The sequence below is a fragment of the Amblyomma americanum genome, chromosome 11 (assembly GCF_052857255.1).
Source record: "Amblyomma americanum isolate KBUSLIRL-KWMA chromosome 11, ASM5285725v1, whole genome shotgun sequence".
In the NCBI taxonomy this organism is placed as follows: domain Eukaryota; kingdom Metazoa; phylum Arthropoda; class Arachnida; order Ixodida; family Ixodidae; genus Amblyomma; species Amblyomma americanum.
This window is the reverse complement of record NC_135507.1, coordinates 2265094-2390283: the sequence shown is the minus strand read 5'-3', so window position 1 is coordinate 2390283 and position 125190 is coordinate 2265094. Positions and strand designations below refer to the sequence as shown.

The window sequence follows — 125190 nt, the reverse complement described above, 5'->3', positions numbered from 1 at the left end:
TGCTCTCCTCCTGTCGCCTCCACAACTCTTCTAAAATGAGCTGTGCCATTTCGTTTTGTGAATTATGATATGTGGGAAAGCCCATTCGCAAAATTTTGCATGAGACTCCTGGAGAGATGAGTATGGATGTCACCGTCTCACCGCAGAGCAAACGATTGTTTAAAAATCCTGCCTACTGCATGGTGTATCCTAACCTGCACACCTCCTGGGGCATTCACATGAGGGAGAATTCCACCCCTATCGATGGTGGAATGTGCACACATCACAAAAAACATCGTGCCTTTTGGGCGCTGGGGTGCCAACATCCCGATTCCTTGAACTCACAATTAAATAGGTTTTACTAGCCATTGTTGTGTTCAGTAGCCAGTCATGTCGTTTATGGATTCACTCATTTTGCATGGCCGTATTACGGGCTGCAAACTGTTATGCTACCTAAGTAGTATAAATTTTTCTGTGCGTCTTTTTGTTTTTATGTGCTGCTGAGTCAGTCTAGTTTTGTTTACATCAGTTGCAAAGTACACATACTTAATGTTGAAAGGGGGGGGGGGGGGGGGGGGACTTGTGCCTCTTTATCTTTTTCTTAAATGTTTTTTTGATACTGAACAAACAGGTACCGTATTTACTCGTGTAATGGACCCACTTTTTTTTCCAGAAGAATTTACATCAGTTTTGGGGGGATTCAATATGCGGGAAACCACAAAGCACCCAGGCGTTGCGGGCGTCATCGCAACCTACCCACAGGATTGTGAGCAAACTGCCTACTTGTAGCAGGTGGCAGCTCAATTATTGATTGGTGGTGAGAAATTGCTCGGTACCTGTATAGTAAAGCATGACCAATTCTCCATATATGGGCATTAAGGTATGAGGCCACTTTTCAAGCAAAACTTTTTAATCGCAGATGAAAACAAAACATGTTGTACGTTGTTTTATCCTAATCATAATGTGAGAGCTGATGAAAAAGTAATGAATTTTATTTTTATTTTTAAAAGTACTAAATATACATCCAACACCAGCAGTCATGACTTTAATTTAGTTCATTGCAAGTCATACTGCTTTGGCTGTTAGACATGTTATACACATAACGACAGGAGCTGCGCAATGAGGCAAAATAATTGTGATACCATCAGTTGTCATTGTGTAATAGCCTATTAGGGGAACTATGAAGAACAATGGCAGAACAATGGTTTTGCTTCATTGCACAGTTAGATATAGTCCGCCTCCAACTACTGCCGCAGATTCCCAGCTTGCCAGCATCGAATGTCGACTTGATGCTCTTGCCAGGCGGCTCGATGTCCTCACGCCTTTACCGCGCCGTTCTCCGCCAAGGTTCAGGCCGCGCCGCCGCTCCCCGGAATCCCAGCCATCCGACGCGCGGCCAGCCACCTCGCCCTCGGCTGTCTGCTGGTACCACCGTATTTTTGGCAGCTCTGCCCGCAAGTCTGCAACACGGTTAGCGAGTTCAGCGAGCTTGTCCACGGAGCAAGACTATTTAGGAGGTGAAACTCCCGTCAGCGCAAGTGAGTGCAGGCGATCAGACAAGGTCACAATTGTATGTGCCGACGGGGCCGTATGCAGTGGCGGCGCCATGCGGCACTTCGTAGAAGCCGCAGTGAAAAAAAAAAAATGCAGCGCCTGGGCAGGCGGCTTCAGCGCGCTCTCAGGCGGTGCGCGCTCAAAGCAGACGACAAGCAGACGACACGGGTGTTTGCTTCAGCGGGCACGCCGCGACGTTGTATTTCTGCGCCCTTAAGTCAAATAGCAACAGTTCTTATCGGTGCGTGTTCGAGGGCCGTAATACTCACAGCGCTGCTACACGCAGCGCGGCCTTCTTCGGAATTTGCTAGACTAAGATGGGACGCAGGTGTTTTGTTCGAAATTTTAAAAGCAGTTACAAGTGTTGCAGAGAGAAGGTGAGCAAGGTGAGAAGTTGTTGCCGCTTGTTGCCATCTCGGCTGACGTGTAGCCATAAACGCTGCGCCGTATAACGCCCGCGTTCTCCTCCAGCAGATGAAACAGCGTTGTCACATACTCAACGAACTTGAAGGCATGTTTGCCTTCGACAAATGCCAGCAGCACTTATATCCTATCCATCCAATCAAAGTCATCACGCGGGTGTCAAACAAAAGCCCTGCGTACAACCAGAAGCTACAGATCATTTTACAGCGGTCATGGAAAAGAACGCGTTTTATTTTTTACTGTGCTCAATTGGTTGAAGCGTAGCACCGGTTGCTCTTCGGGCAACCAGCAGTAAAGAAGCACGCGCGAGTGCCCTCAATAGAAGTCAGGCGCGCGTGGCCGAACGGGAGCAACACGCTCCACCGGTTACCTTGGCAACCGAAACGGCGGTAATTTCTTTTCAGGCCGCCAGCATGATAGTGGCCCTGCGGGCTTGTGACCTTTTCTGGTCGCCGCGGACAGCAGAGTTTCCACTCCTAAATAGTCTTCCTCCGTGAGCTTGTCTAATGAAACATCACCCGCAGCTGCGAATTGGGGACCATGTGTTGGGGAAGACGCTGAAGGAACAGCTCACGCAGAAGTGGGTCGTGCTGAGCAGCCGAGTCTCCCAGAAGCTGGCGCATGCGATGGAGGAGCTGCGAAGGGCGGCTGTCACCAAGCTCTGTAGCGCTGAGGAGATGCTGGAGTTTGCTGCGCTTGGACGCTGACTTGCGGTCGATGATAGCCGCCTTCAATGTTCAAACGGTCGAGCCGAGTCCTGCGAGCTGATGACGTCCACTAAATCCTTAGCGACGTCACGAGGCAAGGACGACACGAGGTGGAGGAACTTGGTCACCTGGCTGGTGATACGTTGCAGCTGGAAATGAACCTCAACCTGCAAGAGCCAGGTGCGGGGGCTATTGGGCCAAAATGGCGGCAGGCTGACTAGCTGGAATGCGGCCACCGAAGCACCGAGAGGCTGACTGTTCTGGGACAGGTAGCCGCAGGTAGGAAGGGCGGAAGAGCCAGGGGAATCCATGTAGGATGATGGGGTTGCGTGTTCGAAGCCGGGTCGCCAAATCTGTCGGAGCTAAGGCGAGCAAAAACCAGCTCCGACAGCGTTGAGGTTTGAACTGTTTATTTGTGCTGCTCGCGCTGTGGCGGCCTAGCCCAACTTCCTCTTTCTTGTCCGGCGCCGCATGCCATGGCCTGCGAGCCATGCGCGGCGCGAGGGGCATTACAATATATATGTGAAATAATTGAACAAAGCTTCAATAAAAGATCGCGTACTGGGATAACGTTAGATAATGTGGGATAGGAAGGAATTGCAAAAAGTGAGTTTCGAGAAAAACGAGAATGAGGATTAAGAATCACTACATCGGTTTACAAATGCTGCAAACCAATGTCCAAAACTGTTAAACTTCACTATATTTGTAGCTCAGTTCCTCCTTCGTCTCCCATTTGATCCCAGTGTGCTTCAAAATGTCTAGCGTACACCTGTGCCTATTGTTCAAATGACATATGCCACGATACAAGCCAGATTTGAGTGTTGGTGTCCTGCCATAACCATACAATATGTTCCAAACATCTTGCTTAGTTTTCTGATCGTCTTAGTTATTGAATACAAACAAAAATATACATAGATGGTAAGAAATGGTTATTAAAAGTCTAAACTGAACAATTAACAAGAAAAAATAACTAATATCGAAAAAAGTGAGTTTTTTGTTTGGCCGGAAAACTTTGTATTGGTTCCATGAGATGCGTAGTGAGTTACAACTTTGGCTTCATCTTTGTAACGGTGTTGGCTATAAACATAATTTTTGTTGCAGTTCATCTGGGAATGAGTCAGCATTTCAATAAAAAAAATTGAAATTTTTGAATTTTTTACGATATAGCTTCTTAAAAGTGGCGTTATACTCTTATGGCAGAACTTAGCTCGATTTCACCGATATTTGTCTGAAGCCTACTTGACCTTGATAACAGAGTGTCGAACTGAAACCAAAGTGCTATAGTGTGCATTTAATTCGTATCTGGCCTAAGTGCTCTAAATTGTCCACTTTGATTTTTTAAATTTGATGAAGGAGCCGCACAACTGCCTCTTGGACTGCTATTACTCTCAATGCAAAGTTTCCCAAGGTTCCTTGCATTAAAGATGCACCAAGTAATGTACTAGGTTTTCTGTTAACTTTAAGAATCTTGGATGGTACTTCCACCACGGTCCATTTTCCTCAGTTATATAATATAAGACTAAATCTGCCTAGACAAAATTCTCATTCACTTGGTATACTCCTACGCATGAACACCTCAGCATAACGCAAGGGGGTGGTGAGTGACTGGAGCAGAACCTGACATTGTGCTCATACTAACGTGATGGCGTTAAGGCTCCTGTTCTGCAGAAAGTCCGGTCCGGCATTTTGAGCGAAAAATCAGGTGGCCCATCTGCCCATCGTGGCAGATGGACGTTAAATTAATGCCTGGGACTCCCAGCGATCTGTGAATGTAATGTAGAGAATGACTAGTTGCGCATATATGGGCATCAACCCATTAACGCTATTGTGTCATACCGTGAAGGCAGAGTTTAATTGTCCTCACCAGTTTCGTTTTCCCTACTAGCAGGTGTGTTTGATTAAACGATTATTACTGCAAGGTACAGTCACAGTCACGATTAAGAGAGGCTAGCACAAGCGACCAATGACCGGCTGGGCAGAAAAAAGGCAACTAAATATTATTGCCGATTTGGGTAGTTAGTCCAAATGTGAATTAGGTGCACTAGCAGTTCGGTTTTCCCTTCAGTTCCGGTGTTCAGATGTTCCGATCTAGTGTTCATGGATGGCAAAAATGGGCTAGTGTCCATATCTGCGGATTCAGTCATTCTCTCCATTCATAGACCCATGGGAGTCCTCATACCACTCCTGACACAGTGGTGCAGCGGTCAAGAGATGCGCCACTGCCCTTCTATGGAAGATGTTGCCATCGATGGAACTTGGGTTGCGATCCAGGTTGCTCTTCCCGAGCAGCCTCTGGTGATTAAATGAGCTACCACCTGACATGGACAGGTTGCTAGGTGCACACGCAACACATGCACACAAGCGCCTGGGCTTGCCCACGACCTGGTGGGTACGTGAGCAGCCTGCCACGAGGCAGGCTTCAGACACACACACAATGGCGAAATGCAGGGAATGGCCACTATAAGTGCTAGTGCACTAAAATGGAATTTTTTGCAGGTGATGACTTTCTCCTGTACCCCCTGCAAGACTGAGACTTGGAGAAGTTCTTGGGTTTGTCATGAATGGGAGTGCCGCGAGTGGAGGTTATTTTGCACCACTCACTGATCACTTGTGGTAATCTTTTTCACTCTCGACTGTTCATCTCATCTGCAGCAAATGGAGCAGCTAAAAGCACAGTTCGCTTGTTTCTGAACAACTGCCTATATCTTTTTAAGATGATGTCGCTTATATTTATGCACAAAGCCATTTCAGGCTGGCCAATAAATTGGCACTGGTTTTTAGCGTACAGATGTCCTCCAGGCACATTTCAGACAGCCTGAAACGAGTTGTGCAATGGGGGTGCTGTCCACAGTTATGAAGCCCGTTATACTTAGTGGTACGGGCAGGGACACATTATTTTTAGTTGTTTTTATCGTCCCACAATCATTTTTGTATATAGTTATGTAAAATGAGCACTACCAGACGATAAAATGAAATTCCAATGAGCTGGTGCACGAATCACCTGCTGTAGCGTTCTTTACTACCTCGGGCAGCAGTACAATCCATAGGTAGCCTGGATCTGAGCCTAGTGGTCTGAGCATCCGCATCGCATTTGGGATGTGCGGGGTTCGATCCCCAGTGCTGCCGGGTACCCACCAGTGATATAATGGGTACAAGCTTTCCCCTCTTCGAGCAAACATAAGTCGGGCTTCTAACACACGAGGCGGAATTAGGGTTGCTTGACGGCAGAACTTATCTCTGATCTGTCAAGGCAACTGTGGTCAAGACCCTTTTCCCAAGCATCTCACCCCAGAAGAGCCGAGCACCAAGCCGGGGGAAACCTTGTACCCATTAGAAAACCAGTGGGTCCCCGGTGGTACTGGGGATCGAACCCAGCACCTCCCGAATGCGAGGCAGATGCTCTGCCACTAGGCCACGCTTCGGTCTTGCCACACTGCACATATGAAAACGTACCGAGGCTCAGACTATTTTTATAAATAGGAGCATCCATCATTGTGGCAGATTGAAGCCTCACTTACCACAGCAATCTATAAAACAATGAAAAAAAAAATTATGGCAAGAAGTCGGGACAGCCTCTATCCGACCTTTCTGACATCCTTAACTGCTCAGTTTTACGAGTTCTAATGTGGGTACCCAGCCAGCCCCACAATGCGTTCAAGTGCACCTTATTGAGTGCAGGAACTGCATGCACTCCTCAGTGATGACATACATGAAATGGCCACACCATGTAATTCATCAGTATTTACTGCTGAGACATGGCTACAAAAATACTGTCGGACCAGAGGGTGCTCACTGTCCCTCATACACCCACAGCACTAGCAACTTTTACTTACTCTCATCTATTATGCATGAACACGGCACTCATGGAGCCCCCAGCTGCAAGTAACTTTAAAAATTACAACGGTTAAACAAATGTGAAAGTAACGTACTCTACCATGCCAAGTAAGCTGACTCAACTTGCTCAAGCCAAGTCTAGAGTACTTTGCTGCTTGCCAGCATGTGTGTTCTATTCACTGCCCATTTAGACCAGGTGACAAAACTTGCAGGTTTACAATCTGTTCACCTCTGACATCTGGCAAGGAATTTCCGCAATGCGATTGCTAGTTAACCCTTCAACCACCAAACCCAAGCTGCACTCATCATGGGAGATAATACCAATATCCCCAATGACGTGTCGCACTCATTCGGACTGATGTTGTGTTGGTTGCAATTTTCAACACTACATGGCAGTAGTTGTCGATAAAATGCGTTTTGAGTCTGACAACAGCCATTTTTGCCAAAAAAAAACGCAAAAATTCAGCCGATTTTGGTACATTCCTCGCGAATTCATTTGACAGTGAAAGGTTTTAACAGCAGAGGTAATAAAATGCTGGCAATTTGTCTCCTACTGTCGCAGCATGTACTGAAGATGCAGCCAAGAAATGCGAGTGAACTGCTACCAACTTGCTGGCAGCCAGTGTCATTCATTGACGCTTCCTGCATGCCCTTTTCGGAACCTCGGGGCGATAAGGAACATAATCGCTATGTCATCCCAGCCCTGTTGATCAAATTTTCCTTAATGAGAACTTCATATTTCATCCAACAGTAGGTAGTGTGGCTGCATTGCAATTTACAATCAGCAGGATGCCATGAGGATATACTCTGAACCCATAAACTTCAGAGGAAGACCTAGGTTTGGCATCTCTATCCAAATACAAAAGAACATGGACACCACTGCCTCATCATCGAGGGAACTGCACTTAAGGGAAAAAGATGGAACACAAATGTAGCATGCAAGAGTGGCGGAACGGGCTAGTTGGTAATTCATTATGCGATACAGCGCTATGGTGTCTTGTCTTTCCTCGTCCTTGTCTCTGTTCGCGCTGTATCGCATAACAAATGTAGCGACTAACACAGCAGATATTGAGTTAGAACAGCTACTGCGTGCTGCTCCATAGCAATGGAGGACAGCAGATACTCTATTTGAATTTTAAATGCAGTCATAATAAATGTAAAAACATAATAACCCATTCTGCTTGAAGCAAACAAAATCTGAAGCTTAAATTTCGGGCTACATTAGTTCATCAAAAATTTTTTTGCCAAAATCACACACTCTGCAAACTAAGATGCCAATATTGTACACTTTCACTGCTTGCACAAGCCAATTGTAATTTACAACACACTAACATCTGTTTGCACCATGAACCAAGTTGTAAAAATGAAATTTAAAAGTAATCATTTTCAAACCTTGCTGTTTTTTGTTTACGTGCCTTTCTAAAAAGAATAAAACCAAGCCATAAATTGAAATTCTACTTTTTGTCACGTACACTGCTTTGAGTTTCTTTTTTATTTTTGTTCAAGTCAGTCTGACATCTCTGCCTTCTTATCTGGACCAAAGAAGTGCAGTTCAGCTCAAGCTAAAGCTCTCCTCAACAGACTCTTTAAATGCTATTTTGCAATGAACTCGTTTTTCAGGGCACTATACAAATTCAGTACTGGGAACAGTAGCACTGGCTTGAACGCATGGACCTTAGCCAGTAACAACTTCAATGACCTTGCCTGCAACTGCGGAAGCTGGTTCTGTCAACTGTGAGCCGCAGCTTTGCATAGCATCTCGGTGCGAAAACATCCTCGCACAAGAGCAGGCTCCAATGCTGCCCCAACTACGCACTGATGTAATGTGTCAAGCAACTATTGGATTGTGTAATTCTGCATAGCGAAAGATTGAGCAGAGAACTGAAAGCTGCGATAACCAGCCATGCAATGACCACCTATCTGTCTCCTCAAACTACCTTACATCACTTTATTTCTTGTCCAGTTAAGAAGTCCAAACAACCTCTAATTGGTCGTCTCTTACTTTGGCATCAAACAAACAAAACTTAAAGTAGTGACATATAACAAACCGGTCATGCAGCTGTGAATGAAATATTCCTCCGTGACCAAACGAAGTGCACAAAACAAGCAAGATGTCCATTACAAATTCAGCTGCCAGCTTTGTGCTCGTGTGAGACTCCTTGGAACTACATCCACACTGCAGTGTTAACCGCCACAGTTGCCAACAGACGCAATTCGACAGCCTGTCTGCCAGCAGGCCAAAAGGTTCGATGGCTCAACAAACAGCCTACTCGCAGATCACATCATGGAATGAGTGTAAACAACAAATTTCACATCAGCACCTGACTTGTCCTGCAGCACCACACAGCACGTCCACCTAGTGTCGTTCAAGGGCCTTCAGTTTGCACCAAGGTTACAGCCTGCCCAGCTTTGTTTGGAAGAGTGCACTCGAAGGATCTCGATCCAGTCTTTCGGGCAGTACACTGTCCCACATGGTGTCCACCGATGTGACGCCCATAAAATGCACGCCCGCAGTACGTCTCTTGAGCACATGCCTAGGAAAGTACCCAGCTTGGGGCCAAATGGAGTGGCAACAGCAGCAACAGCAGCACCGATGTTGGCCAGTGGGCAGCTGTGGCTGCGCTGTCGTCTGCGCCGCAGTCGTCGGTGTGCGTCAGGTTGAAGGAGACCCATGGCCAAGGCAGGTTCCGCACACACGCGGGGGGGCTCTCTGCAAACTGTACACGCTGTGCTGACACAGCGATGCAGTAGTGGCGACGACTCGCCAATGCACTGGCCACCAGCAGTCGTGTGCCATTCTCCTCCCAGCTGCCATGGCACTCAAACCCTGCATGTAAGTGCCACATATCTGTCCAATTTCTTTCCTGTCCACACCTACCAGGCTTAGCATGAGATCAAATGATATCATACTGGCTATCTTGACTGCACACAAAGCAGTATTCAATGCCCCAACAGCTGCACTCTTCAAAATATCTACCAAGTGCCAGCTTGCCAGGTTGAAATAACTAAACGTGTGGGACATAAAAACACACGGATGCCGACCACAGCCTTTGGGTAGGTAGTAGTCTCCTGTAGTTAATATGGACATACAATATATGGAATACCAGTGAACATCTCAGTGGGTGCTGTTTTTATGCCTTATGTTCTAGACAGGCACTCCTGTGCAGAACAGACATAACAATGTAGCACAGTGGAGTACTACCAATGGCCTTGCCAAAATGAGCCAAGGCAAAGGAATTGTGGGATTTAACATCCCGAAGCAATGCACGGGGGACACCATAGAGGAGGACTCTTGGATTAATTTAGACCACGTGGGGCTCTTTAATGCGCGTTAACTTCGAATAGCACACGGGTACCTTTTGCAATTTGCCTTCAACAAAATGCAGCCACCAAGGCTGGCATTGAACCAAATTCTCCAGCTCAGTTGTTGAGCGCCCTAACCACTGAGCCAACATGGTGGGGCGGAAATTGAAGGGACAAAGAACCAAGCAAGCCAGCAATGATCTGCACTCGGACCAAGAGGAACACGAAAAAAGAATACAAGCAGCACTGCATTCTGAGCTCAAATTACTGACAACAAATGCAAACGGACAGTGGAGCAATCGGTGCACTGACACCCAGAAGGAAGCAAAACTGTCTCGATATTTGGACTACACTTAAAAAGCAGCAGCTGGCCAGCAATTACCATATTTACTTGCATAATGAACCCACTTTACTTCCATAAAAATTGAAGTCAATTTGGGGAGAGGGTGCACTACGCTGAGTAAAGAAAATCGACAGATTTTCCTGTAAGTCACAATTTTGCATTATACGTCTATCTGCCCATATCTACGTCTGTCTGTCTGTCTGTCCGTACATCCATCCATCCTCAATAAAAGTGTGTGGTTGATAGGTTGTGTCGCCAGTGTTTAGTACTGTTTGCTTCAAAAGGTGTTCACTGTATCATGGTGTGATCTGACGATTTTGTCATAGCCGATCGTGCAAGGCCGAGTAAATACGGTAAGTGGTCAAATTATCAACCTACCTCGCACATAAGACTATTTCGTGACAGGCTTGTGCCTGTTCCTTTGACAATTGTAACCCATGCACATAGGAGCCCAGTCACTGTCCAATAATGGACTGTTCCGACGCGAGCTGTTTTGAGTATTCAGCCCCCGACTGGCTGAGGCCAGCTGTAGCCTCCACTTCAGCGCATACAAAACGTGAGACTGAGCACAGCAGCACTCACGGTGGATGTCGGAGCCACAGCCCAGCAGCAGCTGCAGCTGGTCCTGGTGGTAGCCGCAGCCTGAGCTCAGCACTGGGCGGCCACTGCAGCCCTGAGCTGGCAGCAGCAGTGCCCCTGCTCCAGCTGGCGGAGTAGGGGGCAACAGGAACAGGCGGCCCAGCAAGGGCCCACAGCTGCCACCACCGCCGCCACCCCCCGGTGCCTGCTGCTGCTCCTGGTGCTGCACCAGCGTCAGTGGCTTGGCAGGCTGATCGCAGTCACCCAGCCGCAACTCCACTACATGCGCCGCCTTCTGCAGCAGCCCGAGGCAACGCTGCTTGATGGTACTGCAAGCAACGCGCATGGCCTTGGTAATTGTAGTTGGTAATTTATAGAAACATTTGAATGGGGGGAAAAGCACAACAAAAACAGCACCCGTCTTGACCCCTTTATGTGCTGCGCTAAAAAGTACTCTACCTAGAAAGCGTGAACCAACTAGCCCCCAAGCAAACTCTACTGAACCAAGACAGACACACAGAAAAGCGGCCAAAGTCACTTAACAAGACACGAGGCCAGACATAAAAGATGCGAATGATGAAATGAACAAGCATAACGTGTAAACCAAGATATAGAGAAAAGCAAAAAAAAAAGTGATGGTAGATTTGGGTAGTTAGACCAAATGCGAATAAGGTGCGCTAGCAGTTCTGTTTTCCTTTTGGTTCCGGTGTTCACAGACAGCAGTTGCTCGTATAGTGATAATGGGTTAATGTGCTCATGGGCCTCGCTGAATGCTTTCCAGTATTGCAATTTCATCGGCCAAGATGCAAAATTCCACGAGTTCTGGCTCTCTCCCACTCCCACATGACTGGCTTTGTGTGTGGCACCATCTTTCCTGTGAATATGTTACAAGCACATTTCTGTGGCACTACCATCAAGATTTCTCTTACCCTCATGTTTGCGCTTCACCAGCAGTTGCTACCCCTGCTGGCACTGCTGTATGCATCCATACCCCTTGATAAAGGCTATCAAGCCGCATTAAAGATGTCGATATTAAGGAGCCACTTGATAACAATCTGATTTTCAGTCACCCATACGACGCCTCCTTGTAAGAAACAGGCACAATCACCACAAGGTGAGGCGGCAGAACCTGCTGTTAAAAAGAGCTAAGAACATCAAGGCAGCGTGTGCAGCTGAGTGTAAGTTTTCCAATGTGTCCTCGGGAAAGAAACCAAGCAGAGGGCACTTGGGGCAAAAGATGGAGTGGAATGGAAAGCGGCAAAAGGATGCACTGTAGAGAGCGCCTGACAAGCTGGAGCAAAGAGAGGCGTACAGCACGCTCTAAGCAGAGACTACGCAAATTGGTGCGGCAGCCACCAACTGGAAAAAGCAAGCTTGCATTGCCTTATAGCCTTTGATAGAAGGCCAATGGCTGCAACATTTCCTGCAGTAGGAGACATCAGTGCTCTGCGAGTCTCGCTGGTTTTTACTGTTAATTGTTAGGGCAACTGCTCATATTTCATGCCATGGATGTGCTTATGAGCCTGCCGGCACAAATACCCGGGACTCTGCTTGCTCAATGCACTGCACCTACCATTCGTATGTAGCCTGGACATGGAAGCGCGACTCAGGCGGATCACCGAGCTCGGGCAATGGCTTCAAGCAGCGCAGCCTTGTGGTGCCCAGCAGCAACACGTCGGGTGCCAGCACCCGCAGTGGTGCACTGCCTGCCTGTAGCGGTTGCCAAGTAGCCAACGAGAACCAGGTAGGCCAGCTGCAGGCATGTCCCGCCCCGGTAGCAGCCGGGGGCCACAGGCGCAGAGTCCGGGAGCCTTCAGTGGCACCACTGAGCGCATCACAGGTGGCGTCGCCCGACTGGGCCACCAACCAGCCACCATCAGCAGCGATGTGCTCATATGCGAAGCAGCGCAGCCTGTCTGCATCTGTCTTGGCCGCAGCGTGCACCAGTCGACCAACAAGGTACCGCACCGAGCCCTCCTTCCATGAGGCCAGGCATGTCAGCTGCTCCTCTGCACAATGTTCCCCACCACCAGAAAACTCGCACCAGCACTAATATGCACGGCACAATGCTTGTGTTTCAATTATGGTGCCAATTTTGTTTAGTCAGAAAAACTAGGTGTCATGGCCAGCAATAGCCCTGGCACACCCATATAGCGATCATGCAGCCAGTGCAGCTAGTAGGAGCGGAGGAAGAAATGGCTCCCACCCTCTTTTGTTCTCTCAGGCAGGTTTAGCGAAGGGAGCTCTAGCCTACAGCTGGCCCAACTTAAGCAGCACAATTACCTCTGCTCTCAGAGCCCAGCACACTGGTACAGGCCTGGAAGCGCAGCAGCAGCTGGCTGGGTTCGGTGCACGACTCGAGGTGTGACTCTGGATTGGCACAGTCGCCGCTGCCCTGGTTGTACTTGAACCGCAACGGTCCCTGTAGCGGACACTCCTCCGCGCTGCCGTTGAGTCGGAAGAGCGAGTAGAGGCTGGCATCTCCGGCAAACTCGGCGCACACAGCCGCGTGTGAAGTGAAGTGGGAGCAGGGCGTTTCCTTGTACTGCAGCACATTGGCATGTTTGGCACTGATGCCCAGGCAGCGCACGCAGCTAGCTTCAGCCAGCAGAAACTTGCTGTCGTGACCCTCAATGCAGCGGCCCCGTCCAGACAAGTGGGTGCGGTTGATGCGCACGGGCCCCCGTGCCCCTTGAAGGAACCACTCTCCCCACCAGCTCGCTGGAAAGTCGCAGCCATCTGCACTGCAGACTGCAAAAAGTGGAAGGCATTTCTTTAAACAGGACACAGGCAACAAAGTCAAAGGACTTGTGATCAGCAATGGAAATTTTCTCCCTCGCTGCATCCACCATCAGCAAACAGCGTTTTTGTAGACTGTGCAGAAGCCAGATGACAGTTTTTGCACAAAACTATTGTAAGGCCGTTCTGTGTGTAATCATTTGTACAGTTTCTCAAGGGCAACCACACACTACCCAAAAAGAATGAGGTACTTCAGCTTGGAATTCTGTGTTGGCTGGCCTGCCCAGCATGAAAAATTTTACCCACTGGGAAGACCCAAAGGCCAGGATGCTATCCGAACTCACTTATTTGATGGCAGTAAACAGCAGAAAGTGGAAGCTTCACAATTCAGAGTGATGAGATGCCTACGCACATTCAAGACTAGATGATGGTATGCACGTTTACCAGCAATCATATAACATTCCATCCAAGGCACAATTTGTTCAATGGCGAGGTGAACTCCATTCAGTCACTTACATTTCACCTACCAAGCCAGACTGGCCGCATATACTTCGTATACACCTGGCTGAAATGCATGTGTGCCCATATCGCTGTCAAGAACGCTGCATAAGATTCAGGAACAATACACCGAGAAACGCTTACATTTTTATATTTCCTGCTTATTGCATATTCGTGTGTTCTCTGTCTGTCTTCGTCTTTTCTGTACATCAGAAATCATTCAGAAGTTGAAGGCATGTATGTTGCAAAGGAAAAATACTGAATTTTTAATAACTACATTCAATATGATTTGCTCAGTCAGCTCTGGAAAAAAAGCTTAACTACCTTCGAAAGATTCGGCTCTCATAGCCGAACGTATTGCCTCAAGCAACATTTACAGATTAATGGCACACAATACTTGTCAACTTCAGCTCATGAACTTGCAAAGTGAAGGCAGTAAACATTTTATAAAATACTGCCTTAATACCTCGTTCTTTTTTCACACAAGCAGTTAGATGGCACAACTCCGTGACCTTGGTAGCAACAGATCCTCAGGTGCATTCCCCCCTCTCCGACTTTTGACTTCTGACTTGCCATCACATTGATTTTTTTTTAGCAATTAGTCATTCCTAGTGAACTGTCAAGTCGATGCCCCCCCCCCATCGTTAAGCACAGGTCAAATTATTTTTCTATTGTAGGTAGGATACAACTTAAAAAGACAGCAGTTGTTAGCACTGGGCCACAATCCGCGGTGTACTGTATTACTCCGCTAGCCAGTCCCAGAAGTAAACAAAATCAGCTTTTAATGTCTTACTTTATTAAACAAGCCAGGTATAAACATTCTTGATCTTATAACTTTTTTTCTTGTGATTAGCTTCTTGTTTAGGTGACAATATAAGTTTTAACAACACACTACGTTTTTGTCGACGAGGAATTCTGTGCGTTGGTCTTAAATGTGGGCGGAGCTTCACTGAAGACTTAAGTTGTATCCGACTATACAATTATGAGCCTTTTGCTTACTATACAAAAGTTTAACCTTAACCTTCAGCTTCAAATATGCTGCTTACTCAGACTCTGTAAAAAAATACAGATGCCTCTGACTGAAGTAAAGGGAAGCGTCTGCTTGCTACATTCCAAAGAAAATAAATAACTTTCCATCTTTCAAATTGAAATCACTCACATCTGACAAATATGTGAAATCACATGACCTTACTTGTATGCACTGTAATCATTTTTTTCTTCGTTTCTTATGTTATAAATTGTGCATGAAAATCTGCATTTTTCATATATACATTCAGAAGTAGACGGGGCACATTTTGTTTCATGGATAATGCAAACTTAGATGCACTGAACATATTGCCATTCTACATATTTCCTCTCAGAACATGATTAGTGTGCTGCTAATTCAGTTGTTTGTATTTTGTTACATTTACATGCCGTTTAACTTTTCCTGCAATATATGTGAACCATACTTACATTGCTTTATTCAAGTTATGTGCTACTACTGAGGAAACAATCCAGTCACTGTCTAATCATTATAGGTATAGCATTGTTCAAATTACAGATAGAAGCACAGCACTCTCAGCAGGAAGAAGAGCTACAGGAGCTTTAGGAAACTTCTACTGGTTGTGAAGCTTATCCATAGCATGCTTCCGCTGCCCCAGCTAGCAACGCCGGGCCTAGCAAAAATCTTTCCCTTCCTTTTAATTACTGTTTTAATAAAACTACTTACTACTACCACAAGTTTACAGAACTTAATTTTGGCTGAAACATTTTTTTTTTCCTGTCTGCACTTGTGCAACATGCAAAACAGTATCTTTGCTACACAACTGTGACTGTACTACTTGGTAAGCTTTATTGAATCAACTCTTCGCTTTTACTCCTGACACAGTTCTCTCTCTCTATGCAATTCTACCATAGTACAACTGGTACAGCAGCAGCTTGCTGTCTTTTAACCGACACTGACACCTTTCATAGTGGCCGGTTCTGTCTAACATGGAAGAAAGCTGCCTGACCAGATAAAGGTTTATCGACCACCCTACCTATTCTAGCTGAAGTGAACAATGTGCTCGTCCTCTATGCCCAACCATGGCCGGAGGCTATGGCCCAACTATTAGGGTGGGAGAAAAAAAAGGGGCAGGTGGAGGTCGCGGAGAGAAGCTTGCCAAGGTGCTTTCACGCGAGTATCCAATTCGCCGTTTACACACCGAAAATCAAGCATGCATTATTCAGGTTAAAGACTTGCACTAAATCTCATGCGGCCGTGCTCGTCTACGCCTTTACACTTGTATGTATGTATGCATGCATGAAAAACGAGTGCTGGCGTCTTGCGCCCACCGATGTTCCTCGTGCTCTAGCTCCAACGTAGAACAGCTGGGTCATTGGAGCTCGCACTCTGGGCTGGCACCGTGGATACGCTCGACGGTTATAATCGAGCAGTGTTTACATGCCAGACACTTACGAAGTGCGGGAACTGCTTCAGATCGCCGACATCGGCATGCCAGCGCTTCTCCACTACCGTTCTACTTTCCCGTCACCCTGCCCGAATCGCAGACGTTCGAGGGCGTTTTTCACGCCACCCACTTGCGCGCCAAGCAGGCTCGCAGCGCTAGGGCATTCGAGCCCAAGGGGGACGGTCGGCAGCAAAACCGCCGCAACCCACCGGCGCAGTAGTACTGCACGAGCAGCAGCGGCAGGGCACGCACGAGGACACGCCCGGCCATGCCGCGGCGGGTCGATGCTGCCGCAGGGTCCTCCGCCGCACAGGATCGTCACCGCGGCGGCGCCATGGCTCACCGCCGCCCAGCGGCCCTCGCTGCTGCCGTGACGGACGGCCGGGGTGAACGCGCTTCCAGCGTGCGCTCTTCGCGTAGTGCAAGGTGCAGCGCCACGACCGTCGGGGACTCTCTGCAGTGCCACACGGGGCGCGCGGCTGCATCAATCACCAGCTACGAGGCCTGCCTGCCGCCATGGCCGCCGAGGCCGCACCGAGGAGTCGGCTCCGTCAAAATAACGGCGGTCGCCCTGTTCTGATGGCTTCCCGTGCCACCGATATGCGTTTATCTTTTATTCATTTTGTGTCGCTGGTCATGTGACATATGACCCGCGCATTACATGCTTGGAAAACTCTTTTGTATGTTTTCTTCATCTGTCCAAAAGACTGGTTTCGGTTATTGTTAGGCGCCGAATAAATTATATTTGACTTAGCCATGGAGCGCTGTCTACTTAGCTTGCCCTTTTCTCTTTCTCCATCTCTAATTTCTAATCATATCGGGCTTCTTAGCTGCGGGTCAACGAACTGCAGCAAATTCAACTGTGTCCACTTGACTAAGGTCCATTTTGAGCTCTATAATCCCGGAAAAATTGCAGATGATTCGCGGCTCACAATTAGGGCGTGGTGGTGGCGGGATTCTTTCGTCTTAATTATGATGACAGCCTACTGATGGGTCGGCTCGATATCGTGTAGGGTGGTCGGGAGCTTGTGGATCTCAACAACTCTTAGATCCCAGCCCACCAGCTGCTTTTGTGCAGCCGGCTCTTAGCTGGACACCGCGATCTCCCACCGCGCTCTATGTCGATGAGTTGCCATTTAGAGGGTGGCTGGAGCTCGGAGCAAATGTAGAGGATACAGTGAACGTCTGCTCTGGGTGCCCCGCATAGGGTGCATTCGCGGGAGAAAAGTCCAGGCGGTGCATAACTAGAGCAAGGTGAGCTGTGGATATAAAGGTACAGGATTGGAGCTGGCGCTAACCTGCTCGAGTTTAGAGAGGGATCTGTGGGGGGTTGATTGAGTTGTTGCTCCCTATAATGGAGACAAATTTCGTTACAGGTAACCATGCAGGCGTTCGCGTGCACTGCCTGGGTCTGTAGCTGGTCCTGCTCGGTTGACGTGCACCCGAGCTGTTAATTTGTGGGCTGTTTCCCGGGGTTGCCTGTATGAGCAGGTACCCATGGGAGTTTGATTTGGTCGGGGCCCGGTTCAATAGAATTGAGAATGTTGAAAGCAGGCGTGTGAATCCTGCCTCGTGCAAAATTCCCGATTGATGTTCTTGAATGACTAAAAATTAGTGGGGCAGTGGTTGAAGAGATCGCCAAGGCAATTGAAATTTCCTCCGCCTCCAGTGAGGATGTAGCTTTGGTCGAACCAGAAACTAAAGGCTGGAGTGTGTTGGAGACTACGCTCAAGGCAGAGGCTTGATGATTGGCATATTCTTCGGCATCCATATAGACTACACTGGTATTTACGTGATAGTGTTTGTGCAACGCCGGGCTCTGACTTCTCGGCGAGCTGGGGGGTGGACCGGATGGACGTTTGGGGGTAGCGGAAGGATTGTTAGATGGGATTGAATTGTTCCCGGGGTGGAGTGCATGTGCCTGCGGGAGCTTGTACGGTTGAGGTCTAGGGCAGAGAACTGCCGCTCTGTAGTGGTGGATGATACGCGTTCGAATTGCGCTGTATGGTGGGCTTCGATAAGCTCATCTAGGGTATTGTGAACCCCCATAAGGAGGAGACGGGCATTCGACGTGTGCCTAGGGACAGTGAGGGCAGTTTTATAGGCTTATGACGTATGAAGTGATGAAGCGCATAGTCCGACAAATGAGCAACCAAAGTTCACTGCGTGAAGAGTGCATGAGGGTAACATGCACTGCGAAGTTAGAGCTTGTCACGATGTCCAAAGTAATTTAAATATGCAAATAAAGTTCGTTGCATGTCTATGTCGCCAAGGGCAGGCTAAGGGACCTAAAACACTGTTGTTAGAGGCACTGAAGACAGCTTCTCCATGCAATGTTCATAGCACGCTCGCTCGTCAGCATGCGCGCCGGGCACTCAAGCAGGATATCTTCCACAGTTTCGATCGAGCCGCAGTTGTCACAAATGCGGACTGTTCATTTGTGCGAAACCGTATCGCAAGCCGTTTGTAAATGCAGCGTTCAGGCGAAGTCAATGATAAACTGTTTCCATATGGCGAGGAACTCTGGGTAGGAGTCTTGATCTGAGATGTGAGTCGACTGAGTAAATAATTTGGTAGTGATGTGTCGGCAAACTCTAGAGCCGATAGATTTCTTCGGAAGCAAATCTCTTAGCCATTTGGGACGCATCACGTTTCATGAATGAAGCACGAGCGTACCTCCGATATTGGTGACCTACACGGGCCGCTTCATCTGCTTTTTCAATAGCCAGAATGCCGCAGTGTGCTGATATCGATCTAAATGTTATGCAATGTCCTGCGACAACAGCCACATGACGTAGATACCCGACGTCAAGAGAAATGGGCTCGTTGATTGGTGTTATTCAACAGGTTGGACAGGATCTGCAGATATGCTTTGGAGTCGGTAAAGATAACCCATCGGCCGGGGGTTCGGCACAGGATATAGGAAACAGCTTCTTTAATGCCGTGAAGCTCAGCTGTTTTAGAGGATGTCTTCCGTTGCAGCCGATAAGAAAGGATATGCCTGGTTGAGGGCAAATAAATGGCGCAGGAAGAAGTGTCTTGACTTGTTGAAACGTCGGTGTGATGACCCCATAATGCGCAGGTCCACACGGGACGGAGAGGCAAAGAGACACCGTATGGCTCAGTTTAAACAAACAGGTATATTCAATAATTACACAGGAGTAAGATTATACATCAGAGGCTGGGGCGTCCGAGCTTACGTGCCGACGACTTCATGGGGGGGCGATGGAGTGGCTCCGGAGTTGGGCTCGAGCGGTTGCTGGCAGAAGCTGCACGCCGACGGGCTTCGGCGCTGAAGGCCCTCTTGGCGAACGATGTCGTCCTGAGCGTGCTTGCAGTAGAATTTCAATAGTCGTCCGTTTCTTCGAGGATGGTTCACAAACCCTTCCTCCAGTGTCGCCCGGCCCGGAAGATGAACCGGAGGCGAGCTTGTAGATGATGACAGCAGAGCACAATTTTACAACATACATATACAGAGAGCCAAACTGGAAAAAGCAGAACTGAATCTACAAAAGAACAAACTTTGCACCACTTCACTCATCGACCGGGCAGGCCAGTGCCTAAGCAGCATCACATCACATGCCAAGCATGGAGCCCCAGCTCAGACTGCACTGCATCCGTTTACATGCGCTTTTAAGCACTTGATTAACAAAGGACTAAGGGCGGTCATTTCCAGTGGCCCGCCCAAAGCATCAATTCTCCAATCCAAAATAACATGCGAGATGGGGACCACCCCTTGGGCTGGGCTTAGCCTCGACCCCAGAGTCTGTCAACAATACAAACTAAATAAACAACAAAAACGCCACCACTCTCTCTCAAGTGAGAGTACACACAGGCTCTCTCCTCGGAGCCAATTCACCAGCGCCTGTCCCTCCACATTCTTGGCGAGTACTGCCTGTCCGCCATGACAGGTGTCCGTCGCGGCCCTTCTGGGAAGCTGTGGGTGCCTTCCCGGCGATAGCCCACGACAAAGGGGGGGGAGGGAAAGAATGTCGTCTTCGCTGTATCGCATAGCGTCGGCTGTGGTACGGCGCGCTCTGGCCCGCTGACAGCTCCATTGACCTGGAATGTAACCGGAAATTGGGGAGGATAAAGCCTGTTTCCCCGGGGCGGCGGCGGGACCGGTTTTTCTGGTCGTCACTCCAAGAGCATGGCTGGGTAATTGATGATGCCGCTGTCACGGGTCTCCGTCTACGCCGCGCCGTCGAACGTGGATCCTCGTAGCATACACGGAATGTCACACTCGCTCACCCTCCAGAAGAATGTTCTCCGAACATTTGAGTCCACGCAGCTCCCCTTGTCTTTCTGAATCGCCTCGCACAGTGCGTCCGACAAAACACTTTTCGCTGCACTCAACACCACTGCACAACACCATATGCCTCCGCTGTCAATACTGGCGTCTCCAGGGGCAGCACTGATCTTCTTTTACAGATAAACATGAAACTCAGCACCCAAGCCTCTCCTTTCTAGTCCAAACTGGACGAAATAAATTTACCACAGTTACAAAGGAGCTCCCACTTCTAGCACGATCACGGCACAGACAAAAATATAGATAACGAAAGGAAGTAGGGCAGGTTCTGCATGCGCTCCGCATGCTCTCCTGTGCAGGTGTTACTTAATGACAGAAAGGTTTAACTACCAACTCCGATAACTTAACACATAAGCACATAGCAATGTTATGAGCTGCGGCATTACACAATTCTAACCAGTTCACAACTCCGCTCTGTTTACGCCATCAGTCCGACTTAGCTTTCCGATTTCGCAGCGGATATCGGCCTTCATGAGTCATACTAAGTAAGTCTGTGCCCCTTTGTCTGCTTTGGGACTCGCGAGGGCTCGTGGCAGGAGCCTCTCCTGGCGTTATCTGCGCGGCAACCTCGCGCGCTTCTTCTTCTAGCAATGCATGAAGTAAATCCGGTGGCATTCCGGCCGTCACCTCGGGCGCCTGCCGAACAAATGCAGGAGAGGGCGTTTCTTGCGAACTATCTGCGCGCTCCGCTTCACTTCTGTCCCCATCAAAATCCGCGCTTTCCCTTTCCTCATTTCGTGAATACTGAACCGGTGCCGACTTGAGGCGATTTGCGTGTATCCTTATCAAACGCCGGTTCACGTCTCGGACTCTGAAGTTTACCGGAGAAAGCTTCTCGACAACCTCGCACGGTCCTCTCCACTTCGTCTGGAACTTACGAGCTAGCCCAATCTGCCTTTGGCAGTTTTCAATGTACACGCTGTCCCCCACATCAAACGGCGCGTCTCTAGCACTGCGATCGTGCACCTCCTTCCTGCGCTTTGCCGCTTTCTTTAAGGACTCCTTTGCGATGTCCCTCGCCACTTGCAAGCGCGATTCTAGCTCAACCTTATAGTCGTCCAGTGAAGCGTATGGGACACGACGGGGGCCCTCTGGCACTTCACTAGGCTGGTCCGGGTCTCGGCCGTAGAGAAGAAAGAATGGCGATTCGCCCGTGCTCTCGTGTGCTGCGGAATTGTAGGCAAACATTGCATACGGGAGCCACAAGTCCCAGTCCCGCTGGTCGCGCGAAACAAAATGCGACAGGAACCCGGCCACGGTTTGGTTCAGTCGCTCCACCGCGCCGTTGCAAGCCGGATGGTACGGTGTTGTCTGCTTCTTAGCGATCTTAAGCAGCTCGCAAACTCTCCTCATTAGCTGCGACACGAAGTTCGTTCCCCGATCTGTCAAGAGTTGCCTCGGGGGTCCATGTCGGAGCACGATCTGTTCGACAAATGCTCTTGCAACCGTGTCTGCCTTCTGATCTGGGAGTGCTACCGCTTCCGCGTATTTTGAAAGGTGATCGACAAATACTAAAATGTACTTGTTTCCGGAAGTGGTCGTGGGCAAGGGGCCCATTATGTCCATACCTGTCCGCTCGAAGGGAGCCGAAACCTCAGGGAACGGCTGAATTGGAGCTGGTCTTCGTCCCTTGGGTGTTTTTCTTTCGAGACAGGAATGACACTTCGCACAGTAGTCTCTAACATCCTGTCGCATGCCACTCCAAAAGTACAAACGCTCCACACGCCTGCGTGTCTTCGCTACGCCAAAATGACCGGCGCATGGCGCATCGTGAAACGCGCGAAGAACCCTTTCTGTCCACGACCGAGGTATGACGACTCTCTCCCAAGCGGTTTTCTCTAATCTCCCTTTCCTGGTTGGCCTCGTGCGCCGACACAGGGTGCCGTCTTTGTCAATGAAATAACCTAGCTGTTCGGGGTGAGACGGTGCGCCCTCTAAGCTTTCGATTATTCGCTTCAGGTCAGGATCTTTGCACTGCTCTGTGCGTAATTCGGCGGGGTCGACTACGGGGACAAACTCATCTATAGCTGCCACGGCAGCTGTGCGGCTGAGTGCATCAGCATTCAGATGTGTCTTTCCTGACTTGTGCTCAACTTCAAAGCAGTATTCCTGCAGGTGTAGATTCCATCTAGCGAGTCGCGAGCTAGGGTCCCTGACACTCATCACCCATTTCAGAGGATGGCAGTCTGTGACTAGCTTGAATTTGCGGCCGTAAAGGTAGCATCTGAAATGCTTTACTGCCCAGACAACGGCGAGGCACTCCCTTTCCGTAGCTCCGTACTTTTGCTCTGTGGGGCTCAGCTGTCGGCTAGCAAAAGCAACGGGATGTTCTTTGCCCTCGATAACCTGAGATAGCACGGCACCAACTGCGAACTTCGACGCATCTGTGGCCATAACGAAGGGCAAACTAAAATCCGGGTGGCGCAACAGCGGTGCACTCATTAGCTTCCTTTTCAGGGCCCCAAAAGCATTCTCCGCGTTTTCGTCCCAGCGAAAGGCGACATTTTTGGCTGTTAAGGCGGTGAGCGGCTTAGCGAGCTTGGCGAACTCCTCTATGTGCCTTCGGTAGTAACCGATCAGGCCGAGAAACTGCCGGACCTGGCGGACGCTAGTCGGGGATGGAAAATCCGAGACACACCTTAGTTTCTCAAGGTCCGGTCGCACGCCGTCAGCTGAAACAACGTGCCCGAGGTATTTCACCTCGTTTTTGAGGAATTGGCACTTAGAGGGCTTCAGCTTGAGACCCGCTGCTCTTAGTCGCACCAAAACCTGCTCAATATCGCGCAAATGGTTATCAAAACTGTCACTGTATATGATAATGTCATCCATATACACGAAGCACAGCCTTCCCAGAAGACCTGCCAGGATAACATCAGCGGTTCTCTGCCAGACAGCAGGGCTGTTGGCCAGACCCATCGGCATTCTTTTCCATTCATAGTGCCCTGAGGGCGTGTTGAATGCCGTTTTCTCGGCATCTGCCGGATCCATTGCTATCTGCCAGAATCCCGCCGCCATGTCCACTACCGTGAAGTACCTGGCAGAGCCCAGCTGAGAAAGCGTCTCCTGTATATTGGGGATGGGGTATGGATCGATGCGAGTTACGGCATTTAGTTTGCGGTAGTCCACTACCAATCGATACGAGCCATCTGGCTTTTCCACCAATAGTGCTGGTGCTCCCCAGGGTGACTTTGAGTGTTCGACAATGCCGCGATCAATCAGGTCCTGCACCTGCCGCTCCATCTCCTCACGTTGGGAGTAAGGAATCCTGTACGCACGCTGGTAAACGGGCGATGAAGTGCCGGTTTCTATCCTGTGCTTTATAACGCCACAGCAGCCCAAATCCAGGTTGGACGCGGCGAATACCTCCGAGTAGTCGTTCAGCAAACCAGCCAGAGCCTCCCTCTCCCTGGAATTTACGTGAGAAAGATCGAACGACACCTTTGGAGCAGCCGAAGGACTAGCATGCTCTACAGTTGCGAGTACCGTATCGGTGGGCTCACGTTGCTCTATCGCAGAGGTGAAGAAAGCCAATGTTTTGTTCTTGGGAAGGCTCAGTGGCTGCTGGCTACAGTTAACCACGCGTAGGGGCACTCTGTGGGCGTCATTAACTGTCACGAGGCACGCGGCTGCCTTCAGGCCATTGCTGAGAGAGTCGACCGGCTCAAGCACTCCCACGGCGCCGCTCTCTACATCTGAAGGCACAAACGCGTACAAAATGTGCTCCGACCAAGGAAGGACGACCGCCTCCTCGACCAGCCGGACGGCAACCCGCGAATATACCTTCTCCAATGATCCCACTGTTTGACGGGTGTCAATATCGGTAATGCGAATCTCAGCCCCTCTCCTGTTCAAAAACGGAACTTTTGAGCCGCCCGCATTAACCTCTTCCTCGGAGAATGAGACTACTACCTTTCCTTTTCTCAAAAAATCCTGCCCTAATATACCTGACACTCCGTTTGGCAGAGACACCGTGTCCGGGCATACGTAGCAGGGGTGCTCCAATGCAATTCCGCCGAGAGAGAAGTGTAACCGGTAGAGTCCACTTATGCCAAGAGGATCCCCCGTTATGCCTACAAATTTGGTTGCCATACCACCAGACGCTTCCAACACCTCGCGGTCCCCCTTCCTTCGAAGCGTGTTAAAACTGCTCTCCTTAAGCAATGTCACCTTTGACCCCGTATCTATCAACAATTCCATACAACAACCATTTAACTTGCAACGCACAACAGGGCATGCCTCGTCGGCCACACAAACTACCACCACCTCATCATCCACTGCTCCCTCCCCACGCTCCTCAGGCTGGGGAGGACTAACTAGTTTTTTGACTCGGTATCTGGAGCCCCGCTGTAGGCTTGCTTAGGGCGTGTCTCGCCTGCTTCTCTTTGTGGCTCCCCACGGCGCACGTTTTGGCAGAACCTGGCGATGTGTCCGCGACCCTGGCAAGCGAAGCATACGATTTCTTCAAAATCTCGCATACCGCGCCTGTAGCTTTGTGGCGGTCTCCGGTTTCCAGCGAATGAGCGCTGTTGAGCGCGCGCTTCAACCTGGTGTTCTACCTGCTGAGATAGCAGCTGTTCTAAGCGATCTAATCGCTCTGTCAAGAGAGCAACCTCAGGGTTGAGCACCTCTCTCTCTATGACGCGTACTCTCGCTGCGGCTGTCGTTAACGCCTCATTTCGTTCCTCATCCAATGCGGCCTCCACGGCTTGGTCGAAATTGCTCGGCTTGCGCGAGAGCACGAACCGGCGCACGGGGTCTTGCAGACCAGCCACGAACAAAGCGGTCATTTCCTCTTTAAGTAGTTCCTCCGCGTATTTCTTCCTTAGCTGGTCTCCTTCCTCCTCCCTGCTTAACGTATCGCGTGCTAGGCGCTGAAGCCGCGACGCAAATGTTCGCACGTCCTCCCCTACCATCTGTTCGGCGTCACGGAACCTCTGTACCCGCACGTGACGTGGTTCAGTGTCGAAATGCTCAAACGCGAGCTTCTTAAATTCCGCAAATGATTTTGTGGATTTTACTTTTTCGTCTCGCCATGCAAAATCATGAGCAGCTCCTGCCATCTTACACCTCGCCATTCCCAGCATTTGAGCATCGGACCATCCCCCCATTTTCCCAATCTCTTCTAGCATGGAAAAGAAATCGCAGATTGGAACCCCTGTCTTATCTCCTGTAAACGTCGGAATGACGCTTCCTAATGCCAGCATGCTTGCTCCGAGCGACGGCTGTGGAGTGGGAGCTCCCTCAAATACAGACATTTTTTTTTTCAAGCCCTCCGGTGCCTCAAGCCTCTCAAATGGGGGTAAAAGTCCCACAATCAGTCCCGTGATTCCCTTTTGATTACAATTTTGAAGTCATGAATGTCACCGCATTCAGAGGACATTTGCTTTTGAGACCCCACTTCTGACACCAGTGTGATGACCCCATAATGCGCAGGTCCACACGGGACGGAGAGGCAAAGAGACACCGTATGGCTCAGTTTAAACAAACAGGTATATTCAATAATTACACAGGAGTAAGATTATACATCAGAGGCTGGGGCGTCCGAGCTTACGTGCCGACGACTTCATGGGGGGGGCGATGGAGTGGCTCCGGAGTTGGGCTCGAGCGGTTGCTGGCAGAAGCTGCACGCCGACGGGCTTCGGCGCTGAAGGCCCTCTTGGCGAACGATGTCGTCCTGAGCGTGCTTGCAGTAGAATTTCAATAGTCGTCCGTTTCTTCGAGGATGGTTCACAAACCCTTCCTCCAGTGTCGCCCGGCCCGGAAGATGAACCGGAGGCGAGCTTGTAGATGATGACAGCAGAGCACAATTTTACAACATACATATACAGAGAGCCAAACTGGAAAAAGCAGAACTGAATCTACAAAAGAACAAACTTTGCACCACTTCACTCATCGACCGGGCAGGCCAGTGCCTAAGCAGCATCACATCACATGCCAAGCATGGAGCCCCAGCTCAGACTGCACTGCATCCGTTTACATGCGCTTTTAAGCACTTGATTAACAAAGGACTAAGGGCGGTCATTTCCAGTGGCCCGCCCAAAGCATCAATTCTCCAATCCAAAATAACATGCGAGATGGGGACCACCCCTTGGGCTGGGCTTAGCCTCGACCCCAGAGTCTGTCAACAATACAAACTAAATAAACAACAAAAACGCCACCACTCTCTCTCAAGTGAGAGTACACACAGGCTCTCTCCTCGGAGCCAATTCACCAGCGCCTGTCCCTCCACATTCTTGGCGAGTACTGCCTGTCCTCCATGACAGGTGTCCGTCGCGGCCCTTCTGGGAAGCTGTGGGTGCCTTCCCGGCGATAGCCCACGACAAAGGGGGGGGAGGGAAAGAATGTCGTCTTCGCTGTATCGCATAGCGTCGGCTGTGGTACGGCGCGCTCTGGCCCGCTGACAGCTCCATTGTCCTGGAATGTAACCGGAAATTGGGGAGGATAAAGCCTGTTTCCCCGGGGCGGCGGCGGGACCGGTTTTTCTGGTCGTCACTCCAAGAGCATGGCTGGGTAATTGATGATGCCGCTGTCACGGGTCTCCGTCTACGCCGCGCCGTCGAACGTGGATCCTCGTAGCATACACGGAATGTCACATCGGTGATGATGTGGGTGTGCTGCGTATATTCTTCTGCTAAGTAGGCGAGAGTAGTTTACAGAAGCGCTCCCTGTGGCATGCGGTTCTTTGCATTCACACCTGGAATAAACATCTTCACCTTTAGAGGCAAGAGTGCCCAGGGGGGAAAGGACAGAGGTAGCAGTTTCTGTGGCTTAATAATGGTCGGGACGGGCAGGAGCTGCACAGCTGGCCAAAGCCAGAGTCGCAGTGAGTTAAATGGACACGGTGTGCTTCTTCCTTTGGATGACATGGCGGAGGTGGGTACGAATAGTTCCCTGAGCGGCGATCACATCTAGCGGGAGACAGCCTAGCTTCAGGCACTGTTCCTGATGCAGAGGCATATCCGCAGGCAATTGTTCTGCGTGGCATCGGGAATCTTCTTTGCTTATTGGAGATAATATTTGAAGCACTTGTAGACAGTAGCGCTAGGCTCCTTCACCGTAGGTTTTTTCAAGCAGAACCATTGAACGGCAGCTGCTGTCCCGCCATGATTCTGAAAACTTGCGATGCTGACCGATCCTCTCGCGGAGTTGTTTTTTTTATCTGAGGTGCCCACGAGAGATCACTATCACAACACCCAGAAATTGTTGAGATCGTACATACGGTAGTGATCTAGGAGGAGCGCTTATTGAGTCATCGTTTTTGGTGTGAAGGCCATGGCAACACTGGCGAGAGACGAAGACCTCTGGGGGCAAAGTACATCAACATGTGCAGTGGAGCTGTCTGAAGACGTTGCTGTTTAATATAGCGCGAACGTGACGCGTTCCAGATGCAGATGTTATCTGCATAAATCGTTAAGCTTACTCCTCGCGGAAGGTTACCTGTTATGTGTATAAGGGTAATACTGAACAGGAGAGCCCACGAAACATATAACTTCTATAAAACGTCTCCAAACAACTCCAAACAGCTAGCAACGTCTAACTCTAGATTGAAACGTTTAAAAAACATCTCAGCAATGGAAGTTTATCGACAAACCTTTTTAAAACCTACTGAAAAAAGAGGTTTATTCACAAACGTTTTAAAACGTACTGACAGAATAGGTTTATTCACGAACGTTTTAAAAACTTCTCTAAATATGTTTTCCACGCAACGTTTTAAAAATTTTCTGACGAGAAGTTTACGCGAGAACGTGTTAGCGAAGTTTTTTAACAGCAATCGGAAAAGTAACACAACTGTTCCAATTAGCGGAGCGATCGACGCCTAGCGCCATCTATCAGAGAAATTACGATGCACGTCTACCCATTGTCGAGTTGCACCCCCTTAGGATACGTCTCGAACAGAACTTGCTTCATTTGGCGGGTCAAGGTGGGCCTAGAATTTGGCTTGCGGTGCGACATGGTAACGCTTCAATTTGTAATTGCATGTATACAATGTTTACGTATTATTTAATTGTTTTATTTGTATACCAACATCCATAGGGTTTATTCTCCTACCAAATTAGGTACGCAACTTTTCCCGGATGGGTACCCCTTGTTGGAGTATACATAGCGGAACAAATGTATGCATTACATAGGAGGCGTGAATGTCCGGTATTGGACTGGCGGAGAGTTTGAAGGATGCTTCACTCCCGCCACCGGTTGGCCCGGTATTGCACTACCTCCAGGGTCGACCTTGTCTTTAGCGCGTCTGTACTATCCTGTCTTTGTATCCCATCTTTCAACTTTCCTACTATCTGCGCGTGGTAGCGATTGTGGCTCGGCTTGAGCCAGTGAGCAGGCCTGTGCACTTTCCTTTTATTTCTTCCTGGCAGCAACAGGCCTATACATTACTGATGGCGCTGCAAGTCTCTAATGCAATATGTGCAGCTATTAAGGGCGACAGCGGAGTCTATGAAATTTCGTTACGTGATGAGTAGTTGCTGCCACAGATGGTGGTGTGATCTCGGGGTGGTAGCAGACCCCGCGTACGAAATCTCGAATCGTGATGAGTAAGATCAATAAAGGCCGAGTTTGGGCGAGTTGGTTTTTCATGCTGAACTTAAAAGCGCAAAAAACAAGGACGTAGAATAAGACACACAACGCGAGCGCTCGTGTTGTGTGTGTCTTATTCTACGTCCTTGTTTTTTGCGCTTTTACGTTCAGGATGAGTAAGAGCTAACGCTCTTGAAAGCATGAGCACTAAACCTAATGAGATCCCACGGGTTATTTTTAAAGAATTGCATACTCATCTTGAGTCTATAGGCTTCATATAAGAAGCTTTTTTCCATAAAATAAGTGTCTAAATATGTCCTTAACAAGTTCTTGTGAAGAAGTTATCTAGATATTTTTTGGCGGAGCATTAGCAGGCATATAACACCTCTTTTTGCTTCATTGTCTGCAGAACATAAGGAAATAGATTTCTTCTAGACAGTACCGTATACTTTTGAAGACGTTTGTTACACGTTGCGTAGCCCTTCTTGCGTTTCGTTGGAGGGCTGAGCACAGCTCCCTGAGGTACGCCTTTCTCCTTTGCGTGAAAAAGTGTTGGACCATTTGGAGTGCTCATAAAAATTTCTCGTTTTTTTAAATAGTGTCCGATCAATTTGTACAGCTTTCCTCCGAAGCCAAGACTGGCCAAGGCTACGAGAATTACATGGTGAAAAACAGACAAAAGCGGTCTTCATGCCAAGGAAAACGGCGACCGGGATGTACCCAGCATGAAGGTGCTCTTCGAGTGATGAGATGAGGGCGGTGACATTATCTGTCGAATACTTATTTTGACGGAACCCATTCATTTCTTGGGGATACTCATTTCGGCTTTCGAGGAACCAAGTGATGCGTTTGCCGCTCCATGAGCTTACCTACGCAGCTCAGTAGGGAGATGGGCCGGAAGGATGCGTAGCTCGTTGGCTGCTTACAAGGTTTCTTAACGGGCACAATTTTCGCTGGCTTCCATTCTGTGGGGACCTCACCAGTGATCAAAGAATTGTAATATTCCAGGAGTCGAAGACGGGAGTTGTGGGGTAGCATTGCGATGGTGTCGTAGGTCACTTCATCGTGACTAGGAGACGTGCGTCTGTTTAATTCCGCGATAGCTTTGGATAGCTCTTCAGTTCTGAAAGGCAGGTCCAACGCTGGCACTGCCGCCTGTGGGATGCCTGATTGTCCATGTGCGGAGAGTGAGTGTCGAGGGCCCTGACTCTGCTGACAGCTAGTAGTTTGCAGTATTCTTCTGCTTTCGTACATGCAGAGAGAGTGCAGCGAAGGGGTGAAGCTGTTGGAGTGGTGTACGCGTACCTCGAACGATCCGCCAAATTTTGATTACTGAACAAAATTCACGCCATCTTTGCCGACTGAATTTATCCAGATAGCTTCGAGGCGTCTGTAATCTACGCAGAACATTAGAGTGTCATCCTTCTTTGCGAAGAGAACAACAGGCGACGCCCAGAGGCTCGTCGACGGCTGTCCTGGAGCATTTCTGTAAGTTGGCGGCGGATGGCATCATATTCTTTCGAAGAAACCTGGTAAGGACGCTGACAGTAGTCTTTGGTCGTCGTCTTAATTGCTTGGTGAGCGCGCCGTTTGCCTGACCTTGGAAGTCGACGCAAAACAGTCGCGGAAGGAGTGGATAAGGCTTTCCACAGAGCGTTTCTGACTGGCTAAAAGGTGCGGGTTCACTCCGATTTTAATGGCTGTAGTTTTTGGTTAAGGAACACTGGCCTGCGCACTTGCCAAGTTCTTCAATATAAGGACCGCCGCTTTCTTCATCAAATGTTGCGCTTTCCGGATAATGGTTGTCACTATAAGATTTCGTTTCGCTCATTGGAAAGTTCGGAAAGGTCTCGAGCTACACAAGCTTACCAAGTATAGCAGAGACATGTTCGGTTCAGCAATGCCACGAGTGTGCGTTATGTGGTCGTCACGAACGTGCAACATTACTCTGCGAGACTTGGTGTCTGTATGAACGGCTCGCTTGGCTGAAAACGATACCATGAGCTCCCGAGGGTTGATGGCCTCACTATACTCTTTTAAGATCAGAATCGGCAAAGAAAGAACATTGAACGGCTGGGTAAAAACGCGGAAAGTAAAAATTGGATAAATTATATAGAATAGAAATATAGTGTAGAACTATATCGATATCGGAAAAGGCAGATCAGGAAGGAAGCGTTCTATAATTACTCAAGAGGCAGTGCCCTCCTCTTTGAAGCTAGGTCAAGGCGTGTTAGAACGCGCAGCTACAAAAAGAAATTTAACGAAGATTACGCATGTGCTGTATGTGGTAAATCTCAGAAACAACTGAGCACCTCATATACGAATGTGATGGTATCCATCCGGATGTCGATACATACAGGCACAGTTACTTTTCCCGAGGCCCTCGGGTTTAGAGATAAAAATTGGCATGTGAATAAATCTGCGGTGAAAGTTAGCAAAAAGCGATTGGAAGATTGGCGGCTCAAAAGCAGAGAGGTGACATAAGGTTAAAGGTGTAGGAAAACGTATTTAAAGAAAATTGCGAATCTAGGGCAAGTAGTGACAGCTGACTCGGATCATGAGAGGGAAATAACTAGAAGGATAAGAATGGAGTGGAGCGCATATGACAGGTTCTCTCAGATTATGAATAGCAGGTTACCAATATCCCTCAAGAGAAAAGTGTACAACAGCTTACCATGGAGCCATGGAAAGAAAAAGTGTAACGTTAAGAGACCGGAAGCGCGCAGAGTGGGTGATGGAACAAACGCGTGTTAATGACATCCTTGTCGAAATCGAGAAGAAATAGGCTTGGGCAGAGCATGTAATGCGAAGGCAAGATAACCGCTGGTCCTTAAGGGTAACGGAGTGGATTCCAAAAGAAGGCAAGCGCAGCAGGAGGCGGCAGAAGGTTAGGTGTGCGGATGAGATTAGGAAGTTTGCAGGCATAGAGTAAGCGCAACTGCAAAAGGACAGGGTTAATTGGAGAGACATGGTAGAGGCCTTTGCCTTGTAGTGGGTGTAGTCAGGCTGATAGTGATGATGATGAACTTTAATAACAATTTACAACAAAGTTTAAAAAAAGCCGAGCATGGTGGCGAACGCCACCACTCCGTTTCAAAGGGGACTCCTACCTTCCATCTATCCATCCAGTGTGGCAATATCTATCTATATGTCTCTCTGAGTGCGAACCAAGGAGGTTGGTGCGAACCTCGGACGACATGGCCTCTGGCCCACTTCGATCATCAACGCAGATTTTGTAGACTCGAGAGTGCACACCCTGCTGCCACGCGATCCTTGCGATCAGGGCTCATATAAAACAACCCCCCTAAGCGTGAGCCTTCGATGTCGCTTTACCTAATTAAACAACTTTTGCCTGCACGTTTTTTCACCGATGACTCCATAGCATACCTGAGAATTAGAACAGCCGCAGACCAACTCGTCTTGAATGAATTCTTGAAACCAATAGACAATTTGTGTCCTTTGAGGCACATAAAACTAAATAGCTCTATATGTACCCACATGTCCGTAACGTGTAAAAAGAATCTGCTAGTCTACACTTACAAAATAAACAACGTACCACTCAAAACAGTCACTCAATTTTAATACTTGGGAATATATATCATCTCAACATTAAACTGGAGTAGCCACGTAAAGCATACTGCTCTGCTGCTTTGAAGAAGCTCTGGCTTCTGAAATGACTAAATTATAAGTACTGCACGTCTGAAACACAGTTCACGGCATACGCGTCACTAATGACAGCCTTACTGTAATATGCCGTTGTCGTGTGGGGCCCTCACACTAAATCTGACATCAATACAATCGAAAGCGTTCATAGAAGAGTGATAAGATTTATTACGACACTTATGGCAGGCACATATCGGTTACTAATCTCAGGGAAACAAACGGCATTCCAACACTTGAAACGCGACGGAGGGTACATTTTCTGCAAATGCTCATAACGTAATCAAGAAAATAGCAAAAAAAAATGCATTTTACCAATTACACGCACTTCAACAGAACCAGACAGACCAGGTGGAAACATGACAACAATTTCAGGGGGCACTTTGCCGATCTAAAATGCGCGAGGCGAAGGCCTTTCTGCGCCCACTTTGGCTGCTTCTTGTAATTATTATTCTCAGTCTTAGTATTTTTGTTATTTTAAATTTCGTTAATTACAAATTAATGTGTAATTACTAATTGATGCGTTACTAATCACCAATTACTTAGGAATTGCTAAGAGTATTTGGGTTACAGCAATTATGCCATTGATGACGTCATAGTGTGACATATTTCGCGGACGGACGGACAACGATGAGCCATTAAAGGCTTTCGCCTTAAAACAATTGCATTTTGGGCCGTGTTTTTGGTTGGCTTTCATCGCATGCTTTTAGGTTGTCCCCTCCATTCCGACCACCCTTTCACTTCGTACTGTACTGTACGTCTTCACGCCGTTTTCCGCTATTTTAATGTCTATCGCGTGTTTGCCTTTCGCATTTTATTGTTTTTATCTCTGTTATCGCCAAGCCGCTCAGGACTGCCGGCACGTGTAGATTTCTCTTTTTACCAAGAGTTGTTATTATGTCCTTTTCCCCCTCTCCCCTTCACTGCCGCTGCTTGGTTTTAGTGCACTTAGCGGCGCGCCTGATCCCGGGACGACCAGAATGGGTCAATCCCTCGTGTTTTTTTTTTTTTGCTTCTGAGTAGTGTGGGTTCAAAATGCGCTTGAGCGCTTCCCTGTTTCTTGTGTTCTTTTTCTTTGATTTGCACATGTGCCCTACTAATCTTGTCATCGGTAACTGTATAAGAACATGCGGATCGCCCTCCTTTGATATTAAAGTTGTTATCAGCGCACTGTGCGTCTCGTCCTATCTTCGTCCCTCGCCTGCCAGCGCTACAATGTTTCGAAAACAGTTGCGTTGCCTCAGACTAAAACTAATGCATATCGCTTTTCTTTCTTACCCCGAACCATAAGAGAATGGAACGAACTACCACCAGAGATTGTAAACCTGTCATCGGTCTACTCTTTCTTGACTACTGTCAGTGGTCATGCGGCATAACACTTGCAAACACTGCTCTAATATTCTTGTAAGATTTTCTTGTCGGAATGCTGTGCACTGCAGAGTGTGGTATTTCTTTTGTAGTTTTATTGATGCTCATTTTATACGTGTGTACGTCTGCAGTGTGCTTATTTTGTTGTACCACTCCTGCCTTGGCAGCCAAAGGGCAGCCGGCAGTGTTTATAAATAAATAAATAAATAAAATTTATTTATGCTGCTTTCACTTTCTTTCTAAATGCAGCCGACACCCAGGAAAAGACGTGTGGGTGGAAAGCAAGAGTTGGGACTTGGCTGCAGTGTGGGCTGAGGGCGCTCTCCAGGCAGCGCCCCTAGTCGTCGTCTCATGGCCCAAGGCTAACACGTACGGGACAGGCAGCCGAAAAAGACATCTGAAGAGCCAGTTTTTCTTACCTTCCAGGAAAGACCTGTACATTTGAAAAGAACGCTTGACTGCCACCTATGCATGCTTCCTCTTTCACTCTTCCGCCACTGCATATCTTCACTCGCCGCACTGGTTCAAATGGCTAGAACGCTCGGCTACTGAGGACCCGGGTTCAATCCTGGCTGCGGCGATCCCGTCTCGATGGAGATGAAACGCAAAAGGCGCCCGTGTGCTGTGCGATGTCAGCGCACATTAAAGATCCCCAGGCGGTCGAAATTATTCCAGAGCCGTCGACTACGGTGCCTCTTTCTGCTTGACTCCCTCCTTCAGACCTTCCATCATGGCGCGGTTCAAGTGTCCGCCGATATGTGAGACAGTTACCGCTCCCTTTCCTTAACCAATTGTTCAGCATTCAGCGACAGTGTGGGCGGCCTAATGAAAGACAAGAAGGCATCACACACAGATGATTGATTTGTTCCGCGGTGCGAAGCTCGGCAAGAAAGCGCGCATATTCACTGCCGTCCGGCCTCTGCGGGTACACGAAGGCTTCAAGGCCATCTGAGTGATCGTGTATAATCGCCCATTAGTTGGATGGCCGGAGCGGTCGTTGGCGTAGGGGGCGTGGAGGGAGAGGAAGGAAGACCAACGCGCTATCGGAAGGCACGTTTCGATGCATGGAGCCGGTGAGGGCGGCGGCATGCTCTATTTAAGGGCGGGCCAGACCGCGCACTTTTTCTCCCGCTGGGAGAACCCGCTTGGGGCACCTTGGCTCTTGACCTACACACCGCTGCTCATGATGCAGCCGGTGCATTAAAGCGCCCAAGGACTGAGTGAGAAAAGAGAAAAAAGTTGACACTCGAGGCGCCTTCTATGGTCTCCGTGTACACGGATGGACGCTTACGGTGTCGGCGCCGCCCTCCCTCCATTCCGCCGCCGATAAAATAACCACCCGGAGAGCAACGGGAAAGCCCTCAGCGCCGCCGGCACGTCGCCGCATGACGCCAAGGTGGGGAATCCGTGGGCCCCGAAGACGCGCGGGCCGCCCGCGATTTCACGCATGGAAGACCAGCGCGCCCTGGAAGATGTGCGCTCCGGAAGCAGAGCAGGCATTCGCCGTGACCCGCTTCGCGCTCCACTTCCTCGTCGCGGTCGTCGGCTGGCCCACCGCCATCTGGGTCAAGAGCGGGCCAGCGTCCGCGGCAGCGCTGCGGCCGCCACTAGCATGACGGTCCCGCCGACGGCTGCCGCCGCTCCTCGGCCGTTGCTGCCGCTGCTGCTGCTGCTGCTGGCGCTGTCGCCGGGCGCCGGCGGCGACGCGCAGCGCGGCAGCCCGCTGCTGCTGCCTGACGTCAAGTTCAGCTGCCGAGGCCGTGCGACCGGCTACTACGCGGACGTGGAGCTGCGCTGCAGCGTGTTCCACTACTGCGGCCCGGAGGCCGACCGCTACTCGTTCGTGTGCCCGCCAAAGTCCACCTTCAACCAGCGGCTGCTGATGTGCGACTACGAGCCTGGCGCCGCGGAGCTGTGCCCGCACTCGGAGAGCTACTACAATGTCACCACCGCCACTAGAAGCACGACACCGCGGGTCCGCAAGCCGGTGACAAGACCACCGACGACGACCACGGAGCCGCCGACCACCGTGCCGCCCACGACGGTGGCCGTGTTTGGCAAGCCGCGCGTTACCACCCCCGCGGTGAGCAATGACGAGGACGAGTGGCTGGACGACGACGGCGGCGGCGGGAACGAGACCGCCGCAGTCAACGAGACGCGCTGGTCGCAACCGGTGCAGCAAGACGAGGGCGGCTGGCTGCCTTCGGAGCCCTTCGACCGCCAGGCCCTGTTTGAGAGCCTGCACGAAAGCGGCGTCACCTATGAGGAGCCCCGCTCCTCCGGTGACTCGGGGGCCAACTCTTTCGTGGTGTACGACCCTAGTGAGCTGGGACGTCCCTTCTACTACCAGCCGGAGCCGGCTGGCTACGAGCTGTCCGATGAACCACCGCGATCAAGCTACGAGCAGTCCATGGGACCACCGCGGCCCAGCTACGAGCAGTCCATGGGACCACCGCGGCCCAGCTACGAGCAGCCCATGGAACCACCGCGGCCGCCTTGGCAGCCCATGGCCCAAGTGCTGCTAGGCAGGCCCGACGGTAGCTACCACAAGACTCCTTCGGGATACTTCGAGTTCCGCCACAGGGCGTCGCGTAGGCGGGCCCGTTCGACGCGTGTCAAGCGCCAGCTGCTGCTTTCTCGCTTCTTCAAGCGGCAGCCGCTGCGCCCACCACCGCCCCCTAGGGAAGAAGAGTGGCTGCCCAGCGTCCACTTCCCGCTCAAGAGCTTCTTCCCCGTCGTGCACGAGCCGGCGTGGCCGCCGTTCCGTCTGCCACCCCCCAAGGGTGCCGCCGCCGCACCTCCGCCCTTCCGAGGTCCTCGTCCTTCGAGGCCCATGCACGTCTTCGGAGGAGGGCGCCCGCCCATGCCGCACCCGGAGAATTTCATGCCGCCGTTCAATCCAGAAATGCGGCCCTGGTCTCAGCTAGGCGTGTCCTACCTGCCGGAGTCGATGTTTGTGCCAGCGCACGTGATGCACAACTCCGGTCCGCCGACGTCACCCCCGCTGACCGAGCCACCGCCAATGCGCCCGCCATTGTTGACACACCCGCCAATGCGCCCGCCAATGACGCACCCGCCGATGCCGCACCCGTCGATGACACGCTCGCCAGTTTCGCGCTCACCGCCAAGGAAGAAGCCCAGTCGGCGGCGGCGGCCCACACCGACGCGTGCCCCTCCTACTAGCACACCGTTCACGAAGGAGAACCGCACGTACAGCTGGTACGGCGGATGGACTACCATGCCTCCCAGGGCCACCCCAGCGAGGCCGCAGAGGCCCACGCAGTTAACACCGTTCGTGCCCACGTTGCCACCCAGAGCACCCACGCAACCTAAGCCATTGCCGCCCAGTACGCAACCTAGGCCGCCGCCGCCACCCACCACGTCCGCAAAACCCAAGCCAGCGCAGTCCAGGCCCGCGTCGCCCAAGTCAACGGCGACGCTTAAGCTCAGCGGGACGACGCCCTTCAGCTGGGAACGCCTGCGGACGACCACCGCGAGGCCGTCCACGACGCCTCGCCCCGCGACCGTTGTGCGCGTGTTCAGCAACAAGATCGGCTCTTCAGTCATGGCCACGGCAGGCACACCGAGGACCACGACGGCACGGCCGACCACGGCGGCCGACGTCAAGGACAACGTGATCGGTAACGGCCGGGACCGGGGCTTCCCCTTCGAGTTCTTCACTGACATCAACAAGCTGCTGGAGCGCAGCACCCCGCAGCCGCAGCCCGTGTACAAGCCGCCTACTGCTAGCCGCGAGCCCGTCACCGAGGTGGTGACAGCCATCTCCTTCAGCGAATCTGCACCGGCGGCTGCGTGACAGGACAGTGTCTCGGCTTTCCCAGTGGCATGACCGGTGCGACGCGGCTGCTTGCGCCATCGTTATCGGCAACCCCGAGTGGCGCCATGCGTCGCACCTCACCCAGAAGAAACACGCATGCGCAGTGACCAAGGCCGTCGTCGCCCGCTGTGCTGGTGTGACAACCGCGTGTGTTTGTGTGACTTATTAAGGCTTCCGCAGCTCCGACAGCGCGTTGCAAGCCCCCGTGCACCCGTACGGCAAGCTTTTCGGGTGCGACACCCGATCGGCGCCATGGATCAGCGCGCACAGGCAACGCGGCGTTCCGAACGGGGTCCCTGAAAGCAAGCAGTATCCGTGCACGCGGCATTTTAATGTGTACGTTGTTATATGATTTATCCGGTCACTGAGTCTTCGCGCATAAACCAAAATAAATAAGGCATCCTGAATGCCAAATCACTTTGCTAACGGGAGTGTGAGAATCTCAATGAAGAGCGCTTATCTAAAACTTGTTGTTTTCGCACGGCCGAATGAGATTGTTAAATGTCGGTGCTCGCAATATGCTTAAATATCCGTTCGGTGTTGCATAGCATATGCGAACATAGAATCGTGCATCAGCGATGCTGTTTTGCACCTTCAGTAACCTGTCGACTGTGGCACAGGAAACGCGAGTGTCGACGACTGCTGCGCTTTCCCATTGGGACATATGTGAAATGATGACGGATAGAAAGTTTCCAGCTATGTGTACCTAGTATAGTTTAGTACAGTACAGTGCAGTATAGTATAGGGCATTGCCAAGTTTATGGCAGGAGGCGACTAGTATTTCCGTTATTTTCCCTTTGCGCAACCCCATTGCCCACCCCCTTCCAAATCCCAGTTCTGCGTACTTGCATGCATGCTTCGTATCATAAGACGCGGTGTCACGCCCATTCTGAACTAGAGCAGGTTGTTTTTAACACGTGCATTTACAGAGAAAACTCAACCGATACGCGTTGCCTGGGACACCGCAAGAAAAGTTCCCAGCTTTAGAAATTCGTGCGATGGAAGACAAAAAAGAAAAAAAAACGACTCAGATTCCTTTTTCTCTGCTTTGCGCGAATACGTTTATGTATTTTTCTTTGCCGCACAGAAATGCGTTCTCAGGTTTATGGAGCTCGCGACACGTATCGGAACGTGATATTCAAGACGTGTTTCGGAATGTATACCGTGTGTATTGGACATCCTCTTGACTGCACTGCGGTGAGCCAGATCAGGGCGAGTTTTCATTGCTGGATGGTGTCTCCCCGGTTTTCAGTCGCGGACGCCATGACATCTCCGCTACCACCAACGTTCAGGAAGTGTATCTATACAACGTTGGCTGTCTCTGTTCGGCACTTGTGACTCCTGGCGTGGAAGGAATGTGCCGTACTTCGTGCGGTCTGCAGCAGCTGCCGCTAACCCACTTCGCCGTTTGGCATCGGCCGCTTCTGGTCGTGAAAACAGAGATTTCGCGACGAAGATAAAACCAGCGAAGGGCAGGTCTTAGCAAGCATTTACTAAATTCGCCTAATCCAGAAATTCTCAACTGTGATCACACAATTCAGATTCCTTGTTACAGAGGCTTGTACATCCAGGTGAAAGAAACCAATGGATCCAGTTGGAATGTCCAATTGGTTCCAAACACTCAGTTGGAGTCGATTGAAGCTCGATTTGGGACATTCTGTTTGGAACCAATTGGGCATTCCAATCTGGCTCCAGTTGGAACCGATTTGTTCCATTAGAAACCAGTTAGTTCCAGATACAGAACTGGAACCAGTTGACATTCCGGTTGGAAAACCCATTTGATAGCAATGTTTTTCCCCCTGGGCAGGGACTCTGAGCTTTTTTTTTATTTGGGGGGCAAGACTTCGAGGTTATTTTGTTATTTAATGCTCATTTACATAATAAGTTGCATTTTTATTAGTTTTTTTATTTTTCAATGTTCAATGGTTGATGTAAACTGTCACGTTGGGGGGGGGGGGGGGGTGCTGCCCCGTCTGGGAAAATGTTGGGAGGGCGACCGCCCCCCCCCCCCCCCGGTCCGGGGTCGATTTATGTGAACACACACTGACAAGGGGCACAGCTGGCATCTGTCTGAAACTTTCACCGGTCTTTGACCGCAAATTTTTGTCCGTCCGTCTGTTCACGCTCCTACAAGATTCGCGAAAATAAACTACAGAGATCCCCAGGGGTGCTCGAAATTATTCCAGCGCCCTCCACTACGCCAGCTCTTTCTTCCTTTCCTCTTTCAGTCCCTCCTTTATCCCTTCCCTTACGGCGCGGTTCACGTGTCCGCCGAGATGTGAGACAGATACTGCGCCATTTCCTTCTCCCCCCCCCCTAAAAAAAACAATTTATGAAAAGTATAGGTTTCAGAGTGATTGTAACCCACGTCGATCAGGTGCGCAACAGACTACTCGGCTGTCACCACATGGTTATTTGTGATGTCAGAATTTCTGCTTACCTAAGCGATTGATGGCCCAGGGAATATTCTCTATTCAAATAATCAGCATCCGCCAGTTTAAGCGCTTTACCAAACTGTTATAGATGGCACCGTCGTTTTCTGCTGTTGTTATTTCACCCTCCAAATATAACATGCAAGTGATGGTGGGTTCGTTAGCACACTTTCCCAAGCACATGTAGGATCGGCCCACTCGCTTGTAGCCGAGCGTGGCGTTTAATTGGCTGTGTCTGGGAAAAAGTGGACGCCGTGTGCGTGGAGGCCTCGCAGCTTCCCCCGCCCCGTTTGTGGCGCTGATCCAAAAGGGGGTAATGCGCAATGACTGAACCAGAGAAACAGACGCATGACAAGAACAAGGAGACACACACACAACACCGCTGTGTGCGTGCCACCTTGTTCTTGTCCAGCTGCGTGTGTTTCGCTCGTTCCACCATTGTGCGCTATGAACCAACATGCCCAGCAATTTACTAAAAGGAGTGAAATCGGCAGTCACGTTTCCTTGTCATCCTTCTCTATCTTTCGCTTTGCTATCTTCTCTCTCACAACCTCCCGTCTTTTCTAGCTGCCCTGAGCTACGCCATATTTGGCTACTGGTGCACCGCTGGCACGAGCAGTCATGCCCAGCTTCCAGGGACCTATACTAGACATCACCGAATGGCACCATCAGTCAGCCGCCAATAGCGAACACCGCATAACGCAATGAGGTTGTTTTCCTTAACCGAGCGAAAACTAGACTCTGGCGAAAAAAAAAAAAACATAGGGCGCAATTGGCCATTCCAGTTGGGATCAAATGTACTCAACAGGTCAGCCTACTAAACTCGTGAATCAAATTTGGTAGTCCTATCGGTTTCCTTATTTCCAGTTGGAGCACACAATTCGACATTCCAATTGGAGCTTTCAATAGGCTCCAATTTGAATAGTACCTTGAATAACCTTCCAGCTAGTTTACTCCTATTGCAGCTTCCAATTGGTTCCAATTGAAAGGCAGTCATTTCCATGACTAAGATCTGCATATTGCTTTGTACATGCACAGAACAGCGATATAATGAGGCTCCTGAAAAAAAAATATTAGCAGCATAGTCTGTTGAAGTGTTTTCATCATTCCCACCATCTCTGAAATCATGATTAAATACAATACCTTCACTCAACGCACCAGCGCCACTGGCTTCAGGAGGGCGGCCCAGTGAATGGTATATACAGGGTGTTTCACTTAAGACTACTCAACTTTTAAAAATTGTTTTTTTGAGTGAACAGAACGCTTTTTTCGGCATGTCATTGTCAGCGGTGTAGTACCTCAGAATACAGCTAAAACGTGCTAACTAGCTGGCTATTTAACTAGTATTGGATCGTTCACTTTTTAACTCTTACTGTTAGGCTCCTTAGTTATTGAGAGGTGCGTAGCCCACCGTATAAGTATAATATCCATATCAGTTTTGAAAATGCGGTTACGCTGGGCGCTGTGACCCAACAAATTATGGCTACATCACACCAAAATATACATGCGCTTTCCAGAAACTTGCAGGCAAAGCAACCTCTCCAGTGGAAGTAACGGATTGTGGTGCACAGAGAGTTTTTCAGATGAATTTTTCATGGACGAAAATAAAATGATTTCTGTGAAGCTTTCGAGCTGTGCTTGCAATGTCGTCGTCTTCGTCACGTACCCGCGTGTTAAACTGGCAGCCTCTCACGCTGTAGTTTGAAAGCGTGGTCTTCATCATGTTAGATCCGTGGGCGCGCGGAAGCGCTAGACGAGCATGCAGCAAACCGCACGAAATGGCGGGAGATTATAAGCAATGAAATTCAGAAAACCCAGTGCTATCGCAACGTCATCGAGTAACGGTAATTAAGCGGCCTACAAACTTTCCTTGTTCTGAGTCTGTTCTGTGCTTATCACTTATTGTAATTGTTGTGGTAAACGCTATTTCATCTTGCAGTGCACATGTATGCACGCAGCGCGTGCCGGAAGTAAAGGCAGAGTGATATTGCAGGGCTCAACCAGTGCTGTTTTGGTTTTGTCTCAGATATTAGCTCAAACAACAAGCGCGCGCGCGCACACACACAGTCAAGCGTCTCATCTGATAGTACGTACCTTGACGGCTTGTCTCTTATGTTTATTACTCAGTAATATCGCCAGAAGTGCCGACTAGAAAAATAACTCGAGTTTTAAAACGACTTTTAGTGAGGGTGAGGGAGGGCCAGCAAATTTTTCGAAGTGAGGGTGAGGTTGAGGGAGAGCCTGATAACTTTTTAAAATGAGGGTGGGGGAGGAAAAGTAAAGATGGGGGCATTTTCCCACCTCTGGTCCCTACACGGGTTGGTGGTTCTCTTCGACTACGCTCCCAGGACGAAGTACACAACAGCAAAATGGCTACACCGTCTCCTCTGCCTTTATGGGAAGTAACATTGATCTTACATTTTGAATCTACTGAAGATTTAAAGAGACGCCATTAGGAAATCAAGGACATTAATTCGTAACATTCAGAGCTGCAACAGATGTACAAATGGCATGCAATGTCCCACACCATTATGCAGGCTCTGCGATGCATTGCAGTGGATATTTATGTTTGGTTAATTCTGTTTCTGTGTGTGTAAGCGATCGAGGTTCTCTCACATACACCAGAGCCTCAGTAAGTGGTACTAATACAGATGATCGATGTGCGCAAGACATTAGACGAACCACGTACACGAGAGAAACACAGACTGGCGCAACACTAACAACGACATTATTCTTCTTAAACCAACGCAGTAAGTCACACTATTTTTGTATTGTGCTTAATTGCATAATTAGTCTAGATTGATTAACTAAACTCGCAAGCAACGAAGATAGACGAAAAAAATTAGCTGTGGTTTAGCTCTGGTTAACCCTAGTTGAATTGCGAAAACTTCGTTTCCTCGGAACGTCGTCTACGCAGCGTCTCATTCCGACGCTCTCGAGAACTCAAACCGGTCTCTCGCGCAGTTGAAGAGTCACTCCGGGACGTGGCACGATTTCTAGCCGCATCTTCGTTACTACGCTTCTCGAGTCGTGCTGCGCGTTGTCTCTTCCTCGCTTCGTTCTGTCGTTGTTGCGTGTCTTTCGCGCTCTCCATAACGACTACAATACACTAAGGCGAAGCGCATATCCCCGCGAGAGGACAACTTTTCTTCCACTACCCCAGCGGAGCACATCTCTGGTGGAGCGAGCGGCGACGGTAGCCACTCTAGACGGCGGCGCCATCTGTTGCAGCGCGGCTGCGGTGTCGCTAGACAACGGCGGCTCAAGGTCGTTCGTCGGCCCCGGCATACGGCTGAAGTGCGCGACCAGCCGAAATGGCTCCCTGGCTGGCGTAGTAAAGCTTTTGTTTTAAAAGGTGACAGGGCTGCGACGCAGGCGCTGGCTGTGCGATACAGGCAAGTGGTATGCTTCCCTTGTGGCGCTTGATAGCGACAAGCATGCACACTCCTTGTCGCTTGCACTCGCGAAAATCGTACAGCCAGCGCTTGCGTCGCAGCCCTGTCACCTTTTTAAGCATTTTTAAACACTGGGCATACGACGAGCCGTAAATTCTGTCATCAGTTCTTTTCGTCCTTTCAATAGAACCGCTGTTGAAACAAATTCAAAGTTGCAAGTCGATACGGGGCTTTCCTCTCCCAGGCTTGGACGAGGTTACAGTAGCAGCTTATGCCGATGATATTTCTCTGTTTATTAGAAACATTGACAGCTATAGAGCATTTCTGACGCTCTTTCACACTTACAGCTGCTTGTCAGGTGCACGTCTCAATCCAGCTAAAAGCCAGGCGTTACGCTTTGGATTTTTTAATGATCAATTTCCCGATGGTGTCTAATGGGTAGGTGGCGTAAAAGTCCTTGGTGTCACGTTCCTCGCCTCCGGTGACGTAGCCCGAGCCACCTGGAATGAAATAAAACGCAAGGCTGATCAGCGCATCGAAGTCGCAGAATCCTTCGACCTACCTTTCTCCGAACGAGCTTACCTTATCAGAACAAGCATAATAGCTTCCTTATTCTACGTCACAAAAATAGCGCGCCCTCCTCGCCGCGTCCTGCAGAGGCTGGCCACAGCGTGTGGATCTTTCTTATGGGGTGGGCACGCAGAAGGCGTTGCAAGAGTTTTTGTCCGCCTGCCCACCAAGATGGGTGGCTTCACCATACCGGATCTTGAAGTTATGTGTCGCGTATTGGCCTTAGGGGCCATGTGGGACCTTATCTCAGACACAGCGTACCGAGGAAGAGCACTCACCGCATATTTGATCGGAACATCGCGTCGCTTCTTTGAGTTATCAAATTGGAAAGGCCCTGCTGCTGAAAAGCCGTCAGCTTTCTATGCATATGTCGTGAGATCCTTACATTTTCTTGAAGATACACTTCCTGACAGTGATTTGAAAGAATTGTCCGCGAGTGAAACTTGCGAATATGTTGCGTTTCGCACCCTGAATGTAGACCAGCGCAGGAAAGTTCGCAAAAGGCGGAAGCAAAGAATCTTTGCCTCTCTCCCCGCTGATGTATCCAATTTTACCCGGCTTCGCGAATGCGAAGTGTTACCCACAGCTGACCGCCTTGCGGCGTGGGGCGTGGCGCCCTCCGCCTCACGTCCGCAATGCGGTCGAACTGAAACTCTGAACCATGCCGTTTTTGAATGCCCAGTCGCGCGCACTTTCTGGCGCTTGGTATCGCCCATGTTCCAGGTGCGCATGCGGTGGCAGAGTCGCAGTCGCGATTTATTTGTTGAATTAATAATGTGTGTGGGTGCTTATGTACTCTGGAAAAGGAGGGGACTTGCTGTCTTGCGGGGACGCCCGCAGAAAGCAATGTTCCCTTTACTGTACCGCCTTAGAACTTTAATGCTGAAACACTCGAATGAAAAACTCGTCGTGTTGGCTGAGGAGGCCTTCCTCCTCCGCTAATCAACAAGGTTCATTGTTGTTAGCGATAGAGGTGTGTCCACGCCCATCCTTCCTTATTAGGAAGTTTGGCGAGTGTTGTGTGTTGTACATGTGTTGTGTGTGTTGTACCTATAGAAACAATAGAACATCTCATACTAACATGTGATGGTACTACTCTTACACCGTGGATGGTACCCATCCCGATGGCGGTCATGTAAATAAATCTGCGGTGGAAATTGGCAAAAAGCGATTGGAAGACTGGTGGCTTAAAAGCAGAGAGGTGACAAAATTTAAAATTGTAGGAAGACGTATTTAAAGAAAGTGGCGAATTTTAGAAATTTATAACATAGTTACAGAAAAATAAAGGGAAAAAAAGCTGAGCACGGAGGCAACCGCCATCGCCCATTTCAAAGGCGACGCTCCTACCTTTTATCCATCCATCCAGTCGCATGCGTGTTGTGCCAGTCGCTGGTTGTGCATGTAGACTGGCCCTAGAGCTACAACGCCACAGTGCTAGAGCTGCAGAGGCATCACTTTTACAGTGGAAAGACAAATAAAGCTAGGACAAGTAAGTACGCGGTCATAATGCGTAGCGAAGACGACCGGTACGGTGACAGGCCTCGATCTTCAAGCCACTCGAAGAGATTCCGCATGAACGAAGGCGACTGGCTTTGTGCCGATTCGCAGTAAGTTCACGCCTGCATGGCTTGTTGCAACGGCGGCTGCTTGGCGCGCGCCAGGCAGCTCGTTGAAGCCTTCTGTGGCGAATATTTTCGTGGGGATCGTCCCTGCTCTGCCAAACGCATTCGTAGGTTTTTGACGTGGTACTTGGGGCCCGGCACCTGAGGATCCCGTCGTGTTTGTAAAAAAGATGTGCAATAAATGAGTACCTTTGCAAATTATGGGCATTTCGAATGGTTGCAGGTTGGTGTTTTTTTTTTTTTTTTAACAGTTATATTGCGCACCTGCTGATTTTGCATTCAAAGTCAGCTTCTTCGCTTCGTGCTACATAACTTCTTCGAAGACAGCTTAAAACTTTTGTGAACCTCTAAAGCCCAAAGATAAGCATGGAGGTCACCGCGTTATATTGTTTCTTGCAAAGGAATTACGTTTGCTACATGAAGTTGTGTCTGCTTACCAACGCTACGAAATAAGTTAAACATGCTCACGTTGTTCATAGCTTTGATCAAGTAGGTGCAAGATAGGTTTGTGGAGGGGAATGCGCTGCGTACGGTTTGACATTCTTGGTTATTGGGCAACAAGCGTACTTTTGCAAGATGAATATGAAATGCTAAGAAGCTGCAAAAGTGTGGCATGTAGATTATCACCACGGTTCAACTATGCTGAAGATTGAATAGGCCAGAAAATAAAAGGGTATGTGTTAACGTAGGTTGCATGTGTGTTGATGTGCAGGTCTTCATATATTTGTGCAGTTTCAAACGTTAATTATTTTTAATTGATTGCAGCTGTATCTTTTGTCCTTGTGTTTTGTCTCGCCAGCTCCATGAGGTGTGGAGGCTACAATGAGTGTTGAGGCACTAGAGGAATGTTTTGTGTCCATCACTGCTACTGTTGCATATGCTCAATTCCAAAGCAGTTGGGTTGTGTGGACATGTGATTGCATTGATTGATTAATCAATTAATAATCAATTATTTTTAAAAATAGAGTGCAAGTATAAAGCTTCCAAATAACAAAAACTGCAAGCTATAACTGAAATTCAACTTCATGGCCAGGGGCAGTGTTTTTATGGTGACATGAAGAATGTTTATTTGATAAATCACTCCTAGATGCATTGGCTGCTAAAAAAGGAAATGCAGAGAAAGTCTCCATTTTTGAAATGTCTGACATGACTTGTTACAAGCCTGACAATGCTTTTTGAGCAATTGGGAAACGGGTATTTATGAGCAGGCGTCGCTCGTAATGCCACAAATGCACTTTTTCCTGTAGAGATTTCCTGAACTGTGGTCAGTGCAGTGACGAACAGTTCATCTGCACAGAAACAAAATGCCACATGGCCGCCTAGTATAAAGGTTTCAATAAAACGCCTGATTCGGCTGCAGAATGGGAAAAGTGTCATAGTTGGTTCATATAATAGGCCTCCTAGCACATCGTTCGAGCAGTTTGGCAAATTGGCTGTCTTGAAATGACTAAACAGGATCATATTTTGATAAGGGGTGACTTTAACCTTCCACATATTAACTGGTCATGCAGTGAACCAAGGTATACTTCTGGAGGCTGACTATATGCGACTTTTTTTGATATTCTGGATGAGTACACATTTACACAGTACGTCCATGAGGCATCTCGAAATGACGGTACATGTCATGTTCTTGATTTACTTCTTTGTAATATGCCTAATATTGTGTCCAATGTCCATGTTTTACCCGGTGTTAGCGACCACGGTATAGTTGTGGCTGATGTAAAAGTTAAGACTGTATCTGTTCCCAAAAAAGTTGCCGGAAAGGTGTATTCATATAGTAGAGCAAATTATGACGCAATAAACTCGGCATTTGAAACTTATTTCCCCACTTTTATACACTAGCAGACGAACGGAATACTGAACAGCTATGGAACGCGCTTAAAGAAAAACTCTTTTTCCTGCGTGAAACTTTCGTTCCCATTCGAGTCTTGTCATCTAAACGCACTAGGGATAAACCATGGTTTAACACTCAGCTGCGTACTCTACTGCGACGTATAAGGCGAATGTACAGGAAATGTAAAAAAAATAATTCTTTGGAGAACAAGAATGAGCTAAAAAGATTGAAACTTAATTTTCAAAGTCTAGCTAAAATAGCTAAGAATTCTTACTTCTCGAGCCTTGGTAAGAACTTGGTAGAGGACTCGAAACAGTTTTGGAGATACGTTCGTCTCAATGGTAAGGAAAATACATCTATTCCTCCTGTAAATTATTCTCACACAATCGTTGACGATGATACGTCTAAGGCAACCATCTTTAGTGACTATTTTTCGTCCGTGTTTAGTCAAAGTTGTTCGCTCGTTAAAACGGTTTCTTACACTGAGGCAAAAGTGATGCCTGAGGTCACTTTAGTGTGCCTGGTATTTGAAAATTGCTAGAAAGCGTCAAACCAGCTAAAGTGTGTGGCCCAGGTGATATTCCAGCAGCGATAATAAGGAACTGTTCGGCAACGTTATCTTTGTACTTTCACTGTTTATTTCGGAAGTGGTTAAGTGAGAAAGCACTACCTCGTGATTGGAAATTGGCACATGTTACACCTGTTCATAAGAATGGACCAAGAAATGGCATTGAGAACTACAGGCCGGTGTCTTTAACTAGTATAACATGTAAAATATTTGAACATGTCTTTTATAGCTGTGTAATGACACATTTGGTTAAACATAATCTTCTGCATCCTAGTCAACACTGCTTTCGGCAAGGTTTGTCTTGCTCAACGCAGCTTGTTGAGTTCACGCATGATTTGGCTGTAGCAATAGATAAGCGTAAAGTAGTTGGCTGTATCGTCTTGGACTTCAAGAAAGCATTCGATGTGGTTCCTCATGACCTTCTTGTTAGTAAATTATGGGGCTGAATGAATCTGTTATTGCATGGATAGCCGAGTATCTCTCTCGTAAGACAGCAGTCGGTCGTTCTCAACGGTTGTTCTTCCAGATATTTCCGGTGACCTCAGCAGTTCCTCAGGGCTCAGTTCTGGGCCTTCTTTTGTTTCTGTTGTATATTAATGATGTTACTATTGGCCTCAAATCTTTGTTCATAATGTTTGCGGATGACTGTGCAGTTTACAGGACTGTAAAGAATGAACGTGGTTCCGAATACCTGCAGCACGATTTGAACGTAATAGCATCCTGGTGTGCCCATTCAGGAATGTCGCTGAATGTTAAAAAGTGTGTTCACGTCACCTTTACAAGGAAACGCTCATACCAGTTGACCACGTATACCGTAAATAACGCTGCTTTAAGCACGGCCGAAGAATATAAATATTTAGTAGTTTATTTAACAAGTGATTTGAGGTGGACTAGGCACACTCACCACATAAAAGTTTAGGCTGCACGTGTTTTGGGTTTTCTAACACCCCTGTCATACGGCCAGTTTCAATGCCCATTGAGTCGAGGGCCTTCGATATTCTCAGTTGCCATTGAACTCGAAGGAGTTGTGTCGCTGCTACACGGCAAATCTCAATGGCCATTGAAATGGTTCTCGTGTCCCACGCCAAGCTTGTGTGGCGCCACAATCGCTACTTTCGGTTTTGCAAAATTAGCAAAAATATTTGATAAATGTATACTAAATACTTAAATACGCGCATGTCGCTTAACACCCTTTTAATCGCACGTACGCGTCGGACAGATGCAGACACTGCTGTAGCCGCTCTAATGCAAGACGAGCCAAAACCAAGCCAATCCAACTGCGTCGGAGCGCTGCTTCGTCAGGCTTAACACCTGTGAAATCGCCTTGTTATCTGAACAACAAAAACTATTTCTCTTGAAAGTTTATGCGAGGGTAAGAATGGGCAAATCGAAGGCGAATACAACAGCTTAGAACACGATATTGCTTTGAGGGATTAGCGACGAAGCTGTTATCGCTGTGAAGCGGGCGGGCAGGGTGCCGCCATGTTGTCAACGTTAAGTACGCAAGCAACGCAAAGACCGCAACGCAAAATTAATGTGCGTAATGCGCTTAAAACCAGTTTGATACAATTTTATAATTATTGTACAGACTGCTTGCATTAAAGTCCAGGCGAATATTGTTTGTTCATGCTTTTGTGTCGTGAATGTATCGTGTAAGAAAGTGCGCTTGGCGCCGCTTGAAGCAACGCTAGCAACCTTAGGCAGCGCTCGAAGGCCCTCGAAATCTCGATGGAGTTCCGCGCTGCTCCGTTGACTCGATAGACTATTGACTCAATGGCCGTTGAAACTGCCCGTGTAGCAGCGCTCGATCGCCATTGAGTTGATAGACTGTCGGCTCAAGGGCCTTTGAAATGCCCGCGTGACAGGGGTATAAGACAAAATTTCAGCGAACTTTCACCTAACTTAAAAGAACAATTGTATTTCACTCATGTGCGCTCGTTGTTAGAATGCGCATGCGTTTGCTGGGACACGTATATCAAAGAGCTGACCGATATACTTGAAAAAATACACAATAGGGCAGTGCGATTCGTTTTAGGTAATTGGGATCGTCAACTTAGTATGAGAGAAAGCAAAAGTAAACTTAAATGGGAAGACTTGAAAGATTGTAGACGAAACCTCAGGTTGAAATTTTTTCATATCTACCACTCCAAAACTGGAATCGATAAGGAAAAGTACATCCAAGCGCCGTCCTACATATCCCAAAGAAGGGACCACAGTCTCAAAGTAAACGAATTTTCCTTTAAAGGTGACGTTTTGCGCTATTCATTTTTTGTTAGGTCTATACGAGAGTGGAATGATCTTCCGTCTATGATTGTATCCATTGTTTCTAATGATGATTTTTACTGCACTTTGTGTAATTAGTTTCTTTAGTTGTCTCAAATGTGATGCTATTTTCATGTATCCCCCTGCTGTAATGCCTGCAAAGGCAAAGCAGGTATCAAATAATTAAAAAAAAAAGAATATCACGCAATGCCCACAGTTGCCATTAAGTAGTGGGATGCATTTCTCCAAGCACTGCATTTTTTACTTCTCAGGGAGGATCAACATACTTTCACATGAACAGATGCACAGCACTTGTATGCTGTCCCTTTGCGGCCCAGCATCTACAAATATGCACATGACTGTTCAAACTTTTTTACAGCTGTATACCTCCACTGTCCAAAGAAATTTTCGTGTCGTTGGCGTCGCCAGCAAAAACATTAGCTGCATTTCAACTACTACTGCCTGGTTAGAGAGTGAAAGCTGTGGTGTATCGGGCAAGTAGACGCAGCTTTTCGTCTGTAACGTTGAGTGCGCCCACCCTGCTAGGCCACGATTAAATTAATGGTTGATCGCGTGAGGTTGGTCCCCCAATGAATGCTGTGGCCTATTGCTGCAGTGGCACGTGTCTGCCACAATGTTGTCAGCGCTAAGGCATGCAGCCCACATCTCTCTCTCCCCACTGCCACATACCTCATAGCAGGATTGAGGTGTCCACTACCCCAGGGATCCAGTTATGCGCCTTCCTTTCCTCAAAACATATAGAACGTTGTCAATGCTAATGCCAATGACCACAAAGAATGCTGGCGGTCTATAGCTTCAGAGCTGCGTTTCTGCTACAACGTTGCGAATGCCAATGCATGCAGCGCACATCTGGCACTACTGCCACGTAGCTTAAAGCACGACTGAAGTGTCCACGTCATAATCTCATTTATGTCTCTTAACTTTGTATTTGACATTTGACCTTGAGGTGCCTGGAGTAGCACGTGGTAGGACACCATGGTTATACTAGTCTTGGTTTGCCCTCTGGCTCACTTGAAGGTCAAAACTACAAGTACCATGAAATCGTTAGGAGGTAGCATAGTGAAGCTTTCCCTTCGAAACCCCAGGAGTGGAAAATCACCCGACAGCATAGAAATCGTTTATCATACTGATCATAAATAAGTCATAATATAAAATAAAAATAAAAATGATAATAAAAATAAACACAAAAATAAAAATAAGGGATTAAAAAATACAGCACACAGATCCTGCATCATATCATAAAGCACTCCTAATAAAAAAGGAAAGGTAAATATATTTTAAAAAATTGAATGCAAACAGCATACCTCCTTTGCAATCAGGCATACAGTCCAGGTACATTTCACTTGTCTCTGGCTTCACTCTTTTTAGAGCCATGTGTGTGAATTTCCAAGTGACGTTGCAATGGGCAATTGGGTGTCGTTTTACAGCTTCACTGTCCAACCATTTTCACAGCGTGGAATGGAGCCACAATTTTTTAGAAACTTCTAGGGGTGTTTATAAATTCAGTGACATCTGCTACATTTCAGATCCCCACTAGATTGATTGGTAGTGCCATTTTAGCCTAGAAATAGGATTGATTTTCTAAAGCACGAAATAAAGATGGATGTCACAAAGTTTTATTGCACGCCTAGGATGTACTGCTTGATGTTGCAACTTTATTCTTCTCCCACACGGTGTAATGCTTTGGTAAGTGGCACTGTAGCTGAGTTTTCATTTCAAAACTGCTTCGGATGAGAAAGTAGATATTTTGTTGAGCATAAATATCTTTTTCTTTTTTTTTTAAGAGCAGGACTGATGTTCCGTCAGCGTGGAAGTGTTTGGCGTGATAAAACCTGAAGTTTTTGAGCCATCCATGTTTGTTTTGTGAAATAAGAGGTTAATAGGCACACACAGATTTTCAGATTTTTCTCGACAGTAAAATATAATGCATGTCTGAAAGGATTTTAAAGGTAACTCTTTTTTTATTTTTTAAATACTTATTCAACAATGCAATAATTTTAAATAAGCAGTAATCTTCATTACAAATCTACTCCACCTTGGGGGTTTCCCCTAAACATTGGACCAACACTGTTCCCACTTCGAGTTATTTATCAGTTCGCTTTCGCCCAACCAAAGGTTTGCCATCCTGGTTAGCCCAGTTGGTAGAGTGACTGCTCCAGTAAAGCGATGGTTCAGAGTTGGGGTTAATTTTCTTTAACCATGAAGTCTCTGAGAAAGCTGTATAGCTTTCCTTTGTTAGCTGTATGGCTATGCTCAGGTGGATGCCAATGAGTAATTACTCCAATAAGACTTCTGTTGGGCCTAGTTGGTGCATGATAATAATACAGATGATTGATGTGCACAAAACATTAGACGAACCGTGTACATGAGAGAAACACAAGGACACGCGCAAGAGTAATTGCTCCCTTTTTACAAATTTTCTCCACCTAAACATTTGACAAGCAGTAATCTTTGTGCTGCTTTGCATGGCAACAGTGATGACGTCTTTCTTGGCATGTGCATGCTGCCACGCTGCACCAAGAGCGAATCGACGACAGAGTGGCATGCTAAGACTGAGTTCAAATTCGTGATTCTCTCTCCATGTACTTTTTTTTTTTGTAATGATGCGCAAGGCATTACTATACATGGATTACTACGTGGTGTTCTCCTACGACCGGTAAATAATTTATAATCACATTTTTTTATCGTGCTGTTTCAGTTTCAGTTTCAGCAGCCGAATGATGACTGGGACGTCAACGTGTGCTTACAGGTCACGTGAGATGTGAAAAAACTGCAATATAATCGCTGCTTCCACATTCATTGTCATTCCGGCTCTTGAGGAAGGCTGGCTTCAGCACTGCAGTAAATAAATACGATAATGCAGCCATTATATGGACATTTCTCTATGTCTCACATGACACAAAAGCACTCTTTGACGTCACAGTCATCGTACGGCTGTCGAAAACGAAACAGCGTGACAGAAAAAATTCGATTATAAATTATTTTTTAGCGGTTGTAGGCGACTATCACTTGGCTGGTTATTCATGCGTAGTAGTGTCTTCCACATCACTGTAGAGAAGAAAACATGCCACCAAAATTAGGTGTCTATACTCCTTTAAGTTAGGTGAGGTGTGCCGGTCATGCTTGTGATCTGCTGGTATGCAGAGGCCTCAGCGTGAGTGAACTTTTTGTGCCATGACGACAAGAGTTTTTGTTGCTCTTTTCTACTCGTAGTAATTTATCAAGACAAGGGTATTTAAGTGAAGTAAGGCACTAAACGATCTGCTGAACTTCCGCTTGATTCCTCTTCCTAGCTGCCCCTGTGTATTGGAGCAACGTTGGCGTAGCAACTGATCTCAGCAGCATCCTTCAATTAAATTTCGCACAACCAACCTCTTCCTTCAGAAACACACTATCATTGTGGCAGTCCTGCTTTAAATCTGAGCAAATGCGCTCTCAGAGTCGGGGACCAGTTCAGGCATCGGGCAGCATAAATACATTTTTCGGTAAGCATCTTATCATCTCGGAGTGAATTGTGCATCGCACAACACAATACCGGTCACCACAATCACTTGAGTGAACACAAACTGTGGGTGAGGACTACAGCCGATCCCACGAAACCTGTTCCCTGCTGGGCTGCTATCTGTCTGCTCTCTGCCAGGCTGTGTCAAGCCTGATGTCATCTTGCAAATGTTGACCTTAAAAATTGCCTGTTCGTTGACTGTGTGGATCAGGAGGGTGGGAGGCTACATTTAAGGTTCTCTTACAAAAAAACTAGCTTGTTCTTGGGCATGTCATTTGGCACATAGTCTTGACCTTAAAAAGAACTTATGATAGAGATTTTAATGTCATCTGTAAGAACTGAAAAATTACCGCAGCTGCCCTTTAAGCTTGCTGGTGCTCATGATGGACTCTGGGTGGACCCGAAAAGTGCTGTCTGGGCACTGACAGTGGCTCTTTTGCAGGTGTGGCAACGTCAACTTCGCTCGCAGGACCAGTTGCAATCGATGTGGTAAAGGTGAGTGGTCAAAGCCTCTGTGAAACTTGCCACCACTGAGCAGCCAGCATTGACGCAGAAGACAAGTCAGGGTCTATCCTGCCTTGTGTGTTCTGTCCTGTCATATTTAGAACTGCATTTTGGCCCATTAATACGTTTTCCAAGTTCTTGACTGGTGCCTGCAGGGTCTGCTTGCTTTGTGCTACTCAGTTTTTCTCTTGTGTCATGACGAGCATACCGAACTTTGCATTTTATTAACTCATTCCTTACCGAGCCTATTCAAATCGTTTAGTTTGACAGATGCCACAAAATGCCCTCTTCTGAACAATCCAGACCACCTCTTGACAAGTAGCACCATCCAATGTGTTACAAAAAGACTGTACTTCAGTTTCAGAATTGTTTTTTTCATCAGCTGCATGAGGGAGTATTTTTAAACTTCGCACAAAATGTGTCAACACGGAGCAATTGCATAAGCATGGCGACCAGGCTAGAGTCCTGTTCTTGCACTCACCCTGCTCAGCAGTGATGGTATTGCGATTTTGCAGCATCGACACTTGACTCCATAGGTGTTTTGTGCAAAAAGATAATGTCCATTATTTTAATTAAAACGGAGATAATTGTCCTCCCAGCCCGGACTATCGACAGTTGCCCACCCACAACTTTTGTTTCCACTGTTGCTGAGGAGATTCACTGCTTTCGTGCCTTCTCTGATGATGGTACAGGGTATATTCTGAATGAATCAGTGCTGCCAGCAGTTTAGCGAACACAGTTGTCTGCAAGACAGTCTACCTCGGCACAGCACTGTGGAGTAGTCCAAAGCACTGCGTGAGAGCAATATATATTGCTGACCTGAAAGTTTATCCTGAAGAGTTCTGTAACATTTAGTATACTCATTTTTGGGATAGTAACACATGAAATTTATATATTAGGTTCTTTAGTCTGCTATTTTCCAGGTGGATATGCTTGAAATTTTTGCGTATTTTTGTGTAAGTCTTAAATTTTATCAATCAAAAGATTTTTATTTTTTAAAAAACATATATTCTGCTTTTTCTTTTGTATGTCTGAAAAGAGAATTCTGCTAACCACCCTGTAATGTGCTGCAATAAAGAAAAAAAATGTTGCGTATCACCCTGAATTTGCCTATTTTCACATGCTGAGAAAAGAGCTTTCGGCAAATGATATGCAAAATTCTTGAGACCGAATCCAGGGAGCAATGCGGAAGCTTGTGGAAGAGGAACATAGTAGTAGTTGTAATTGTGCTGATGTTTGTCAATTTAAAGCTCGGTGGCTGATTATATGGGGAGAAAACTGTGTGTCAGATATCACATATCAGATTGTTCCAGTTGCTCATTAGACTGGAACCAGTAGTGCCCTGTGGCAGAAGTTAGAAAATCTGCGAGGCTGCTGCAGGTGCTGCTGCTAGTAGGGATGGTCGTGACCGCACTATATTTAATAGCATTAAAGGCATGCATGCGTTCAGGCCACATGATGTTTGTGCATTTGATTTCCTCCTGGACAGGACACCAAAAAGATATTGACATGGGACTTTTGAGGCCGTAAGAGGTGACAAGTTAAGGCAGGAAGGTAACTCATAGCAATGTGGTGATAATATGCTGAATGAGGCACTTGGTTTATTTATTTTTTGAAAGCAGCCTTGTGAACGTCCTTTCCTTCCTTCCTCTGTACTAGCCAGCATTAGTGCAGTGTGATCAGTGCCGTTGTCAGAGCACCTGTTGCAATCAAATAAGAGCCTGTGCCAGGCACTCGGTGTGTATGAGAACAAGGCTGGTGCATCCATGCTTATATTTTTACCCACTTGCAACGATGTGGTGCAGTCAAGACCATCAGTATACCGTGTGAGTGTGGCCCTGATGCACTCCCAAGTAGAGTGATACAAGGGAGTTGGGCCTGTGTGTTTCAGAGAAGCTGGACCTGGCCTCCAAGCGGCAGCTAGGTCATGAGATTGGCAAGGCGGCAGCTGAGAAAAGTCGTGGCCTGTTCAGCGCTGATGACTGGCAGTGTGGCCGCTGTGGCAATGTTAACTGGGCCCGCCGTCAGTCATGCAACATGTGCAACGCCCCCAAGTTTGGCGAGGTGGAGGAACGCACAGGTAATGAAGCGTACTCACTCTGTGGAGTCACAGCATTGCTAACTTTGCCCTTCTCTTTGTGCAGGCCTTGGAGGTGGCTACAATGAGCGTGAAAATGTTGAGTACGTGGAGCGGGAGGAATCTGACGGGGAGTACGATGATGTGAGTGTAGTCAATCGACAAGGGAAGCTACATTTTTTAAATTTTAGTCTGCCTTATCCACACGTACAGCCCCCCAAAAATGAAAGGGAGCAAAGATTGAGCCTTCAAATAAGGATTAAATTATGGAGGGAAAGCACACTTTCCTGTTTCCTAACTAGTCTTCTTCTTGGCATGTAGTAACCAAAAGTAATTTCCAACTTTAGATGGGAAGTAACCAAAAATTTGTCTTTTTTGCAAATTGGTTGTACTCTTTCATAGTGGAGAGACCTGTACTGTTGCTATTCTGATCCTTGTCTTTATTTGCATGAGGAGTTCTTGTGCATGCACCTGAGATTACGTGTCACGTCGTACACTTTTTGTATGTCAATTCCTTTCTTACTTTTACTCGCATAATTCGCACACTTTTTTTTTTCTACGGTAAAGGCTAAGGGGGTGTGCAAATCACGTGGAGATTTTGTGAACGCATCTTAAAAAAACTACCAAGGTCGTAACGCATAATGTAGACACTATGTTGCCGCGTATAAGTCGACCTTGCAACTCTGGAATGCCACAATCACAATTCTGGTGCGATGCACGCGCTCCTGAGGCTACCGGAAGTTTGCTGTCACAGCTGTTCGTATGGAAAAGCGACCGCCACCGCGCAGTTGACTTTTCTGTACCGGGATGTGTTTACATATGAATTACTGATTTTTTTTATGCCACTCACCTTTCGTGGCAGCGCTGATCTTCCCAAGCCTGCCCTGCACGCACACCCGCATGCATGCTGGTGTGCTTGCACAGCAGGTAATGCAAGATACCTAAGAGATTTTTGCTATAAATCTGGGTAATAAATTGGGGGTGTGCTATTATGTGAGTAAATACGGGAATATTATTTTATTCCATTTTCTGCCTGGCCATGGGATTAGGTGGGAGTCCTGACTCGCATCCTGTGCCATCTTTTAATGTTGCCATCCTCGAATTCCTCTTGTCTCACCATTCTGGGGATGTTAAGAAATATTAACTTGCTAACTTCTGTGAAACTGTGAGAACGTCATGCTCATATGACTGCGAGCACTGCGTATTCACTCGGAGACAAAATGGGCTGATTAGTTATTTCATGCAGAAGCGTCACTAGTCCCATTACAAGAAAAGCTGGCGGCTTGTGTGTTTTTGTGTGTGCTCGGAGATGGTACAGGAAATCCCAGTGATGGCAAGAGAAATGCGGTGGCGTTATCAAGTGGCCCAATGACGCACATAGCAAGCCGAGCACTGCCACTTCACAGACGATCCTATATATGTTGTTCATCTATATATACTCGCTACTGGCTGACCTCCATGTGGCGGCAATTTTCCCCGACAGCATTTGTACCTAAATTGTGATGCACCATTAGTCGTAGAGTTCTGGGTGGTGTCATGCGATTTATCGTCGCACATAGCTTCTATGTGCTGGTCAAACTGGAGGCTAGCTTTGGGTTCGAACATACAACATATGCACCTTACCTTCAATTGTATGCCTTCCCAGGCTTTCGTATCAAAATTGTGATGGAACGCTGTATGACGTCATATGCGCTTAAGGACAGTAATGCTTTCGCATTCCCACACATAAGCAGTTGTAACGCTTTCCACTCATCTGCCGGGCGGATGGCCAAGTTGTCAAACATGGCCTGACACAGCATTTTGCCTGCTATCTCTGTAAAAAATTACCCGCCATCTTGTTGGAGTCACTGCAGTCTGGAAATTGGCTATTTGGCTTTTCTCTGGAGGATAGCGGCACCCTACTGATACAAAAATATTTTTTGATCACATGGTGTTGATGGCCTGAATTGGCGGCAAAAACTTGCGACATGACTTCCATTCCAGCAGGCATGTTGTATGGAAAGTTGTCTAATCACTTTGTAGAAACCAATGATGACTTTAGTGACGAAGACAACTGTGCGCCTTTTTTAACTAGCATTGTGCACTGTGTGCAGTGGCAGAACAGTAAAAGGCGGAAGAAGGGAGACTTTTTTTTTTTTTTTAGACATGCGAGAGGAAGCCTGGACTCCACACAGGAGAGTGCTTCAGGAGGTTCCACTGTTTAAAGAAGTCCTGCTGAAGCCCTAGCAAAGCAGGAAAAAATGCTTTTGAAAATCATGACGTGGCACTCCCGAGGGGCTAGAAGGCTTAACAGAATGCTCACTGGTGTAGTGGTCACTGGAGAAAGTACACCTGACTGTAAAGAATTAAGTGTCTGTGCTGAATTTTTTACCATTGTGGAAGTTGTGTAAAGTGATCCAAGCGCACGTGCGCTTGATAAGTAGATTAGTCTCCATGGGGACAAATAAATAACCCTATAAGGAAGGGAGCCTTCGGGGAGCTAGTAAAATCATTAAAGTAAGAATGTTGAACTTTGGTACATCCATTGATGTACAGAATTTGTTTTTGCAAAAAAGAGCCATCTTTCAGAATGAAAGCAGGGGAGAGAATGCCAGGCTTGAGAGCCAGCTTAATGGGTAGCAAATTAATGCGTGTTTGCGATTCTCGCAACATCGACAGTCGTGGTAGTTTCTTTGATTGGAGGGTCTATTGAAAGCCACATAGAGATACAAGAAATGTAACTTTGACAAGTTCAGGTTTTTCTGACTTGGCCCACACGGTAGGTGTTGTGGTTTGCAGCAACCCGAGTGGTGCTAGTTGAGCATCTTGCTCATTGTGGGGCGCAGATTGCTGAGGTGTTAGTGTTTCTGGCTCAAGTAACATTGTCAGGGGCAAGCACTAGAGTTTATTTTTTTTAGAACACCGTCACAGTTAGTGCAGTGCGATTGGGGCTTCTCTCATTTCTTTTACAGCGGCAGCTGTTAAACGCTCATTCCTGGGTTTTGCATCGTAGTAGTACATACTATGTCATCTGTCGTAGTCGTTGGCATAACTGGTGAGTGCGTTGCCATAGGCACCACTCGGGGGGTGGTTACTGTTCATGAAGGAAGGTACCATGTGAATGGAGTTACCCTGGAAGGAGGGTATGGTGAGAGCATAAGAACACACAAATTATCAGCGGTTGCCACGGAGACCACCCGGAGGCTAGTTATCCTGAAAAGCCGAGGCAGCCTGGTTACCATAAAAGGAAGCTTTATGTTGAGAGCATAGGAAAATGTAACTACAGGATGGTTGCAACAGTAACCATCTGGAAGCTGGTTACTGTGGAAGGAGGAGGGCATGGCGAGAGCGATGAAATCCCCAACCAGGGGATGGTTATATGGTGAGAGCACGTGGATGCGCACCTGGCACATTGTTGCCATGGGATCAACCTGTGTTACCCTGGAGGGAGAAGGAGGGTTACTGTAAAAGGGGGGCATGGTGAGAGGAAGAGGTTATGGTGAGAGTTTAGGAACGCTTAAGATCTGGAATGCAGTTACCGGGGAAGGAGGAGGGAGGGCCTAGTGAGAGCAGAGGAATGTTGCACGGTCCATATGCGACAGCTGCTGCGAAGTGCTCTGCTCGAGGAGAGGATCCTCAGCAGCGCTTAGTTTCTAGAACAGCAGACTGGAGAGCAGACCTCAACGAAAAACGACTGTGTGTGGAAAACTAAAAAGAGTGTCCTAGAGCCATGCAGATGTGAGGTCGCTCTCATATGCTCTAACACAACATGTCGTAAAGTACAAATATGTTAACAGCTGTCGCTGAATCTCGCATTAACCACAGATAACCGTCCTGTCAATTTTTTTCACTGCTCTTTCAGCATTTTCAAGTGTCTTTGCTCTCCACTTGTGGCATTCCTCATTCACCAAGGGTGGCGGAGGATAATAAGTCAACAAAATCACCTATAGTTAGATACAACTTAAGAACCCAGCGGCTTTTCCCCATCAAAGGACCCCCTTCTAGGCAATGGCGTCAGCAGATTCTCATGACCCTCCTAGCGTGACAATGCAGGGAGCGGCGCCACAATGGAGAGAGGCCTCTATTCCCTTTCATCACCACTCCCTGCTTTGTGCAGGTTGTACAGACTGGGGAGTGAGATGGAGTTTGAAGATGAGCTTAGCTGGCAGAATATTTCTCTTTGGTTGAAGCAGCCAGTCTTTAGAGTACCTATAAGTATCGTAAGATTGTCCATGCAGTACCTACTTTGAAACTCTACTAAAGAAATCTGTAGCGACACATTACAAATGAACAAAGGTTTGACGTGCTGGAATTTTGAAACACATCCTTTGATGTGAACTTTGAATGTCGTGATGTGGTTCTAGACAGTATGGATGGGCTATTATAGCTAAAGAAAATGCACCCAGTATTCAACGCTGGTGAAGGTAGCTTATTGTCGTCACCCATAGTGGTATCAGAGTCCTTCATTGCTTTCTGGTCACAAAACTTCTCTGTAATGCTATGAACATGCGCTGCTTGTGCTGTCTTTTCATGCGGTTGCCTTTTAGGCAATGTTGCCTAAAAGGGGCCCCGAAACACATTTTCAGTGCATTGTTTTGCCTGTTGGTTGCAAAGAATGAGTTATAGTGATGCTATTAGCATCGGTCGTACTGCGTATACTGTGTTTTTTAATATTTTAATTAGCTCGCAAAAACAAATTTGTGGCGCTGACGGTGTCACCATACAGTGGCGGTTTTTAGCAGCGGATATGACATCACTTTGCGCGAGCTTGATGATTGGACAAAGAGTAAATATACAGCGAATTGGATTAATAACTAGAGATACGTTTTGTCAAGTTTTTATGTTTTATAATACATTAACAAAACCAGCTTGTTTGCCCTAGATAAAAGCACTGTAAATCAAGTAAAACAATAACACGCCACCGGAGGCACTGGCTACTGTTTGCATCGAAGGACTTTGCGCCTCTCTGTAAACATCCTACGACATAGCACTAAACACTTATGGCTACTCTCTATGTATCTGAGAGCGGCTTTGCGGAATCAATCCGATCGAGCCATTGCACTCTATAAGCGTTCATTTCGGTCTGTGGGGATTCGCGCTGTCTCGAGGGCAGCCTGTGCTGTTCCTGTTCGACTCCTGCGAAACCCCGTATGCTAACGAAGGCCTGGTATGGCTCTGGATGCCGCCTTACCCCCGCTGGGCCCTCCGGCCGCGCGGGGATCCCGGCTGCGCACTGCGGTGTCGTGCTACCTTCTCTGATTGGGCCGCGGGGACGTGACGTAGGTGCAAAGCTGTGCTTGCTCCGGGGCCGGTCGCGGGGGCTGAGGGAAAGTTAAAGACAGGCGGGCGACGAGGGCGGAACACAGGCCGGACACAACCGTTATTCGCTGCCCCCGAGGCCTTTGCCGACGGTCATTCGCGTGCCTTGTCGTACAGGCCCCTAACATCACACGCCGAGAGCCTCGCGCATCGCCCTTGCGGAACCTGCGAGCGCCTGGCAAAGCCCGCCGAGTAACAGCCGCCGCTGACCTGAGGCAGCCGCGGCTCGCACCAGAGCTTTCCCGCCGCACCGGTCTGCGCGCGCCAACCCGTGTCCGCGCGCGCATCTGCTGCGGCCCGCTGTCGGGTGGCGGTGGACGCCAGGTGCGCAGTAGTTGAAGGAGTACCATACAGTGCTTGTGTTTGTGTTGTCTGTACAATAAATACGTGTACTGTGAACGTGCTAGTTCTCCTGGATTGAGAGCGCACGAGCGCGACAAGAGCAGACCGGACATCGTCAGTTTGTGGAGAATCACCGGGCGGTGGCGCCAGATGGCGCCACGTTCCCGTCAACAGCGCGCACTCCTTGCTCGCCGTGGCCAACTAGCGCGCTAGGAGCGACGGGCAGCAAGCAGTAGCGGTACGCGCTATGCGAAATATCTCTGATATTTTGCACAGGCTGTCACACCGTTGCAGTATCTCGCGCTCGAGTTTGGATCCATAAGTAAGGGAGCGTCACTGATCAGTGTTCCCTTCTGCACCGTCGACGTGACGGTGAAGCATCGCTGGGTGAGCTGGGCGTTCACATGGTTGTAGTAACCATGCAAACGGCGCTGCCAGCCTTGGCATGAACGAGTTAGAGTACAGGCAACCATGGAGTGCAAACTTCCGCCACGTGCTAAGATAGGCTATTTTGATTGGTCGCGAATGGTGTCGTCTTTGGGAGAGTGAAATGGGAATGGGAAGCTGCGCGAAAATCGAGTTGAGGGCAGCATTTTGTTTGCTTGTATTTTCAAATTTCTTCATTGAATGACTCCCGTTTCTATGCATCGATTCTCGTAGTTCTTTTTGAGTCAGCATCTGTGTGACATAAAGAATCCATCTGAAGCATAACCGGCATCCGTTCAAGCAGTGTTTCGCAGCCCCTTTAAGTGCTTTTGCACGTCCTACTCGGTTTAAATATGAAAACCCTACCATTTTAAAGCGCAGCTCTGAAACGCTAGCTCTGAAAAAGTCTGAACAGCTCTGAAGAGCACTAGGCTATCGCCGCAGCCGATCACGCCTCGTGTTGAACTGTTAACACACTCTCGTTGTCAGACTGCTATCAAGCTAATATATACATTCTCACGCGCTGTGCATTGCACATCGTCATCTTCATCAACCAATACTACCAACAAACTAATATCATCACCAGACATGCCGGCAACCCAGAAAAGCAATACAATGAGCGTGTACAGAGACTGAGAGCACTAGGTTAACACCACAGCCAATCACGCTTCATGTTAAACTGCAACACACTCTCGCGCAGTGCACTGCACATTGTTGTCTTGTTCTACTAATGCTGCTATCGAACTAATATACGCATTGTCACACGGTGTGCATTCTACATTATCGTCGTTTTCAACTACTACTACTATTGAACTAATAACATCAGACATGCCGACGAACTAGCAAAGAGACACTGACAGTGCTGTGCTCAGATTTCGCATTAGAGAGAATCGTAATCATCCCTAGAATTTTTTGGTATGCCTTAATATTTTTTGTTGCTTTTGAACATGAACTGTTGTAGGGCCACGTGGTATAGCATTCAAAAAACGAATGTAGCGAAGATGCGCCGACAGCGCTGGAGCACAACGCATTGCGTTAACTGCGGTCGCTCGCTAGAATCATAGACGTTCCTTTAATGTCAGTCCATGCTTTATCGCCATGAACCTATTCTGTCAGATTTCGTAACTCAGCAGAAGCTGACAGGTAGTTGGCATTGCGAGTTCTTTATATCAAGGTCAACCACCGCAATACCTTTGTTACATGGAAGACACAAATACAAGCACTTCAGTTGGGGCAGCGTTGAGTAATTGAGAAACTTTGTAATATCGAGGAATTCGCTATGTGGAGGTTTGTTACTCGTACATCAAGGTTTAACTGAAGCGGGAGGTGCCATTCTGACCCGATCTGCCGAGCAGTGCTGAACAATTTCAGCAGCTGTCATCGGTGTCTCTTCTGGGCAAAAAATTAAGCTGTTTTAAATGATGTACACGTCCACCGAATCCACTTCTAGATTGAGCAGTTTAAAATCAATTATCGGTCACATCAGAGAAAGCAGATACAATTAGCGGAAGCGCCGGTCATATGTGGCGGCAGCAACCCGGTGAAACGTTTGTTTCCCAGACGTGTTCGCATCCATTGGTGCTGCTTGAAGATTTATTTTACTGTGCAAAAGACGTAAAGCGATAACCAGCGCAGAAGATAAAAGAATATTTAACATAACCGGAGCTCAGCTTGCGTTTTATGCTATGTAAAGTAGCAGTATCTGTTTTGTATTCAAAGCTATGTAAACAGTAGCGCTGTGGTGCAGTCGTCGACATCGGCACGTTCCTGGGGAGTATCGCGCACACTGGGTAAATGCTGAATGATGTAATATTATAGTGTACTAGAAGGGGGTAGTGTGTTCAGGAGCCAGCGCGCGCCATGCATTGCAGTGAGGTGGCAAGTGTCGGCAGTTTGCTGGTTGCAGCGGTGGCACTGCAGTCTCATGGGCTGTGGGGTATAGGCTGGTTGCCACTATATGACCGCTGTTGGCTGCGTATTCGTGGCGTTCACTTTGCTGTGCGGACTCCCTTTTTGCAAAAACTCTTTTCATTTCTTTCATGCCCATACCAACATGTATTTCGTGCATAAGGAGTAAGCTGGAATACGGAACTGTCAATGACAACGCCACCGTTTCGGTCCCAGCTGTCAAACCAGCAAAAGGAAGCAAACCGTTGCTGTTTACCGCGCCAAAACATGAAGAAAAAAAAAGGACTAATTTTGGACTTGACTTACTCCGCCAAAGACAAGGCCCTGAACTAAGCTTGGGTGGTTTGTGAACTTCATTTTGAGTCGTGGTCTATTGTGCGAAATACCTACACATTTTAAAGAAAAAGCTGAATGCATATTTCACAAGGAAGCCGTCTGTGTCTGACGATGTACCCACGTTGCTGCCAAATGTCCCGAATTACTTGAAGAAGAAACCGGTGTAGAAAATTAACATGAATGCCTGCTCTTTTGGAGCTAAAAGGCACAAATTTTGTGCTGGTGAGCAAGCCGACTTTCACGACATGGAAAGAGTGTCGTAAAGCAGAAGTTAGCAGCAATTGTGACAAAGGCGGGTTATTGTATTATTTTGAAGGGCTTTTGCTGGCAGTGAAGATAGTTTTCTTTAGCTGAATGCATAATGCCCGAATGCACAGTGGATGCATAAGGTTTCTCGTGAATGCACCTTTTGGTTTTTGTTAGGCTTTATTCAGCATCCGGATAAACTCGTGAACAAATTTACCAAGTTTTGTGTGTCGCAAGGCCTCATTTCTGTTTAAAAGGGATGCGCTGATCGCAAGAGGACGCTGGTACAGTCGCGAGCCGTTGCTCATAGCCTGAGCCCCCCTTGTACCAGCCATCAACAGTTATATTTTGGACGCTAGTAAAAATCATCAACCAGATTTTTTTTTTGGAGGGGAGGGGGCGATATCTACCATTCTCTAGGAACTGTAACCGCCTTTTCGAGCTCACGAAATATCAAAAGTCCTGGGGACCACAACCCCAGCACAAATTCATGCTTTCCTCTGATCCTCAATGATGGCTCAGTGGCTTTGGCGCTCGGATTCTGATCCCAATGTTTCCATTCCGATCCCGGCCGCAGTAGCCGTATTTCAGTGCAGGTGAACTATAAGAAGGCCCGTGCGCTGTCTGATATGTCAGCCCACGCTTAGGAAACCCAGGTTTTCTAAATTATTCTGGAGCCTTCCACTATAGCGTCTCTCAGCCTACATCGGGGATGCTAAACCACCTAATTTTTTTTTTAGATTCTAGCTTTTAAAGTGAATTCTTAATGCACATCTTTTAAATAATTGCCTTACAAGGAGCTCTTATTTTAGGATCTATTTTGTAATTGTAACTGTGTTCTCATGCGTGGACAAAATTTTGATAGCAATAGTGCCTGCACAATTTAACCCTTTAGTTTCTTTATGCCATGTGTGGCATTGCTTTGTGCTCGAAAATAAAGTGTGTCGTCGCCAAGTCGTTATGTCGCCAGCTCTATTTTATCATTTGACAGAAGTCTTTGCCATGTCTGCTTTTCAGTCTTTCCTTTGCTACTTCGCTTGAAAAAAATCATTGTGTTACACCTGCAGGTACACCTTATTCAGAGCTAAATGCAACGTGCGAAGCTTTTTTGGCGCTGCAAATACCATGCGTGCTGCCGGTTCCTTACAGCCCATGCTCCAATGGCGCCATCTTGTGTCATCGACATGAGATGGCTCACCTGCGAGTGCTCTCTGGACCTACTACCCCCTTCTAGTACACTATAGTACTGTTATCCTGAAACACTCATTTAGCGAATACTTGAGATGTTGACTAAACAAGCACAAAAAAAAACAGGCTGCAGATGTCAAAACTAATACCACTGGAGCCTGAGCAGTCGTGCGGTGCAGCCGTGGGTGGGGTGAAGTGAAAACGGCAGCAGCTGTTAATTGGTGCAGAGAGCAAGACATCATGCCAGCTGCGGCCTGTCTGCTCTGACCTCAACAACCGCCACCAACACAGCCATACTTTGACCATTGGCACGCTGAGGGTATGAGCGCAGTATGACAAGGCCAACAACAATGCAGAAAATGCATTTTTCGACGTTTTGCCTGCCAAGATTGGTCTAGTGTGACCACGCCTTTAACTTAGCGATCATGTGTTGTTTGCTTTCTAAAGCAACTGCTGAACACGGACGACAGTGATGTTTTCGCTTACATACTGCAAGTTTTCCATTTGGAGAGAACCGAGTGAAGGCATGAGACAACCAAACGGCTTTGTCTTGTCTAATAGGCGTTTAATGTGTCCTGTCACATTGACAGATTTCATCCCCTGCATTTTTGAGTTATTATAATGCTGTGCAGCTAGTCTTGTGGCAAACGTCTGCTCCAGTAAGGCATTCGTTTGTCAGTAACGTTTTTCTTGTCAAAGCACAAATTTGATTTGAAAGCTGAATGCTTGAACACATTCTAACCTAAGCTAATAAGACAGTTGCCGAAATTCCAAATGTCTAGCTGTACAAATACTGGCCATAATGTAGTGGCAGCCGGAGTCTTGTGGCGGCTCGATGCACTTCTGCGAACGGTAGCGCCTCTAGTGGCCGATGCTGACCCTGTATGAAACTCCGACGGGAGTTACATGACAGGAAAAGCATTGAAGGACTCTGGTAGCACTCAACCTTGTTTGTTTTGCTACTGCACGTCTATCTATCTGTTCATGGCATCTGGCGGCAGATGCTTAGACACTGTAGCCATCTGTTTTGCATTGCGTGGCCTAGTTGTGACAAACCTCTTGCGGTGCATAGTTTGGCCGCCGCAAGAAGCGAGCTCGGAGAGATGACCAGGCAGACAGTCCTCCCTCCCGACGGCCAGAAAAAGGGGAGGACAAGCAGAACGACCACGGAAAAGACGATGATAAAGATGCAGAGGAAGAAGAGGAGGAGGAGGAGGAGGAAGATGACGATGATGGGGACCTCTCCAAGTACGACCTGAGCGCCTGGGACTCGCCCTCCAGGTGAGCTACTGCCTAGTCTGAATCTTACTCTGTAGACTGTGCGGAGGAGAGCTGTCCATAAGGTTGGAAAGGTTGAGTTATCAGGTGCACCGCACTCGCAAGCTGCATGGACGCTTGTTTACTTTCTACCGTTGTCTCGTTTTAGATGATTTGCCAGAATGATGGATGTCAGCCTTGAGTGTGCTAGTCAGCCAGAGTCACTTGGGATACTTGGGATATGTGGGTCTGCCTCTGAAAACCTTGCACTCATGCTTTAGTGCTTACCAAATGTAAAGAAGCTTAGAATTGTGCATTATGTAAAATTAGTCTCGTGTTACAAAGAACTTGGTCTTAGGAAAAAAATTTTTTATTAATGAAGTCACAATTATGAAATCTTCAGGGAATATGTATTTTTGTGTACTATGACATCTAATTTAATGTACGACAAGTCCTTGTGCACTTGTGCAATATATTATGTAACTTTTTGTCGAGAGCTTTAACGAAATTCTGCGGCAGGCAACTTGCTAGAATGCATGCCATCGGCTTGTCTTGACGTCAAGCTATGCAATAAGGGTAAAATTATAATCCTGCCTATCATAGAAGTCGAGTTAAATGGTTTTGAACTTGCTACTTCGCAAACGGGAAGAAAAATTTGTATTCCTGTTTCTGAAGTGATAACTTCAAAATCCTATACCTCAACTTCTATGATAGGCAGGATGATAATTTTACCTTCATTGCATAGCTTAATGTCAAGAGAAACCAATGGCATGCATTCTAGCAAGTTTCCTGGAGCAGAATTTCTTGAAAGCTCTGCACAAAAAGCTATATAACATATTGCATAAGTGCACAAGGAGTTGTACATAAAATTTAATGACATTTTGAATCGGCACGCAAAAATGCATGTTCCCTGAAGATTTTTTAATTGTGACTTCATTAACAAAAACTCTTTTCTAGGACCCTCTTCCCTCCTTAAAGGTGCACTAAAGAGGAATCTGAACTCGTATTTTAACCGCGGGAACTCTATCTACACATTCCGGGCATCCTTAAAGACTTCGAATTGTTGTCCTGTGAGGTCGATTGACTTAATTAAATCGAACCAAATGTCCCGGCTCCCGCCCTTTTTTTGGACTCAACGCAGTAGGCAGTAGGAGTCAACCAACGCGTCAGCCAGTCTGTGGCGGCTTGCCGCTCTGCCGTCGGCCGAGTGATGTGTAAATCAAAGAGTCCACATGTATTTTTATTTCTGTGGGTCTAATTTGCGGCTATATTGTCTGTGACTGAAACTGTTTATTGACAAAAACATAAGAAAAAAAAAGTGAAAGCGAAGCCGCCGCTGTACTGACTGAAAGGCATTCCACGTGTTAGTTGACTCCACCTACCTACTGCGTTGAGTAAAAAAAAATCGGGAACCGGGACGTTTAATCCGATTTAATTAGGGCAATCGGCTGTACAGGACAATAATTCAAAGTTTTTAAGAATGCCCGGAATGTGTAGATAGTGTTCCCCAATTAAAAAAACGAGTTCAGATTCCTCTTTAGTGCACCTTCAAAGGGTCCGAACACTGGATTTTAAGGACCCAATTTTTCACCCTAACGGAAAGCTTGCTGTCTAACGTGCTCTATTCCGCAATGGTTTTATTGGAAACACTGAAGGAAATTTTTACCATATAGAGTGAGTTCCTCATAAAAAGGGAAATGGCTGGAGTGGGTCCCATGTAAAGATTTGCCCTCTGGAAAAAGGAGCCCTAGGGCAGTGGTTATTATCAATCCCCTTACAACAGCCTCTTGGGCTTGCTTTGGGGCACAGTCCGCCGTGGTGGCTCACTGGTTATGGTGCTCGGCTGCTGACCCGAAACAAGCGGGTTTGTTCCCGGCCATGGCGGTCGAATTTTGATGGAGGCGAAATTCTAGAGGCCCTGTGTACTGTGCGATGTCAGTGCATATTAAAGAACCCCAGGTGGTGGAAACTTCCGGAGCCCTTCACTACGGCGTCCCTCGTAGCCCGAGTCGCTTTGGGACGTTAAACTCCATAAACTAACCAACTCTGGGGCACAGTTAAGAGCAAGGCTGGCATCGTCTAGCCAAGACAGGTATGCGTCACCGATCTAAGGACATGCCTGCCGTGCAGTAAGTTTTCTGCGCTGCACATAATCCCTGTCTGAAAGAGGCTTTAGAAATGAGCATGATGCGATGTTCTCGCTTGATGCCGGTGCGGGCCGGTGCTTGTGGAGACCATTTGAGCCCCTGCATGGGCATAGGGGGTGCTAACACCGCACCTAATGATATTCTCCAGTAGTCCGCCGCGTCGTTGGCCGAGGAAGCGTCCTTTGTGGAAGAATGCATATGCAGCTACCTTGTAAGCCATTTTCTAGTGCGTGCCCTTCTGAAACGGTATCACATTACTGGGAAAAAGCCCTTCCAAAGCTTCTGAGAGGATATTGTAGTATCTGGTTCAAAGGATTCCTCATTCTGTCCAGATATCAATGCGGGTAGAATTGCTGAAACCGGATCGTGCATACGGAAGTTATTCGACTTACAAAATTGAAAACATAAAGATAAAACTAGATCGTATTTCAGACTCCCATTTTATTTTCCCAGAGCCGAAGATTTGGCGTCACAAATCAGAACCGTGCCTTTCCCACATGCAGGGGAAGCTTCTGTGCAGTTGTCGAGTTCCAGGATAGCCCACGGCAACCCAAATTGCTGCCTTCGTTGTTCCTGTACATATTGCAGCTGGGAGCTTTTCCATGACCCTCATAAAAGCCTTTTTTCTTGTGCTATAAGGAGTGTGTAGGGAAGCTTAATCTTTAACTATTTCTTGTTCTATGAGTGCAATCCAATGTCCAACATGCTGGCACTTCCTGGAATATGGAAAGCTGGGCGAGTTGGTAATGAATTGCCATATTGAACAACAGCGTGAAAGACGACGGATGAGACGAGGCGAGACAAACACAGCACCGTGTTTGTCTCCCCTCTTCTCCATCGTCTTTCGCGCTGTTTTACAGTGCTGGGTTTTTCTCGCCTCTTTTCATCTGTTGTCTTTCGGGCTGTTTTTCAGCTTGGCAAAGCTGGCACCCTTTGACCTGTTTATGAAAAGTTGTATAGGGGAGCTCCCCATGGCCCTTCCGGCCCCCGCCCTCAGTTCCCTGTTACCTTTTCGTCACATTTTTGGCTATGGCATCTGTCAGATGGTTTTTTCTTAGCTGCCTTCTTGATATCAGTACTAGTTTGAATGGCGGAACTCACGTGCATGATACTTCTAAATGAAAAGGAAACTGTTGCCCCTATCTTTATCATTATTAGCTTTCATTCGCTGGTACTACTTTCCTTTTGTAGTTCTTTTTTCGAGCAAAAAGCTCACAAGAATTAAGTTTCAACTGTATGTCCAACCAGTCAGAAAGGGTACAGCCAGTTTAGCTTCCATCTCATATCCACTGCCGAAAATCGCTGTAACTTTCCATCACCATTGTCACGAAATCATCATTTCTGGTTAAAAGATTAAAACTACCACTTCGACTATTTTCTTGGCGTCAAGACATCACCATGTCTTATGCTATGTGTACAAAAAATACAAACCACGTGCTTGATTTGCATTGTCAAGTATATGATAGAAACAAGAACCTCTTAACGTTACCGAAAACCGTCCTAGGTTTTTGCCTCATTTCTCGGCTTGAGCCGAGCTTGTGCTGTTCAAGAGCCGGGTCAAGTAAGTCAGGTTTTAAGCCTGGGTCCAGCCCAATCAGTAACCTACTGTGAGTGAAGAGCTCTACAAAGCACACACACAGGCACAGAAAGAACCTAAGCATTCACTGCAGTACTGAAAATCCCACCTTACGTGTGACGAGGGACATCTACCTTTCTAGCAGTGGCAATGCAAAATTCGATGAAAAAATCTCCTTGATTTGGCTGCAATTTCGGCACTAGTTCACAAAAGTGCAGTGCGACACTGGCGCTCTTCGTGGTGTGGCCAATTCGAGTGCACAAGTGCAGTGCAGTGCAGTGAGCGCCGTCAACACTTGACGTGCTGGCCGTGCGCCGTTGTTGGCCATTGTTTGTAGACTTCTGGGTGTTTTTACCAGGCCGCTGAGCCTCCTTTGAGGTCTCGGACGCAAACTCCGTGCTTCGTTTGGTGTATGTCAAAATAATGCAACGAGCTAAAAAAATGAAGGCATGTTGCTGTTACAAGATAAACACAGCTTTGTTTACTAGTGATGCACGACTTACCTGAAGTCACCTTTTTTGCTCCCCAACTTGGTGAGCTCCTTGTATTTGGCGATGAGAAAGAGTGCCTTAGGCCTTGGCCAAAATTCTCTTTCGCATTGGCTGGGTGTCAGCGCTCGGACTAGGATCTGGCAGCGCCAACTGGGAATTATCTCAGCTGCCGGGGCTGAACCTTTTATCCCCTTCACTACCGTTAGGAATGTTGGCTGCAGAAACTGTAGCCTCTTGGCTGCCATGCAGCTGGGCACTACCAGCTTGGCCGGCCTCGTTGACAAAAAGACTGCTGACGCAGAGGCCGTATGTGAAATATAAAGAATTTAAAAAAAAAAAAACAGTGTCAGCAAGCCATCGCGTTATGAACAGCACTGCGAACTGCACACCCCCAAAAGTTACCACACGCCTGCTGTAGTGGCTCAAAAGGTGACACTTTCCTTCCGTTTCGTAAAGCAATCCTCCTTGAACACGACTGGGAACACATACCTTATGTGGTTATTTAGAAACGACTCCTTATCGTCTGCAACAGCAGCGCAAGTGCAAATCTGCAAAGAAGTTGTGCACGAAAAGGCTTGCACGATGTCAAATGAAGTGCGGCAGTGGAGGCAGCGCACGCTGCCAAATCGAGCGCCAGAGTGCATCACACTTGAACTAGTACTGCCAAATCGAGGAGACTTTGAAGCAACTTGTAGCGGCTCATTGCACCTGCGAAGGGCCTGCACCCATGCCAACAGTTGAACTAGTAAGGCAAACAACAACGCAAGGTTGCCTTTCCCGCGCCAGCGGAATCCTTTGCTTTGGTTGTTCAAAGACACTGGCATGATGCCTTATGCTGTGTCGGGCGCCCTCGACAGTGAGTATTTGCTTCCCTCAGCTGTCAACTGCATTAAAATAGCTAAGCGAATACTGTCGTCGCAGAACACACACGATAAACTTCACTGTCGCATCCACCGACCACTCGCATCCACTTGCCACTTATGTCCACTTACTCACACTCATGTCCACCCACACGCACGTCCACTCACTCGCACTCACACTTATATCCAGTCACACTCACACTTAGGAATGTGAATTTGAGCGAGGTAGCATGAGTGTACTCATGAGTGAGTATGTTGACCTATGCTCTTGACTGACATGGCTTTATTCACACCGCAAGTGTCATCTATAACATCTTAATGTGTGCACTATTATGCAGCTTTTCAGCAAGAAGAAAGGAGTATGCAATAAGTTTTTTCGCCTGCGGGGCTACATAGTTTTTAATAAGCAATAAAATTCAGTGATGGTGCATCAAGTGATAGTCTGGAATGATCTCTTTCCCCTAACACATCACTTTTCAGCGTGGTGCCCGCTGTTGGTAGCACCAGTGACGCATTCCATTGGAGGTGTCGTTATGTTCCTTCGTCTATATGTTCCTTCTTCTTATGGAATGGCCAGAAGCATGGTGGTGCGATATCCTTGCTGTAAGGTGTTTGGTGCAAAACGGGTGGCTTGAACCACTGCAAACTTGTCCAGTTGTGTTGCATGGAAGGTCTCATCTTCAATGAATGGCAATTTTAAGCACCATGTGCGCCTCCTAAAGATTTTGAGGCAAATAGGAACTGGCTGGAGTTGGGCCTAAGAAGGGAGGTTGCATTCTCACATAGCCCTCACCTTTGACACGGGCAGGTTAGGTGCACTAGTGAATCCTGTCGCATACTACGGGCCCTGAGCACGACCCGCAGCAGCGTTGACGTAGCCGAGCACACACCGAGAATACAAAACCAAACTGTGTCCTTTATTGCTTCGCTTCCAACCATATATATACAAAACAGCTCCTAGCACAGGGTTGCGGGATGCCTATTCTAGGTGAGGGGCAGCACCCTCTACAAATCCAAGACAGAAGCTTAAGTGTGATGCTGCAGCTGTGGTGAGGATGTTAGGCAGTGGCCTGATGTTGACTGCTTTGTTGTGATGCAGCTCTGGTAAGGCGGAGGATGGCGGAGAGCAAGAGGAGGAAGAACAGGCTACGAAGACGTCTGGCGAGGCCACAGGAGGAGCGTCCAGGTCCAGGTTTGCAGCAGCTGCGCTGGCCGGCAGCATGCACTGCCCCGTAGCCTGCCACCCCTTGATGGAGGCTGGGCAAGGCTGGGCAAAATCATAGCGACACGAGCTAGGTTATTAACAGCGGAGGAAGTGCACAGTAGCCTGTCTAGGGCATTGGCATAGGTCAGTGTTGCCTGGCCATGTCGAAATGCTTACAGCGTGTAAGGTGGGAGTGTGACTGCATATAACCAAACTACAAAGCAGGGCAGATACAGCTGAAATGCTAGCTGCTATGCTGCAAAATCAAATCGTTAGTTGAGTTTCATTACAGGGTGACATAGGTGAAAACATCATGGCTACATCTGTGTTTACTTGCACAAGGCACATGCAAATGCACTGCATCAGCACTGGTAGTCTTATCCAGTATGAACGTGTCTTACTGCAAGGGAAGAATAGTGAGCACGCTGTGGCATTGGAAGTAATAAGTTGGGGCATATTTTAGCAGGCTGCAAGCATGTTTACAGCTTATTCGCTTATGACGTTTTTTCTGCCATGACCAAGCTTAGTGCCACATTTGCATCTAACGATTGAGAAGGAAGCCCTGTGGCCCTAGGTTTCCCTCTTTTACGACTTTCTTTTTGAAATTCGGTAAGTGCTTCTGGTAGAAGTAACTCCAGCTCTGGCTTGTACTCTGGCTTCAGTGATTCTGATTCATTTATGATTTTTTCTCTAGATTGAGCAAAGATATACCAAGTGGCTAGACTGGCAGTCCTTAAGACAAAGGGCTAGTAGCAGACACACGAATCTGTTTGCGCATCTAGATGCAATATCGGTGCTTCAGCTCTTGGCTGAGGGAATCATTCCCTCTTTTAAGGTGATGGCTATTGATGTGGCAAGGGAAAGGTATGGTTAGCTTCCGCCTGAGTGCAGTCATTAGGGTTACATTACCATGCAACCTCTGCTTAATATTTAAACAGCGAAAAAACAATCCAAAGTGGGAGACTGAGACAACACAAGTGCAGACTGTCTTTTATTCTCGGAAAGGGTAGCTACCGTGTAATCCCGTGCAAGGGCCGCACGTTCAAAATTCACTCCCATTTATTTACTTACTTATTCACGTTTCCCCTAAAGGCCCTCCAGGAGAGGGTATTACAGGAAGGGGGGGGGGGGGGGGTATAGTCATTAATAAATGCGATACATTTAGTAAAAAGTGCAATACAACAACAAAAAAACATTAGATCATAAGGCATAACATAAAAAGGAAAAATGAACAAACAAAAACGGCAAATTTTACACATTTCCGTCACAGCGAAGAAACTCTTGAAATTTTATGATTTCAGTTTCAGTGGCGATGACTGATGGTAAACTATTCCATTCAATGATAGTACGGGGAATGAATGAATTGACGTAGGACGATGAATGACAGTTCACGCGTTTAACTTTGAAAGAATGATCACGGCGTGGAGATGGCATGAGGTGACTGAAACAAATCACTTCGGGGGGGATGGGTGGTGATAAAGCTTATGGAAAAGTGTTAAATGGCGATATGACAGTTTTTTTAATGCTGTAACACTTGTGAAGGGTGAGTAGTCAGAAAATATGAAGTGTATGTTATTATATGTTATTGATAATGTAGGCTTACTCAGGGTCCCAAATGGCTGCAGCATATTCGATTTTAGGGCGTATTAGAGTTACTGTAAAAACTGGACTATAGGTCGTACCGGAATATAGGTCGGCCCCCTAACTAACCAATTCTAAAAATGAAAAATCTTTTCCATTGGAAAAAGTACCGAAAGACAGACACCCTTACCTTGAAACAGATGCGGCTCGACAGGTTGCACAATGGTGACAGTATTTATTTTCATTTAAATGCTGCTCGTATGTACACCCGGCAAATTTTTTAACAATATCGCGCACCCATCGACCTGCGTGTTTGTTTCTGGCACATGCAAGTATGGCGCCGTAGAGCAAAGCCCTTCCTCTTCATGAATTGCCGCACCCAGGATGGCGAGCCTTTGAATTGTGCCCTTGTGAGTCTAGAGGCACGTCGTAGCCTCCTATATTTTTTCATGCCCACGCACGCATTGGTGCAGTGGAGACCGTCCGTTGCCCTCAGCTTTCCTCATCTCGGACTCATCTCGGAGCCGCTCCGACTTTTTTCTCGGAGCGCGTCAGAGCGCTCTAGAGCGATCTAAAGCGACCAGTCGAAGACACCATAAGAAAGCCTTGGGAGCAATGTAAAGAGAGAAAGCAGCTTGTGAGGATTGGCGAACAGCAGATCTCTTGAAGGATGGGGGGGAGATTGTGCTAGTAAAACTAGCCACCCTGTATATGCAATGTCTTGTGACCTCGAGCATGCCAGAAGCTTGGAAGAACGCTAACATTTTCTTAATTCATAAGAAAGGAGATGTCAAGGACTTGAAAAATTACAGGCTGATCAACTTGCTGTCTATTGCCTGCTCCGTTGCCTACATGGTATTTACTAAGGCAGTCGCAAATAGAATTAGGACTACCAATAGAATTAGGACAACCTTAGACTTCAGTCAACCAAATGATAAGGCAGGCTTTCGTAAATTATACTTGACAATAGACCATATTGGTTAAATGTTTAGGGGAATCCCCCAATGTGAGTAGATTTGCAATAAGGGAGTAATTATTCATTGGCATCCACCCAAGCGCAGCCATACGGCTACAAAGGAAAGCTGTACAGCTTTCTCGAAACTTCGTAGTTAAAGAAAAATTCGCCCCGGTCCGGATTCGAATCCGGGACCACCACTTACGCAGAGCAGTCGTACCAACTGAGCTAGCCAGGACAGCAAGCTTATGGTAGGGCGAGAGCGAATTGATCATTAACTCGAAGTGGGAGCAGTGTTGGTAAAACTGGCTATTCAATGACATTACAGTAGGTCACAGCAGAAAACTAAAAAAGTGCTGGACCCAGGAACATGGTGAGGCAAAGGTTTTTTAGGAATTGAGGACAGTAACTATGAGCTAAGGTTATGAGGCACTGATCCGTGAACTCAGACACGCCGTTGCTGATAGGAAAGCTTGACCGCTTAGCCAAGTCCTAGTGGCTAACGTAGCACCGTTTATTCAGTTATCATTGGCTTGGGGTTGTCGGTTCGTAAAACGGGTTTTTCCACGGCATGTAAGGTCATTGAAAACTTTTGGAACCGTAACAAGCAACCATCAGTGCGAAACCATGCATTAACGCCACGAAGTTGCCGTGTTCTGGCTTCTGCAATGGTTGAGCAGCACTTCCATTGCTGCCCAAGCACGCGGACCGTAGGGTGCGTGGTCCTCTCGTTTCACCCCAAGCGCAGACAGAACATGACAGTCAAGTTTATAGAACCATTTTTTCGCTTATGTTTTGTCTCACGGCCCAGTAATTCTTCGGCATTTTTTCTTTTTGTTATGAATGTATGACTATCTTCAGCAAAGACAGCTCTTAAGGTGGCCATTTATATGGCACGTACTGCTACATCAGCTGCTGGTTTAAAAAAAAAAGGTTAATATAAACTGTGCCTCACTTTTGACCGCACGGGGACAAAAGGGACTATGGCATAGGCTCCAGGAGGTTCATCGAGGAGTTATTAGTAGAGCTCACAGATAGAAATAATTTACGGATCATGAATAACTTCCGGGCTTGGGCAGGGCATATAATGTGAAAGCAAGATAACTGCTGGACCTTAATGTAACAGAGTGGATTCCAAGAGAAGGCAAGTGTAGCAGGGGGCAGCAAAAAGTTAGGTGGGCGGATGAGATTAAGAAGTTTGCGGAGATACGGTGGCCGCAGCTGACTAAGTACTAGTTGGAGAGACATGGGAGACGCCTGTGACCTGCAGTGGGGGTAGTCAGGCTTATGGTGATGATGATTAATGGCAGGCGTGACGATAGCAAGGCCGCTGTCGTTAGTCCAAAAAATAGCCTGTCCGCATAGTTTCGGTTTCTAAGTCTCGCCACTAGCCCATGGCCACTGCGGCTATTGGCCATGCATTTGTCAGCCGACCGAACTAAGCTGCGCACTGCTTTTATACACCGTCTAGTGGGTCGCTGTTTTTTTTTTATTATGATTATTATGCAGATGCAGTCATGCCATTCTGACGCCAATGGGCATTCCACTGGCATGCTGAAACTGCGCACTTGTCACAGGTGTTTCACTGTTTGTGTGATAGCCCCTCCTCACAAGCCAGCAGTGCATTTTCAAATTTTCGACAGTTTTTTTTTATGAGGCTGAGTCAGTCTAGGCTTGTTTATTGCAGTTGTGAAGACCATACACATTTAAAAAAAATAACATTTGCCCATTTATTTCTTTACGATTTTTTTTATCTGAACAGATACTCTATATTCAATTAAATATTCAAAAGCATTTTTTGTCCATATTCATATTCGATTTATATTAGAAAATTTCTATATTTGCACCCTTAGCTTTAGGAAAGGCATTCGTCATGTCATGCCATTGCTGCGTTGCATGTTATAGGGACTATGGTTTTGAGCTTCAGTTTGCAAGGACGGTAATGCATCTGCACAATAATATAAGGAAATTTGTTGAAACAAAAGTTTCAGCTATTGTTGCAGAATTTGAGTATAAAGAATGCTATTTTAGATAGTGTAAACATGCAATCATATTGGCCAAGTGGGAAGTGCATGAGCATTCCTCTTTCTGTCATCAACAACATGCAGAAATTCTGTGCTGACAGCAGTGAGCGTGTGCTGCGGACTGTGCAGTTGGACAGGCCGAAACTGTCCCACATAGGAGATGTCTTTAGTTCTTTGACGATCTGTGAAGGGTGTGGTTCAGTATTTGTGGGTGCACTTTCATTCCCTTTCATTTACTTTGCATCTTCACCACACTTGACAGCTGGTATGCTCTGGAACAGTTTTTGATGGGTGGAATGGTAGCTGTTGCACTCCTTTCCAAGGGGAAGCAGCAGTGCCATTTGTGCTGTTTTTTTCTTACTCTGCTGTGGGGTAGGGGCCCTACGATAGCAGCACAAGGGTCATGCGGTTTCTGTTTCTGCTGCTGGTGCAGGGACAGCCGAGACTGAGGAGAAGAAGGCGGGCTGAAAATAAAGGCCGCAGACCCATGCCCCATGGTGGCTGATTGAACGGTGGCGCTAGTGGAAGGTGCGGTGTGCTTCGGTCGGTCGGCTAGTCTGTCCGATGGCATGTAGCTGCTGCACACATAAGACATGCAGGTTCTGCAGTGCTTGCCATTGTCCCTCATCACAGAGTGCACTGTGGTTGGTACCCTGTAGGAACTGTTATGGTAAGGCTTCACATATGTACAGTGGTGTTCTGCTGGAACAGGCCTGCAAGGTACTGGCATGCTCAATATAGCTTGCAGCACCATATGGAGTAAACGAGATGAGGTTTCTGCTTCACAGTAAATCAGTGTACCTTAACACAGATCACCAAATTGGAGCAGAAGATTCATTGTACTTTGTTGTGTGCATTAATGGCTAAATGCATAAATTTTGAGAACATTTCGAAATCAGCTCCTACCACACCTTGAGTGTTATGGCTCATATTGAGCACAATAGTGCAGTCGTCCACACACCTGTCTAGAGCGCTCGGAACAGCATGCTCTGTTGGGCATTTCTGACGCTCGCCGCTTCCTGGCAGTCCCAGTGTAGCTTTTAAAAACGAGGTAAACTCTATCTATGGCAATAAAAAGCTCGTAATTGACACGGGTGTACTCCACAATATGCTGTTCGAGCGCTCTGGAGAGGTCTTTGGACGACTGTACATGGGTAGGCCATCACGAAACTCTCCTGACATGAAAAAATGCTGCAGACATAGAAACTGCATGTGATCGGCAAATGTCTTTTGCAAGAGTTTCGTGAGTGCGATTGCTGTAACTAGAAGCGCGCTTCTGTGATGCAACCTGACTGCTTTCCTCGCCCGATAGCATAATGAGCTGAAAGGTGGGTTAACCAGGTTTTTCTTTAGGATTTCATTGCTCCCAAATATAGCTTCTGACAAAGCTATAGGGAAAGCTGGCTGTCCTGTACTTCATCCACCAAGGACACCCAAGGCATGCCGGGAAGGTAGAGGCTGCCGATTGAAATCTGGTGGTGTGTTGATTGTTGTACGGATAAGATTTTTTCTTGTTCGGTTTTGTTGAGATTTTGTACGCCATGTTTTGGTGTAATGTAGTTATCCAAACAAACAGGCCGTTCATCTGAGATGCGAAGCAACCGGAAGCGCTTGACTTGAAATGAGCCAAGCATAGTGCATGGTGCCTGCTGGGCCTGAAGTTCATTTGCGCCATCATTTGGAGCCATTTACGCAGCAAGCTGGGTTTGTCCAGTGGGAACCTGTGCCTTGAAAGTACAGAACAAGGGGTGTGCAAATATTCTAAAATTTCGAACAGCAAATCTAACATCCTTCTATTTGATTATTCAAACTATTCAAATAGTGTATATTAAAAATTATTTGAAACAAATCTAAAATGTTCTCAGCTCTTCAAACAGTTTTCGAATAATCGACTGGACGTTCATACACGGCCCGCTGTATTCTACGCCTGTTTCAAAAACGTACCACACTGACACTGTGCTGCACCATTCATCCTCGAAAAGTATGAACAGGATTAAGGGTTCAACGCCACGAAGCAGTCCATTTGTGTGGCGCTGTTCATAACACTTATACATGTCCTCTAAGACTGAACAACATGGCTGCAGGGCTCTGGCAAATTCAGCACAACCCAACCTTGATGCTCTGTCTCTGAGACCATGGCTCATATGTAGGTGTCTCATTTCCTGCATTGTGGCTCTAGTGCTGCCGGGTTCCCATTGGTTTTCTAATGGGTACAAAGTTTCATCCGGCCCAACGCTTTGCTTTTCTGGGGTGAAATGCCTGGGAGAAGAGTCTTTGAAGCCAAGAAAATCGTAATCTTTCTACACCTACAACTTGGCAGTTTTGGAGTTTATAGTGACTTCGTGCTGTGGCCCATTAGTGGAGATTAGTGTTGAGTACTTAGCAGCGATAGCTTTGAATTCATAACATTTACATTTATAGCACTGTACAGCAGTGCCACCTCTGGTGCTTCAATGTTTTGCTCATTTGCTTGTTTTCTATCAATATTCGCGCAAGTACCAAGAATCGGTACTAATACTATATTCGATACTACCTCTATTCGATTCGTATTCAATTCAGTTTTTAGCAAGAGAGTTTGTATTCGATTTGCGGCGATAGCCTAGTGCTCTCTCTGTTTGGAAAAGTACTAATCGCGCACCCCTAAAGGGAACAAAGTTTTTGTGAGTTTTTAACTTGGCAGCCTGCTCCTGTGACCACTGTGCATATTTCTCGGTGTTTCGGAGACTCGTTTTTTAGAAGTGCAAAGTACATCGACAAGTGTCACTTAATTTGGCTGTACTCGTCGAGGATTGCATTTGCTTCGTTTCAGAGTCTGGTGGTGGACATGCATTGTATGCAGAATAGGCTTCCATTTCATTAATTCATGGATATATCCACTCATTGCACTTGTGAGCACGAGAACAGTCATATCTTACTTGTGGCTGCAAGGCTTCCACTTCCCAATTCATGTTTTTCTTCGCAACAATTCATAAGTGCACCGCCAGGACAAGGTGAAACAAGCTTCTAGTCTCACGAACTATGTGTAGCCTATGCGCGAACATGGGGCGCCAACCCACAATAGCAGGCTACACCAATGAACCGTTTCTATTTTTTACATTGCCAAACATAAGCTTGTAAAGTGTGCTGATATAGTAAGTGCTAACAATTTTTTAAAAGAATATTTGCTTTGGAAAAAATTGACAAGACGGTTACCGTTGGTTAACGTGACATTGAGCGATACCTCTAAGGTATTTATACTTCACGATATGTTCTAGAGAATATGAGGGAGACTTCGCATCTGTATAATTCTAGGGAGCTGTTTTTATTTTTCCACTTGTCATTTTCCATCGAGGTCTGCTCTCCAGCCCGCAGTTCTAGAAGCGCAGCGCCGCTGCTGATGATCCTTTCCTCTGGCGGCTCATTTCGCAGCAGCTGTCGCATATGGACCGTGTGACATTCCTCTGCTCTTGCCCCACCATTCCCGCTCATTCCACATTAACCACGTTCCAGATGGCTACTGTGCTACGCATTCCTACACTCTCACCAGACGCTGCCTCTGCGGCAACCCCGGTTTCTGGGGTAACTATCCTCCAGTTGGCTCCCATAGCAACTACGTACCGGTTGCACTGTTCCGCACTCACGCCATACCCTCCTTCTGTGATAATCATCTTATAGTTGGGGATTTCTCCGCTCTTGCCACACCTTCCTAGTCCCACGGTACCGCCTTGTAACCACCTTCCAGATAGTTACTGTTTTAACCATCCTCTGGTTATGCCTTCCTATGCTCTCGCCATACCCTCCTTCTGTGTTAATAATCCTGTGGTTGGGGATTTCTCTACTCTCGCAACGCCTTCCTTGTCACACAGTAACCACCTTCCATACAGTTACTGTTTTAGCCATCCTCTGGTAATGCCCTCCTATGCTTTTGCCATACCCTCCTTCTGGGTTAATAATCCTGTGGTTGGGGATTTCTCCGCTCTCGCCACACCTTCCTTGTACCACGGTAACCACCTTGTAACCACCTTCCAGACAGTTACTGTTTTAACCATCCTCTGGTTATGCCTTCCTATGCTCTCGCCATACCCTCCTTCTGTGTTAATCATCCTATGGTTGGGGATTTCTCCGCTCTCGCCACACCTTCCTTGTACCATGGTAACCACCTTGTAACCACCTTCCAGACAGTTACTGTTCTAGCCATCCTCTGGTTATGCCTTCCTATTCTCTCGCCATACCCTCCTTCTGTGTTAATCATCCTATCGTTGGGGATTTCTCTGCTCTCGCCACACCTTCCTTGTACCACGGTAACTGCCTTGTAACCACCTTCCAGACAGTCACTGTTTTAACCATCCTCTGGTTATGCCTTCCCATGCTTTTGCCATATCCTCCTTCTGTGTTAATCATCTTAGGGTTGTGGATTTCTCCCCTCTCGCCACACCTTCCTTGTCCCACGGTAACCACCTTCTAGACAGTTCCTGTTTTAACCATCCTCTGGTTATGCCTTCCTGTGCTTGCCATAAAGCCTCCTTCCACGGTAAATGCCCTCCGGGTAGTTTCCGTGGCAACCGCCGACCGGTTGTGCATTCTTACACTCTCGCCGTACCCTGCTTCTTTCAGGGTAACTCCTGTGGTTTTGGATTACTTCGCTTTCCGGATATCCTCTCGAACTAACCACCCTCCGGACGGTTCTTGTGGTAGCCATCCACCGGTTATGCATTGCTCTGCTCACGTGATACCTTCCTCCTTGCACAGTAGCCACCCTCCAAGTGGTTCTCATGGTAACGCACCCACTGGTCACGGTGATGCGAAACCCAGGAACAGGCGCTTAACAGCTGTCGCTGTGAAAATTTGTTTTAAATTGTTTTATTTGACGACATCCTATGCCGGTGCTCTTACTCTGCTCTTCCCGGGTGCCTACGGTGGTGGCACCTCTCTCTTTTTTTAGGACAGCTAGCAGACGCTCCTAACGCGCGCCTAAATGAACTTTGTGTTGTCTTTTCTGGCTTGGCTTTGGCGAAATGAGATCATGGCATGAGAGATTAAAAAAATCTGTTACTCGAATAACCTGGCCAATGTTGCACTGCTTTATCACAGCTTTTTGATTACAAAGTACACGGTGGAAGGGCGTACGAGCGAGCCCGCAAAACTGAAAATTGGTTTTTGAGGAATGGAAATGACGCACTGACTGTCTGGCATATCTAGGTGGACACCCATACCGCGCCATATGGGAGGGAATAAAGGAGGAAGTGAAAGAAGAGGAGCCGTAGTGGAGGGCTCCAGAATAATTTAGATTAACTGGGGATCTTTAACGTGCACTTACATCGCACAGCACCCTGGCGGCTTTTGCGTTTTGCCTCCATCGAAGCGCAGGTGCCACGGTCAGATTCGAACCCGGGTACTCTAGCTAATAGATGAGCGCCATAACCACTGGGCCACCGCAGCGGGCAGCCTGCGACACTATAGTGGATCTCCTCGGAGTGTTGTTTTTTCAAGTGGTGCCTTTTGTGCAGTTTCATTTTAAACTGAACACTGCCTAGAGAAGTGGAACGGTGTCCACTGTGGGCGTGATATTTAGCTTTTACTTTTGTTGGACACAGACGTGCGGTCTAGGCTATATGTGAACCGATGGCAGTGTAATGCTTCCATTCTTCTTTCAAAGGCGCGTTTGCATGTGTAATCGATTGTGCTTTTCAGGGCGTAGTTGCCCACTCGTCTTAATTTTTATATTTTCAGTGCTGGAAAGCTTGGTGATTGTTTCGAAGTGACTGTATGCCCCAGGTAACGTTGAAAGGATCATACCGGCTGCAGTCACTTGTGTTTGTGCATAGATTGGCAAATAGGATTCCCTAGTTGCACATTGTTACATGGTTGTGATCAAAATAATTTTGATGTAAGATGAATTGTCTTGGTTGATTGACAGCAGCCACAAATGTCTTCATAACCACTGCCACGCGCGAAGCTGCAGTACTACGTGACTCACTATAGTGCTGTTCAGGTGAATGACCTCTTGTGTCAGCACTAGCAATAATATCTTATAAGAAGACATGTGCTTCCGTCATGTTCTCATGCATGCACCCTCTGCTGCACAGCTGCTAGCACAGCAGCACGCCGTACGTAATTGGGCGTATCGGCATTAACAACATTAAACGTTGAGAGTGGTCCGAGTGCTTGCACGCACCCCCTGGGTTCCCACTGAACACTGTGTCATCTTTCAGACGACTAGAAGTAATCTTGGCAAGATGTCCAGCCCATCTTGAAGGCGTTCTAAATGGATGTTCGAACAGTTTATAAACGTTTGGAAATTGTCTTCACAAGATATCTAGCAAATGGCTTGCAAAATACTTCCAGATACCTTTCAGGCGTTCTGTAAATGTCCTCTAGCTCAGCTAATGCTCCACCTATTTGAGCTACAAGATGTCTTTAGAGGACGTTTCGTAGCTGACTCAAGATAACTTCTAGACACCCACAAAAGTTTGTCAGACATTTTATAATCATCTAGATAAACCGTCTTATAGACATGTCAGCGGGTGAGTGCATATTGCAACCGCGCAAAACGACGAGGGACAAAGAGAAGAATGCACAAGACGTAACGCAGAACTTCAACTGAGGTTTAAAATAAGGAAAACCACATATATACAAGATTCGTAATCGCACCTGATAGACAGCAGACACCATCACTGGCATGCGGGCGTACATGGCACAAGTTAGCATCAAGATAGTTGAATTCCTTCTTGGATAAGGATATGGAAGTGGTGCTTATGCAACGGTCATTTTCTTTTCTAATGCTGTAGGCTTCAAAAATTTCCCTGCTGGTCTCTGAGACAGTTACTAAACGTTTGTAAAATGTCTTGATATATTGTCGTCTGCTGCAAAAAATATTTAGACATCTTGATACCTCTTGTACTTATATTCTAGCTCAGCTCGGGCTCCCACAAGATATGTAGTCTCAACTGGCTAAGATTTTTTATGTACTGCTTTATAAAGGCCACCACAGTCATCCATACAAGCACACGAAACATCAAAGAATGCAAACCCTGCAGCACTCGACTTATACTACCAGGAAACCTTAGCTAGTCATCCTTATATACCCCACTCCAATGCCCTCTGCAATGTGCACGGGGAGAACTGCCGATCTACAAAGTTACTGAAGATATTTTCGTGTTTGTTAATTTATTCTGGGTGCATTAGAATTAGTCTGGTTTAAATGCGACGTTCTGTTAGTTGCAAGTCTTGATTCATACCACAGAAGAAAAATAAGCCAAAAAATGTAGCTAATTTACGGGCACGCATCCGACACGAAAAGGTCAAGTAGAAACGTCTGTGAAAGATGTCTCAACTTTTACTGAAACATCACTATTAGATTTTGTAGTCTTTAAGACGTACCGTGCTCAGTGAGCGCTTTGGGCGAAAGCCTTTAGCGCGGTGTCGCTGATGTGTGGTGAAGGTGTTGATTGAACGCTGACTAAAGGGCATTTAGGCGGCATCCTTCCAGATTGGCGTTCAGGAGGCGTCTGAATTGGGACGCGGCAGCGTCTTGCCAGGGGGTCCATGGAACGCCACCGCCCGTTCGGCGCGACGCCGTGCTCGTTGGACAATTTAAGAGTGCTCACCAGCTACGAGGCAATTCAAAATTTGAACTTTTTTTGTCGATAGATAGCAGCAAGTACCACAAAAAGGAGGGAACTTCTATTTCCCCTCAAGGTCTGTAAATTCTACCGCGACAGCTCCTTGACCGCACCACGAAAGTATTAGTTCTTTCGCGAACAAAAAGTAGGGCCGAGAACTTTCTGTGTGTATCCTGCCAAAGCTGGGATACGGAAGCACAGAACAGTAACCGCTCTCCAGTGGTGGTGGTCATAGAATGGACCTTTTTTCAGTAACCCACCACTCAGCTGCCGCAAGGATAAGTACGTTTTCTGGTTTGGGTCCCCCCTAAGCTCCCTCGCATATTTTCTGCGAAAATGCAAAATGGTAGGGTGGGGTATACAGCCTGTAGTTAGAAGTAGTGCTGGTTTCGCCTAGCCAGAACAGAAGTGTCATCTTCTGACACATCTTGGGAATACCTCCACTTCGGCCAGCTATTCCGTATTCCGCGTATTCCTCCATCGCAACTCGCGATACAAGTCAGGTGACCGTGTACGGGTGTGGACGCCGATTGGACGACGCGACCTCAGTGAAAAGCTTTTTGCGCTTTCCAGTGTTTATTTTGCATTGCCTTTGCTGTTGTTGACCGTACTTTTTGTTTAAGCATCCGGCCGATGCTTCTTTGATAGAAGTAATGCCGCGAAACTGTTTTACTACTTGTTTTTTCGAGTTCAATACCGTTGGCGCGCGGGAATAACACTGTTATGCGATCAGCGTTATCTAGAAAGATTGCAGCCAGGCGCAATTATTTCGCCATTATTCTGGGTGGTTGCAGTTGTTTTTAGCGCCTTATCTTGAAGGTTCCTCTTCGATGGCACCGAGCACGTTTCTGAATTGCTATCGGCGTCGCCGTATTCTTCAGTTTATTTATGGGCGATAGTCACTTCAGTAACTAAATTGCTGCAGAAATACTTCGTTTCCTGTCCACTGCTCATAATTTCACAACGGAACAAATCAAAAGGGTGAGGTGTGGTTTGCAAAAGCACTGAGATCGTCTTGTTGCTGTTCGTGGTGACTTTGAACGCAAATTTCGTCATTGCTCAAGCGACTTCCACTTATTGTGGACAAAGTTGCTATTAGTGGTTGATTTTGAAAAATTATAAAAATTGAAGTTCAATAGAAGAAACCACGCCAACCGTGTGCGCTCTTTCTGTACAAGAAAACTGCAGCGCACCTGAATTGCCACGGGTTTGAAAGCGAAAATTCCACACCTACTATGGTTTCCGGGAAAGTCATGCGCACTGCTTTTTTATGGTTTTTTATACGTGTATTTATATTTTTAAATTGAATTGAAGCCTAGTGCAGGAAGTGCGACTTGGTGTGGCGCATACCGAGGCGTATCTAATCGGGAAAGTGGAGACGGTTGGGGAATGCTTGGCACATGCGAAACCGGTTCAGAAGCAAAACTGGATTATTTCGCGAGCCAGGCCATAGACGTTTGACATCACTTTACACCACGGAGATGTCTATTCTGGAGTAGGGGGCTCGAACGTGGACAGCACCAGCACTGATAATGCGAATGTTCTGGCAGAGATATGCCTTGTCGAGGGGGAGAATTGGGGGGAAAGAGCGACACTCGACCAAAGATTCGTTAGAGAACCGATGTTTCGATGCCGATCTGTCACATTCTGGATTCACTAGCTTGGAGCCAGAGGCGAACGTATGGCTTCGACCGGTTCTCATGCAGCAGAGGCTGAGCAGGATAAGGAAGGAACGGTCCTTTCTCACCTTGATGTGGGCTGTTGCACTGCCACAGATAATTGTCCGCGAGTACAGCGTGAAATCGCAGTTGATTGGGAAGACCCTCAGTAAAAGGTCAATCGCTACGTCATGACAGTCAGTCGATCGACGCCATTAGCCCTGTTTACATGAACCCGATTTCGGGGGCCGGGTTGAGCATGGTCAACTCAACTAGTGCGTTTTTACATGAACTCGATTTTAGCGATTCGAGACCAGTTCAACTGTAGAGACACCAAGCGTCGCGCAAGCAGCATAGCCTCCAATATTGAGGCGCGCCATCGCTGTATCGGAGGCGCGACGGCGCACGTTAAAAACAAGTTCGCATTGATCCGCTCCCCTCTCAATAACCCTGCGTTTCGACCCGACAGCGTTTACAAGCACATCGGGTCAGGGTCGAGTTGAGTCACCTGCCCCTGCGGCGTTTACTGGACCCGACTCGGCGCGCGTTACTGCGCCCCTGCGCTGGACAAGGAACAATTCTGTTCTCCCGCACTGTCCTGAATAGGGAGTCTCCTTCCTCTGTTTCGGCACTAACAATGCCTTATTGTGCGGCTGCCGGGAGGGGAAAGTGGGCGCTTTTGGGTGTGGCCTTGCATCCCACTTCCTTTCCGCACCAAGAGCTCCAGCAAAAAAGAAAAGCAGAAATCGTTTCCGAATTCAGCCCAAGCAAGAAAAAAGGAAAGAGCTCTTGTCCTTCCAAGTTCTGAGTAAGATCCTGCGCGCACGAACACAGACAACCAAGAGGTTGGTGGTAGAGTGTAGTAGCGACGAAATATTCTGACGCCAGATGGAGCCATGTCGCGCTAGTTAAATGTGTGTGCTAAATCTGTAGAAACAATAGAACACCTCATCCTAAAATGCGATGGTATCCATGTCGATGCAGGCACAGTCACTCTTCCTGAGGCCTTAGGGTTTAGAGATAATAGTCATGTAAATAAATCTACGGTGGAAATTAGCAAAAAGCGATTGGAGGATTGGTTGTACAAAAGCAGAGAGGTGACAAGTTTAAAGTGTAGGAAGACGTGTTTTTTTTAAAGGAGATGGCGAATTGTATTAACTTACAGCAGAGTAAACAAAAATATAGAAAAAACAGCATAGTGGCAACAACCACTGCCCCGTTTCAAAGGGGATGCTCCAACCTTCCATCCATCCATAAATTTAGCGCGAATTTAAAATCCCCGCTGAAAAGGCGTACACAACTTTCAGAGCCTGTAAAACGTAAACACTGAGCTCGATATGGATGAAAATTTCGGCTTGACAATCAAGAAAAAAAAGGAAATGTTGCGGACGAAATTCCGATATTTGGCTTAGTTTTTTCACGAGATCACATGACAGACCGACATATCTAAAAGTGCAATTTTTCTGGATATTTACCTCTGATTTGTAAAAAAAATGAAGCTTAAGAAATATCTGTCCGCAACATTTCCTCCATTCACTGAAGAAGAAAACGCTGCCACAGACCTCATGAAAATAGAGATATTTTTAGACACGCTACAGCTTCTGAAAGTTCCCATGTATTTCCTATGGGCACTCACTGGTGAACCCTCTTAAGGAAAGGAAATGACGCCCGTGTCGCATATCTCGATGGACACCCGAACCGCGCCGCAAGGGAAGGAAAATGAAAATTTGTTTTACTAATGACTTCGTAAGTGGTTGAAGAGCGTGACATCGTACGGACAGCATTCATGACCGCGAGTGAAGCCTTATCGTCCACCTCCGACGGCGGCACGAGCCACGTCCATAAAGTTTGAAAACATTTTTTGCATTTAGCCCAGGTTATCCAAGTCTCATCGCGTAGTTAGCCATTTCTATAAAGCGCGGAGGGTGCGTTTTCACGGGCGTCTAGTGTGATGAGCGAGTCTAAGAGTTTCCTATTACCTGGAGGGAAAGCTCGCGCTCCGTCTACGGGAGTTTGCGTGACTACAGTTATTTTACACTACAGTCGGATGCAACCATAGAGTTTCGTAACTGGAGGGAAAGCTGGTGCCCCGCCTATGGGAGTTTGCATCGAGCTTCCGCGAGACCACTGAGTATAGTGAACTAGAAGATAGTGTGCGTCAAACGCCCATGCCGCCTGTGTATCAAAATTGAGACAAATTATTATTACTATAAAAAGGGTAATTTCCGCTAGGATCGCTGCGAACGTTATCCTTCCCTAGGTGCCTTTTAGCGGGACCTAGTGAACTAGAGACTTGCACATTTGGCACTGCTCCAGCGCGCACCTTCTAGTTAATGCCTTTCGCCGCTAGGGAACGGCATCTACGGGCGGCTTGGCGCTACATTTAACCCGTTGAGCAAGATGCCGTTAGTTATTTTACTTCAAGGATGCAACAGTTTTGTCATTTGTCTACGTTGTATTCATCCATTGCCTAGCAAAGATGCCAGAAAGTCTCACGCCTGGCATGCGCGCAAACAAAATATTCACCGCTAAGATTTGAAAAAATGTCATTTGCATTGTTCGTTTCTAGGTTTCAAAATATTAAGACGGGACAGATGCACAGGGAGGCAGTGACAGAAGAAAAATCATTTGTCGAAAACAGACGATGATGATGACACTGACACTCTAACAGTAGAGTCACTTTTCCAGTGACTCTAACTAACAGGTCAATCGAGCGCCCTCTACGACCAAAAGGTTAATGAAGTGCGCGCACGCAGTCCCATAGGACCATAGAGTTTCTTGCTATTAACTAGAGGGAAAGCTCGCGCCCCGCCTATAGGAGTTTGCATGTAGCTTCCTCGACACCACCTGTACCACAATGGGCGCTCTTAGCATCATGGGACGGAGAGATTTCGGTAATCAAGAATGTCCTATCATTCAATACCCTGTCTATAAATTTTAACAAACGAGCAGAAAAGCATGTAAATACAAGTTTGCTGAAAATAAGCGACGGCTTGCTCTGCTATTGGCCAAGCATTGCAGACCACAAAAGCCAATATTTTGTGCTTAACAGGCGCATTTTTAAAAAGATATATTTCTGAAAAAAATGTTGTCGCCTCAAGTTTTTAAAAGGCTTTTTCACAACATTTCGGAAAACCGAATCATTGGCGTCGTGTGCTGTTGCGTTTTCGCTACTATAGTTTTCACACTACTATTACCCCGAAGTCGTCTGCGCGCGCAGCGCGCCGTGGATCCTGAAAAAACCTACTGTCCCGCACCAAGTAGGTCATCGCCCCATGATGCTTTGCGCGCCCATGGAGGTTCAGTTGCAGCGCAGCCAGCTTTCTCTAGTTAATAGTACGAAACTCTATGCATAGTTCACCGCCAAATGTGCAGGTCTCCGATTGAGTAGGTCTTCTTTAACGACAGTGAATAATAATAATTGGTTTTTTTGGGAAAGGAAATGGCGCAGTATCTGTCTCATGTATCGTTGGACACCTGAACCGCGCCGCAAGGGAAGGGATAAGAGAGGGAGTGAAAAGAAAACGACAGTGAAGGGAAAGTAGATTTTAAGCGGGTATAAGTAACCAAGCGAAGGTTATCTGATTGATGGCTAAAATCAAGGCAAGAGTAAAATTTCATAAGTCATGGCTACGTGGCTTGAGCCACCGCCCGATTTAAAGGGTTCAGCCGTATCCATCCATCCATCCTAGCAGACGGAACGCAGGCAGCAGAAAATTTTCTTGTGACTGCCGTTGCAGCAAAAAGTATGCCTTCTGGTGCGCTGTTCCTTATATTATTTGTGTGGTGTGTTTAGTGCTAACGTTTTACAAGTGATGCGTCGATGACTGCAGTTGCTGGAGGGAGTGGTGAGCGAAAAGCATTGCTGTTGCGTTCCGTTTTGCATGTCCAGTCAGCGAAACAAGAAGCCCGGCGTTTCGTTCCATGAAATTCCTGCCGACTTAGAACTCCGGGAAAGACAGCTCAAGGTAATTCGAAGAATGAACTAGCAGCCAAACACAACATCAAATTATTCTGCAGTTTGTAGCTTGCATTTCCAGCCTAGGAAATGCTACTGTAGACAGTTTGACTGCCCACCAAGACAGGTGGAGTCACCCGACGTCGGCTCTCTGAAGAGTGTTACATGGCCTCAAGAAGTTCGTCGATATCATGCTCAAAGACCGAACGCATCTTCAAAGGCCACATAGACACATGCTTGCTCCACAACCAGTGTGAATAAAATCGCGGGTTTGCCGTTCTGACCTGTGAGAACAATGATAGCGGCCACAGCTAGGGAAGCACTACTGCATATTATTATATCTGCATGAAGTTAATCAAACGGTTGCTAACAAACCATATATGCACTTGCATAACAGACAAGAACGCAATTGCGAAGACAAACCTCTCCCGAAAATTCATAAAAGTACTGCAGTAAGAAACGATTTCCGCCGCCTTCATCGCACCGACGCATGCCATTTTTCCTTGTAAGTGCGCACGTGTCTGTGCCTTCAAGTGCAGTTTTTTTTTTTAAATATTCACAAGTCGCTCGCCATGTCTGATGCCACCCTTGTTCCAGTTGTCATTTCATCAACGCATGTGCTTGTCATATTTGGAGAAATCCGGTCAGTCAGGCCTGCTGTGTTACTCCCAAAGACACTAGCTGGGTGCGTGTGCATCACACAGAAACCTAGTGAGCTGTGTTTCTTACAGAAAGAATAGAGAAGAGGGGCATGGGATTGTTTGAAATTTGTCAACGTTATTCAGGGAGGTACCGTTCGGCGAAAGCTCGTCGGAGAAATGACAAGAAACAGCGCAGGCTGGGCCTTCCAAGATCATGCTTCACCTGATCGAAACATCTCTCGCAATGCGCCGCAGCAAGATTGTAACAGACGCGCGCTTCGCAAAGTTCTAAGAGCATTAGGTATGAGGGATATGTGCCCCCTGCGGGCCAGCGGCTCCCCAGGCAGGTTACCGCGACGTCTATCTCCGGCTACCATCCATTGAGCGCCTTGCAGTCCTCCTTTCCCACGGGTCACCTGGCTACAGTTGAGACCTCAGGTAACTCCGGACTTCCTCCTGTCCTTATTCTATCTCATGGATTATTTTCCCTTTTTGCCTGTCCGAAGTAGTTATTGATTTCTTGCCATTGGCAGCAGTACAATATACAACCATGCATCGTGCAGTACTGTACTTATTTCGCTGCATTTATAGCCACTTCAAGCACTTGTTGCAATATGAATGTTTCAAAAACATGTTTTTGTCATTAACAAAGTAAAAGTTGTTGTTTAAAGCTCGAAAATAAGGATGAAACAGCATGATCGGGCGCCGTACATCACAGTCTCCCAGCCAATGGAAACCGAAATTGAGGGTTATCTTTTAGCGCTGCCTAGCGGGCGGTCTGCGCAATGGCGTGGCGATCTCCGGGCCCATTGAAATCGACGAGGCGCTTCAGGCATGTTCTTCAGGAGGCATTGATCAGTGATAGGTGCAATGCGCATCGAGAACTGCGTGCGCCAACGTTAGTTAACTTTTTGGCCGCTGAGGACGCTCGGTTTCGTCTGTCATGATCAACATCATTGTCTGCTTTCGACAAATGGTTCCTTTCTTCTCACTGCTTCCCTGTGCATTTGTCCTGTCTTATTATTTTGAAATCTAGTGATGGACAAAGCATATATGACATTTTTTTTTTAAATCTTAGCGGTGAATATTATGTTCCCGCACATGCATGCGTGAGACTTTCTGGCATCTTTGCTAGGCAATGGATGAATGAGGAATACTCCATAGAGCTACTACTACCAACACTCGAACAATACTCGAACCGTAGACAAATGACAAAACTGTTACATCCTTGAAGTAGAATAACATGGTTCTTGCTCAATCATTATTTCATATTGGAGTTTCGGAACAAGTAACATTCATCTTATCACCTGGCACCGTGAAACCGAAACTGAGGAAACTCCGAAGTAGTGCAGAAGCGAAGTTTCATAGGAAGTTCTGCGACTCGTTTAAATAAAGAGTAAACAGTGAAGAAATGTTTCATAAGCAGAGTTTATCTCACACACTTCACACGCGCCGCTATCTCCTTTTCCTTATTATTTTTATTGGGAGTGGGCGAAAATTTTGATCACTTTGTCACTACTGCATGTACTCTCCCTCTCTTTCTCTCTGCTTTTGCGTTGTGTGTGTGTGTGTGTGTGCGTGAGAAAGAGAGTCGCTGAACGCGTCTCCTCCTCGCCTCGCTCGTCGGCTGTTGCTGCTGGTTTGTCATCGGTTGATTGCTCGTGTGCATGCGTATGATGTGGGCGGGTCATTTTGATCGTTGTTTGTGTGAGTTACACTCAAAGTTGTGGGTTCGCGAACTGGCAGATTAACGTCAGTGCTTGTATCGTAGCGTTTCGCAGTAGTTTTATTTCCTTCTCGTGGTCTCCTCGTCCGCGCAAGGTGCAAGTGTGTGTAGTGTCCTATGAAGGTGAGTTATAGTTCATGAGTCACTTGGTTTTCATGTGACACGTAGTGTTTGCGGAGGTATTCGGGTAAGTAATCAACTGCGAGATGAGTGACAGTTGCAAGTAGCTGGCGGTTAGATCGGCAAGTTGAAAGAGCCGCCTGCAGCTGCTCTACTATCAGGCCTCCCTCTTCCCCACCTTCGTGCGACTTGAAACGTGCCGACTTTCGTCGGTCGGCACGTTTCGTCGGCAGCCCGGCCGAGTTCGTGTACGCCAGAGATGTCCCGAACCCTGGTCATCGTTGCGTGCGGTCCTCGTCGCACGTAGGAGCCAGCAGCAGCGCCAACTTTCTTCGGAGAAAGTTTCGCCTCCGCGCGGGTCGATGCCGTCGTCGTTTCCTTTTTTTCTCCGCGGCGGCGGGGCAGCGCCGATCGCCGGCTAAAGAGTAAAAATTAATTGCTCGAGCGAAGGCCGCCCAGCCCGTTGCGGCCGGTTCGCTTTTCGTTTTTCGAAGCGCGGCTGTGCCTGCCCGGCCGCCGTCGGAGAGCGGCATCCTGCCCCGGTCAGAGCGTTTATCGGCGGATGCCGAGCGGAAAGCTGCGCGTCCGTGCCCTGCGCGCATATCCGTCAACGGCTTCTTTTTTTTTTTTTTTGTCTGTGTGCGTGTGTGCTCTGCTGCGCGACCGTCGAGCCTATTATCGCTCGAGTGCGTAATCGGCACGGAAAAGACGAATTCGTGCAATACATCCCGTGTGTGACGCATCGGAGAAATTGCGTGGGTCTGACCATGGCGCAAGCCGCGGGTGGTCCGAAAAGAGCGTGCCAATTCGAGACGAGCCAGTGTTGAACGTCACGCATTCCGCCTCCGTACAAGTCGCCCTGGCCACAAAGAAGGGGAATTTCTTTTTATGTTCGGAGTTCATGTTCATATGAAGCCAGAAACTCATTTCTCGCACTGTGGCACAGAGCATGCAGGAACATGTTGCGTCACCGCGGTGCTGTGCTGCACTTTTTCCCAATTTATGGTGTTACTGTCAAAAGGGCCACCGCCCGAGAAAGGCTACAAGCTTGCCGGAGCAGTCCCAATTAAAGCTAACGAGGCAAATTGAAATAATGGTAATCTTCTAATGGAACACCCCCCCCCTTTTTTTGTTGGTTGGTCTGATTTAATGCCAAAAATTAAGGTAATTTTCGTCTTGGGCGGCTGCACTTCCACGAGTGTACATGCAGCTTTCATCATGCATTTTTAAATGACAGCTGAAGCAATTGAGTGACAGCATATACTACGGTGTTTGCTAATTAAACACCCACCATGTGGATATTTCTATCTAGCGCACAAGAGAACATGAAACATTAACTAAAGATGGGAACATTCCGGTCACTGCTCAGAGCACTCAGCTTACATTTCTGGCATAATTTTGGACTGCGAACTAAGGAGCCAGCCATTACAATATTCATGACAGGACATGCATGGCAAGTTGATCATGAGCTTATATCGTTCCCGTCTAAATAACTGAGGCTGCCTCAACTGCTTTAAGCGAGGACGCAGCTTTGAAATCCCCAAAAGCAGTAGTTGTAGTGGTATATTCAAAGTAATAAAAAGGAAGGAAAAGATTTTTGCTAGCCGGCATTTCATTTTTCCAGTCTGCCTGCTATCCCTTTATTTCCGCTGCCCGAAAAATGGCCAGAAGTTTATTTTTCGTTTAAATTGTTCTATCTGCTATATGCCTCGTTTTTTATGCAGTCCCAAAGTTTCTTTGGTGAAACGTACCAAACGGGAAAAATTAAAAAATTGGGGAAACCCTTGAACAATGGGTGCTTTTTTTTGTTACGATTTTCTGCTTAGATACTCGCCGTGTAGAGCAGATTTCTTCACGATTGTTTCTTTTAGTTTGATCCCATTTATTTCGTTGCATGGCTAGGACCATAGGACAGGTTAAAATATTAATTGTTTTTCAGATGTTGGAACTTTAAATGTCTTGTACGAAATTTTCTTCTCACTGTAGGTACGTCAACAGACACTGCATCACAAAAATTTAAAACCAATGTTTGTGCGCAGCAGAAAACAAAATTTCAAGAATGTCTTGAGCTGTAGCATAGCAGCAGAAACGCAATGAATGTTTAACCAGACTTCTGCCACATTTTCTTGACTCTGCAACCTTGTTGCAAGATTCAGAGGAAAAATATATATTAGAAAAGAATTTTCTGGATATATAACAGTGAAATTTTTTGCAAGTAGTCTTAGAATTAGTTCTGATATGCTCAAAAATTTTATGTAGATACATGAAGAAATAAAATAATTTTTGCTGAAAGCAGACCAAAAAGGGCTGTGTCTGTGATGAAGTGAAGCAGCACATTGGAGCTACGGAGTTCCCCCAGTGTGCGTCCTGAGAGGGGTTGCTACTCAATTGGACACGATTAGGACTCTTCCTGTGGAGAAGGGGAAGGGGGGGGGGGGGGGGGGGGGGGGGGGGGGGGGCACATCTTCCAGGAACTGTGCAGCCCACGTCTCTCGCATTGCAGCCACTTGTGCAGCTGTTGGGTTCAGGGGAAGTGGCTGCTGCTGTGACTCACCAGCGCTTGGAACTGTTGCTTCGTTTAGTTTTGATGGAGGGTGGAGTCCTAAAGGAAGCCTGTGCTGCACTCTTCTAATACTCTGGGCAGACAGTCTCCTTTAGAGGGAATTAATCATGAATTTTATTTAATTTCAGCAGGCTTGGAACATGTTTGTGACAATGACCATAGCTACTCAAGTGTCTCGTGGTCTCAACAAAGGGTACTGCACGCACACAGACAAGGACAAGAAGGTTAACACAACAAACTCAGACTCGCGGCTGATTTATTCATGGTCTGTACTTTTTTTTTCTTGATTCGCACTAACGCTTTGTGAAATTATAAGGTGTGCCAACTAGACCAAACAGAGGTTGCACTAGTTACTCTGGGTGCATCGTTCTTTTTCTCCTTCGTATAATGTTGACACCTGTGACGTAGTTGGATGGAGTTATTACATTTTACGCTGCCACATAGTGGCAGGTAGAAAGTGATGGAGGACTCGTGTCGCGGTTGCATTTTAGAGCTTTTTTGGGGTGCAGCTATAAAATCATCGCTGGTAGGGCAACACTTGTACACCCGAGGAGTGTAGTTTATTCAGCATTGACAGGTACAGCTAGCTCACTGTCACCTATGAGCACTTCACTTCTTTTAATGCATGCATGCATGCTTGAGGCAGCTGAAGTGAATGTTTACCAACTGGCACCATCTGGCAGAAACATGCGACAGTAGTATCGTGGTCACAGTTTTAGCTTGATGGCCGAAGGCCAAGAAGACTTATGAGCTCTGCAGCATGGCTGTTGTGTCATATCTGCTTAGCCTGGATGTGGTGTGCATGGAGTCTTCTCATTGTGCTCGCTGTGTGCATCTTTCCTCTCTGTGCCTGTCTGTGCAGAGTACCTTGCGTGCCAGCAGTTATGCAGAAGGAAAACAAAGGGGAATGAAAATTTCAGCAGAATGTAAAACAGGATCATAACCACTTGATGTTGAATCACCATGCTGGGAAGATGCTATACTGTTTTTTTCCAGTCAAACTCAAGTCAAAAAATGTCTCGGCAGTATTTTCATCAGCGGCATTTTAGATACTAACAAACAATGAAAATAATAAACACTGATGTCCACATGGCCTGAAGGTAGTTCATTTCCGACCAGACAAGCCACGAAGTCAATTCGAGCATCTGAAGTAGGATTGGGTTCCGTGGCTGATACGCATCGTGCTTACACCTTTGTAGCATAGCATTGTTGCCGCCTTCTCTTGCATGCTGTTTATTTGTTTATTTATGTTATCATACTGTGGACCTTCACTTGAAGGTCCTAACTGGAAGGGAATAATACAAGAAATGCAAACAAATGAAAGGACTACAGACACCAAATTTTTGCTTGCGTGTTTTCTTTAAAATGATGCGTTAGACATCAATATTCATGCCACCGTGGTGGCTCAGTGGTTATGGTGCCCAGCTGCTGACCCAAAAGACGCAGGCTAGATCCCGTCCGCAGCGGTCGAATTTCGATTGAGGTGAAATTTTAGAGGCCCGTGTACTGTGTGATGTTAGTGTACGTTAAAGAACCCCAGATGATCGAAATTTCCGGAGCCCTTCACTATGGCGTTCCTTATTGCCTGAGTCGCTTTGGGGCGTTAAACCCCCACAAACCAAACAAATCGTCGCATGATATTTGACTACGACCGTTAAATAATTTATAGTCGTAATTGAATTTCTCCTTGATATCGTTTCAGTTTTGGTTTTGGCAGCCGAACGATGGCTGTGATGACGTGTAGTTGACCTTCAGGTCACGTGAGGCACAAAAAGAAACAGAATATAACTGATGATGCATCATTTGTTGTCGTTCGAGCTCTTGAAGCAGGCTGGTGAATTAAAACTCATATCAGTGTTTATATTTCTACTTTTTTTGTGCCTGACATGACCTGAAAGTAAATAAGACGTTATAGCCACCATTCGGTTGATGAAACTGAAACGGCATGAGAGAAAAAATACGATTATAAATTATTTTACGGTCGTAGGCGAGTACCATGTAGTGGTCCTTGTGTAGTAATGTCTAACTCATTATTTGAAAGAAGAAAACACCCAACTAAAGTCCTACAGTCCTTTGAGGCACGCGATGGCATAGAGGTAGAGCATCCACCTCGCGTGCAAGAGGACCGGGGTTTGAATCCCGGTGCCGCGCAATTCTCCACTAGGTTTGCAAAAAAAAAGAAAAGGAACTCCGTGTGTCGATGGAATTGCATAAGCACGCCTGGGGTGCGGCCCGATCTCGGTGGCCAGACCCGACTATGCACTCCCTCGCCAGAACAGTATTTGGCCACCCTGGTGTAGTACTTGGCCACAACCTTCTATAAACAAACCAATTACCCCTCGGCCCTCAGTCCCCAGCGGCTGCGGAGCAACTGACCAAGGCGGCGGTCAGACCTGTGACGCAGCGGAGGGGGCTAAGAATTTCTGGCTCCGGACAGGCTGCCACTGGAATCCGAACCTGGCAACATTTAACGCTAGAACCCTATTTAGTGAGGCTAACCTAGCAGTGCTGTTCGAGGAACTAGCGGGCATTAAATGGGATGTCATAGGCCTTAGTGAAGCTAGGAAGACAGATGAGGCTTATACAGTACTAAAGGACAGGCACATACTGTGCTATCGCGAATTAGCGGATAGACGAGAACTAGGTGCGGGATTCCTCATTATACAGAATATAGCTGGTAACGTAGAGGATCTCCATAGTATTAATGGAAGGGTGGCAGCTATTGTAATTAGGCTTGATAAGAGGTACAAGCCGAAGGTAGTGCAGGCCTACGCACCTACATCCGGTCATGTTTACCAGACTGTTGAAAGCTTCTACGAAGGCATGGAATCGGCAATGAACAAAGTAAAATCATAGTACACTGTACTGATGGGCGACTTCAATGCGAGGGTGGGCAAGAAGCAGGCTGGTTTTCGTAAAGGATATTCCACAATAGATCGTATTCACACTATCAATCAGGTGATAGAGAAATGCGCAGATTATAAGCGACTCCTATATATAGCCTTCATTGATTACGAGAAAGCATTTGACTCAATGCAAACCTCAGCAGTCATACAAGCATTGCGGAATCGGGTTGTAGATGACCCTTATATGAAAATACTGGAAGATATATATAGGAACTGCACATCTACCATAGTCCTTCATAAAGTCAGCAATAAAATTCCAATAAGGAAGGGCGTTAGGCAAGGAGATACAATCTCGCCAATGCTGTTCACTGCCTCTTTACAGGAGGCATTCCGAGGCCTGAATTGGGAACAGTTGGGGATAAGAGTTAATGGAGAACACCTAAATAATATGCATTTCACTGATTACCTTGCTGAGTCACTCAGGAGATGAGCTGCAAATCAAGATCAATGAGCTAAACAGACAGAGCAGTACGATGGGTCTTAAAATTAACATGTAGAAAACCAAAGTAATGTTCAACAGTCTAGCAAGGAAACAGCAGTTCACAGTTGGCAACGAGGTGCTGGAAGTGGTAAAGGAATACTTACGGCAGGTAGTGACAGCTGATCCGGATCATGAGAGGGAAATAACTAGAAGGATAAGAATGGGGTGGAGCGTATATGGCAGGTTCTCTCAGATCATGAGTAGCAGGTTACCAATATCCCTCAAGAGAAAAATGCACAACAGCTGTATCTTACCAGTACTCACCTAGAGGGCAGAAACGTGGAGGCTAACGAAAAGGGTTCAGCTTAAGTTAAGGACAACGCAGCGAGTCATGGAAAGAAAAATGATAGGTGTAACGTTAAGAGACCGGAGGCGGGCAGAGTGGGTGAGGGAACGAACGCGGGTTAATGACATCTTAGTTGGAATCAAGAGGAAGAAATGGGGGATTGGGCAGGGCATGTAATGCGAAGGCAAGATAACCGCTGGTCCTCAAGGGTAACAAAGTGGATTCCAAGAAAAAGCAAGCGTAACATGAGGCGGCAGAAGGTTAGGTGGGCGGATGAGATTAGGAAGTGTGCAGGCATAGGGTGGGCGCAGCTGGCAAATGACAGGGTTAATTGGAAAGACATGGAAGAGGCCTTTGCCCTGCAGTAGGTGTAGTCAGGCTGATGATGATGATGATGATGAGTCCTTTAAGAATAGATGCTGAAAATTTCAATTATGAAGCTTTTTAATTATGAATTGCTTGCGAATACAGCTTTCAATATTGTCTCATGGAAACTTATGGCCTGAAGCCTGGGCAGTCAGTATGCTTGGCCTGTAATTTTTGGACTAAGAAATGTTTTATGCTATTACTGAAGAACAGAAATACTCCAAGAAGCTACTACAAAATTGCACATTGAGAATGACAGTTCACCTGTGGTTATAACGTTCCAGACTTGTTTCATACACTATCACACTGGAACTGTGTACAACAGGACTGAGCGGATCTTTTCATAGTTCTAGTGCATCAAGAAATAACGGCAAACAGAAGACATTTGTACATGAAAAGTAAGGATGCTTTGTTAGATCATAAGCCGCCACAGTGGCTCAGCAGTTATGGCTCTTGGCTGCTGACCCAAAAAACGCTGGTTCGATCCCGGCCGCGGCGGTCAAATTTTGATAGAGGCGAAATTCTAGAGGACCGTGGACCGTGCGATGTCACTGCATGTTAAAGAACCCCAGATAGTCGAAATTTCCGGAGTCCTTCACTACGGCGTTGTCCCCAGTGCCTGAGTCGCTTTGGGACATTAAACTCCAATAAACCAAAAGCCTTGTTATATTGTGATTTATTCAAGTGCTAAGCTCAGCCACTGAATGCAAGTATATGTTCTTATTGATCGTTAGCTCCACATGAAGTATTGGGCACAGCGCTTCCTACCTTTGCTTTTTCTGCCTAGTTTCTAGCTACCTGAGATTGCAAAACTGTGCTGTCTTGGTGACTGAATTGAGTTGCTTCTTCTTTCTTTAACGCAGATAAAACGTGTCAGAAGTCTTTGTACATCCTCTAGTTTACTTTGCCTGAGCCTTCCAAGCAAATGAAGCATACTCTGGCGGTCACCATTTAATTGTTTCATAGTCCATTCATTCACTTGATGTTTTTGTTGCTTCTTCTGAAGTTTCTGATGAAGAAGTTTTTAAAAGCAGTAGCGCCTCAGTTGCTTTGCCGTATATCTGTTTACAAGCAGCACTTGAGCTTCCAACCTCTTTGTCTTGGATTGTGTGTGCAGGATGAGCCAGGGGTTAGAGTCTTGGAGTCGGCGACTCCAAGAGCCAATGTCCAGACCCTCCGCAACCTGTTCAATGACAAGGACGCCAAGTGCGCGGGCCATGTTGGCAGCCTCAAGAAGTCAGATGGTCCGGCCGAAGTGCGCATTCCCCGTCCCAGCCTTGCACCAAAGCCATCCAACAAGCCCAGCATCTCTGTCTGTGCACAGCAGAAGTCTCCTCAGGGTCTAGCTGCTCAGGACAGCGTGAATTTACCGAGGACAGCGGACGCGTCCAGGAGGGCCTCTTTCGAGCGCACCAGGGCGGCTGTAGCGCAGAAAGTTATACAACTGGCCTTGCAACGTGATGCCAAGGCTGCAGAAGGGAAGAGCCCTACATCTGAGAAGCGGCCCTCCAGTGCTGCCACACACAGAGTTCCGCCCATGATCGAGGCTGCAGCCGTGGAAGATGAGAACAGAACATCCGAGCAGCCAAGTTCCTCTCTTTCGGACGAGGAGGACTACGTGACACCCATTTCCTTGTCCAAACCACCACCACCATCGGTGTCTGGCTGGAAAGGGAGCATCGCATCACCTCAGCACAGTGAGGAGGCACCATCTCCTGTGCCACCGCGCTTGCCAAAGTCCCCGGTGTCCTCGCCGAAGCAAAAGCTTCCTGAGCCACCACTGTATGTGCCCCCACAGCTGGTGCGCCATCCTGTGGTGCCCGGGTGGCGAAGGCGCGAGCTGCCTGCGGCCACTGGTAGCTGCCCCCCAAAGCCAGCCCGGCCCACTGGCATGTGCCTGCCATCCATATCTAGTCCACAAGGCCCCACGCCAAGTACAGCAGCACAGCCTGACAGGCCTCCACGTAAGTACTGCTTGCCTTGTATTCGTACACTTCTTCATACGGATGTGCTTAGCTAAAATTCTGCGTAGGGCCAGCTCTATCCTTTCCTTCTTTTTGTAAGGACCTCAAAAGGTGACGTGAAATGGACACTTGAATAGCGCTGCATCAAATATTGTGTATAAAGGCTGAGAGTTGCCAAGTTTAGTTTCTAAAATGCATAGAGAGTCACCCAATTGTGTAAGATATAGTGTGAGGTGACCTTCTGTTTTGCATTGCATTTGAAAATTTAAGCAGTGCTGAGCATATCTTCCATTTGTTTATTTATTTATTTATTTGTTGCTTGAGAGCTCAGGAGCTACTTTGCAGCCAAGAGTTAGTTGGGGTGTGAATAGTGATTCACTTTGGTGCCAGGCCTCAACTGCGTGCATTTGCTGATTTTATCAGCAAGTCCCTACTTTTCCACATCAGCCAAGGAATTGGTGTTCAACAAGTTCAATTCCATTGATTCGCTGTTCCTACTTTTTTTTTCCATCAGAAAGAGAACTCGACGTAAAGAAGTTGGCTCACTCCTGCTTTCTCTTGTTGGGAAGAGAACTGAGGGTCAAGAAGGTGACTTGTCCCTATCGGAAAGGGAACTGAGGGTCTCAGTGGCATGTGCTGTTGCAGAGCAAGTTCCTCTGAGCAGTGAAGCCCATGTACACGCAGTACCTGGCCGGAGTCCTCCTCCCGTGCCCACATCACGGCCACCGCCACTGCGACTCGCCGTGCCCAAGCCACCACGAACGCTGCCTGCATTGCCTGTCACCAATGAATCTCACGAAGACGAGGCTGTCTCAGAGTCCAGGCAGCCAACCTCCCCAATGTGAGTGCACTATCATCACTGCTAGGGAACAGTGCTTAAGGAGAGGGGGCAAAGCAAGGGTAAAGCAAATATGCTGACACCACACTGACTTCCAAATGATTGGTTCGTTGCACTGAAGCACCTATACTTCGTTTCAAACATCATGTGCAACGCTGTCAAAGCTAGTGCTCTTGTTTGCACTGCCTGCACCCGCGACCAAAAAGTTGTGCGTTATTTGTAGTGAGTGAAACATAGTAAATGCTTTGCCTGTAGGCTTACCACATGACACATTTGTCATGATCTTGATTAAATGCACTGTTATTGCTGACAACACGCTGTTGCTTTCTCGTGCCATAAACCACTCGGGCACAGAACAAGCGCGGAGTAACACACCTTCCTTTATTTTCCCGTCCGGACTACTTCCGTAGCTTTCACAGTGCTGCACCTGATGTATGAAACGGAGTATAGCATGAATGGCATAGGGCCAGTGAAAAAAAAGAATGCAGGTGCTGCATGTGTTGCAGGTGATAAAAGTAGTACAGTAAAAGCTCATTAATTTGAATTTCAAGGGAGAAAAATGTTCAAATTATCGAATGACCTCGAGAAATACGAAGAAGAACCGCTTGCAGTGTGGCAAATTTATTTGTTGAATGATTGGGAACTGGACTGGCAGTCTTGTGAAGAGGCTTCAACCACGGCCGCCTGGATCGGATGTGTGGCAGTGCTTCACTGTACAAACAGCGAATGGCGCATGATGAATGCGCAGTCCGCAATTTCACACAAAGCTCAGAAATTCAAAACAAATCACAAGGTCAGACAATTCTAGGATACAGGGGTCATCATGGTCATCATGATGACGCATCATGGGTCATCAGGGGTCGTCATGCCTGATATTGTGCGCATGTCAGAAGTGTGCGGGTGACTGTGCAGTGTGAAAATCAGGTTTAAGTAGAGCTTTTTTGACAGCCGCCTGCCGTGCCTGACATTCCTAGATATGACCTTCCTTTGCAAGCCCATTCGAATTAACCGGCGCGAGGCCTGTAGCGTCTAAAGTAGTGAGCGTCTGACGCCGTAAACTTGCATGAACATTGTCCAAGACTGTGCCGGCACTTCCAGATTTATCCAGATTCAGTTCCAGAATTATCCAGATTCCCGAATTGACAGGGGTTGAATTAACAAGCTAGCTGGTACTGGCCAAAAGTCATTGGATTACAGTGAGGTTGGCTTAACATTCAAAAAGTCTCCTAGTCTCACTGATGTTGCTGCATCGTCATGTGCCGACTGGCCCATGGCTAAAGCCAGGTGGCGCCTGTAAAAGCGCATTGTGGCTGCAGCCCCGAGTACACGGAGGACGAAGAGTTGGGCAGTGGTGGTGGCGACGACGAGCTGTACGCAGACACGGAGCAGGATGATGCACCTCCCACCTTGCCTCCACGGGCAGAAAAGAATGAGCTGTACCAGGACGTGAGTGTCTTCCTGCTCAGAGTGTTTCGTGCCTGTGGGAAAGAGACCAGTTGGACACGTTGCTTGACTGCATTGTGTGGCACACAGCGGAAAGAACACAAGAGACTGTTGCACTAATTGTTACCAGCCCTAGTGGTTGCTGTATGGCTGTCTGCATTGTTGGCAGCTGGCCTTTCTCCTCCCTGTCTATAACTTCAGAGTAAGCTTGCAACAAAGAGCACAAGTGAGAGTAGCGCTGCAGTACCACCCTGCAGCTATACTAAACATGGTTGCTCTATAGTCGGGTACAACTCAAGAATGAAGGGGCAGATGCCACTCAAAGGAGGCTTCATGACATTGCGGCTAATCCTATTAATTCGTTGTTAATTTCTTTGCACTTCACAGAGACCTGCACTAGCAGGGGCCAGGGGATTAATGAGTCCACACCCATAGAACTTCTAAATAGAGGGAAAGCTGGCGCCACCGTCTATGCGACTTTCTTAAAGGGCACTTCATCCATCATGGGAATGCCGGGAAGACAGCTGTCGTACCTGGCTTGGCCCTAAAGCATGACTACGACTGCAGAAATACAAATTTTCACAAAACGTACATTCCAAGGAAGCGTTGTTTGACATTCAGTATGTCCTGTAATAAAATATCCTTATTGTGCCTTGCAATAAATGAGCAGAAAAGAACATGAGCATAAATGGTCACCAAATTTGCTAATGCCTAGAGAGGGCTCTCTCTTCATGCCACCAAATATAGCTAACTGTGGAAAATAATTTTTTGCGCTTAACAGACACACTTTTCAGAGCAAATATTCTTTAAAAGAAATTGTTACCGCTAAAGTACTATCTTTTAGAAGCTTCCGTTCTCGCATTGCAAAAAACAGAAACGTTCCATTGGTGTAGTCTGCTATTGTGCGGGACGTGCCCTATGTCTGTGCATATATACTATAGGCTATGTTCTTGCCATGAGAAACTTGCCTGAGCACCCGCTTTTTTATAAGAAACTAGTTTGTGCACACCAAGTGCCTCCTGGAGCTGCGCTTACCGACTTTTCTAAGAAAAACATGAATCAGAAAGCACAATAAACCTCTCCTTCCACAAGTTAGTGATGGCTGTGTTCATGCTGACAAGTGCAACTTGCAGGTATTTGTGTGAAATAATTCATGAAGTGGAAGTCATTCCTTCATGCAATGCGCGACCACTGCCAGTCTTCGAAACAGAACCAAATGCAATCCTTGGCGAGTACGGTTAACATAGGTTGCGCTTGTTGAAGTACTTTGTGCTTTTAAAGTGTCTCCGAGACTCCTACAAGAAATATGCAGAGTGGTCACGGCAGCAGACTGCTGAGTTCTCAATTCACAAAAAAAAAAAAAAACAACCTTGTTCCCTTCTTTGACATTTCAGTGCACAGGTAGCACAGGTTCCCTCTGAGCAAACCGCAGCTTGCTGTGTAAATGGCTTCGAGTGAGGGGCAAACGGAGTGAGGGGCAAACGGGCCTAGCAGGCACCAGAAACTGTGCTTATCTCACTTCGAGTCAAGTGCCTTCGGATGCTTCGAATCTGAACTGCATGCATAGCAGCACTACACAACCACAAAGTGCACAAAACGTCAGTAAAAACTACAGTGGTGAAATCGAAACTGAACAGCCAAAAAAATTCAATCCACAGCACAATCAACAAGCCACTAGATGTCAATCCGGTGTGCTGTCTTCCCGGCATGCCTCGGGCGTCCATAGTGGATGAAGTGAAGAGCCGCCAGTGTATGGTAAAAAACTCTGCAGTGGCTGGAGTTCCTCCTTTGAGGGACATTCTTTAGTTTCTGGCTGTAGGCAGATACAAATCAAGAGAGCCTAGATGCTAGGCTAATGACCTGCATGCACTTCAAAGCGGTGTCGTTTTTTTTGGTGTGGACGTCACAAGTTTGAATCGAGTGGTGGGAATGTTTTTAAATTAACTTTTATCAGCAATAAATGCATTGTTGGCAGGTGCATTAATGGCGCCAGAGAACAATAATTGTGTATATTTCTTCTTAGTGTCCTTTTAAATTGCATATACAACAGCTGATTTGCAAATTTAGAAAAATTTAGTTCAAGTGTTGGTTAGTCACGCTTGCTCAATGCGATAGAAGGGTCTAAATGCAAAGTGGAAAACAGCACTAGGCATGGTGGAAAATTGATGGGAATTAAACTTGACAGTATTTGGGCTTGTAGAATGTGAGGTTTGTTGGTGACGTGCCAAGTGGTTCAGCACTGCAGTGAGTCAAAAAACATTGTGTTTGTCCTCTGTTCCAGACCCTGGAAGATCTGTACGAAGAGATGCCCACGGATGACCCGTAAGTGACCACTGCTGGCCCCACCATAAGGCCCCTACAGAGTTGCGCAATTTCTTTTCTTTTTCAGGCCACCACCTGTGCCACCTCCGCCACTGACGGGCAGGGACAACCTTCCCAGGAAGGACAAGTGGGAATATGATCGACTGTGCAAAACATTTGGGGTGAGGGTGGAAGTTAGGACGATGTAGGGAGCTATATAAAGGAAAACAGTAGAGGTAATAGTGTACTGCGAGACAAGAAGGGAGTTGGTTGGGGAGCAGATGTTTCCACTGGTGATCAAGAAGAATAAAATGAACCAGGGTGGGGAATGTAATGCATAGAACAGGTAACGAGTGGTCCCCTGCATAGCCTAGTGGATATTCCAAGGAGGGAAGATGAGATTGCAGAGTGTGTGGGTGAATTGGTGCTAGAGTAGATGCCATTTGTCCAGGCTGATGATGCATTGCATGTACAGCTGCCGGGTGGCTGGGAGCGGCAGCAACCCCTGGACGCAGGTCGTGCGCGAGGCAGCAGCAGTGGGGGTGGGCCCAGGGGCCTTGACCTGCCCCTGCATCGGGGGGAGCCCGTGTATGTGCTGCGCATGGAGCACAACCCACCCGGGAAGTGGCTCGTCCGAAACAGTCAAGGGGAAGGCAAGTGCACTCCGACTCTTCTTGGCCCAGGCAGAGACTCGCTAAATGGGGCGTTTCTTGCCTTGTCAGTGGTCCCTCATCAAGCACCAAGGTTTTCATGGCCATATAAGAGCTCACACTTGCAGGATGGCACCACTTGTGATGTATCAGGGTTACTGGCCAGGCTTAAAAAGAAATAATAGCGCACAAAAGAAGCCACTACGAACAAGAAGACACGGTCCGCTTGCCCATGTCTTCTTGTTAGTCGTGTCTTCTTTTGTGCTCCATTATTTCTTTTAAGTGTGAACAACAAACCTGCACAGACTTATTCTCTACTGGCTAAATTCAGTTGATACAGCTACAATGGCATCGTAGCACCTGGTTGTGTCACGGCCACACAAAGCATCAACACTCTTCGAGAAGAGCACCATGTTGGGGTGTGCATGCTGTAGTGGTCTCTGAAAGCTAGTAGTCTGCACAAGCCAGGCTGAGCAAAGTGGAAGCGCACAGCATTGCATGACGCCCTCTTGAGAAGCACATTGAGGAAGGGAGTTGTAACAATCAGGTGAGGAGCAGCCAGTGGTAGTGCAGCTACAGAAGCATGCCAGAGCACATTGTTCAAGTTATTCGTACCAAGCCACACTGCCTGGGGCTAAAGTAAAGAAACTTGGGAAAAGGATCATCTGCTGTGTATGTTCACTGTTTAGTCGCTGGCATGTTTGCATGTGCTTTCTACTTTCACAAACAGTTCCCAACGCCTCCATTCTTATCCCTTTTACTGCTACAGTGTTGAGAGACAGCAGTACATGTAAAATCTTGTTGTAACGAATGTGGATATTACGGATTATTAGCTTTATGAAATTGTTCCTCTATATTTTTAACAAACACATGCAATCCTTACTTCATATATTGAATGCCAATTGCCATAAAATGGATGTATCAAACTGCCGAGTGCCAAGCTTTGCTGCTGCTCGGATTACTGGTGGCAGGCTTTTCCTCACTACATGAGTGACTTGTGGTGGTGCAGCGGCAAGCATTTGCACCACAGTTCACCTTTATCTGGCACTGGAGGAGGGGCTTATCTCGCACTTGACAGCAGTGCCATGTTAGATATAGTGGCATAAACATTTGGTAGCCAGGTGGTCAGCACTCGTTTGAACCTCTCTGACCCATTGATTGTGCCCCAGAACAAGCACCATGGTTATTGGTAGCTTCCCAGTAGCCATCCCGTGCTCACGTCAACTTTATTAAAGGTGGCTGAAATGCCAATAGCTTTCATTCTGGCACCCCATTTTTCACACAACACCGCTGTGTAATCCGGTGAAGCCGCCCTAGCTGGCATTTGACCTGTCACCACCGCATGCTGGCGGTGCTGTGCGGGGAAGTCAACCCACGTGGCGTTTGGCACTCATTTTTTGCGGCCTCTGCAGTCACCGTGAGCAGCTTTGAAATGACGCTAAAATTTCGGAAGAGGTCTCTCCTTGTTGCCATCCTTTCACCGACTAAATTGTGCTTCTCCTGCTTGAGTTCTTGGCTAAATTTTGTACTACTAAAAATTTCTGCTATAGTGAACTGTTGTACAATTTTTTGCCCGTTGACTGTAACGAGGTTTGAATGTTCTACTGTTATCATGTGCACCTGTAGGAGGCCAGCTCCTTTTTGTTGCTGTACCAGTGTTCTTGTTTTCCTTGGACTGTTACAAAAGGGGCCTGGACTGTATAACCAGTCAGATTCTCTTAACAGTGCTGTTTTCAGGCTTAGGCTTGTTTGGTATTGCAGCTGTGTTCCAGCTTCTTGCTTTTTTTCATTTTACTTGCAGTGGGATATGCTGACCTGGCAAACATTGAGGTAGATCCAAGTTCCATCAAATTTGTGAGTGCTTTTTCTGCTCTGCATTTTTCTCGATCCTTCCTTTGCGACATTGCCTGCTACTGGCTTCTTTGCTCTTTATGATGCAGTGTATACTTAGGTTAAAGTGAGTGGATGTGTAACCACAGAGTGGACCGGTGACTTGTCTCACTGATGTGCAGCAATGAGATGTGAGGGTGTGGTTGTTGCTGCAGCGGTTTTTCACTGGCTGAAGGATGCAACTGGCTGCACCTGGCACACACACACACACACAGAATTCTCAGCTGAAAGAGTGGTGCCAGAGGTGTCATGATCACTCCTTTACCAGGAGAGGGCAGAATTTTTTTTAGTTCAGAAGTTGGTAGTGACAAGAACAGAGGCAACTGTAGTTGCACGGCAGCACAAAAGTGGCTAGAAATCTCTACTGTGGCCACACCTGCTGGTAGCATCACTTGGCATTTGCAAGCTGAATTACTTCACTTTCAATTGTACAGTTGAACCCCTCTTTTGACTGCCAAGTACTAGAGAGCAGTTTTTGTCTGTTATATGAGGGGTCACTTATGAGCAGGGTTTCTTCTTTTCATTAGTTTCTGATCTCTCGCTGTATTTATGTTGTCACCTAGTGACTAGGAGTTCCACAAAATAAGTCTCTAGCTTGTTACACAAGCTTCTGTCGCAATAAAACAAAGAAAGAAAATGTAGCTATTTACTTTCATCTGATTGGCATATGTCAAGATGCTGTGTGCGTTCTACTGCTCTGCAACTACATTTGTTGGCACTCTGTGTTTGCACTAATTTGCTGCAGAACAGTATAGTACAGTTAGCCGTCAGTAACTTGAAGTTGTGAAAAAGAAATATTTTGAGATAAATGCAGTTCTAAATTACGCAAAAGACCAAAATTTTTTCAGTTTACTGATCATGAATCGTAAACATTTAAACCTTCTGTTCAGCGTTGTTTTGTAAAGCAAACTCCGTTACGCAAACCGGGCACTTAAAAGCAATAAAAGAAGCCTTGTGTAGCGACAATGCAGCACATGAAATGCGGCCAGCAAAAAGCGTGCCTGCCTTAATTGAGCGCACGATCGCATTTACAAGGCGGCCAATCCACCTTTCCCAAAGGGTAGATTGGAGGCACGCTTCTGCCTGCATGTCCCCTCCATAGGTTAGCACACTTTGGGAAATGTACTCTTTTCATGTCCCACTTAATTGCTCCAAAGTCTCCACTGTAAATTCATCCAAATCCGAAGCCAGGAACGCTATCAGTGCGGGTGGTAAAGAGTCGTGCACTGCGGCGCGCTGGCAGAGGCTTGCTCATTGGTTCATGGCATAACCTGTGGACTGCGCAAACCACTTACTGACGGTTCTTTTTTCGGTTTTCGAGCTTTATGATTGCGGGAGGAGCTCCAATGCGCGCTCTCGCCATTCTCAGTGCAGGCAGATGCCGGCACACACGCACTCATGCCCCTGCTGGCAGTTTGGAAGCCATTTGTCACATAGCGCTTGCATCTAATATGCCCTCGTCAATGTTTTACATTTAGCTGGCCCATTTTATGTTAATTTCAGCCATAATAGATATCACGAGAGTGATCACGCCCTGCATTCTCACTGGCGCACGGAAGCGGTAGCAATTTGTGAGTGATGGCGCCACATCTGCGGAGTGGGTACGAAACTCCACGAGTGAAGCTAAAACGTCTCTTATAAGTGAAGTTCTTGATCAGGATTTAAGGATTACTTGTTCTTTATTACCAAATGTCTTCAATACCTGATGTCTGTTATAAGAGAGGTTCGCTTAATGGAAGAGATTAGGGAGCCAACCAAGTGAGTGAAAAGTGTCTGTTACATCCATGTGTCTTATAACTGGGTTCAACTGCCTCATATGATGAAGTTCACAACTTCAGCTTATTTTGCGAAAATGTGGTCGTGTATAGCAGTTCACACCGCCCTCAAATTCCTCCATCCTGCACCACATTAAGGAGCATCTAATTGGGCTGCGAGACAGCTGATGAGCTTTACATCACTTCAGACTGTAAAGGTGTGGTGAGGCATGCTTCAAGTGGCCAGAGCAGCTTCAGCCAATGGGATTCACTGTGCCAGTTTTGCACCTGCAAGTGCGTGCCGCTGGCTTGTAGAAGGGGAGCAGCCCCTCCCCCCTGGCAGCAGACTGAGCTCACATGTCACCCCTTGTAGGCGCCTTCAGCAAGCTTGGACAGGAGTCCCGATCGCCCGTGCCACTGGTTGGCCAAACTGACTACCTGTGTCGGGCAAGTTAGCTCGGCCTCACCACCTGGCTGGCTGTGCCTCTTTACCTCCGAACCCCCCTTTCTCTCTGCTGCTGAGAACTCGCTTGCTGATGGCACCATCTGACTTGGCACAGAGCCATGACAACTGTTCAGGAAGAGGTCAATGAGGTGGGCAAGAGCTAGCATCTCTCTACATGCTGTGAAAATCAGGCCCTCCAGTGTTTTCACACTTGGTTCCAAATACCATCAGTTGCACAAAAATATAATCATTGCTTGGTGCTTTGTCATTCTGTTGGCTGGTCAAAAGACCCATTGACCTCTGCGAACGAACTCACGGCTTTGTCTCTGGAGGCATGTTGCAACAACTGCCAGCTGTTCTCAAGGCCACCGCCTCAACTACTGTCAGTGCTTAGGCTGTAGCTGTTGCCTTTCAGGCAAGAGCTTGGAACTCTTGAATGGCCGCCCTGAAGTGTTTTTTTTTGCCAGATGCTTAGCATTGGCCATGCAGTGCACACATGGCACCGCACCCTCTTTTCCAAGGCACCTGACGAGCTTCGTGTCTTTCCTTCTAGCTTGTGAGCAGACAGATGCTGCACAAATGTGTGATCACTGGCCATGTTCACCATGCTGGGCATACCTTCACTACGCAGGCCTGTGCAGTTTCGCACGCATGGCAAAGTGCTCTTCTGGTGGTGTTCCACCTCGTGAGCGAAAGTGGGCTGAGACTAGACGTTTTTTGTGTGCACAGGATGATGGAAAAAAAGATTAAAATGTAGGGGTGCGTGAATGAGTTAATTTTAACTCACCGGACTGAGAATTATTATTTACAAACACATACTGCGAATCTCTCAGGCTGTCATGTTGTTCCACTGTTGATTTAGATTGCACAGAAATGCCCATTTTTTATTTTACCTTCCTCATAAAAGATGGTTCTTGCTGTACTGCACTGTCATCATTTCAGCATTAATACAGTGCCTGATGTAAGGTCTGCTTGAACGGTGCATGATGGTTTGTGCGCTCGAACTGCCCTGCCACTTGGTGGCATTTGGGTGCTGCTGCTAGTTGCTTCAAAGTCACTGTAATGCACTGTCAAAAGCAGTGTCAGAGGCAGAAAAATAACCATTTGTTTACTGGTGTAGTCTTTAGTTTCATTTCGGAGTGGTATATGACTGTTAGACATTCAGCTCATTCGAGTTGAATGCGTGCTGAGGTTCACACAGTTTGGATCAGAACCTGCAGTTTTTTTCTTTGTGCTGCTAGTTTTGTTTAATGAGGGCCTCTTTGTCAGATCGGTCAAGCAGTGTCTCTGTGCTTGTGCATTTGCACTGAGCTAGACGCTGTCCTTGCTAGTGTTAGTAGGTATGCTTCGCTGTTTATTTAGCCTTATTTAGTTAGACGAAGTTAGCGCTAGTCCTGTGTGGTCCTTTCTTGTGTTCGTCTTGGTTGCACTACAGTTCTTTTGTTACAGCATGCACCATCTAGCCCAACAAAAAGTCTTCTAAACTCCACCAACTAAACTACGGCGACAGTTGCCCAATCTGCTTTCAGGGGTATTCATGTGTACTGTACCGCTGCGGTGGCTCAGTGGTTATGGCGCTCGGCTGCTGACCCAAAAGACGCGGATTCGATCCTGGCTGTGGAGGTTGAATTTCGATGGAGGTGATATTCTGAAGGCCCGTGTACTGTGCGATGTCACAACACATTAAAGAACCCCAGGTGGTCGATATTTCCGGACACCTTCACTATACGGCGTCCCTCGTAGCCTGAGTCGCTCTGGGACGTTAAACCCGCATAAACCATAAACCTTATTTAGTCTTAGTGCAGAAAAGAAATAACATTTTTCATCTGATCTTTTCCTTTCCGTTTTTTTACAAGAGCAGCAAATTTGATCTCATGGACTACTACAGGTTGTGCAAGCTGCTTCGGCATATTAGCTCATGTATTTAGGATCCTTCAGAGATGTTCGGAGAATGTGAGGTCACGCTGTGTCATAAGCAGGGAAGTGTGATAGCTTAGACTGCTAGAAAAGCCCATTTCCTCTAGCAAGAGCTGGCGGTATATTGCCGCAAGAATGGCGCATTGTGCTTAGTATATGTCTGTGGAAGTAAGCTGTGCTTAAGGAGTGTGACTGACGCAGCCTGTACCTATGCAGGAAACTTGTGCACTCTTCGGAATGTATTTTGATTTCTCTTTACAACTTCAGAAATGCAGATTTAGTTCAGTCTCACTGTTCACGCACCCCTTCAGGCGTTGTGCCCTGCAGAGCTTTCAGCTCTGCCGACCAGGCTGGTGAGCATGGTGAATGAGGCCTGCCTGATGCACTTCTCCATGCATGAGCTCATTAAGGACCGCACACTTGTGCTCTTGTTGCTTTTCGCTTTGCACTGAGTGGAGCTGCCCGAGTGCACGTGCTGGGGTGTTGGTTTTTGCTGATGGAAAGGTGTGCCCCAAATGACCCCTTTCTTTGGCACAGGTTATGACGACTCAGAGGGACCTCTGTGCAAACTCAAGGTGAGTGCAGGCCATTCGTCTCTTGCCATCACATTAGCTTTGTCTCTAAAGCATGCAGCTGTATGTTTGTAATGCTTTCTAGGAAGCATGGAGGAGGCACCGTGCAGAATGATGAAAGTGATGAAGCAGAAGGTAAGTTGACATGTGGGTGCTTTGGACTGCATAGGCTGCTGCCATCTGTTGGCACACATCAGGCCCTGACTGCAGCCTGTGTTCCCTGCAGCCATCTACGAGGAGACCCTTTAGGCAGCAGACATGGCCTGCTGGTGGAGATCTTTTGGCTCAGCATCTTCTTCAGTGCCAAGAATTGCATATAGGATGCTGGTTTAGTATGTGCCTTTATGTAAAAATATCAAAGTATTTTCTACATTTTGTTGTCCTGTGTGTTATCTAGGGCGAATGTTTGTGGAAAATATTGCTGGTGGAGTGCTGCTAGAGGGATGACAGTATACACTTTAGCACGGTGTGCGTCTGCAAAAGGCTGTCGACTAAGCCTTCTCGATTAATTGTGTTCTTTTGAGGTCTTTTTTTACAAAGTCATTGGTACCAATGCGTACCCCTTTTTTCTACAAAACCAGTGGTTGAAACAGCTTGAAAGCGATGTCATTCAATTTCTCAAGTCATTCTGAGCCTGAATTTAACATCAGTATGCATTTAGCTCATGTCTTACAAAGGGTCAGTGCTATTGCATTCTCAACACATTATGTAAATAAGTGTCCCTTATACATTGGATCTTGGGAGAAGCTTACTCTCTTGCTCTTTCCGGCTATGTAAACACTTGTCCAGCACTGAACGTTTATCTCCAAGAAACTGGATTTAAAAATCTTCCCGTCAGTCTATTCATACTCGCGATGTCCTTGCCTAAAATGGCACTGTTTTGAATGAATGGTGGAGTAGCATAGCCTCTGGGATCTGTGTCCAAAATTTGGTATCAACTGCACACGCATTTTACCTGTGAAATCAGCCGGCGAGGGCGACGCCTGCGTTTCATTTCTTGGTCTCTTCTGACTTGCAAAACCCCATTTTCATTGAGAGTGGTCACCTTGTGATCAGATCACTTAGTGATTAGTGATCAATACAAGACACCTTCTACTTGTCCTCAATGTTAAACTCGGCTGCCTCTGACAGGAATGAGCATGCTGGCCAGATTTGTGAATGTTGTTTGGATGACTCTATATGGAAAGTCCAGTTGTCTTAGAGAGCACAATTTTATTTGCAATCCTAGACACAGTACTTGTACATAAAAATGTGAAATTACGTATAATTGCCATAGTAATCATTCAATTTTTCTATTATTATTATTATTAAGAATGCCTGTACGTAGATCTTATTACAGGAAACTATGTTATGCAAATGCTTGACCTCGCTTTCTAGTGGGCCCATCTGCCACAGTAATTTCAGATGAATTTGAAACACCAGTCATTGAAGAAATGTTTTTGTTGTCAGAAACATTCCTTCGGTGGTCGATGTCTCACTTTTATTCTTATATCTATTCCCAACCAGGCTGCTTTCCATCACTCTCAACTTCAGTTATTGAAACTGCTATGCTGACCTTGGCTTAGCTCTTAATTCCTGATAAAGTGCCTGCTTCACTGATGGCTTGAAGATAACTGGCAGGTGACATATAGGAATGGAGGCACTTTTTGTGAACAGTTGTACTAGCACTGCATGGAATGGCAATGCACCTTTGAAGTATTCTCCACTTTTTCTAGCCTTGTGGTGGCATAACAGGTGCATAACGTCTGCACAAAGACACTACAGTAAGCATCAATGTGAAGGTGATTCACCAAGACAAATAATTATCTTCTGGTGTCGTAATTCCTCATTCTTTAATAAAATTAGGGACAGTGACCTATGCAGTAATGGAGGGGCCAGCTGATTTTTTCATATTTGTTTTTATTTTTCTACCAGTGTATCTTTTTCTAAAAATGTACTATCTGCAGAATGTTGAACAGAGTGTGCTGCTGGGCAAGTTGGTTTGACATCCTGAACATCAGCGCACCGTGTGTCTCGTCCTCTCTTCGTCTGCCGTCTGCCAGCGCTACAATGTTCAGAATGGTGAAATTTCTTACGAGAGTAGCAACTAATGTTTACATAACTGGTACCAAAGTTATGCGTTTCAAACAAAATCTAGATTTATTTGGTTTTTTTGTCGATGCAATAAATTTTCCGCCTATGAATGAATTTTTTTTAATCGGAAAAATACAAATTAACTTAGGCTATCGGTTCTGATACCAGTTATGACATCGCATTGATCAACATCTGTGAAAAGTTTTGCTTGCTTATGCCTCAGTTCCCGAGAAAAAGATAAACAAACCTCCAAAAATGTTATTTTAAAGAAAACTCCAATAAAATCTGAAAACACACTTTTCCATTTGATGTAACGATGAAAAAGAACCAAGAAAGTATTTTTGAAGTCTAAATGCCTAAGTGCAATATATTTCCTGAAAGGTAAAGAAATTCTCTATCAAATAGTCACAAAATCTCAAAATCGAATATTTTGACAAAACAAAAGCCTCACCCCACCTTAAACCTCTACGTATATTGAACTTGGCTAGGATAAAAATGTCTTGCTTGTGTTGGCATTTGGATTCATTACAAGAAAATTTAACATTGTCACTTGTCCACCTTTGTCCAAGATACGCCATGTTCTTAAAAGTTAGCTGATGTCATTTTTATTGAAACACAGTCTGTCTCACACAATGCAGAATCGTATGGGCACACACAAAAAAATAAAGGGGTGTCATCACAAAGACCCAAACAGCAAAGCTATTAACTTATTATTAGCTATTAGCCGCAGTGGTCGAATTTCGATAGAGGCAAAATTCTAGAGGCCCGTGTACTGTGCGATGTCAGTGCACGTTAAAGAACCCCAGGTGGTCCAAAATTTCTGGAGACCTTCACTACAGCGTCCCTCATAGCCTGAGTCACTTTGGGACTCCTATAAACCAAACCAAACCAAACCAAACTATGAGATGCATTTCAAATACCTCTGCTTTCAACAGATATCTTGCAGTGTCTGAGTTTCTTGGAAGGTTATTTCATATGATTTCACTCGCTAGCCAAGATGACTCTTGGATCATAACATGTCAAACATTATGCCTGCCTGCGTGTCCATGCGTGCATGCACACACACATAGTGATCCAAGAAGAGCATCTCACTTCAAAACCCTACGTTGTCATTTTTGTTAGCAGTGGTGTCAAGGGAACTGAAATATTCTTGAAGTGTGGCATTTCTATGTGATTCTTGAATGGCCACCATGCCATGGTTAAAAAAGGACTTGTCTTCAGCACACGTGTAGAAGCAATATCAAGCCAAGCCCATACAATTGTGCTGTTGTTCTGCATGCCATGCTGAAGCCATTGCATTTCATACTTGCCGAGCTTGAGTTCTTGGTCACTGACTTCTTGCTGTGTAGACATAGCACAAGTGCCACAAAAGCTTGGCAAATGCGAGCTCGTAGGCTATGCTTTGTGACTTCTGTTCTGATCATGCTTTAAATTAAATCAGTTTATTTTGCTAACTGATATGTTTAAAGATGAAGAGGAAGTGTAAAGAAAAGGCATTCTTAGGTTTGTTCCCTTGGGTTTTCTTGTTCCATGCATGATGAGAGTTTTTTTTCTGGGTACCTGGTTATTTGGGTGTCTATATTAACGAGGTGGCTGATTTATTGGCAAGGTTGGCTCTCAGTTCCCTTGTAATATATCCCGTCCCTTACTTCACTCTGTTGGAGAAACCCCGTTTCCAGCAATTCCAACATATCTCAGCCAACTTCCGAGGTCTGTTGCTCAATACCACGGATTTTCAACAAGCAATTAAAGTACCTTTGGAATGTCCGGTCATGTAAATCAAGGCTGTGTGAGGTGACTATGACGCTTTTGCGATGTAGAATCCCTCACCTAATTTGTATTTATGCGGATATGGGTTTGCTATGACAAACCTTAGTGACACATGTGGGGAAGTTGAAACAATAGAACATTTTCTCTTCTCTTGCCAGTGGTTCACACTGCAGAGAAAGACTTATCTGGAGGTGCCTCTCTCAAGGTTAGGGCTCCCTGTGTTGAGCCCAGTTCTTCTCTCACTCAGTTCAAGCACCAAGGGACTCACGTTAAGTAGGTTTTACGGATACCTTCACGACTGCATTAATGCAACTTCTTCCACATATCTAAAAATATATTTTTTCTTTTCCTCGTATTTCAAAATGGTTTTATTTATTTTTATTTTGTCTTCAATTATTTTTTTTCTAGTTTCAATCATTTTACTATTTTACTTCTCCACCTCATGCCTCTCTTTTCCTCTAAATCACCTATGCGATTTTCCTTAACATTCGGTACCAAACGCTGGCCAATCCCCTTCATGTGTATGTGTCATGTCTACTAAGGTCAACATCATCAACTGTTAGGCATATAAACATGCGCTGAAGCTGATGCTGCAGGGCCATTAAACAGACTGAATTATTCAAACACCAAAAATCTCCCAAGGAACCATTTTGCACAGGAACTGTTAAAGGTAAGTGTAGGTTTTATGCCCACAGCTACTCCACTGTTACCTTCATGTTCTTCTGTTCTACCTCATCAATGAGGTTCACGTTCTTGGCTGCAGTATACATAATCACCTTGTCCAAGAACACCTGCTAGTTTGCAAGAATGTTGGTGACCTGTGAAGGATTGTAAAAAGTGTGCACTGAAACCAGCGGTGTCGTCTATTATTCTGATGTACATGGTTTATGATGAGCATTTCTTCAGAGGGACAGCTATAAAACCAAGAACATTGAATACGTGGCTGCCTTCTGAACTTATGGTACAGTAACCAGAAGAGGCCTGTCTACTGCTGAAACAGGTGCTAAATATCGTTAATATGAATCGCCGCTCAATCAAGCCAGGACTCGCGACAGCAGGACAGTGTGCTTGGGGAAACCCTTCAAGTTGGATTCTGCTTTAAACAAAGGTGCCATAATTAACTTGACCCTGTGCAGCCATTTGCCTACAAGGAATAGTTAAAGGGACCTTGAAATGACTTTGATGGTCGTAGTATAATGGAACAGGTCTGTATAGAGGTGGTCTTGGTGAGTATTCGAGTGAAATTTAAAAGGTTTACACATGGTCCCTATAATTTCAAATATTTAAAAATTGCTGCTCACAACCGATTGCGATAACACCTTGCCATGTGGTCTTAGCTAGCCACCCTTCTGTCTGACGTAAAACGGGGAATCTGGACAGGCCTTCTCATTGGGCATGCTCAAGTGATGTGGGCGGGACTTACAGTTCAGAATGCAGTCCCGATCTGTTGTTTTACTTCAGTGTGAATGACAATTGGGGAGAGGAGGTCCATCATTTTTAATCGCCAATATTTGGTGTTAATGAAACTTGCTTAAAAATGTTTGCTGTGTGGTGATGAGTAATGAAACAACGATTGCTCGTGGGCTTTTCCTAGCCTTAATATATATCATTTCATTGTCCCTTCAAAACCTGCTGATACCCAACATTTCAGTTCAAATGAGACAGTGACCTCACACGGTTCAGTGAACAAAGAAAATATAAAAAATGATGTGGGGTTTAATCATCCGAAGCAATGCATGGGCCATGAGGGACACCATAGTGAAAGACTTCAGGATGATCTAGACCACCTTGGATTTTTTATCATGGCCCACGGGCATTTTTGCATTTCGCCTTCATCAAAATTTAACAAACAGCAGTTGCTCAGACCTGTCTACCCTCCTTGTGTCTGTGTGTTTTTCACTCATGTAACCAAAGATTAACATTTACCAACTAGCCCAACAGTACGTTCTTTTAACCAGTTGCTAAGTGAGCTGCGGTCCGCAGTGTCCTGTATTACTACGCTGACCAATCACGATAGTAAACGAAATGAGGTCTTTAATGTTTGACTATATCAAATAATTAAGCTAGGCATAAAAATACTTCTGTTCATAATTTTACTACAAGATTAGCCCCTTGTCAGTTATAAAAAAAAGCTTTTCAATGGATTGTTTTTCTGTCGCGGAGGAATTCTGTGGTCCCGAATGTGGGCGGAGTAATTCAGCTTGCGCTAGTAGTTGTGCCGTATAAAAGCGTGTTTACTGTTATACTGACAGCAGAAGGCATGTTCTGAAAGCGGCAAATGGCCCTGAAAGAGCGCACAGCCGACAAGTCTCAGTGAAGTTCCACCCACATCCAGGACCGCCAAACAATTAACCCCTCCGTGACAAAAAGTAGATCGCCGCTAATTCTCTTCTTGCAACCTAAACAAGAAGCTAATCATGTGACGATCAAAATTATCCGAATAATTTTGATTCCCTGGCTTCTTTGATACAAACATTAAAACTAATTTTGATCACTAGTGTGATTGGTCAGCAGTGTAATATAGGACGCCGCATACCGTCCCGACGTTATAAACTGCAGTTTTTTGCAAATTCCAGCTCGGCCAAACTGTCACATTTTTTTTTTAAATTGAACTTAAAGCGCCCCTCTATTGTCGCTAGAAAACGTCATGGAGGGGCTTTCATTGAACTATTATTGAACAGCACGTCGACCAAGACGCTCACCATACCCTCCATTCCCTTTCAAGTCTAATAATAATAATAATAATTGGTTTTTTGGGAAAGGAAATGGCGCAGTATCTGTCTCATATATCTTTGGACACCTGAACCGTTAATGTTAATGTTAATGTTTTTAGTGAAATGTTAATGTTTTTAGCTGTTTAAGAAAGCAGTAAAGCAACATGATAACATGATGGCCCGTGATCCTGAATTTTTGCTTGCGTGTTTTATCTTCCAAACGATGCGTTAGACATTGGTACACGTGGTGCACCCCGTGATGTCAGACAGCTTCAGCATACCGCGCACCGTGTTACCAGAGTGCCGGTGAGCACGCGCTGATTGATCACGATGATGGAGGCGCGCGCGGTCCCGCGCGCAGCTGCCGGCTACCTGGCGCAAGGCGATACGCACATGAGCATTGGCTGCGTGCGGGGGCTCGTTACTTCGGAACCGGTAACGGCAACACGCTACACGGTGTGCTAAAGCATCGCCTCCTTTATAAAGATACCTGCCGTGTGCGCCAAAAACCTGCTGCCCTTACCTTTCCCTTTTCCTCCTTTTCACTTGAGGTGGTTGCTAGCGATCCTTGTGGCGGCCGCTTGCAACACATGCGCGCATTACCGCGCGGTCGTGGCGTGCCCGTACGCGCGCCGTAGCAGTAGCAGACGTCTAGATCTGCGGCAGACGGCGCCTTCCGCGCGTTTTCGACTGTTTATTACTGGAAACATAAGCACTCAGAACTGAAAGTAAAAAGTCGCAAATATATGCAAGTGAAGAACACCAAGACCTACTGAACTAGAGACCTGCACATTTGGCGGGGGGACTGCGTGCGCCAACTTTCGTTAACTTTTTGGCCGTTGAGAGCGCTCAATTGACCTGTTTGTTTGTCATTATCATCGTCTGCTTTTCACAAATAATTTTTCTCTCACTGCCTCCCTGTGACTTTGTCCTGCCTTATTATTTTGAAACCTAGTAAAGAACGATGCAAATATGACATTTCTTTAAATCCTAGCGGTGAATATTCTGTTTGCGTGCATGCATGCGTGAGACTTTCTGGCATCTTTGCTAAGGCAATGGATGAATGATGATTACTCAAAACGTAGACAGATGACAAAACTATTACATCCTTGAAGTAATATAACCGTCGCCACCTTGCTCAACAGGTTATTTGTAGCGCCACGCCGCCCGTAGTTGCCCTTCCCTAGCGGCAAAAAGGAATGAAAGTGTGCAGATCTGTAGTTCCGTAGGTCTTGCAGAACACAGCGACTTCGCTCAAATACAACTGAACAGACGGGTCGCCGCGCTTGTCGAGCAGCGCCGCCAATGCAGCCACTGGCTGCTACCGCCGCGACACCACACGACCCTGACTGGCGCAGATAGGGAAGTAGCTAGCGTCATCTCTTAACAACCGTCCGCAACTCAAGGCACGGCGACTACAAGGGGTGGGCGAGCGACGCCGCAAGCATCTTTCTAGAGGATGCAGTGTCCAAAGGCATGTTAAAGGTGCCTGTTCGCCTATGAATAATAATAATAATAATAATTGGTTTTTTGGGGAAAGGAAATGGCGCAGTATCTGTCTCATATATCTTTGGACACCTGAACCGCGCCGTAAGGGAAGGGATAAGAGAGGGAGGAGAAGAAAGGAATAATAGGTGCCGTAGTGGAGGGCTCCGGAATAATATAGTGAAATAGAATAGTTACGTTTCGGTTTCTTGGAGGGCTGTGATGCGTCGCAAGCTGTGACGTACAGTACTGTGCGTTTTTATCGTGAAGACTAACAAAAATTTCCCCGTTTAACCGCTGGCTCATTTGCGGTGAAACTGCACACAGAGCTTGCGTATTATGGTAACCTTTGTATCGTAGCAAGTTTGACAACGATACTTACTTAGTTGAGCCGTGCATGATGCGAAAACGTAATCGTCTACGTAGAGATCGGCCAACCAAAGCCCGTAGACGACGTTTTTTCGCTGAAGGGCGGCAGTAGAAAGCGTCACGACAGCTGAGACGAGCGTTGCAAACAATATTCTTTGAAAGGTAAAGCCTCGCTAAACCAGTTGTTCTGATATTTTTTCCGCTCAATTAGCCGAAAATGTTGTAAGTGCTTCAGTTGAAGCAGACGAAACGGCCGTAATGGCATATTCAAAGCGTAGAGCTACTACTACCGATTCAAAGGGCCCGCACTTCTCGCCTTGGCGGCTTTGTAATGACGCGTTTGACTGCCGAAAACAGATGGCGTCACTGCCGCCCTTCAGCGAAAAAAAACGTCGTCTGCGGGTTTTCGTTCGCCGATCTCTACGTAGACGATTACGTTTTCGCATCATGCACGGCTCAACTAAGTAAGTACCGTTGTCAAACTTGCTATATGATACAAAAGTTACCATCATACGCAAGCTCTGTGTGCAGTTTCATGGCAAATGAGCCAGCGGTTGAGGCGAGGAAATTTTTTAAAGTCTTCACGATAAAAACGCACAATACTGTATAGCTGAGCTTTAGGCTACGTGAGCCATACGTCATTTGTTGAAATTATAGCTCTTGAAGGGGGCTGGTTGAAGTGCTGAGGTGACTTAAAACTACGTGTCGGCGTTTATATTGCAGTTTTTTTTTTGTGCTTCACGTGACCTAACATTCAACCAACGTTCGGTTGATGAAACCGAAACAGGATGAAAGAAAAATTTTTAGACCAATACCACGCGGTGATCCGTGTATTATATCTAACCACTGATCTCCACTAGGGGGCTGGATGCCTCATCGGGCGCCCAAAAGTGAAGCCACCGAAAGTTGGGCCAAGGGTGTGACATTCCCGTAGAGCCAATGGGGACGATTTTGAAATGCGACGGTGGCGGTGCCTGGGAGTTGGCGGTAAAAACATAAATTGCTCAAAACTTTGCTCGCTATGCTTGCGCCGGTCGCTGTCGTCTGCTGCCACTGCGCTGCAGCGTTGCCCGCGGCGGCACTGGCGGCGCAGACGCGTTGTGTCATTGACTCCAGCCGCGTTTGCTGCCAGATACCAGGATCGCTGCAATCGTTCCGACCGTGGCGACACTTATGGCGCGGACGCGCAACTTGCAACATGCCACAGCACTGGTTGGGCAGCATGTCCCGGAAGTCAGCCTTTGGCAGTGCAGGAAATCGGACCTCAGCACGGTTTTTCTGTTTTAATTTTCGTTTTCCACTCAGCACCTTGTCTTTTCGACGTTCTCGTCTTTTTTCATGACAATGCCTACCTGCTGCGCCGTCAACTGTGAGGAGAGTAGCAAAGTCCTCGGGAAAGACTTTCCAAAAATAAGGGTCCATTGCATCGCTATGGGACGACACTAGCAGACGACAGAAAGTCGCTACACAGTACGTACGGAGCCTCGTCTGCTCAGCTCTGTGTCGTCCCGTTGCGCTAGCTTCATCAACGCTGCTCTTTGTTGTGATGAACGTTGTCGCGCTCTAAGCCCAAGTTATATCATCAATGAGGGATAATTTTAAGAAAGAATAGATTGGAACCTTCATTAGGCAGCTGACTTTGCAGTGACCATTTTACCAAATTATGTTTAGGCCGAAGCGAGGGCGAGGCCACAATCTGGTGAGGTGCCGTCGGTGTTCTGGTGGTTCACATTAGCGCGTCCAAAAGGTATATCGGTACTGTTTTTTCGACGGAGTGTATCAAGTACTGTTTCGTACTGTAACAAATTATGCCTGCATGGGCTTTTATTCGGGATGCTTGGTGCAGTTGACTTCTAACAGCGCTTGTCACATGCACTGCTGCATTCGCCTTTCTCGTCAGTAGTTTCTCTCGTGCTGTGTAGATGAAACGTGGCTGTGCTATAAACTTAGATTGAAAGCACGTCTGGCAGGTAAATGACAC

General features: G+C 47.0%; 4 protein-coding genes across 12 annotated transcripts; 3 read left to right on the top strand and 1 right to left on the bottom strand.

The window, feature by feature from the left end:
• Positions 1 to 6389: 6389 nt before the first annotated feature.
• On the bottom strand, positions 6390 to 16964 carry LOC144111158 (uncharacterized). Its single transcript, XM_077644316.1, has 5 exons — positions 16601 to 16964; positions 13006 to 13473; positions 12296 to 12731; positions 10726 to 11051; positions 6390 to 9324 (listed from the first exon to the last, which is right to left on the bottom strand). Exons 1-5 carry the CDS (start codon positions 16659 to 16661, stop codon positions 9032 to 9034), a joined length of 1584 nt encoding a protein of 527 aa, XP_077500442.1. The 5' UTR covers positions 16662 to 16964; the 3' UTR covers positions 6390 to 9031.
• An 18635-nt stretch (positions 16965 to 35599) lies between these two features.
• Positions 35600 to 38199, top strand: LOC144111156 (uncharacterized). Its single transcript, XM_077644312.1, has one exon. It carries the CDS (start codon positions 35702 to 35704, stop codon positions 38069 to 38071), a length of 2370 nt encoding a protein of 789 aa, XP_077500438.1. The 5' UTR covers positions 35600 to 35701; the 3' UTR covers positions 38072 to 38199.
• Positions 38200 to 45855: 7656 nt separating this feature from the next.
• On the top strand, positions 45856 to 79209 carry LOC144110627 (zinc finger Ran-binding domain-containing protein 2-like). Of its 3 annotated transcripts, none has more exons than XM_077643660.1 (7): positions 45856 to 46096; positions 54741 to 54793; positions 56694 to 56882; positions 56947 to 57023; positions 67696 to 67904; positions 74054 to 74140; positions 79152 to 79209. In XM_077643660.1, exons 1-7 carry the CDS (start codon positions 45996 to 45998, stop codon positions 79165 to 79167), a joined length of 732 nt encoding a protein of 243 aa, XP_077499786.1. In that variant the 5' UTR covers positions 45856 to 45995; the 3' UTR covers positions 79168 to 79209. The 3 variants fall into 3 exon arrangements, with proteins under 3 accessions (XP_077499786.1, XP_077499785.1, XP_077499787.1); XM_077643659.1 differs by having other exon boundaries at positions 74054 to 74146; XM_077643661.1 differs by lacking the exons at positions 67696 to 67904; positions 74054 to 74140; positions 79152 to 79209 and adding an exon at positions 62295 to 62550.
• Positions 79210 to 94180: 14971 nt separating this feature from the next.
• Positions 94181 to 115170, top strand: LOC144110646 (uncharacterized). Of its 7 annotated transcripts, XR_013309885.1 has the most exons (12): positions 94190 to 94425; positions 102142 to 102988; positions 103673 to 103829; positions 105143 to 105272; positions 107551 to 107591; positions 107659 to 107752; positions 108046 to 108223; positions 110022 to 110074; positions 112238 to 112311; positions 114764 to 114801; positions 114884 to 114933; positions 115025 to 115170. XR_013309885.1 is itself a non-coding variant. In XM_077643691.1 (11 exons), exons 1-11 carry the CDS (start codon positions 94420 to 94422, stop codon positions 115045 to 115047), a joined length of 1593 nt encoding a protein of 530 aa, XP_077499817.1. In that variant the 5' UTR covers positions 94190 to 94419; the 3' UTR covers positions 115048 to 115170. The 7 variants fall into 7 exon arrangements, 3 of the variants coding, with proteins under 3 accessions (XP_077499817.1, XP_077499815.1, XP_077499816.1); XM_077643691.1 differs by lacking the exon at positions 112238 to 112311 and having other exon boundaries at positions 110022 to 110050; XM_077643689.1 differs by lacking the exon at positions 112238 to 112311.
• Positions 115171 to 125190: the final 10020 nt, after the last annotated feature.

Excerpts from the sequence above, each read along its gene's own strand:
- LOC144110627 (XM_077643659.1), top strand. The coding sequence starts at position 45,996 with ATGCGTAGCGAAGACGACCGGTACGGTGACAGGCCTCGATCTTCAAGC. Across the intron at positions 56,883-56,946 it reads CGAGGTGGAGGAACGCACAG|GCCTTGGAGGTGGCTACAAT; the intron begins GTAATGAAGCGT and ends CTCTTTGTGCAG. Across the intron at positions 57,024-67,695 it reads CTGACGGGGAGTACGATGAT|TTTGGCCGCCGCAAGAAGCG; the intron begins GTGAGTGTAGTC and ends TGCGGTGCATAG.
- LOC144111156 (XM_077644312.1), top strand. The coding sequence starts at position 35,702 with ATGGAAGACCAGCGCGCCCTGGAAGATGTGCGCTCCGGAAGCAGAGCA.
- LOC144110646 (XM_077643689.1), top strand. Across the intron at positions 107,753-108,045 it reads GACTGTGCAAAACATTTGGG|CTGCCGGGTGGCTGGGAGCG; the intron begins GTGAGGGTGGAA and ends TTGCATGTACAG. Across the intron at positions 110,075-114,763 it reads ATCCAAGTTCCATCAAATTT|GTTATGACGACTCAGAGGGA; the intron begins GTGAGTGCTTTT and ends TCTTTGGCACAG.
- LOC144111158 (XM_077644316.1), bottom strand. The coding sequence starts at position 16,661 with ATGGCCGGGCGTGTCCTCGTGCGTGCCCTGCCGCTGCTGCTCGTGCAG. Across the intron at positions 12,732-13,005 it reads GCTGGGCTCTGAGAGCAGAG|AGGAGCAGCTGACATGCCTG; the intron begins GTAATTGTGCTG and ends AACATTGTGCAG. Across the intron at positions 9,325-10,725 it reads CTGTGGCTCCGACATCCACC|GGTTTGAGTGCCATGGCAGC; the intron begins GTGAGTGCTGCT and ends ACTTACATGCAG.